The 142988-nt window shown below is 47.3% G+C and overlaps 3 protein-coding genes across 16 annotated transcripts; all 3 read right to left on the bottom strand.

The window, feature by feature from the left end:
* Positions 1–43733: 43733 nt before the first annotated feature.
* TVP23C (trans-golgi network vesicle protein 23 homolog C) lies at positions 43734–69476 on the bottom strand. The gene is made up of 7 exons (XM_045986067.1): positions 69394–69476; positions 62682–62764; positions 61248–61392; positions 56215–56304; positions 54755–54886; positions 47614–47742; positions 43734–44927 (listed from the first exon to the last, which is right to left on the bottom strand). Exons 1-7 carry the CDS (start codon positions 69403–69405, stop codon positions 44901–44903), a joined length of 618 nt encoding a protein of 205 aa, XP_045842023.1. The 5' UTR covers positions 69406–69476; the 3' UTR covers positions 43734–44900.
* A 3266-nt stretch (positions 69477–72742) lies between these two features.
* Positions 72743–108845, bottom strand: FBXW10B (F-box and WD repeat domain containing 10B). Of its 14 annotated transcripts, none has more exons than XM_045986096.1 (16): positions 108795–108845; positions 106492–106713; positions 103884–103962; positions 102628–102759; positions 101428–101628; positions 101197–101324; positions 100296–100418; positions 97002–97111; positions 95176–95376; positions 91291–91412; positions 86393–86541; positions 85298–85440; positions 79627–79785; positions 77060–77328; positions 76019–76174; positions 72743–73592 (listed from the first exon to the last, which is right to left on the bottom strand). In XM_045986096.1, exons 3-16 carry the CDS (start codon positions 103960–103962, stop codon positions 72793–72795), a joined length of 2772 nt encoding a protein of 923 aa, XP_045842052.1. In that variant the 5' UTR covers positions 106492–106713; positions 108795–108845; the 3' UTR covers positions 72743–72792. The 14 variants fall into 14 exon arrangements, with proteins under 14 accessions (XP_045842052.1, XP_045842047.1, XP_045842049.1 ...); XM_045986091.1 differs by having other exon boundaries at positions 106512–106713; XM_045986093.1 differs by having other exon boundaries at positions 106512–106713; positions 108825–108841.
* Positions 108846–111233: 2388 nt separating this feature from the next.
* On the bottom strand, positions 111234–131212 carry LOC123930154 (tripartite motif-containing protein 16-like protein). The gene is made up of 6 exons (XM_045986408.1): positions 130661–131212; positions 124592–124687; positions 120583–120816; positions 118455–118620; positions 117895–117990; positions 111234–114088 (listed from the first exon to the last, which is right to left on the bottom strand). Exons 1-6 carry the CDS (start codon positions 131159–131161, stop codon positions 113505–113507), a joined length of 1677 nt encoding a protein of 558 aa, XP_045842364.1. The 5' UTR covers positions 131162–131212; the 3' UTR covers positions 111234–113504.
* Positions 131213–142988: the final 11776 nt, after the last annotated feature.

Genomic DNA, 142988 nt, shown 5'->3' with positions numbered 1-142988 from the left:
GTCATGAGGCTAAGCAAGATCGCCTAGCAAGTGTGGATGGAGAAGAGAACCCCGATGTAGCCCAGGGGTTCTCCAGCCACCACCCTTTACTACCACCATGGCTATACCCGGGTCCAAAACCATCATCGGCATTTCAACTGTCCCCAGCCAGCCTCCCAGGTCCCAGTCCTGCCCACCTTCAGCTGGTTCTCCACATGGTGGTGAAGGTGGTCCCAGCGAAGTCAGGTCCTTGCTCCTCTGCTCAAAAACACTGCCATGGAGAACACCCAAGATGTCCATCACTGGACAAATGGGTAAACAAAATGTGGCGTATCGACGCGATGGAAGTTTTTCAGAAATAAAAAAGACCCAAGTGTGGATACGTGCTATCACACGGATGAACCTTGAAAGCACAGCACAAGTGAAAGAAAGCCCATCACCACAGATCCCATATTCTATGTTCCTTGGGTATAATGTGGCCAGAATAGACAAATCCACAAGGACAGAAAGTGGACTGCTGGTTGCCGAGGTTTGGAGGGAGGGAGGAATGGGCAGTGATTGCTAACAGGGAAGGGGTTTCAGAAATCACATAGGGGTGATGGTTGCATAACTCTGAATGCACTAAAAACCATTGAATGGTAAATTTTAAATGGGTGATTGTACGGTACATAAATTATAGCTTCCATGACCATTTAGAAACCCTCCCACGGCTGCCTCTCATGCAGACAGAAGCCTCATTGTTCAAGGCCCCCCGATCCAACTCAATGGTCCACTTTCTGATCTCTACACCTCTCACCCTGCCCTTGAACCTCCTGCCACAGCCTTCCTTCTGTCCCTCATATATACACATGCCAGTTCTTTGCACCTGCTATCCCTTCTTCCTCCGCTCATCTGTATATTTTACCGCCCCACCCCACACAAGTCCCCATTCAGACATCACCTTGTCAGCTTGCCACCAGAGCCCTCCTTGGCACCTGACACCTTCCTGTGGTGGCAGGGAACTCCGCTCCCTTTACTCCCTTTACCATTGGTCTTGCTTCCTTTCTGTTCACTGTCCTTCGCATCATCAAGCCCCCTATGTCCTCACCCATTTTTCTATTGCCTGTGTCCCAGCTGAAAAGTGAGTTTCCATGAGGGTGAGGATTAGCATTGGTTTTGTTCACTGCTGAACGCACGTTACTTAGAACAGAGCCTGGTGTCCAGAAGGCAGTCAATAAGCCAATATATCGGGCAGTGAAGAAATGATGATCTCTGTGTGCTGCTTTCAGATTTCTTTTCTGGAGTGTTTTTCTCCCGCAAGTTTTCTACAACGGATAAGCATTACTTACATAGTCAGGGCAGGGGGGTGGGGTGGGGCGGGGGGCAGAATAAGGAAATAAAAAGCCTTTTTTTTTTCCCTTAATAATGAAAAAAAAATCCAGCCACTGCTTTCTACTGCTCACGAGATGAAATCCTAAAGTCCTTAGCAGATCCTGGCTTTTCTAAATGCCAAACTCCCCATCCCCTCTTTGCCCTAAGCCAGGATGAGTCCTTTGTGGCTCTGGTTCCCCAAAATGAAAACAAATGTTTTCGGAAAAAAAGAGAAGGTTTCCTTTGCTTAAAAACGGTTAAGCAGGTTGTGGATTGTTTGATTTTGTGTTGTTTAGCTAAGGGCCTTCAATGTCCTTCTGAACACAGCACTCTAAAGAGGCTATAGAGTAGCAAGACTCCGTGACACAGATGACCTACCAGCCCCTTTTCCGGTGGCTCATCTCTAAGGACTCAGTTCTCTGGAACAAGTCTTAGGAACACCGCCCTAGTCAAACAGGACTCATGGCAACCCTGAAAGCATCTCATGCTCTCTCCAGATGACGCTGTTGGAATCCTCAACCCATCTCTAGCAGCGGAGACCCTATTGCTGCTTCAGAACCCAGTGGCACAACGCCCTACCTATGAAGTCTTCCCGCATCTCCTGCTCTAAGTTAAAGTCTCACTGCCCTGTGTTTCTATAGAATTTTGTTTAGGCGATGAAAGCTCGTGTCATAGTCCTTGACGAGCTCCAAGCAACTGTTCAAGTGTCCGTCTCCAACACCAAGACCGTGAGCCCCTGGAGGGCACGGTGACACCTCCCCTGCCTGGGATTCCCAAGGGCCCAGGATGACACTTCGCTCTGGAGTGTCTGCACTCCCGGAACTGGGTTTCTAGAGGCCGATAGACCTCCTGTGGCGTGAGCAGAACTGCAGGAAGCAAGCTGGAGAAGAACTCTGCATGTCCGTCCTTTCAACCCTCCCTCCTGGGTGGGTGTCTCTGACAATGCAGAGCTGAATGTCCCAGAGATCTTTTTTTTAGTTGTTGTCATTCTTTGTCTTTGGAATTTCTTAAAAAGTCTGGGGTTTGGGCCTAGTTTTATTGAGATATAATTGATGCATAACATTGTATTCATTTTAGGTGTACAACATAAACATAATGATTGTTGATTCAATCATTATGTTGTGGAATGATCACAACAAGCCTTGGTAACACCCATCCCCTCACATACTTACAAATGTTTTTCTTTTGATGAGGACTTTTAAGATCGACTCTCTTAGCAACTTTTGAATATACAATACACTATTAGTAACTATAGTCACCACACTGTCCTGACAGCCCCAGGACTTAATTATTGTATAACTGGAACTTTGTACCCTTGACCTTGACCCCCTTCTCCCTACTCCCCACCCCCCAGCCTCTGGCAACTGCCAGTCTGTTCTCTGTATTCATGAGTTCATTTTTTTTTTCGGATTCCACATAGGAGATCATACAGTGTTTATCTATGTCTGCCTTATTTCACTTAGTGTCGTATCCTAAATGTCGATTCGTTTTTCACAAATGTCATGATTCCCTTCTTTTTCCTGGCTGAATAATAGTCCCTTCCTTTTCTTGGCTGAATAATATTCCATATAACAGACATATGTGTGTGTGCGTATGGAGATATATATGTATGTATGTGTATGTGTATATATATGTATCTCACAACTTCTTTATCCATTCACCCATTGATGGACACTTAGGTTGTTTCCGTATCTTGGTTATTATAAACAATGCTGCAGTGAACGTGGGCGTGTAGATCTCTTTCTGAGTGAGTGTTTATTTCCTTCAGATATATACCCTGTGGGATATACCTGTGGGATTGCTGAATCATATGATAGTTTCATTTTTTACTTTTTGAGGAACCTCCACACTAGTTTCCATAGTGGCTACACCAGTTTACATTCCAACATACAGTGCACAAGGAATCCCTTTTCCCCACATCCTCGCCAACACTCATCTCTTGTTCTTTTTGGTAATAGCCGTCCTTACAGGTATGAGGTGATCTCTCATTGCGGTTTTGATTTGCATTTCCCTGATGATGAAGGATGCCCTTTTTCCTGTGCCTGTTGTCCATTCGTATAAAAGGGTTATTTTTAAATCAGAGGATCTGGATTCTGGAACTAACCTGGTCTGGCTAGGATCATGTCATATCAAGCCTGACATCTTCTACCAAAGTATTAGTGAACAAAGGAGCTGTTTAGAAATTTTAAAGCTACCTGCTCTGTGGGAGGAGGCTTAATCTGCTGGGAAAAGCACTGAACTGGGAGTCGGGAAGCTTCTGTTTATGTCTGAACATCTCTCATATTGGAAGGGTTTGTGCCAATCTTTTAACTCTTCTGAGACTCTATTTCTTCAGTTCCAAAATGAAAGAGTCTCTGAGATCCTTACCAGCTCTAAGACTAAAGATCAAATTAAAAGGAATGGCCATCAGGGTATGTATTTGCTGAGAACTTTAAAACTCTCTAATGACCATACGGTAGTGCCTCATGTAGTAAAGCTCAATGGTCTCCACCACCATCAGCAAGAAGAGGGACAAGATTGTCATCCCCCTTTCTAGCCCCTTCAAGACGGTCTTTGAGGACATGTGCATCTTCTAGCTGGGAATCACATTGGCGATCAGGTTGGAGAGAGCTTGACTGTGACTCATACCCACCCTACCTGGCATCCCTGTGCTCAAACCCTACCCAGAGACCCACTCATGAGGCCAATCTAAAACCTGTGGTCCACATGTGCCACCAACCAGGACACTCTCTCCATCCAGGCATCTTGTCCCAATTTAGTTTGGAAAAAATGGTTGCTAGAATGATGTCTCTGCTTCTCCTGTAGGCAAGAAGCTCATGGGAACAATGAATTGATTCTCCCTGGACTTTCAGGAGCCTCTGGGCAGTAGGAGGAGGACAGGGAATGGCAAAAAAAAACAAAAAAACAAAAACAGAAATCCTAGAGAGACGATCACAGAGCATTTGTCATGGGGCCTTTCATAAGACCCTCCCTGGAGAGCAGTGCAGGGGCCATTGGTCTGGTTGGGGGGAGGGAGGGGCTCCGAATGGGTGACATCTCCAGCAAGGGAAAGCACAGATTCTGTGCTGGCTGAGATAAGAGGCTTCTCAGGAAGTCTGAGTCACCTTGGGCTGACTCTCAAAGCCTGGAGGCCTCACAGCCGCGCAGCCTGGAGGCAGACCCAACGCTTCCCCCCAGCCCGGGGGCCCTGGGAGTCAGCATTTCCTGTCGGTGTCCTTTGACCTGGGCGGCCACCACCCCTGGGACGTTTCCGGCCACCCTCACACATGCCCTGTGTGAGCCTGGTGTTAACAGGTCTTTGTCTCTCTGCTCACCTTGAGTTTGTTTCCTCTGGAATGTTCCGAGCCCCTCGTATCACCCTGTGCCCGGAATCTGAACATTCCAGGCTGGGTGAGGCTTCGAGTTACTCATTCCTCCATGTGATTTCCCAGCGGAGGCTCCAGAGTCCTGAATTCTGGTCCAGGCCTACAAACTACCGACCGTCAGGGTCAAGGCCACCCTCTGAACCTTGATTTCCTCATATGCCTAATTGGGGGTGAGGAGTAAGATGGAACAGTTTGGGGGAAACAGACTTTTAGGACTGGAATGATATTAGGACCTTTATACTTCCTGCGAGGATTTGCTGGCTGATGTCTGCCATTCCGTCATCATTTGGAAAAGAAATACTTTAAGCTGTTATCATTCCCATACCCTTTAGTGTGAGCGAAGGATCCAAGGACATTTCTGATGAAAGCAAACCCAACAGTAAAGTTACACAAAGACACTGGTTCCCTCCAGGGGACGGAGGAAGCCCCAGGAAGACTAGGGAAGGGAAGAGGCACGGGGAGAAAATCTCAGTTCACATGTTCCTTAGGATGTGGCCTCACGGAAGGGACTTTTGGAGATTCTGACATCCAGAAACATGTGTTAGAGCAGAACAGTCATTGGAAGCCAGTGAAGGCACCCTTGGTTTTCCACCCTTGATCTGGCAAGACCATGACTTCAGAGTCTTACCAAAACTTCAAAAGCCAGGAGTGTTGTCTGGCGTCTCCAATTAACAGCTCAAGACATTGGGCAAGCCAACCCCCTGAGTCTCAGTCTCCTCAGCTGTCAAATGGGGATGACAGAAGGACGATGGGGGATAAAGGAGACCACACATGCCATGTTTGGCCGTTGTTTAATTGGGTTTTCGTAAGATTTTATTTATTTATTTAATATAGAGAGAACCTGGGGAAGGGGCAGAGGGAGAGGGGGAGAGAATCCCAAGCAGGCTCTGTACTAAGTGAGGAGCCCAAAGCAGGGCTCAGTCTCACAACCCTGAGATCATGACCTGAGCCGAAATCACATGTCAGACCCTTAACCAACAGAGCCATCCAGGTGCCCCACCGTGCCTGACAACTGCAAGCCTGCAATAAATGGTAGCATCAAAATAACAACAATAACAGTAATAATAATGCCACCCAGATGTCCCAACAGCTCCTCCTCCCAGAAACACTACTAAACCATCCTCCTAACCAACGCTCTATATACCCTTCTGGAAGATGTTTCAAAAGCCGAAGAATACAAAACCATTCTTAAATGAACCTAACCTCAACTTTTCTTTTTTTTATTTGACAGGCAGAGATCACAAGTAGGCAGAGAGAGAGACAGGTGGAAGCAGACTCCCTGCTGAGCAGAGAGCCCGATGTGGGGCTCGATCCCAGGACCCTGGGATCATGACCTGAGCCAAAGGCAGAGGCTTTAACCCATTGAGCCACCCAGGTGCCCCTAACCTCAACTTTTTACACACCTGTTTCCTCAGATTCACCTGTGGTAAAGATGGGAAACCATCAGGCATGATCCTGCCCCCTCTGTGGGGGTCATCATGGTGGTCATTCAGAGGAACAGGAATGTTGGAGCCCCCGACAAATGGACTCTCAACTTCCAAAAGAGAAATGGGCTTGGCAGTGTGATCAGACAGCAAAGGGGATGAAGGAAATGGACACAAGGGTTCTTGAAGACCTCTCCAGGAGGGAACAGACCACCCCCACCCAAGCCTTGTTCTGGCTTAGAAGCTAATCAGCTGGAAGGAGGACAGCAGCTGACTGGGGTGGACAGCTATGCCCTCCCAGGCACCAGAGAGCAGGGCATGGGGTCCAGGGACTGCCGCTGGGTGCTGCCACAGACAATGCTGGGGGCCAGCTTCCACTGCTGAGCTGTCCGCCTGAGAGCACCAGTCTTTGTCAAAAGAATGGATTTGTCCAGCTCAGACCCCACAGGGTTTGGGCATTGTGGACCTGTCTGTCTGCATTTCAACGCCGGGCTTCACCCTCTGCTGAAAGGGATCCTCTGGTCACACAGGCATCCAGAGCGGAAGCTGCAGCAATATGCAACCTCGCCCCTTCATGCCAAGAGTTTTGCACGGGTCAGGCCAGAGCCCTGCACTAGGAGACAGGGGAGAGATCCATAGGAGTCAGAAGACCAGCCCCTGCCCGCGGACAGCTTGCTGTCTAGCCTGGAGAAGGAACTCACAGCATCTAAAGTAACAAGGATAATAAGGCACTGTCTCTCCTGAGCTCTACCATTCTCGTAGCTTGTAACATTACACTTGCTCAGCATTTCCTACAATGGGCATTGAAAACCAGCGAGCCCTCTGGAGGCCAGCCTCTAGGAACCGGAAGATGGTCAAGCTATTGGTGCTCTCCGGGGAAAATGTAACGGAACTGATCATCCACTACCTCCCACATACTTAAAAGGTAAAATGAAGGGTATGTTCCTAGTCATTGTTACAACCGAAATGGCGATACCCAAAGTCTGTGTATAAGTTACACAGACTGCCTTCGGTTCTTCATCTTGGCTAATTTTCATTTGATAAGGTGTGGTTCAGCTCGGCTAACGCTTTCTCATTATTTGCAGGTTTTTTCTTTTTCTTTTTTAAAAGACTTTTAAAGACTTTAAAAACTAAATAAATTATTTATTTGACACAGAGAGAGATCACAAGTAGGCAGAGAGGGGGGAAGCAGGTCCCCGCCAAGCAGAGAGCCTGATGCGGGGCTTGATCCCAGGACCCTGAGATTATGCTGAACGGAAGGGAGAGGCTTAACCCACCTAGCCACTCAGGCACCCCTATTTGCAAGTTACTTCTTATAAGGTGTGTGTCTCTTTGTTCATTGTTGTTGTTGTCGCTACTGTCTCACAGCATAGCCCCAAGGCACAAAAACGGATCAAGTGTTTAAAAGAAATTCACTGTGGAATAAAAACGATGATGGAAGGAGTGACATAGAGCATCCTCAGAGTAGCGTGATGGAAACACAGACGACATCACGAAAGAACATCATAATCACTAACAGCAAGCACGGCCTCCATGGGAATACGGACTGAGAATGGAGACAGACTGTGACTAGGAAATCTGCAAATTCATTCATCTTCTATATGTTGCCAGAAAAAGAAACCCATGAGCAGGAATTATGGCAATTTGTGTCTTAAAATCGAATTTCACTGGAACACTGACGGCTCCACCCAAATCTCTAGGGGAAGTATCAGTTAAGAAACTATTAAATCACTCGCAGATCAATCAACTGAATTTTGTAAAGCAAGCGCAAAATCATATTTTCCAAAGGGAAAAAAAAAAAGATTTTGTCACTAAAGATGAAGAAGAAACCAAGAAGTCGAGGCATTGTTCTAAATTCTACTTGAGCAGCAAAAATAGTTCACATTATTTCCAGGATCCTGGTGGGGGTGGGGAAGGACTTATGGATAATGCCAGATGTTGGGCTTAGAATGAAACTGCACACTCTTATTTTAATGTGTTAGTAAATTCCTTTATCGGAGGATACTGCTGGACACCGTAGTATCAGTGCATAGGAGCAACTGACGTTTTCCCTTGTAATTTGTCTAAACCGGTGGTTCCCAACTGGGGCCAGCTTTGCTCCCCTCCCTCCCACACACACACACATCAAGGGAACATTTGGAAATATCTACAAATATTTTTGGTTGTTATGGCTGGAAAGGGAGGGGGAGTGAGGGGGGCTACGAGTGTCTGTATGTAGATGCCAGGATGCTGTCCGACACCTCACAAAGCAAAGACGGTCCCCGTCTTTGCAACAAAGAATGATCTGGCCCAGAATGTCAGTAGGGCTGAAGTTGAGAAACTCTGGTGTAAACCACTAATGTGCAGAATATGAGTCAGCTATATGGATAGAAAGAGAGAAAAAGGGAGGGGAGGGGAGGGCCATAAAGACCGTAAAGACTTTTTGTTCTGTCTTTTCTTGAAAATCCATGCTTTGGAAGGAGATATGTGGTTAAGGATTGTTTTTGATTCATAGTGTTCTCGAAGCGTTTCGGCGTCCATATGACGAAGAAGGGGACATCCGCACACCATCCTACTTGACTGGCAAACTAGGCCAACAGGTCTCCTCCCATCGTGACTCCGTGTTGAAATAAATCACAAAAACCATGAATATGGTCAATTTGTGGTCACTGAAAGTTCATCTTTTAAGCTTTTCTCGTGAGGAGATGAGCCCAAGTTCGAGATTCTCCTTGTCCTCCCGGCAAATCGCAGGCGCTTTCCAATCTTGAGATTGGAAAGGAGTGTTTAAGTTAAAACATGACCGAGGATGGATTTTCAGGGCAAAAGCTACATCCCCCTCGGAGCACACAGGGTTTAGAAGTGGGCTTTCTGCCTGCCATGGTCCCGGATGGCCAGCACAGGAAGGGGCTCTCTCCTGTGGGATTTCCAAACCCATCTGGGGGCTCTCTTACTCCCCACCACCCCATGCTTTGGAGTTAATCTTGTGGAAGAGGGCAGGGGGCCATCTTCTCTCTCATCTCTCTCCTCCATACCAAAGAGAGTTTCTAGTCTCCCCTTCGGTGAGAGTTCTTCCATTCCCCAGTGGGAGAGTGGTCACCAGGAGGGTTGAGTTATCACTCCTGCATGGGGTGCCCAGGCAGCTGAGCTCCTCATAGAGTCCTGCAAACCCCGGAGTCAGGGAAGCAGCCATATGCCTCCACAGGAGCAGGCAGGGGACTGAGGACCAGCAGCCGGAGGTGTGAGGGCCAAGACACCAAGCACAGGTCAAGGGACTGCATGACTTGCAACTGGATAAGGATAAAGATAGGACGTCAGTGGGTACTGCTGCAGACTTCAACATCCCTAGGACTGACGCCTTTCCCCACCGCCCCGTGCCCATGTTAGATAATGGATGGCGGCACTCAGACTCCTTTCCGGAAAGACAAAGGAGGTGGGAAAACCCTAGATCTGAACTTCAGGAAGAAAGAAAGAAAGAAAGAAAGAAAGAAAGAAAGAAAGAAAGAAAGAAAGAAAGAAAGAAAGAAAGAAAGAAAGAAAGGGAGAGAAAGAGAGAAAGAAAGAGAAAGAGAGAAAGAAAGAAAGAAAGAGAAAGAAAGAAAGAAAGAAAGAAAGAAAGAAAGAAAGAAAGAAACCCAGAAAATTCCTGACTCAGAAAGTTTGTGTTTTCTATGTTCAGGTACAATGGAACCTCAATTTCCAGAACTTAACGATGCTAGAACACTAGTATAATGGTTACAACACACGGAGCTCTCTTGCTTGCAAAGCCAAGGACAAAGATTGAAAATGGGAGTTCCCCTAAGCCCCCAAGCTTGGTGGAAATGTAGAAGGAAGGAGTGGATTTCTTTCCTGTGGGGTATGGAGAAGAAGGTTCAAGAGGGAATATTTGCCCTTGAGGCACTGGCCATGTCCAATAGTTAAAAACCTAAACCTGGGGACAGCTGTTCTTGCCTTGGCTCTCCTCTCAACCACCGCATGACCACATGACCACGCCCTGGGCTAGGAGTGCTCTGGCCCCAGAGACAATTGGAAAGCACTGAGAAAAAACATCTGTAATTTAGAACATTTCCTTGGAACAAATTATTCGGGCGTTGGGGTCTTCAGAAACACTAGGATTTCCTTTACAGGAACCAGGAACTGGAAAAGAGTCATTCCAAGGAGCCTGTGGGTTCCTCTCAACAGTCAAAAACAAGCAGTCTCCAAATCCCATTCTGGAAGTGCCATCCACACGGAAATCCCCAGAAAGCAGCACAGCTCCTTCCCTTTGGGTGAGCAGGAAGGGACAGGCGTAAAGATACAATCACAATATTTCCAAAGCCATCCTTTAAAGCTTACTCCAAAATGAAGCACACACCCACATAAAACAACAGAGTACAATGCTCATCAAATGTGAGAGCCGAGAAGTGCTTCCAAAATTATCCAGTCTGGCGACCTCATTCTGCAAATAAGAGCTCAGAGACCCAGAGACGACATGCCCTAATCTTTGTGACCAAGTGAGGTATCGGGAATAACACTGGGAATAAAATGCTCATCCTCTAATTCCTAGTGCAGAACTGCTTCTTCTTTGCTACCTCTTTTTCAAAACAAAGCCAATGTTCAATTTGTTTTTTGTTGTTTTGGTTTTTTGCAGGGTTTTTGTTTTTGTTTTTGTTTTCAGTACTGATCTCCTCCAGGATGACAGACAGCAGGACAAGGAAAGAAAACACAACAGTGTGATCTGGAAGGTGGGGGAAAGGGCGAGGGGATCCAGTCTGGTGGGCACTGGCCCCAAATAAGAGAGATACCTAGTCCCGATAGGCTAAAGAACTGGTTTTTAAATGTTTTCGATCAGCTATCATTAAAAAGTTTGAGCACCAGGGTGCCTAGATGGCTCAGTGGGTTAAGCCTCTGCCTTCAGCTCAGGTCATGGTCTCAGGATCCTGGGATCAAGCCCCACATTGGGCTCTCTGCTCAGTGGGGAGCCTGTTTCCCCCTCTCTCTCTGTCTGCCTCTCTGCCTACTTGTGATTTCTCTGTGTGTGTGTCAAATAAATAAATAAATCTTCTAAAAAAAAAGAAAAAGGTTGAGCATCAAATTATGGAGAGATACTACTGTACCGATATATTATATATATTGAAGCAAGTGTGCCAAAAGATAGAAAATTTTTTAAATTGATATTTCTAAACAATAAATCTGAATGTAGGTTGACTTAGTAAAGTCTGACATTATAACAAATATCCCACAAATTTCACTGGCTTGGCACAAAGTTTGGTCCTCGCTCATGTCATGGTCCCCCGTTGCGTGGTCAAGGGAGCTCTGCTCCTTGGGTTCACCCGAGAATTCAGGATCCTTCCATCTCGTGCCTCTTCTTGTCACCAAAACCCAAGTTCATCTGCCCCGTGGCTCAAAGGGCCAATACTCTAGAGACAAGTTTCAATTGGAAAGGAAATTGGGGGAGAAGGCAGACTCTTGTCCAAAGGCCAATTCCAAGGCTTGAAGACTACTCAGTGGGGTGGAGGCTGGGGGTAAGAACAAGATCTGGAAGGAGCAGCATTATGGTGGCAAGACTGCCCTGATTCCATGGGTCCAAATGCAGTCACATGGTCCCAGCTAACCGCAAGGGGAGCTGGGAAATGTAGTCTAGCTCATGCCAGGGAGGAGAAGGCAATGGGGTTTGGTGAACACATAGCAAACTCTGACACGGAAGTTCAAGTCTCCCCACCCCCTCATTATGCCCAAAGAGTGGTTGGTCACCCTGAGAGGTACATGCGTCCCCACTTCCTCATCAGTCTAGAGGTGTGGGTGAAGACTGACCCGGTCACCTCCCCTCCCTCTCCCACAGAGCAGGAGTCCCAGAGGAGAGCCAGATTAGGGTAACATCCATAGACGTGAATAATAGCTAGCATTCCTGAGCACCAACCGATGACCCAAAGAGGTTGGTGCTATTATTACCCCCATTTTTCCTATTAAAAAAAAAAAAACTCGGAGAGATTAAATAACCTGCCCCCAAATCACACAGCGGCAGGGATGGGACTTGATCTCACACACTGGTTCCAGAGCGGGAGGGAAAACGGGACATTAATTCCCAAGGCTCTGCAAGCCCTCCAGGTGGGGAGAGGGCGGGGACGTGCAGGCTGGGTCTGGCATGAGGTGGGTGGTGCAGGGAGAGGAGGCAGCCAGGATGGGACTAAAGCCAGATGGTGGGCACCAGCGAGATAGGGAATGAAGAAAGCAGGGATGAGCCTGCAAAGTCAGGCTGTTGCAGCTCACGGAGGAAGCAAGCTCTCTAAGTCCAGGATTCTGGCCGTCCGGGTAAAGCCCATTGTCTGCCGGAGCCCCTTTCACATTGGTGCCTCTCCTTGATTAAGCTCAGGATGACCACGGGGAGTAAGGTGGCCACCCAGGCATGGTCATGGGCTGCCCAGACTGCCCAGCTGCTCCCAGAGTCTACACTTACTGCATCCCCAGGGCAAACTCAGTCTTTCGCCTGTCTTGAAGCCCAGGGTGTGAGGCAGGACCCTTCAGTCTCAGCCAGCAGGAAGTGGTCTCTGGCTCTCCCAACGGTGTGGTACTTCAGCTGCCTTCCAAAGAGCCCACCCCGCCCTGGGACCTGCTCTCCCCATGTAGAGAGGCCCTGGGTTGGTGGCTACAGGGCATTGCCACCACACCCTCCTTGTTTTGGACTCCAAACCAGTGAGTTTTTGAGTGTTGCTTCTGCCATAACTGACCGTCTGACCTCAGACAAATCACTTTGAGATTCTGTGCCTCAGTTTCCCTTGGCAAAATGAGCTTAGACATGTGATGACTCCTACCCCGAGGAGATTCCTGAATAGCTCTGTATCTCTTCACCTCAAAACCACGGAGTCCTTTCAAAGTGGATGGATGGATCTCCCTCTGAGGATATGTCGGGTCATAATTTCCACTGAGACACAGACATGCGCAGGGCCTGCCTCCAGTGAAGACAGGTCCATCTCTGCCTACGCCAGTGTGCCTGAAGACATCGCAGAAGCCACACTAACGCCGTCACAGAGCTTCCTTGCTCTGACGGCTGTTAACTCTCCCCCTGAGGAAAACCTCTGCTGGTTGGAGCCGCCATCTTGTTCAGGGATCCCACCTGGACTATGGCCTCAGATTTAAGAAAGAAGCCTTTCTGGCCTCTATTTTGAGTTTTTTAATTGTCTCACCTACCAACCCAGCAGGTACCATTTGCTTTAGCCAGTTTGTGTTGGCTACGACCCAAGTGGGTAGACAGCGTTAAGTCCTACAGTGCGTTGGAATGCCATCAGCCCACCCTACTACACTTTACCAGACTCTGTCACCCACGTAATCCCACTTAACGCCCCAGCAGTCCTGGGGGAGCTCTGTCCCCATCTCCACTGCATGGATCACAAAACTACAGCACAAAGAATGAGAGTGACGTGGTCAAGATCACAGAGGGAGTAGCATCCGGCTGAGCCAGGGTTCAAACCTTATCATCACTTGACTCCACGTTATACCTCATTTGGCCTCATCAGCAGGAAAGAAAGGTCCCATAAGCCAAGGAGAGGTGTACTAAGTAAAAAGAAAAGGTAAAGGGTAAGTGAGGGGCACACAGCCATGGAAGGTCTGATGGTCCATGCCCGATAATGTGTGACTGCTATTAAGGTAGACCCTTCCTTATTTGACCTCTTCGAACTTGCAGAATTGTGTTTCATTCTACAATTCATTCATTGCATCAGTGAGAAGCTGTTGGAAATTATCGTGTGTGAAAATATCTTGCAAGCTCTCGAGATTACGTGCAATTATTCATTGTTAAGCCTCGTGAGAGAAGATGTAAAAGACCCAACTTGTGCCCTTTTGGAGCTTTTGACTTGTTTAACCTATAGTATGTAATTCCTCTAAATTTCTTGACCAAGACTTTCTTCCTATAATTGAAACAGTAGGAAAGTGCAGGATAGAGCTGACAAATTTCTTTCAGGGTTTTCCCAGAGTCTGTCCCTACTCAACCGTCACTGCCCCACCCCATTGACCCATTTCAACTTGGGATTCACTATGATCACTAGATCCTCTTCTTCTGTCCTTTATTCCTCTTGGAGTTCATTCCGACCACTTGGAGATTATTTAATTCCACATCCACGATGCCTATCTCCCAGTCTTGAGCTGACCTGGCAAACTATTGACAATTTCTATGTCTTCCGATGTGTCCCTGGGGAGAAGGTTCGGGAACATCAGACATGTGGAACCGGCTGCAGCATGCCCCCTACTGGAAGCCTCATGACCTGCTATAATAACCCTTGCTCAGGGAGTCTCCTGGGGAAAGTAGGGCAGAAAAGAGGGCCTTACAAAAAGTCAGCTTCGCCTGGCCTGGTGGTTCGAACCAGCCCTGCACCCTTCCTTCCCACACAATCCTACCAAACAGCCTCCAGGAATAGTAAGAGAAAGATGAAGTTATCCACAGTGAGGCGGCCAGTTGTAGCAAGCTTGAGGTGAAAACAATGGGATTTCGGTGGAGAGGTGGGAAAATGATGGGATTTGGGGGGCCGCCCACCTGAGAACAGGTGTAACCCCTGGCTGGGCAGAGCTGCACACAGACTGGCCCCCCTCCTCTCCATCTTATAGCTATGAAGGTATTTCCTGCTGCAGGAGGAGGAAGGAGAACCAGACCTCCCTCCCCAAACCCAGGAGCCCTCACCGCTTGAGGCATGGGCCGCCAGAAGGTGTGCAGGTGGCCCGTCCCCAACCCCCATCTCCCTCCGACCTCCTTCCCCACCCAGAGGGTGTCAGACCTCATTTGCTGGTTGCAGCCTACAACTTGATGATGATGATGATGTACTGAGCAGTCAAATCCATCATCATGAAGGCCCAGGAAAAAATAAATAAATAAAGGATGAAATCCAGGGCAGGAATCATAAGACACAGGTCTTTTCTGGAATTGGACCCGGTTACCCTTACCCATGAGTCACCCGCTGAAGCAAGGGTATGTCATTCCGTGAGCGGACAAAATCGCATGCAGAGGAGGAAGGTGGCAGGCCTCCACCCCGTCCCTCTTTGTCCCCTCCTGGAAGGGACAGGGATGCCAGGAAAAGGACGGCAGGCAGAGTTCTGGGGACCCTGTCATGTCACCCTTGGTTTGCAGCTCTCTGGTTCACCACTTCCTTCCTCCAGGCCTGGGGGGGACCCGGTCCCCTCCCCCACCACCGCAGACATGCTGGGGGCTGCTGGGGGCTGCACTGGCCGAGCGAGGGGCAGAGGCACACCGTTCCCAGGAGTGATGCCTGAGCTGGGGGACATCTTTTCTGCCCTCCTCCCCTCCCTAGTATTTCGGGCTCCCTCCTCTCTGCCTCTCCCTCTCTCCTTCACTCTCTTCCGAGGAGATGAGATTCAGATTTGTGGGCTGTTGTTAATGCATTCCAGATGCCAGAAGCAATCTTGGCCTCGGCTCAGCAGTTCTGCCACTGGGCCTCTCCTCCCCCACCCCCACCCCGACCCCACCCCCACCGCACTCCGGCGCCCCGAGGGGCACGGAGGGGAGCACGGGCAGCTGGCGCCACCTGCTGGCAGCAGCCCGAAGCGCAGCGAGGAGGACGAGGGTTTTAGGGTGGGGCTGGAGGTTTCCGGTAACCCGCTCAATTCACAAGTTCTGGGTGGAAGAATCCGGTTTATCTGATGAAAAGTCCTTGAGGGAAAAGATTATATAAATTAGGACACTTCGGTCCTGAGAAATGAACAATGAACGGAACTGAAGCTTTGTGGAGCGCTTGGACAACCTCTTTGTCTCATTTTGCCACTTTGTTATGTTTTCTTTCTTTCTTTCCTTTTTTTTTTTTTTTTTTTTTTTTTTTTTTTTTCCCATCCTGGAATCCCAGCTGGGTTGCCTTTAAGGTCAGATCCTTCGAAGGGTGGAGATTTTTGCATCCAATCTTGTGTTCAACAAAATAAGCCACAGGAAGACTCTGTGCAGATGAACCAGAAAGTCTGTGGCCCGGTGAAATCCAGTAGGGAGAGGAGGAGGGGGATTTAACATACATGAAGCAAGTGGAAATAAACGGCCCCGGGATTGATGGGAGAAAGCACCCGTGAGGATTTCCCAGGCCAGCTAGCTTCTAGGCCACTGCTGTGCCAGTCGAACGGGAGGAGACGTTTCCAAGATGGTGAATTACGGCCGTTTCCTACCAAGAGTGGAAATGACTGGGGGTTAGGATTCCCAAAAGCACGAGAATAAAGCACCCACAGCCAGGAGTCAGGTTCCTCCGGCAGCTGGGTGGAGTAGGGCAGAAGCCTAGACCATAATTTCTCAGAGAAAAGGATGAAGAGTTCAGTCTTCTGAGACTGCAGCCTTGGCCATGCGTGAATTTCTCCTGAGCATGGTCCTTCCTGTCCCCATCCGATCAGGCTGGACCCAGGACCCTGAAACCACCAGACCAGCCCGGGAAGCGGGAGGCCCAGCCTTCCAAACAGTGAAGCCTCCCTTTTATTCATGCATCTTTATTCATGCATCAGGGACAAAATTTCCACCGGGGACGGTTGTCTGCACTCCTTCTGCCTTGTCTTCCTGTTGAGAGACTTTTGTCTTTGCCGGCTTGTCCCTGTGCATTCCTAACAGAGAACGCGGACAGGACGGGCAAGGAGAGAAGCAGAACTGGAGCGGCGGTCACGGGCTTTCTGTTTTTGGCCAAACCACAGTGTACTTGGGTGATGATATGAAGTGTTGGGGTTGCTTGGAGACAAGTGGCGGACAGGCGGAGCCTTTAAACAGGGTCTGCGGGAACAGTCGAGAATGGGAAGGCTGGAGGTCTGCAGCAGGTCTGGAGACCAGTAATGTGGGAAATACTGAGAACGTTTCAATGAGAGAAGAGATTTTTTTTTTTAAGATTTTATTTCTTCATTTGACAGACAGAGATCACAATCAGGCAGAGAGGCAGGCAGAGAGAGAGAGGAGGAGGAAGCAGGCTCCCCGCTGAACAGAGAGCCTGATGTGGGGCTCGATCCCAGGACCTGAGGTCATGACCTGAGCCGAAGGCAGAGGCTTCAACCCACTGAGCCACCCAGGCGCCCCTAGATTTATTTTTTTTAAGTGATTTGTTGTGCATTTAGGAGTTCCCTCCCCCACTCCCACCTTAGGTGGTTTCTTAAAGGACTAAACATCAGAATAACTTGTGAGCTGCCTTTATTCAGGGGAGTGTTCCCTGTTTCTTTGAATCAGCATCATGGAAGATGGGACCCCAGAGGCTCCCACCTGCATATCCAATGTATATATGTTCTCAGCCCTGGAAAAGAGTGGTAATAATAGAGCTGTAATCTCAGACCTTTTTTTTCTCTCATAGTTAAAGCGAACATGTCCGAAGGAAGGAAAAAGCACAGCCGTGTCAGTTTCTCGATCTAAGATGTCTTCCCCAGATGCCTGGAGGGAGACTTTCGGTCCGAGTTGGATGAGTGTTGATGAGACTCTGTGCGGGGTGGAGTTTATTAATGGGGTTTGAGGCTGTGGGATGTGTGGCAATGCTCTACCAATCTGGGCCAGTTGAACGCTGTGGCTGGGAGCACAGGGCTATCAGTCCTCGCCCGGTTCAAAGCCCAGCAAGGCAACTTCTTCCCCGTGTGACCCAAGCTAGTCATGTCTCTTCTTGGTGCCTTGACTTCTTTGTTGGTAAGGTGGGGATAAACACAGAACCAGTCCCTTGAAGTCGAGAGTCAGCTTAAGGAGTAAATGAGTGACGTGGTGAAGTGCTTAGCACAGCGGCCGCCATCTTACAAGTTTCATTCGATGTCAGCAGCTCCTGGGCACACGAGCGGAAGTGGGCACACTCCAGCCCTCCGTGAATGTCTGTGAACTCACTTAGATCAACCCAGAGGCCATCTGTGCTTGTCTCGCTGGCTGACTACGTCCCTCCACAGGGAAGCTCTTCTGTTGGGCCCAAGGAATGTCTGAGTTGGACGGTGATGAGGGGTCTGGCTCTGTGTCCTCGTCCTGAACCCGGTAACTCTGACTCTTTTCCACCTCCTGTAGCAGGCGTCCACTTCCCCTCATGTGAACGTGGGGAAGAGACAATGTTGGCAGACTATTCTGGGCAACTGTGGTCTTTGTCCCCTTCCCAAAGCTTTTGGAAGGAACAGGGAGACATCACAGGCCACTGATGTCTACTCAGAGCCCATGTAGATGCCCCAGCAGGCCAGATCCTGTTCAGGCTGTAGAGTTGCCCACATGCTCTGCTCCAGCCCTACCAAGTTCTCCTCTCATTTCTCAGGAGGTTGGGCTCCCACCTCCTGTCTGCTCTTCCATGAGGCTCCCCAAACCCAGGTCCTCTCCCTCTGGCTTCCCTGCTGCTTCTCACCGCATCCAAAACTCCACCACCTTAGGGAGCAGAGTACCTATACGGGACCAGGAAAAAGACCCCATAGGAGCTTACAAATGGATACGGGACACGGCATTGTCGCAACCTTTCAAAATACTTTCAGTGTTTCCCAACCTACTTCTTGGTCATGCCTTTTATGGCCATTTGCCCTCTTGAGTTCCTCCTGCCTCCTTATAATAAAAGGGTACATTCGCCATCCAGTCCCCGCTCCTGCACTGTCTAGAGAGCGAGCGCCCTGACAAGTGGGGTGCGCTCACCCAAGGAAGGCTCGGAGATGAGGCACTGTCATGTGGTCAGAAGATGTTCTAGCTTTGCTTTCTAATTGTTTTTATCTTATTTTTTATTTTCTACTTTTGCATCTGTTTTAGATTTTACACGGGAGAGCGGTGATGACGGTTTGCATGTGTCAAACGTGGAGATGCACAGTGTCAACGGTATGGTGACCTCTGTCCTGCCCCATATCTCCTGTCCGTCATTCTCGGATCTGGCTCTAGATGGTTTTTTCCTGCTTCATCGGCCCCCAGAGCGGTTCCCCTCCTGGTTAGGGTGGTATTTGCAGTCCCTAAAGTCAAGCAGGACCAGGCACCAACCAGCCTTTGAAAGGACACCAGGGGCTCAGGGCTGAGCCTGCATTAACCCTTCAGTAGCTGGGCTGGAGTGATGGTCGGATTCCTGGTGGATGCAGGGGCAACCCAAGATCAGGCATGCCCTGGGTGACTTGGAAGTATTTCAGAATGTTAACAGCAGCCCTGCACACCCTCCATCCCCCCACCCCTCACCCCTGCTCAATGGCCTGTCCCACCGCAGCCACACCCTTCCCTCCAGGGAGCCCTGCAAACTCTGCAAATCTTGCCTGCCTTTGCACTGTTCCCTAAGAGTCAAGCGCCTTTCCACTTTCTCTCTGCCTGTTAAAGTGCCACTTACCCTTCAAGATCTAGCTCGGATTCTCCCGTCTCAGAGAAAACCCTGCGGGGCTCCCAGTTAGGACCAAGCCCTCCTTCCCCGGCTCACAGCACACCCTCGCATTTAGCACTTAACGCTTACGGTGATGTGTGCGATTGGTTGGCACGGGCTCTTGCGCACGCGCTCTCTCTCCCCCCAGCCCTCTCTCCCCAGCTCGTACCCAGAGGAAACCCTATAAGCTCCTGGAGAGGAACAACTACCCTGTCTCCATGCCTCTGATGCTGAAGATGCATCATTATCTTATACCCCTCTGAGAAAGAAAAGAACCTGCCAGTAGACGACATACCCTGATTTCCAAGATGCTGATGTTGTTTTTAAGAGGGACTTAGAATGAACGAGTGAAATGTGAGGGGCTCCTGGGTGGCTCAGTTGGTTGAATGTCTGCCTTCAGTTCAGGGCATGATCCTGGGGTCCTGGGAGTCCCGGATCAGGCTTCCTGCTCAGTGGGGAGCCTGCTTCTCCTTCTCCCTCTGCTGCTGCTCCCCACCATCCCTAGTGCTCTCTTGCACTCTCTCTATGTGCGTCAAATATATAAATAAAATCCTTTAAAAAAATTTTTAAACAAATGGGAGGAGTGCCTGGGTGGCTTAGTTGGTTAAGCATCTGACTCTTGGTCTTAGTTCAAGTCTTCATCTCAGAGTTGTGAGTTCAAGCCCCACACTGGGCTCCACTGGGCGCAGAGTCTACTTAAAAAGAAAAGAAAAGGAAAAACAGGGGACACCTGGGTGGCTCAGTGATTTCAGCTCGGGTCATGATCTCAGGGTCCCGGGATCCAGCCCCGCATCGCATCGGGCTCTCTGCTCAGCAGGGAGCCTGCTTCCCCCTCTCTCTGCCTGACTCTCTGCCTACTTGTGGTCTCCGTCTGTCAAATGAATAAATAAAATCTTAAAACAAAAAAAAAGAAAGAAAGAAATTCATGGAGCGCTCCTCACACGTCAGGTGTGGTTTGGGGAAGCAGTTCAGGGCGAAGGGACCCGAGATCCCAGGCAGAGTTCCAGCTCTGTGGTAGCCTGGATGTCCCCAGAGAGCCACTTAATCCCTTTGACACTCCCTGGACTGAAGGATGACAAGCTGGTGACATTTCACATGTACCGACTGCTCATGACCACACCAGCAGTTTTGTATTTCTCTGTTTTATAAAAAATACAAATGTACTTCTTAAAATGGAAAACCAGCGTCACTAACCCTTTTGATTCTAAGGATAGTGGGAGGGGCAGCTCCCAACCCACCTCCCACCTCCATCCCACCCGCCAAGTCCCCACCCCACCCCACCCCTGCGTGGGTCACTTGACCTTAGATGGGACACTTTCTGCCTTTCACAGCTAAGGAAACGGGATCACAAAATTGATCACAGGTACTCCGTCTACTAGAGGTATTTTATACCTCTAGGAGTTTACAAACTGCAGGACTGGATGTCAAAGAGCTTTGGAAACCACAGAGCCAGACAAATGTGAGAGATTGTTAGGGGCAAACAATGACATTACAGATTTGAAAGTGCTCACTGCCCTCAAGAACAAGGACCCTATTCCACTCCAACGTATCCCCGTAATAGACACAGAGTCCCTGCTCTCGGCATACATCTGCCGCACATGAAGCCTTCAGAAAATGTCAAAGCCATAAAGTGTTCATAGCAAGGCGTCGTGAAGGTTTCCCCAGCTTTCAGGAACCCAGTGGAGCTGGTTTTCAATCTTAAAGAGTTGGAATCATTAAGACACATAAAATCCCAATCGAGTTTGCGATGATCCAACAGTTCTGGCTCTCAGCACAGTTAATAAACTGGAAGACAGAGGTTTTTACCTAATGGGTCCCATTTTCCCATTTCTCTTGGTTCTGGTCAGAAAACTGGTGCAGTCCCTAAGCTTCTCCAAATCAGAGTAACCCTTGACTCCACTGGATGACTCGAGAACACCGTTATACTCTTCATTTTCCCATTCAAGAGTATTTTGTGACTCTGGAAAATGTAACTGACTTGCTATGTCTAGCATGTAAAAGGTGGGCAATCCGCTACCTTTAAAGCATAAGATCAGACTTAAATTACAGAAGTGAAAGGAAGACTCCAGGAATCCGGGATTATGGTTTCATCCGTGGTAATTCAGAGCACTGGGTCTCAACGTACTGGACCACTTGTTAAAACACGGACTGCCGGGCCCCCATCCCTGAGCTGTTCATTCGCTCGGACGCGGGCAGGATACCAGAATCTGCCTTTCTGGCAATTTCCCGGTGATGCTGGTGCTTTTGGAACCCCTCTTTGAGGACAATGGACTTTGTAGCTCCTGGAAGAGCCAGGACAGACAGACCACTGAACTGAAGCCTTCTCCTCTGTTTTTCTCCAGATGTGGGCTGTTACGATGTGAAGGGTCAGGGTTAGAGAATGGGAAAGACAAGGTGATGGGTCTCCTTTGTAAAATCTTTGCCAACGTTTCTCTAAATCAGGCTGTTTACTTGCCCTGGCATTCTCCCTTGAGAATCATGGTCTTCTTTTAAGACCAGACTCTGGGGGCACCTGGGTGGCTCAGTGGGTTAAGCATCCATCTCTGCCTTTGGGCTCAGGTCATGATCTCAGGGTCCTGGCATTGAGCCCCACAGAGGGCTCTGCACTCAACAGGAAGTCTGTTTGAGGATTCTCTCTCTCCCTCTCCCCCTGCCCCTCCCCTGCTCACACTATCTTGCTGTCTGTCTCTCTCTCTCTCTCTCTCTGTCTCTCAAATAAATAAATCTTAAATAATAATAATAATAATAAGCCCAGGATCTGTTTCCCTGGGATTCCAAAGGGACTTTCCCTCTCAGGACCCAAAGGGACCTAGGCTTCCTGGGGAGGATCTGCTGATACCAATAACTACGACAGCCCACACACCCCTGCAGTGCTTAGGGGTTCATAAGAGAGGAGATGATGTCCTTGCATCTGGGGGTTCCCAGCCGGAGCGGGAAGTGATCTGCATTCCTCTAACCTGGAACTACGGGGAGCATTCCTTCTGCTCTGCCTATTGATTTTTTTTTTCTTAAAGATTTTATTTATTTGACAGAGATCACAAGTAGGCAGAGAGGCAGGCAGAGGGAGAAAGGGAAGCAGGCTCGCCACCGAGCAGAGAGCCCGACTCTCCAGGACCCTGAGATCATGACCTGAGCCCAAGGCAGAGGCTTAACCCACTGAGCCACCCAGGCGCCCCTGCATACCGATTACTGCATAAACATTCTATACCCCTAAAAATACAGCTGACCCTTGAACAACGCAGGGGCCAGAGGCACGGACCCCCACGTAGCTGACAATCCATGCATAACTTCTGGCTTCCCCAAAACTTAACTACTCATAACGTACTGTTGACCAGAAGCCTTAGCAGGAATGGAAATGGTCAACTAACACGTATTTGGAATGTTCTGTGTACTGTATACTGTATTCTTACAACAAAGGAAGCTTAAGAAAAGAAACATTACTAAGAAAATCATAAAATATTGAAAATCATAACATATTGAAAAATAAAAATATATTTACAGTGCTGTATTGGATTTTTAAAAATCTGCCTAGAAGTGGACCCATGCAGTTCAAACCCACATCGGTCAAGGGTCAGCTGTGTATATGTGTGTGTGTGTGTGCGTGTGTGTACATGTGTGTAGGTGTGTGCGTGTGTGTACATGTGTGCCTGCGTGTGCGTGTGTGTCGGTGTGAGTGCTGTGTGCGTTCGTGTGTGCATGTGCACGGTCACGCGTGTGTGCACGTGTGTTGTGTGTTCGTGTGTGCGTACATGTGCGTGTCTGTGTGTGTGTATAATGTACGTAAAATGCATATATTTATTAGATGGCCCGTCGAAGATCACAGAGACGTTTTCATTAAAGAAGCTTAGGAACTCCTGCGCAACACTCCTACTTACCAACTCCAAAACACCTGCTGAGTATCAACACACCAACCCTACTACCACGGCCACAGTAAACTGGCCCACAGGAAGGTGCCCAGGTTAGAGGCCACCCTGAATCGAGGAGAGCTGAGCCGACTGCCCTGCTTGGGGTTGCGGAAGGAGGGTGGGGTGAGACCCTGGGCCCGTGCCCTCCCCTCCTGGGCTCTCATTTCTCTTTTTGCAAAACGAGGATGATGCAAACCCCCACTGGAGAAGGAGTGTTTTCGGGCTCACTGCCATGAACACAGTGACCTTCTGTTCTTCACACGCCACTCCTGGTCCCCTTTCCTCTGCTATGTGAGGAACTTGCCCAGTCATCAGATTTGGGGGAGGGGGGTTGTTGGGTTCTCAGAAAGCCTGAGAACAGCCCCCCTAGGAAACCAAGGCAGACTCAGACTGTAGGGTCAGACTCAAATGGCAAGGAGCTCAGACAATGTCACATTGTAGAGTTTTAAAACACGCATTTTTAAGAGCCTGGGCTTACTGAGTCAGCGATCTGGAACATTCTCAAGAGACTAAAAATATCCCCAAGAGTGGACTGGATTCTAAACTACGCTTTAAAAAACTTTCTATGTGAAAACAATTGGGCATTTCTTCTTTAAAACGGCTCTGTGTTTTTCTTTATTGAGATTTTCACGACTGCAAATGAGAAGGATTTTGCGGGGGTTGGGGGGCTGCGGTTCAAGCCTCAGGTGGGGTGTGGAATGTCAGGGCTCGGAGGGTCATCTGGTCCCAAGATTGTACCCCGGGGACCTTCGATCTCTCAAACAATTTACATTTTCAGAGCAAGACATTTTGAGGGTTCTCTTTCAAGCATCAGCTTGGAGGACAAAGGGTTATCTTCAAGCAGCTGTTAGCAGCTGCCCCTGGCTTGGATCCGGGTATCACGTGCCTTCCCCGAGCAAGATACGCATGAGAGATTTGTACACAGTCCAAAGCAGGGGAAACGAGTACCTGCATATCATCACCCTTGCCGCCTTCCCCCCACCCGCGTCCCCTTTCCCCAAATCACACTAAAATACCCTTGGTCTCATGAAAGGCAAAAGTTCATGGTCCTGAAAATCTGAACCAGGTAAACCACTGCCTGAAATCTTGGCATGAAGCAGAAGGACCTGGAAGGAAAAAGGACCTTCCCTGATTTTCCCAAGTGTGCTCTGAATGCAGGGACGGACGGCGAGCGAGGCGCAGAGACCCCGGGTCTGTCATTAATGGGAAAACCGCAGCGCTGAGAAGGGGCCTCCGCACGCAGCCAAGAGAACTTTCCTTCTGCCTTTCACGGGGTGCAGTGCCTTATCATGGACTGATGAACTTGAGTATGAATTTGGTGAAGACGTAATTCAGTCCAGAGCCTGTGCATTCAACATCCACTTACTGAGCACCTACTAGGTGCCGACCATGTGTTGGGTGCCAGGGATATGGAATAATAAGACACGGATACTGACCTTAAGGAGTGCCCACTCAGTAGCGGCACAAGGGTAGACACAGTGCCGCAATTCACGGCAGAAGTTATAATCACAAAGGCACACAGGAGTGCTATGGGAGCAAAGAAAGAGCCCGAGAGCATCAGAGTGGGCTTCCTGGAGGAGGTGGCATCCAAGTGCAGTCCTTCTTATTCTTTATTTTATTGGGCTTTTTATTATAAAAGTTACAACTGGGGGTGCCTGGGTGGCTCCGTCTGCTCAGCATCCGATTCTTGATTTCGGCTTGGGTCACGATCTCGGGGTCGTGAGATCCAGTCCCGTGTTGGGCTCCACGCTCAGCCCAGAGTCTGCTTGAGAATCTCTCTCTGCCTCTCTCTCTCTGCCCCTCCCCCCACTCATGCATACGTTCTCTCTCTAAAATAAATAAATAAATAATATCTTTTTTTAAAACAGTTATAACTGGGGCACCTGGATCACTCAGTCGTTAAGCATTTGCCTTCCACTCAGGTCATGATTCCAGGGTCCTGGGATCGAGCCCCGCATCGAGCTCCCTGCTCAGTGGGGAGCCTGCTTCTCCCTCTCCCACTCCCCCTGCTTGTGTTCCCTCTCTCACTGTCTATCAAATACATAAAGAAAATCTTTTTTTAAAAAAAGTTATAACTGGACTCAAGATATAACAAATAGAATAATACACAGATTTATGGAGAAAAAACCTATTAATCTTCCTCACGCTGCCTACATTCCCCCCTTCTAATCTAATTAAGGTTAACAATTTGGTGATCTGGTACAGGCCTTTGCTCACCTTTCGCTGCACTCCCACAAATCCGCACGCACATAAAGTAAGAGTCTTACGCGTTCTTTAAATTCTGCAATAAAAATGCAGTTTGGTGCTGTGCCCGTCACTCGGCTCCTTGGTCTTCCCAGGTAGCCCTACCTCAGCGGCTCCTCGGGAGGGAAGCACGTGGGCCCAAGTTCATCCTCTTTCACCCGCTGCCCCCGGAGCCGCTGCAAGCCTTTCTAGCCGGTCTTCGCAGTCAGTGTTCAGGCCTCCGTGCATTTTCTTTACTTGTATTTTTCACTCACGTGTATTTCAGTTAGAAAGCTCACTCCTCTCAGGTGAGTGTGGGGGTCAGAAGCTGGACAGGGCAGCCTACGGCCGCCCTCAACCCAGCAGATCCAGGGACACGAGAGCAGACGGCCGGACAGGCTCAGAAGCGCACACAGTTTTTAATTTGCGCCTTTCACTGTCAACCCTGCAAATTAATGAGATGGTTTTACGCAGCCCAGCTGGAATCTCGGGAAACGCATCGAGCTGGTATGGATAGGACGAGGTGGCAGACTGCCACCCAGAGGCCACAAGCCAGCCCAGCCCGTCCCTTCCCCATGCGGGTGGCCGAAGGAGGCGCTGGGCAGGTGCACCTGTCCAGTCTGTGTGTGACCGAGCGCCTTGGGTCTGGTATGGCTGACCTGGAGCGGAAGGCGTGGGGCAGCTGGGGTGTGAGCTCTGCCCAGAGCAGCCTGTGTGATAAGACAGTCCGCATGTGGAGGCTGCCATTGTCCGTGACGCTCTGTCCCGAGCCGTCAGTCCGTCCGAGCCAGCTGCGGGTACACCTGACCTTGTATTTCTCCTGGAGGTCATTACGTGCCTGGATAAAGTCTTCTGCTTTGGCTGGGGTAGGGATACCGGGTTCCCCTCACTGTTGCTGGGTCTTGGACCCCCACATTCCCCCGGCAGTGTTCCCCTAGCTTGGCAAGAGGCCACATAGCAAGAAGGTGGCAGACTTGAACCCAGGCTGCCCCATTCTTGGCCGGCTCGCTAGCCCACCTCATACCAGTCCTCACTATGCCAGTATGACGGGCACTGCCCTGCGGAGCGTGCCCTCCCTCCTCTCAGCAAGCTCATGGGACTCCCTGAGAGGCAGAGACATGAGCAAGGACGCCTGTGCTACATCGGACGTGAATTTTATGCTAAAACGCTGCCAAAGTCATTTAGATGCACAGAAGGGTGGGAACGGAGTATTGTTTGGTTTTTTTGTGGAGAACCAGAATCTAGAAAAGCCAGATGATAGAGGGCAAGTCTCCGAACACCCAGCCAAAGCGTTGAGACGGTAATTATCCTAAAATCCAGCTTTTGTCACCCGCCTCCCTTGCTCTAGGTTGTATCTGTCTGTGTGTCCAGGGTGACTCCAGACGTGAGCAAAGGGGGTTACAGACAACGTGAGGTTCGGGGCCACCTCCAACAGGGGCCCCAGCAAGGATACAATGGCAAGAGTGGAGAAGAAAGCTCGGTGATTGTCGCGAAGGAAATCCAAAGGGTCTGGTAACTGGTGTGAGAGGTGAGATGAAGACGGTCAGCTTAGGAGTGTGCTCAGGCCCCAGTAACAAAGCAGCCCAGACCGGGGGCTCTAAAAACAGAAAATTATTGTCTCAGTTCTGGGGACTAGAAGTCCAAGATCAAGGTGTCGGATAAGCAGCCCTCCCGTCTCTGAAGGCCTCTCTCCTTGGCTTGTAGACGGCCGCCTTCCCCCTGTGTGAGTCTGTGCCCTAATGTCCTTATGAGGACACCAGGCCTACTGGATGAGGCCCCTCATCACTCTAACTTAATCACCTCCATAAAGGGCCCTTCTCCCTCACTTTCTGAGGGGCTGGGGGTTAGGACTTCAGCATATGAATTTGGCAGGGATGCGACTTGGTCCAGAAAAGCTAGCACTAGGACAATGGGTTCGGCTCCGGGAAGACCAGGTTTGAGGCCTCCCCGGCATCCAGCAGGCTGTACACAGATCCGTGCATAAAGTGTCGGTTGCATATACACCCAGAAGAAGTTGCCTGCCCGCCCCGCTCAGCACACAGGCACAGCTTCGCACCCAGAGTGCGAGTCCAGAAATGCCACGTCTCTGTTCCACCGAGCTCTGACCAAACCCAAGTGAGTCAGTTCCAGCTCAGCAAACTAGAAAGAGACCGCTTCATAAGTGAGAGGGCCTGTTTAATAATTAACCCACAGAAATCCCTGGAAGGCCTAATGAATGCCAGTCACCTCCCTGGGACGCTCCTTCCTGCTGACCCCGTGGATTTCTCGCCCCTTCCCCCATCACCCTATCACCCTGCACCGATGAGAAGCTTTCTGTGGCCCCAGGACTGGGCCCCACTCATTTTCACATCCCCTTCCCTTCATCCCTAAATGTACCTTTTTTTTTTTTTTAAGGTTTTTATTTGTCAGAGAAGGGGAGAGAGAGAGCACAAGCGGGGTTGGGGGAAGGTGCAGAGGGAGAGAGAAGCAGGATCCCCGCTGAGCAGGGAGCCCGATGCGGGACTCGATCCAAGGACCCCAAGATCATGACCTGAGCTGAAGGTAGACACCCAACCGACTGAGCCACCCAGGTGCCCCCGTAAATGTATCTTATTAATATTTATATCCTTCCCAGCACCTAACACAGTTTCTTTCAGGCAGCAGTGGGCCAGTAAACACATGTTGATGGTCATACAGGCGGGATAGGTCTGGTCGCTCAGAGGGGCACCGCTGAGCCCGTAGGACCTCAGCCTGTGGGTCAGATTTCCTAAGTCTGAGTTCTGTTTCTGCCGAGTGCGAGCTGTGCCAGCCTGAGGAGAGCGAGCTGCTCCGTGCCTCGGTTCCCTCAGTGATAGTCACCACAGCTGCCTCAAACAGCGGTCACGAACATCAGTGAGGTGATGCGTGTGGGTCCCGACTCCCATTCTCTATGGCTGCAACCTTATACACTGTATCAACATCACATCCACATCCAGAAGGCATCCCTAGTATTCAGTCCCCCCAAACGTCCCCCTTGGCACCCAGCCAAACCTCCAGCATGCTCACCGTGGCCCCGTAGCTCTGACGTCGGGAAAATAGATGACAGCTGGGCTCCCCGGCAGCTGGCGGAAAGCACAGATCGTGACCGGAACAGGTTGTTACTGTGCCTCAGAGAATCGTGAGCACTCCTTCAGCCCCAGGACGGCAAATAGCGAGACACTATCAGTACTAATTCTGAATAATGAGAACTCATCGTCGAGAATTGGCGTTTCGGGAGAATTTCCATGGCCAAGGCTGAGCTTGGTGGACAAGAGCTCCGTGATTGACTAGTGATGTCTGCCGGGGGCACGGCAGGGGACACAACACACCAGGTACACGTTTGCCAACCCCTCTTCAGCCGAAGTGCTCCACATCCATGTAAGTATGAAGGAGGCACCCTGGACCAATAAAAGTATACATACAATTGATATGTGGGGGAAATTCTTGGTTTCTTTTTTTAAGATTTTACTCATTTATTTGACAGAGAGAGAGAGAGATCACAAGCAGGCAGAGAGGCAGGCAGAGAGAGAGGAGGAAGCAGGCTCCCCGCTGAGCAGAGAGCCCGATGCAGGGCTCGATCCCAGGACCCTGAGATCATGACCTGAGCCAAAGGCAGAGGCTTAACCCACTGAGCCACCCAGGTGCCAAAATTCCTGTTTTAAAACCCTGGTCAGTCTTGGGGTTCCTGGGTGGCTCTGTCTTAAGCGTCTGCCTTCAGCTTAGGTTGTGATCCCAGGGTCCTGGGATCGAGGCTCGCCTCAGGCTCGCAGCTCAGTGGCAAGCCTGCTTCTCCCTCTCCCACTCCCCCTACCTGTGTTCCCTCTCTCACTGTGTCTCTCTCTATCAAATAAATAAATAAAATCTTTTTAAAAAATTAAAAATAAAAAAAATTTAATAATAATTTTTTTTTTAAAAACCCTTGATAGTCTTTTTTGAGTTTGTGTGTTGTTTTTTCTACGGGGTGGGGTCTTCAGGGATTCTTAACTTTTCTCAACATTCTTCAAAACAATCAGCTGGTGTCATCTGCCTCTTAAAGGGTCCAAACTAAAAAAAAAAAAAAACAAGCCATAAAAAGTCTTGAGAATGGGCCCCAGACGTCATTTAGCTCAGTCCCCTGGCCACAGCAAGAGCACTTCCGGCAACAGCCCAGCACACCTGTTCAGTCCCTTCATCGGCCCAACAGGATAAGGCAGCCGGTGGAACCTGATCGACACGATTGCCATTGAAGTGCTTCCTTGGACTCAGCCGAAGTCCTCTCCCTCGAATCTCCCACTGACCACCCTAATTCTGTCTCCTAGAGCCGTCCAGAACACGAACACCTTACCTTGCTCAACATGACAGTCCTTCCCATCTCTGAACCCGCTGGTATCCCCCACCCCAGCCCCGAGTCTTTCCTACTCCCAGTTAAACAGCCCCGGGACTACACTGTTTCCCAGGTCGCCAGATGTCAGATCATCTGCTCGCCCTGAGCTCCCTTCTTTTTTTTTTTTAATATTATCTATTCATTTATTAGACAGAGAGAGAGCGCGCACACACAAGCAGGAGGAGCAGCAGGCAGAGGGAGAGGGAGAGACAGGCTCCCCACTGACCAGGAGCCCAATGCGGGGCTCGATCCCAGAACCCCGGGATCATGACCTGACCAAAGGCAGACGCTTAACCAACTGAGCCACCCAGGTGCCCTCTGGGTTCCCTTCTTTAGACCATCTTTGATCCTGGCTTTGTTCAGTTTCCTGCTCCCTGATCTCATTGTCAGAAACTGCCTCCAGGAAGAAAGCCAGGGCGATTGTAAGGCTCACTTCATTTACTTCCCCGTTCTCAGGCACGGCAATTACACACTTCCTGATGGCCAATGCCTGGGAGGGGAAAATGATTCCATCTATCCTATCCAGTCTTCTGATTGTTTTCTACGGAAGGCTGAGTCTAGTCCTTGTTACCGTATCATGCTAGAAGTGGAAGTCCCCAGAAAACATTTTTTTCCCTACTCATTTATAATATAAAAGTCTTCCTGAGGCTTTTTATTTTTTTTTTAAGATTTTATTTATTTATTTGACAGATAGAGATCACAAGTAGGGAGAGAGGCAGGCAGAGAGAGAGAGGAGGAAGCAGGCTCCCCACTGAGCAGAAAGCCCGATGCGGGGCTCCATCCCAGGACCCTGGGATCATGACCTGAGCGAAAGGCAGAGGCTTAACCCACTGAGCCACCCAGGCGCCCCTTCCTGAGGCTTTTTAGAGACTGGCCGATGTCACGTCCCACAGGCAATTCGCAGGAACACCTGGTCCAGCAGTATTCTGACGGTTCTCGTCTGTCTGAATCCGTAGCTGTGTGCTCCCCGGGGCTTGAAACAGGCGGTCGTTTACTCCTATAATCCCTGCCAAGCAGGCAGAACCATCACCGTTTTGCAAACAAGAGAACCAGGCTTGAAAAGACTAATGAGGTTAAAAGTGCTCAAGGCAGCCTTGTCCTTCCGGGTGACACCAAGCAAGATGCCGATGCCTTTCCGGTAAGTCCCAGCCTCCAAACACATGGAATGTTCAAGTTTAAACGGAAAAATACATGTGCTTTCTGAAGTCACTGTGACCTTAACCGACCACAGATCTTTTTCTAAAGCTTCAGTGTGATCCTTTTTCAAAACCGGGCAAAATGGGGCGCCTGGGTGGTACAGTCGGTTAAACGGCCGACTCTTGATTTTGGCTCAGGTCGTGATCTCAGGGTCGTGAGATCGAGCCCCGGGGCAGGCTCCATGGTCGGCTTGAAGGTTCTTTCTCCCTCTGCCTCTACCCTTCCCCACACCTCCACTGTGCACTCACTCTCTCCCTCTGAAAATAAATAAAACAAGCTTTAAAAGGGGGGGGGGCAAAATGGGAGAATTCTTTTAAAAATATAAAGAACCAAGCAAACTCAAGAAGAAGAGACAAGACCTGTTTAAATTCTCAACTAAGAGGGGACGCCCTTCTCTTTGATGGGGAGGTATGAGACAGATCGCCAAGAAAGCTCCCCCAACGGAGCACATTTTTAGCCTAATTTTTGGTAGATGTTTCCACCATCTAGGTGTCATCCGCTATCTCATCTCTGCATTTTGTCTTGTTTCATTTCTCTTCCAGAAGGATGCATGCGGGGCTGGTCTTTCAGTGGCCATATAGGCACCAAGAGATCCACTCTTCCCTAACCCCGGCAGGTTTCGCTGCTTGGAAACCATTGTGCCTTCGTTCCAAAACATGAAGTTGCAAACAAGCATCAATGGCTGAAAAGACATGCCAACAGAAGCCAAAAATCAGACGGTAAGTACACGGTGTCCTACAAGGACACCCACGGGTGGCGGCGCCAGCTGGCCATGACCATCAGTGGCTTGATCCTTATTTCCCGCTGCTCCATCCAGGGGGCCCCAAAGAAAGCCCCCTGTGATTTGAGAACACTAGAAATCTGCAGCCTAGCCCCAGTCCAGGCCTGAACACAGGACACGTATGTTCACCTTCGCCTGCGCTGCTAGACGGTGGGTACCCAGTAAATGCTTCTTGCCTGCCCTCAGGTGTCCGGCCCGGGGCTATGCACTGGGAATTTGAACGCGAACAAGGAAGCTAGGATCCCTCCTGCCACCGAGTTTACAGACAACTGTTGGAGTGTGACGGTTAGTTTCATGTGTCTACTTGGCTGGGCTACAGCGACCTGTTATTTAAGCACACATGATTCTCGGTGTCGCTGTTGAATGTATTTTGTACCTGCGATTAACATCTACAATCTGTTGGCTTTACGTAAAAGAGATTCCCCTCGGTAACGGGGGTGGGTTTCATCCAATTAGTTAAAATGCCTTCAGAGCAAAACTTGAGCGTTTCCTGAAGAAAGCTGGCCTGGAGCTTGCAACACGAGCTCCTGACTAAGGGTGCTGGCCGCCAGCTGCCCTATGGATTTGGGACTTGGCCGGCTGTTGCCAAGTGCATAAGCAGCCAGTTCCTTGACATGCATCTGTGTGTGTGTGTGTGTGTGTGTGTGTGTGCGCGCACGTGCGTGTGAACTAGATACACAAACATCTATAGAGACTTAGTTCATGGAATGTGTCCTACTATGTAGACATGGAGATATGAAGATATGGACAGAGTTAGACAGAGAGAGATAACACTGATCTTTCCTATGCTTCTGTTTCTCTGCAGAACCCTGACTGATCCAGGGAGACTCCCACGTACACAAGGGATCACTAGGCAGTGTCCTAAGTGCTATGACCGGGAAGCAACATCTGTGGTCCGCAGCCGTGGAAGCCTAAATCAGCCGCTCCAGATGGGAACCTCGGATTCATCGTGTACCAGATGCGCCATGACCCTGGGTCAATTCCTACATTCTCTAAGCCTCAGTTTGCTCGTGTGCAAACGAAGATAGTACCCGCCTCGTGGGGTCGTCGCAAGATCAACAAGCGTAGCACTCTTCCTTGTGAACACTCAAGCGGGAGTAGGCCAGGATTTAAACTCAGGCCGGCCAGGCGCTGACGTGTGTACCCTTAACCTTTGCTCTGTCAATGCACTTGGGGGTTGTCCTGCAACAGACGCTTTGCCACAGACAACCCACATGTCGCCGTAGCTTCAACTCTGCTCTGCAGAGATGCCTCTTAAATTTATTGTACTTTTGGCCCAATCCTAAGGTGGGATTCCAGGCGCCATTGCAAGCCGGTACTTGGATGTGACCACTGGCTTCAAACCCAACGTATCCTATCCATCCATCCATCTATTTATTTTAGAGAGAGACAGCAGGAGCAGGAGGGGCAGAGGGAGAGACTCTCAAGCAGACCGTACTGAGTGCGGAGCCTGACGTGGGGCTCCGTCATACAACCCTGAGTCACACCCTGAGCTGAAACCAAGAGTCGGACGCTTGGCCAACGGTACCCCCCAAGTGCCCCAAACCCAACATATCTTAAATTCAAACTCATCACCTTTCCCCACCACGGACCAATCCTGGCTTCGTCTCTGTCTGTTTGTATGACTCTGGGAAAACCACTGACCTTCTAATCCTCGGAGTTCGATGTAGGGGGAGGGGAAAGTTGGCAAAACGAGGAAAGCAGACACATCACAGATAGTTCTTAATGTTTCTTTGTGTCCACAGGACCTTCTCTCTGCGTCTCATACATTCTAGGTCCATTATTCTATTTACTCTCCCAGCATCTATTCATCAGCACTGATTTTAATTAATCGCACCACAGGAAACATGGATTTAGTCTCAACTCACTACTTGCAGGCTAGTTTTCCAGGAAAATCATCATTTTCCATTAAACGAAAATAAGTAAGACGGCACTGCATTGGGACCGTTTCAGTGACATTTTATGTTGATGCACTGCCATCTAGTGGACAGTGTGCACATTACAAGCAAAAAGAGGGTGGGGCGCCTGGATGGCTGAGTCAGTCTGACTCCTGATTTCCGCTCAGGTCATGATGTCAGGGGTGTGAGATAGAGCCCTGCGTGTAAGTTTCTCTCTCTCTCTCTGTCTCTATCCCCCTATCCCCTTCCCCCCAACTCTTAAGAAAAAAAAAAAAAGGAAAAGAGCGTGCAGAGAAAAGCAACATCCTAGAAGAAATGCTTACGATTATGAAGACTAATCCATGCACATTGTTGGATTTCAACAACCATCTGAAAAACGTAAACAACGGGATGCTTTTTACATATAAAATAAATTATAAACGAACACTATAGCAAGTTGCCGGCTCAGATAAATCTTATGATCCCTCTCTTGTTCTAAGCAAAATGGGAAATAAGAGATTCAGCATTCTTTCCTGCAACTGACTGTTTTGCTACATTTGAATTCTCTGTGCTGTATGTTGGATGGGAATCTAAATTAAAGAAAAGCCACTCAGCTAGGGATTAGAGTTCCTGACCGTTCCTTTCACTAGCTAGGAACTCTGTTTTCGTTTCTGAATAAATTACCATTATCACATGCTTACCGCGAGCTGGGGGACATACTGAATATTTTATGTGGATTATCTCATTTAATCCTTGTGACTCCCTCCCCCTGCTAACTGGAACGGTAAGGTGATCTCACTCGTGAGACTCAGCTTACTGGCTCATCTGTAAAAACGGGGTAAGTGACTTACTCAAAGTCAAAACCAGGACACAGACCTGGATCCATGCCGCAGTGTGTCTAAACCAAACGCAGGTTCTTCGTGGTTACAGCCTCCCAGGTACGACACTCCTGCACAACTCCAAGAGTGTTGTGAGGATGAAACAAGTCACGGAAAGCACTTTTTGGAGAAAGCACAACGTCTGAAAGCTTATACATGAAACACCCATACCACCACCATAGAGTGGAACATGCTCTATGTTCTATTAGGATAACCATTACTTTACAAAAGGATTTTTCGGTTATGGATTGCTTTTTCTCAGTAGTGATGGCCCCTCCTTCATTCCTGGCTTTAGTAACTTTAACTTTTTTTTTCCTAGTCAGCTGAGCTGGAAGTTCATCAATTTCGTCAGTCCTTCCAAAGAACCTGTGTTTGGTTCTGTTGATTTTCTCTATCATTCTCCTATTCTCTGTTTATTTTCTCTCTAGTATTTCTTTCCTTGCTTTCTTTGGGTTTACTTTGTTATTCTTTTTCTAGTTTCCTAAGGTGAAAAATTGGACTATTGATTTGAGATCTGTTTTCTTAAGACTTTTGGTTTTAGATTCACAGCAAAATTGAGAAGATACAAATACATTTTTCATAGACTCCCTGCCCTACAAATGCATAACCTTCCCCATGATCAACATCCCCACGAGTGGGATCTTTGTTACAGCTGATGAACCCATACTGACACATCACCACCCCAATCCACAGTTTTCCTTAGGGCTCCCTCTTGGTGGTGTACACTCCACAACTGGACAGATGTGCAACACCGTGCATCCATCATTAAAGCACCAACACAGTACTCTGCCTTTTCCAGAATGTCATGGAGTTAGAATCAGAACGTGTCATCTTTTCAGATTGGCTTCTTTCATTTAGTAATATACATTTGTTTCCTACATGTCTTTTTGTGGCTTGTTTCTTTTTAGTGATGAATAATATTCCATTGTCTGGGTGACTCAGTCAAGTGTGTGACCCTTGATTTCGCCTCGGGTTATGATCACAGGATCGTGAGATCGAGCCCTGTGTCGGGCTCCACACGGAGCGTGGGGTCTGCTTGAGATTCTCTCTCCCTCTCCGTTTGCCCCTCCCCAACACCCTCACACATGCATGTGATGACGCGCAAGGACGCATTCTCTCTCAAAACAAACAAACAAACAAAAAAGCTGGTTTATTCCGTTGTCTGGAGGTACCACAGTTGAACCATTCATGTACCAAGGGACATCCTGGTTGCTTCCAATTTGGGTCAATTATCAGAAAAACTGCCATAAGCACCCATATCCAGCTTTTTGTATAGACATGTCATTTCATTTAGATAAACATCAAGGAGCACATTTGCTGGACCATATGGGAAGAGTATGTTCAGTTTGTAAGAAAAATGTTCACCTGCCTTCCAAAGTGGCTGCACCATTTTGCATTCCCACAAGCAATTAATGAGAGTTTATAATTGGTAGTTATAAATACAGGGATTTATAGTTATAAATTTCCCTCTAACTACCATCATGGATGCATCCCATACATCTTGGTATGCTGTGTTTTCATTTTCATTAATCCCAAAGTATTTTCTAATCTTCCTTGTGAGTTCTTCTGTGACCCACTGGTAATTTTGGTGTGTTAATTTCCACATATTTGTGAATTTCCCAAATTTTCTTCCGCTGATTTCTAATATAACTCCACTGGGTAAGAGAACATACTTTGTATGGTTTTAATACCTTTGGATTTACTGAGGATTGATTTATGGCCTAACACATGGTCTATCCTTGAAAATGTCCCATATGCACTTGAGTAAAATGCGTATGATAACTGTTCTTGGATGGAATAGATGTCTGTTAGATCTACTTGGTCTACAGTGCTCTTGGATTCTCTATTTGCTTACTGTTCTGCCTCATTCATGTCCCCGTTATTAAAAGTGAGATATTGGGGCGCCTGGGTGGCACAGTTAAGCAGCCAACTCCTGATTTCAGCTCAGATTGTGATCTCAGGGTTGTGGGATGGAGCCATGTCAGCCTCTGCCTTCAGAAGATTCTCTTTCTCCTTCTCCCTTTCCCCAACTCTCTCTCTCTCTAAATCTTTTTTTTTTTTTTTTTAAGTAAGATACTGAAGTCTCCAACTGCCATTGTTAGACTTCCTGACCATACCACCTTTCACTAGCAAAGCAACTCAAGTTTTTCTTCTAAACAATAGTTATCATTACAGAGCGTATGCCAAGCACCTGGGACTCTGCTGCATATTTCATATGAATTATCTCTTAATCACTAAAAATCACTAATAGTGAATATTTAATAATAATAATAATTGAATTGTCTGTTTTTCCCTTCAATTCTCTCAGCATTTCCTTCATGCATTTTGGAGCTCTTGCCAAGTGCATATATAATTGTTATGTCTTCCTTATGGACTGGCCCTTTTATCAATATGTACTGTCCTTTGTCTCTTTTTTTTTTTTTTTTTTGGTCTTATAGTCTATTTTGAATATATCATCTTACAGCTTTCTGACCTCATCATCTCTGATGAGAAGCAAGCTTTTAATCTTTTTGAGCACCCTTTATATGTGATGGGTTGTATCCTCTTGCTGCTTTCAACTGTGTCATTGGCTTTTGACAGCTTGACTATGGTATGTTTAGATGTGGTTCTCTTTAAGTTTATCATACTTAAGATTTGTTGAGCTTCTTGGATATGCAGATTAATAACTGGTTTTTCCCCCCCAAATCTTTCACAAATTTAGGAAGTTTTCAGGCAATAATTCTTCAAATATTCTTTCTGCCCCCTTCTTCTCCTCCTAGGACTCCCATAATGTGTATATTAGTATGCTTGATGGTATCCCACAGGACCCTTGGGTTGTCTTCACTCTCTATTCTTTTTTCTTTCTGCTCCTCAAACTGGATAATTACAATAGTACTATTTTCAAGCTTTCTGTTTATTTCACCTGTCAAATCTGATGAATTTTTCTTTTGGTTCTTTGAAGATATTTAAAACAGTTGACTTAAAGTCTGGGCTTCAAGGATGGTTTCTGTTGATTTTTTTTCCCCGTGCATGAGAAATAGTTCTGTTTTTTGCCTATCTCATGATTTGTTGAAAACTGGACAATTAAAATAAGATGGCAATTCTGGAAAATCAGATTTGTTGCCCCCCTTCTCTTCAGGTTTTTTGTTCTTGCAGTGTTTTTTTGTTTGTTTTTTAATGACTTTCCTGAACTATTCTGTAAAGTCTACATTATCTGTCATGCGTAAACACTGAAATCTCTACTGTTAGCTTAGTCTTCAGCTAATAACTAGATAGGACCTCCTCAAGCACCTGAAACAGTATCTCCCACCTTTTGCTGAGGTGCTCCTGTGTACTAGGGCACTTTCTCAAGACTCCAACAGTTGACAGCTCTGCCTAAGCCTCTATTTTCTGTGTGTGCCGAGACTCAAGATCATCCAGAGCTGAGAGACTGGGCCCTCGTCAGGTCTTTCCTGGGCATGCAAATCCTGCACCTGAATATGCCTTTCCACATCCCTAGAAGCAGCTTAAGGCTTTTCAAAGCCTCCTATGGGCATCTCATTCTTAAAACTTTTGAGTTTTCTTAACCAGTCTCATTTGCCCCAACTGGCATCACCCACCTGACAGCTGTGCGTTTAGGCAATTACCACTGATTATTTCCAACAAACAACCCGCAGACAGGGTTTTTCTCAATGGGTCATGTTAAATAAAGAAAAGCCCCATGACTGGTATTTTTCTAGGGAGCTGTCAGATCAAATAGTGACAATTCTTTTGAGTAACTCCAAGCCTATTTAAGGGAATTCCAAACTATGCCAGCTCCCCTTCACAGTTACCATGGCTCAAGGCTGCTGGTTTTCAAGGCTACCACAGAGCAGGTGAGGGGGGATGGGAGGGGTGCCTGGGTGGCTCAGTGGGTTAAAGCCTCTGTCTTCGGCTCAGGTCATGATCCCAGGGTCCTGGGATCGAGCCCCACATCAGGCTCTCTGCTCAGCAGGGAGCCTGCTTCCCCTCCTCTCTCTGCCTACTTGTGATCTCTGTCAAATAAATAAAATCTAAAAAAAAAAAAAAAAAAGAAGAAGAAGAGGGGGACAGGAGATCAGGACAAGTTAAAATACTGCAAAGCTTATTGTTCTTACAGAGTTTCAACCATTTCTCTTGAATACATGTTCCTCAAACTGTCACAGTTCTTTGATTAATTTCCGGAGTTTGAAAAAGTTGATTTTGACAATTTCTGCCAGTGTTCTCATTGTTTTTCTGGAGGATCAAATTTCAGTGATCCTTACTTCACCATTCTTGAAATGCTCCTCCAGGATTTCTTTCGACAGAAAATGGAATACGTAAGATTTCTGTTGAATTAATGCCATTGGCATATACTGAACTCACTGAGAACAGCAGACATTCCACGTATGATATACCATCCAAGTGAGGAAATTGGCCTCTGCAATTTCACAGAATATCAGTGCTGGTTTCCGGACTACGGCATCCACCTTCCGATTAGAACACCAGAGTTCAAGGTCAAATCCATCTGCTCTTCAGCTGCACCTGAGCAAAGAGGATCTGAGGAGCCCACCGTCTGCTAATACTGCAAACCAGTGTCTCCCACCCCTTCAGAACCACGGCCACTTGTTATGACAAATATTTTTAAATGCCCTTCTCTTTATTCAAAAAAGTGTACAGACAGACATAACTTACCTTAGGCGTTTTTTGAATCACTATGTCTAACTATAACTTGGGAGAAATGGAAGGAAGCAACTCATGGTGACATGTGAAAAATATGAATTCAATATTCAATACGAAATTAAATTCAATATGAAAATAAATGGTCACGACTGCTGAAGACACAGTAAGAAAGTAGTCAGAGGCTTGCCTGTAGGTACATGTAATTACCATGAACGGGGCCACTACGGATTCTGACCAACGCAGCTACACTGACGTCTGAGTTGCAACTCAAACACTATGAGCAACGTCGCCACTGTGACAGGGGTTTCCAAAACGGTGAAAAACTCTTGCTAAAGTACGAAGCAAAGAGTACAACCTTCTCTCACTTGACAGTTGCATTTCTGGATGAGTATCGCAAAACTGCAACAACAAAAAATGTAAATGGTAGTCTACGTATGTACAATGGACTGAGCGTCTAGGCTCCAATAATTGTTGTCAGCATTCACCAGCTAGACACCATGGGGGACAGAGCTGTGGTCACACCAAGGCAGGTTTATTAGCACTCTTTGCACGAGGAAGATCCTTGGGATCACCATGGGATGCCGCAGTATTGGGTGTTAGGAAGGATTTATTCTAGGATTTGGGCTTGTGTCATTTCATTTCAAGAAGGGTTCCAGGAACCGTGGGTTCACTCTGGAGTGGGTGCTTGTAGAAAATGAAGCATGCTAATGTGGGAGGTGGCAGAGACAGGGCTAAAGCTAGTTGGCAAAGCAGCAACAGTCACTCGTGGAAGCCGGGAGCGGAGGGTGTTTGGTCCTTTTTTGTGGTTTGCGCAGTATTCTCGCTTCTATGCTCCAACGTGAGTACAGTGTCCTTATTTCTGCCGTGCTCCGTCATGGTCACGAATGGCTCTGTCAGATGTTAGTGTCGAATAAAACTATTTATGTTCAACCGGACGCCATAGGCTTAGCAGTTCGGGTCGGGGCAGCTTCCAGCCAACAGCTGTCAGGGGGTGCTTTTTCTAATTATAAACCAAATTCTCATGTAATTGTTCAGGGGGAGATACAGACGTTATTCAAGATGCAGGACAACTGCTGGCTGTAGAGAACTGTCCTATGATCTACAAGCGCCTGGCGTCCCTGGGCTCCACACATTCAAGTATCACCCAGCACCGTGACCAATCACTGTGTTAACCAACCCCTCCCTCCCCACTATCCCCCCGAGAACTACAGCTCTGAATATCCGAAGTCTAACCCCCGCATCACACTGAAGTCAGGACACATGTTAAGAGTACATCAGACTACACCCCTCCCAGAACTATCTTACCAAGCTGTAGTGAATGGCTTTGCATCAAAAACTGCCTACAGGGGCGCCTGGCTGGCTCAGTGGTTTAAGCTGCTGCCTTCGGCTCAGGTCATGGTCTCAGGGTCCTGGGATCGGGTCCCGCATCGGGCTCTCTGCTTGGCAGGGAGCCTGCTTCCTCCTCTCTCTCTCTCTGCCTGCCTCTCTCCCTACTTGTGATCTCTATCTGTCAAATAAATAAATAAAATCTTTAAAAAAAAAAAAAAAAAAAACTGCCTACAGGGGCACCTGGGTGGCTCAGTGGGTTAAAGCCTCTGCTTTCAGCTCAGGTCATGATCCCAGGGTCCTAGGATCGAGCCCCACATCAGGCTCTCTGCCTGATGGGGAGCCTGCTTCCTCCACTCTCTGCCTGCCTCTCTGCCTACTTGTGATCTCTGTCTGTCACATAAATAAATAAAATCTTAAAAAAAAAAAAAAAGGTTGGCTACAAAAGCTGTCCCGATTAAAGGATATTTATCATAGAAACAGCACTAAAAGCATTAGCCGCCAGCACCCAGGGTCCTCCACGAAAAGTTTCCCATGAAAAATAACGTAGTCAGCACTGCTAGCCACTTACCTAACGTCCCTTTCACGTTCCCCTACTAACAAAATCTCACTTTTAGGCAAGACAGCAACGTGCCTACCGAAGTACCTGCTCTTCCAGACTTCTTGACACCTGAGTGATGCCATTTTGGCTAACGTGATATAAACAGCAGCAGGTCTCCTGTTTCTTTTTTTTTTTTTTAAGATTTTTATTTATTTGACAGACAGAGATCACAAGTAGGCAGAGAGGCAGGCAGAGAGAGAGGAAGGGAAGCAGGCTCCTGGCTGAGCAGAGAGCCTGATGCAGGGCTCGATCCCAGGACACTGAGATCATGACCTGAGCCAAAGGCAGAGGCTTTAACCCACTGAGCCACCCAGGCGCCCCTCCTGTAACTTCTGAGAAAGCTTTTGCTTTTCCGATAGAAGCAGACAGATGCAACTGGAGCCTGTAATCTTCCTCCTCAAAAAGAGATGAGTCATCTTCAGCTGTGACAGTCATCTTGTGACCCTGAGGCGCACGGGGACAAAAACCAGCTCTCTAAAGAACTGTTCAGTCGCCACAGCAACACTAGCCGACCGGCCACTGCCAGACTTCCTTTGTGGAAAAACACACAGACCCTTTTCTTGTCTAAGCCACTATTATCTGTCGGACTTTCCATGACTTGTGGCTGAACAAATCATTAAGAGAGGAAATCAACAGTTAAAAAGATATCTCATGGAATTAAAAAAAAGAGAGGTTTATGTTAAGCCTTTAATATAATAACCAACTGGACAACAAACGATGCGAGGGAAAGGTGTGTGCGTTAAATCTTCATCTTTCCATAGCAGGAAGTCAAGGGCTGATGTATCAAGGTGAAAAGCCAAGAAACACTGTAAGCACCATAAGAGTATTATTTAGAGATATGGAGGTAAGTACCCCAAAATATAGAAACAGAGGCAGCTGAAGACATTTGCTTCTGGCAGCAGAACTGAGAGTGAGAAAAGCTGCTTTTCTTGGTCACCTCTGTAATACTTGATTTTCTGACTCAAGAGCTTTTTTTTTTTTTTTTTTAATTAATTGTAGTGAAATGCTCTATGAGATTATTTTTTTCTTGGCAATAAATTGCAACTTCTTCAGGAAATCATATGCTTCCTCCTTTCTTATGTAGAATAATATAAAGGTTTTAAGGAGTACCTCCTGCTTCTCATAAGAATTAGATAATACTTTGGTTTTATTTGTAATTGAAAAGTAAACTTAACATCCAATTTTACAATGTGCTGTTCAAAACCAGCAACAGACTAAGTTTGAAAATCACTGCACTGTGGTAAAAATTGGCACAGCTGAATTTCACCTACAAATACATTGTTTGGCTTCATGTGTTTTGTTCCTTCTTTTTTTTTTTTTTGAGAGAGAGAGAGAGCACACGCAAGCAGGTAGGGGAAGAGCAGAGGGAGATGGGGAGAGAGAATCTTAAGCAGAGTTCGACTCAGGGCTGCATCTCAGAACTCTGAGATCATGACCTGAGCCAAAATCAAGAGCTGGACACAACCAAGCCACCCCGGTGCCCCTTTCTTGTTTTAAATTTAAATATGGGGAGGGGGGCGCTTGTAAATTTAAATATGTGGCTAAGTCGGTTAAGCATCCAACTCTCGATCTGGGCTCAGATCATGATCTTGGGGCCCTGGGATCAAGGGCCACACCTGACTCTGTCCTCAGTGGGGAGTCTGCTGGAGGATTCTCTCCTTCTCCCTCTGCCCCTCCCCCTGCTCTCTAGCTCCCTCTCTAAAATAAATATTTTTTTAAAAAAAAATATTTTATTTATTTATTTGACAAAGAGAGATCACAAGTAAGCAGAGAGGCAGGCAGAGAGAGATGAGGAAGCAGGCTCTGCATGGAGCAGGGAGCCTGATGCGGGCTCATCCCAGAACCCTCGGATCATGACCCCTCTTTATTATGTTTTTTTAAAGATTATTTATTTATTTGAGAAAGAGAGAGTGGGAAGGGGCAGAGGAGAGAGAGAAACTCAAGCAGACGCCCCGCTGAGCGCAGAGCCCCAGGCCGGGCTCTATCTCAGGACCCTGAGATGGTGATGTGAGCCGACCAGGAGCCGGCCGCTTTTTAACTCCCAATGCCAGTGCATCCACTCATCCACTGGCCAGCAGCAGCCACAGGGCCACACCAAGATGCAGGAAAATCTGAGGAAAGCTGTGTGTTGCCATGTCCCTGCTACGAAGCAGGAAACGGCAGAAGGGAAAAATGGACTTCGGGAAGTAAGTGGTAGATTCTGCACATGCATATTCCAAAATTCAATTCCTATTTGGCTTAGGATTACAGGTTCAAATCATGACGCAGCTCTCAGGAACCATACCGATGTGGCCCCTGTCAGACGTCAGACTCTCAGCTCTAGAGCTTTCCAATTCAACACACGTCTTTACGCGGTATCCACTTTCCTCACCAGACGACTATAAGCAAAATGGCAAATAAACAGTTTAATTTAATTAATGATTTCTAAGAAAGCAAAAGACATTCAGAGATAAATACTTCCTCTAAAAACCATAAATATCCTGGTGGGTGGCACTCGATAAACCTGAAATCCCGTTTAATCAGCTGTAAACAGGTATCACGCATTACTGGTTTGCCGTCGGGATGAACAGAGATTACACGTGTTGAAGTGCTTCGTAAACAGGAGAGTTTTATGCAAATATGAAGTTATGCACCTTCGACGCTATCACTCCAATAAAGACACTTATTCAATTAAACATCTTTGTAAAATTTTTAACAATGTATAAATACATCCCACAAAATAATCTGTTGGTTAAAAGACACCAACAAAGTTTACAGAACCTACAACGGAATTTAGAGACTCCTACAACTGCTTGTAGATTGTTACATATATTGCTTTAAGAAATACCAATAATACAAAGGCATGATTTACAATATCCCCATTATAGCAAGAAAAAAAAATAGATTCATACAATAAAATGTCTTTTAGGCATTTATTATGCCAAGTATTTAAATGATTATTCTCACTAGGACATAAGAATAATACTCTTTTAGTGATAAAAGACAGATTTCATTAGGCCAAGGCCCACTGACGAGTTTCCAAGAAGTTCTAAAGTAAAATCTGGCTATCCCTTCCAAAAAATAAATAGAACAGCAGCAATCTCTAAGAATCCCCTAAACAGAAACTGTGAAAATTCCATTTACATTAATTGGGCCTTAAGTACATGAGTTATTATAAATAAAAATAGAATTTACAAACTAGTTAACCACTAGCCCAAATTTGATTTCTACCTGCCTGTGAGTGCCTAAGATAAGAAGTTTCATCATGAAGTATATATTAACTTGTAAGATTAACAATTATCTCTAACTTACATGTAAGCCGAAGTGCTTACTTTTACCACAGAAGCAAAACCTTCTTCTGACAATAATTTACAGAAATAATATGGACACACCTAGAGTTCTGCGACAGACCGAGAACATCCCCTATATTCTACGCATCCGAATACAAAGGTCTCCACTACATACGTACATGAACGCACTCTCAGTAACTGGGGATCTGCGGACATGACAGGACTACGTGCACACATACATAACCACGAACCACTTTTGACAATGTTCCTGGCCACGCCATACTTCCACGCCCCAAAATGCTAGAAAGAGAATAAAAACTCTGTATGAAAACTACCTTCCCATTTGTTTAAAGTAGATTTTAGAATGGAAAAACAAACCCAACACTCCTCTTTGCAACGTGTACTGAGTTCCAAGAGCCCCAGAGTCAAGAATCTCTTCAGCTGTTCCCCGGTGTAACGGGACACACGAGCTTGCTCTCACTCTCTTCAGGAAGTCTGCTCATCTCCGGTGTTCTGAAAAAGAGAACTCCTTCAGACTGAGAGCTCTTCTACTTGACGTGCCAGCCTCCAAAGCACTAGGAAAACATCCCATGTCTGTAAGCAGGGCCAGCTACTACGCTACCTTACAGAGCATGGCCCAATCATTTTAAAAATGATGGACACGCGGGGCGCCTGGGTGGCTCAGTTGGTTGGGCGACTGCCTTCGGCTCAGGTCATGATCCTAGAGTCCGGGGATTGAGCCCCGCATCGGGCTCCCTGCTTGGCAGGGGAGTCTGCTTCTCCCGCTGACCTCTCTCCTCTCATGCTCTCTCTCTCTCTCAAATAAATAAATAAGATCTTTTTAAAAAAATAAATTTAAAAAATTTAAAAATTAATTAAAAAAAAAAATGATGGACGTGCGGAGAAGTACACCAAAGGATCCCCTGAGATGTCCCGCAAGTCCGTCTCCTGTTAAGCAGAATACCAGCAGGTGCCAGGCAAGCTACCTGTGCTATGTCAGGGTCAAGGCTCTATTTCCCTGTAGTCCATGTCCCTCCCTGCTTCAGAAACACTAAAAATCCGAAGGGAAAAAACTATTCAACGCACACTCGACAATTACCATACAGTGGACCCCTGCAACATTGTATCTGGGACTGTGCAAAAATCCCTCAGGAGGAGAATCGTGTCCCTGCAAGATTATTCATTTTCTGGACTTTTCATCATTTATACAAGAGAAACTGTAGAATGGAAAGAACAATGAATTTCAAAAGAGCTGGGGTGGGTGAGGCCTTAACTAAGTGCCATGTATTAGCTGTATATCCTTAAGAAGTCACTCTGTCAGGGCCCCAGCCATCTGAATGTAGTCCCAGGACCGCGAGCGTCACTGTCCCTGGAGCACACCCATCTGGGAACTTGCAAGACATGCAAATTGTAAGACCCTGCGGGGTTAACTCTGGGGGTAGGACTCCGCAATCTTTGTTTCAGCCCTGCAGGGGGTTCTTAGGCAGGTTCAAGGTTGAAAAACCACTGTCCTGTGTAACATTACCTGCCCGACCTCCTGCCCTTAACCAATGTGAGGTATCCCAGAAAGTACCCCGTCAAGTCTCCCGAGGGATTTAACCATAACTATTCACCTATGAATAGTACTTATTCCACTGAAACCCCTGATTTAAATCTTCACACGGGGAACTAGAGCAAAACCTTTACGTTCTAAAAAACAAACAAACAAATCTGAGTACTCTACAACAATCTTTAATGATAGATTCTTATGTCTCTACTTGTTCTGACCATAAATCCGAAAATCTTAACATACGTTCTCCAAAACTTCATTTAGAGCCACCAGAATTAATGGAAAACTACTGAACTTAAGGTAGTTCTTTAAAAATAAGTTGTTATCAATGACAGTTTGTCCCTGGTTTTAAAATAATTTCAGGGCAGGGAGCCTGGGTGGCTCCGTCGGACTCTTGATTTCAGCTCCAGTCATGATTTCGAAGTCATGAGATCGAGCCCCGCATCAGGCTCCGTGCTGAGCATGGACCCTGCTTAAGATTCTCTCTCTCCGGAGTGCCTGGGTGGCTCAGTGGGTTAAGCCCTCTGCCTTCGGCTCAGGTCATGATCCCAGGGTCCTGGAATCGAGCCCCACATCGGGCTCTGCTCAGCAGGGAACCTGCTTCCCCCTCTCTCTGCCTACTTGTGATCTCTCTCTGTCAAATAAATAAAAATCTTTTAAAAAAAAAGATTCTCTCTCTCCAAGGGGAACCCTCCTACACTGCTGGTGGGAATGCAAGCTAGTGCAGTCACTCTGGAAAACAGCATGGAAGTTCCTCAAAAAGTTGAAAATAGAGCTACCCTACGACCCAGCAATTGCACTACTGGGTATTTACCCTAAAGATACAAATGTAGTGATCCGAGGGGGCACATGCATCCGAATGTTTATAGCAGCAATGTCCACAATAGCCAAACTATAGAAAGAACCTAGATGTCCATCAACAGATGAATGGATAAAGAAGATGTGGTATATATACACAATGGAATACTATGCAGCCATCAAAAGAAATGAAATCTTGCCATTTGCGACGACGTGGATGGAACTAGAGGGAATTATGCTGAGTGAAATTAGTCAATCGGAGAAAGACAACTATCATATGATCTCCCTGATATGAGGAAGTGGAGATGCAACGTGGGAGGTTTGAGGGGTAGGAAAATAATAAATAAACAAGATGGGATCGGGAGGGAGACAAACCATAAGAGACTCTTAATCTCACAAAATAAACTGAGGGTTGCCGGGAGAAGGGGGGTAGGGAGAGGGTGGGGGTTTATGGACATTGGGGAGTGTATGTGCCATGGTGAGTGCTGTGAAGTGTGTAAACCTGGCGATTCACAGACCTGTACCCCTGGGGCTAATAATACATTATATGTTAATTTAAAAATTTTAGAAAATTATTTTTAAAAAAAGATTCTCTCTCTGCCCCTCTCCCCTGACCCCTCCCATTTTCTTCTTTAAAAAAAATACAAATAATAAATAATTTTCCCAAAGAAATAATAAATAAAATAATAAGTAAGATTTCAGGGCACTGACAATACATTTCTAGAATGTCCTAAAAGTCAAGAGTAATTAACATAAATTTATCATCATCTCACACTTAAAGTTTTTGAAGTATTTCCTAAAAATCTAACTGTAAGAATCAGTCACTGACCCTCACATCCAGAAAACACTTACTTGTCTTAAAAACTGCTTTCCAAGATAAGATGTAGCCATGTTGGTTAAATTCTTCCTGCTGCCCACTTTGCACCTGATGTAACCATACAGGTTGGCACCTTGTAGCACCACACCCATGATAACCACCGCCTGGGAAAGAAAAAATAATCAGTGGTTACTGGCCTAAGACAGCCTGACCTTCCTCTGTGTCAAAAAACAACAACAAAAAAAAAACACAACAAAACAAAGCAGACCATCATGGAAAAGAGAAGGAAAAGGAAATTCATGGGTGGGGCTTGTGTCAATGAGACTCCTTAACCTGACAGAACAGACCCATCCAGTACCTGCTGAGCACAAGGCACTCACATCCACCCAACATATATTAATTACACACATATGCTATACACCAGGCCCCTTGCTGCCCCCTGGGGATGCAACGAAGGGACCATTCTCTCTCTAGGATTTTCCATGGGTCTGCAAATAAAGATACAAAAGTAAGTAAATGAGTTTCAGAAGAGGCTCAAACGTTATTATTCCTTTAAGAATTGTGAAGAATGGGGCGCCTGGGTGGCTCAGTGGGTTAAGCCGCTGCCTTCGGCTCAGGTCATGATCTCGGGGTCCTGGGATCGAGTCCCGCATCAGGCTCTCTGCTCAGCAGCAAGCCTGCTTTCCTCTCTCTCTCTGCCTGCCTCTCTGTCTACTTGTCCTCTCTCTCTGTCAAATAAATAAATAAAATCTTTAAAAAAAAAAAAAAGAATTGTGAAGAATGGTCAGGAGATCAAGCTTTCTCAGTTTATTAACTGAGAGCATGCAGAGGGGAATCTCCACTCTAGGCGAGCGTGTATCAATGGGTGTTGGCCTCCTGTGAGGAGTGGGGTGCGGGGGGGCACTAGGAGGAAACACACTTTGGCACAGTGGCTCCTTCCTTGGGGCCACATTTGGGAACCTGCGCATGACCCTACTAAGATCATTAAAGACAGTGAGTAAGAAACTCAAGCCTCCTCTTTAAAGATTACAGAAGAGGGGCGCCTGGGTGGCTCAGTTGGTTAAGCGACTGCCTTCAGCTCAGGTCACGATCCTGGGGTCCTGGGATCGAGTCTCGCACAGGGCTCCCTGCCCAGCAAGGAGTCTGCTTCTCCCTTTCCTTTTGCCCCTTTCCCTGTTTGTTCTCTCTCTCTCTCAAATAAATAAATAAAATAAAATAAAATAAAATAAAGATTATGGAAGAAAAGTTAATTAGGACAATGTGAGGAGGTCCCACAGTTACTCTACAACAGGGGTGGGCAAAGTTTGTCTGTTAGACGCTTTGTGGGCCATGTGATCTCTGTTGCAAACACTCCGCTCTGCCATCCCAGTCCAAGAGCAGCCACAGACAACACGTAAACAAACAGGCAAGGCTGGGTTCCACTAAAAAGTTACAAAAGCAGGTGCTGGGCTAGATTTGGCGCACAGGCCATAGTCTGCCAAGGTCTGCCCTAGAATAAACTCATCAACCCGTCTGCTGTTAAAAGGGTCACCCGGGAAGTGTTTCTATGTGAAAAAGCAACACACCAATCCACACTTACTCTCCTTAACCTTTAATAAGCTGTGCAGTTGATTTTAAGGACATTAAAGGCTTTAAGTGTTTAATTAAGGAACAGATACAAATTCCTAGGAAAAGTGGAATTGCACGTGTTGTTTAAAACTTGTGTTTCGGGGTGCCTGGGTGGCTCAGTCGTTAGGCATGGGATCGAACCCCACATGGGGCTTCCTGTTCCGAGGGAAGCCTGCTTCTCCCTCTCCTGCTTCCCCTGCTTGTGTTCTCTCTTTCTCTCTGTCAAATAAATAAATAAAATAAAATTTTAAAAAAAAAACTTGTGTTTCACAGAAATAAATACGTTAGAATTATACAAGGTTGTCAGTTACTAAATAAACATGGAACTGTATTTTTATTTAAATAAAACTTCTCATGCTTCTCAAAGCGGGACACTCCTAACATGCTAGGGACCAGCAATCACAGACAGAGCATGGGTCCTACAACAAATTTCAAAATCTATTTATAAGTTAAAACAAGCAGACATCTGGTTTAAGATGGTATAGTGAAGCCAGACATCAAGAGCTCTCTATCCCTAATACAGAAGAGATTTTAAAAACACACAGGTTAGGGGCGCCTGGGTGGCTCAGTGGGTTAAAGCCTCTGCCTTCGGCTCAGGTCATGATCCCAGGGTCCTGGGATCGAGCCCCGCATCGGGCTCTCTGCTCGGCGGGGAGCCTGCTTCCCCCTCTCTCTCTCTCTACCTGCGTCTCTGCCTACTTGTGATCTGTCAAATAAATGAATAAAATCTTTAAAAAAAAAAAAAAAACACACAGGTTAAAAAGAGATTTTCAAAAATAGATTTGGGCGCCTGGGTGGCTCAGTTGGTTAAGCAACTGCTTTCGGCTCAGGTCATGGTCCCGGAGTCCCGGGATCGAGTCCCGCATCGGGCTCCCAGCTCCATGGGAGTCTGCTTCTCCCTCTGACCTTCTCCCCTCTCATGCTTTCTCTCCCTCCCTCTCTCTCTCAAATGGATAAATAAAATCTTTAAAAAAAAAAAAAAAACAGGTTTAAAATAAAAGGCAAATAAGCCAGTATTAATAAACATTTAAGGGGCACCTGGGTGGCTCAGTGGGTTAAAGCCTCTGCCTTCGGCTCAGGTCATGATCCCAGGGTCCTGGGATCGAGCCCCGCATCCGGCTCTCTGCTCAGCAGGGAGCCTGCTTCTCCCTCTCTCTCTGTCTGCCTCTCTGCCTACTTGTGATCTCTGTCTCTCAAATAAATAAATAAAAATCTTTTAAAAAATTAAAAAATAAACATTTAAAAAGGGGGAAGGGGCTGGTGGTCGGAGAAAGAACCAGCTTGGTATTGCTCTACACAACTCCTCTCTCTCCAAAGACCCTCTAACGGAAATTTCAATGATGATCACTGCCCCCCAATATGTTGGCCAAAGTCCAAAGGATCCAGACAGCCCTGAGAAAAAATTCAGAGACCTGCCTCCCAACCACCCACCACGCAACACAGGCACCTGCTCCCAGCAGCCTGCCACAAGATGCCCCCTGGCGAGGAGAAGGAGAAGCAACACAGAAGGACCAGCCATCATCAAGCCCATGTTCTCAGTGGGACAGGGGAGGCAGACGTTCCCAGAGAACCTGATAATGGGATCCCAAACCACCTTCCTTGTAACCTTTCCCAGCTGTTTTAGGGAAGTGGAACCAGGGCTAGGGAAGGACTGGGCTGACTCCCCCAGGCGGATGCTAGGGCTCCGAAGCCTCACGAACTATCTAAAGTAGGAAGGTAGCACCAGCACGGAGCACACAGCCACCAGGAGAAAGAACCACACAACCTTAGAGAGGGCAAAACCCAAACAAGCTAGTGAGGAAGCCAGAGGCCAGGCTGTGTCCTCCACCTCACACCTACGCCTCAGACCACCAAAGCCAGAGTTCTGGCTCCACCTCAGAGCAAAGCCCAGACGTCTCAGATGCCACCCGGAGGCGGTCAAGGAGAAATCACCCACACGAAGCCAGCACGGAGAGGAGGTTGAGACAGAGCAGCTACCGTGAGCATGAGCAACGTGGAGAGGGGAAGAGGGAAAGGCATCCATGCAAAATTACAGAGGAGGAGGAAGACGATGACGACGACAATGATGAAGAAGGAGGAGGAAGAGGAGGAGGAGAAAGTGAAAATGATGAGGAGGAAGATGATGGTGGAGGAGGAGGAGAAAATAGTAAGAAAGGAATATAACACGTAAAAGGTGAAGAATCTATTCCGAAAGAAATACCGCCCACCAAAATAAGACCATTTCTGGGAACACTGCACCTACGAAGAACCCAAAGATCAGAATTCAAAGGAGTGCGAAGGTTAACGCAGGACAAGAGGAGATGAAAACGGGGCTGGCAGCGCTAAGGAGCTGCAGATCGAAGCGGCTGCCACCCGCCCGCTGGGAGTGACCCAGTGTCCTCGCCCCTGTGTTCTCCAGCATGTTCCACCAGCACAGAAGCTCCACCAGAGCCTGGCGGGCCACCAACCGCACCTCGGGGCCTGGAACAGCTCTGGCATCTGGAAAAGTCCTAAGAAGACTTGCAGACTGAATATGCAGAAAGGAAAAAAATGAAAGAGGAACAGATAAAAACGACCCAACAGAGAGATAACTTGTCCCTCAGAATCCGAGAAGCCCAAAAATCGAACATAAATGAATGTAAACACTTGACAAAAGACAACTATCCTGACTCAAAGCAAAACCAGCATTGACATATTCAAGGAGTACAGTTTCCAGAAAAATCAACATAGAAAGATAAACATAAGGATACTCTGGAATTTTTTTAGCACTCAAGAATTAAAAAAACAGGGCGCCTGGGTGGCTCAGTGGTTTAAGCTGCTGCCTTCAGCTCAGGTCATGATCTCGGGGTTCTGGGATCGAGTCCCACATCGGGCTCTCTGCTCAGCGGGGAGCCTGCTTCCCTCTCACTCTCTGTCTGCCTCTCTGCCTACTTATGATCTCTGTCAAATAAATAAATAAAATCTTTAAAAAAAAAAAAAGAATTAAAAAAACAGTTCTTCATTTGGGGAGAGAAATGATGCACTCACTTACGTGCAGGCTAAGTGAACCTGGCCTCAGATTTCTCTGCAATATTCAATAGAAGAAAATGATGATGTAATGTCTTCTAAAGGCTGCAAGAAAGAACCTTTGACTCACCCTGTCACATCATCAATCAAGAATGAAGTCAACAGGGAGCGTCTGGCTGGCTTAGTTGGTAGAAAGTGCGACTCCTGATCTCACTGTGGTCAAGTTAGAGCCCGGCTTTGGGTGTAGACATTACTTAAAAATAAAAATTAGTAATAAAAAAATAAAAATAAAAATAAAAGAATGACACCAACAGATTTACATTTTTTTCCAAGTAGGCTCCAAGCCCAGCATGGAGCCCAACACAGGACTTGAACTCACAACCCAGAGATCAAGACCTGAACTGAGGTTCAAGAGTCAGATGTTCAACCAAATGAGCCACCCAGGTACCCCAACAGGCTCATATCCTTAAATATGACAGAGTCAAAGGAAAATAGCACCTACAAATTCTCTGGAAAAAAAAAAAAAAAAATCACCCAGCAAGGAAATTTAGCCAACCAGGAGGTCAAAGGAAAAGCTGCAGGTAACCCAACTGAATCAGTGTATTTAAATAGATCAAAGAATGAACACCCAGTAAGACACATCATTTCAAAAGGTCTAACTGTTACACCTTGACAACAAAACTCATACTGGAGCAAATACAACTTGGGCAAGAGCAAGGGAAGAAACAAGAGAAGGGACAGAGAGTGTTTATCTATTTCCTTTCTGACCGCTAGAGGTCAAGAAACAGGTTTAAGCACCAAACTTAAAACAACTAAAATTAGCCTATAATCATCAGAAATCCAAAGGCGGAGGCAGGACGAGAAGTGGGAGAAAGCATGGCTGTTAAGTGTGCCATCCTTCCCAGCAGGAAACCAAGACATACTACGTTTCCCAATCCACAAAAGAGGGTGTGATGCAAATATAAAGTAAGAGAGACCTACTAGAAAAACTAAAAATACGCAATAAACCTCCCAAATTCCAAAAGGGGAAGTATGTATATTAATACACAAAGAAAAAAAGGCCTATATAGCAAAACAAAGATAAGAAAATATTTAAAATATGGGAAAAAAACATAAGCCAAAACATGCCTGGTATCAATAAATGTTAAGTGAGATAAACTCAACTATGAAATGAACAAGAATCACGGTTTGGGTCAAGTGAGAGATTATATTTTCCAAAGATGGTAGCAATAACATCGGTTCCACGTGCTTTTCTAGAACGTTCACATTCCCCCCATCAAGCTACACAGCTTAATTCCCATTCCCTTGAATGTGGATGGGTGGCAAAAGTGATGATTTCTGAGCCTAGATTGTTGCCACGGCCCGAGTTGCAACTTCCGAAAATTCTAGTGTTGAAATACTAACCCCAGCACATCAGAATGTCACTGTATCTGGAGAAAGCATTTTTAAAGAAGTAATTAAGGTAAAACGGGGTCACCAGGGTAGACCCTAACCCAGTACCCAGTTCAATAAGCTCCAATCAAACATGTTTACAAGGACTGGTGTCCTTGTAAAAAGAGATTAGGACACAGACACGTGTCCTAATCTCTTTTGGAGGAAAGACCAATGAAGACATGAGGGAAAGACGGCCACCCGCAAGCCAAGGAAAGAGGCCTCAGAAAGACGAAATCAAACTGGCCAACATCTTAATCTGGGGCTTCTCGCCTCCAAAACTGTGAGAAAATGAAGTTCTGGTGTTTAAGGCCCCCAGAAGGCAGTACTTTGTTACGGCAGCTGGAGAAAACTCACACAGTGTAAAGGGCAATTCAACTGCTGAACTGAGACACTCCCAGTGGGAGCTGTGACCCTCCACGGAAGCATTCTAACTGCCATGAGGCCGCCCTGCTGTGAGGACGTGCTACGTGGCCATATAGGAACAATGCCAAGAGGCCGTGGGACTTCACAAACAGGCAATGGCTCCAGCCGCTCCAGCCACTGGCTGACTGCAACCACGTGGACCCCAACCCACAACCTCCCAGACAAGCCCCCCTCAGCCCCGGTTCCTGAACCAGAGAAACTGTGAGAGATAATAAAAAAAAAATTTATTTTATTATTTTATAAGTTACTTTATTATTTTATTTGTTATTTATACTTTATTTGTAGCTTGATGGGGGAAATAAAAATTTATTTTTAAGCCACTACGTTCTGGGAAGATTTACGATATCCGCAACAGCCAGCCAGAACAAGTTACCAACTAATATTTTCAGAGAAGACCCCTCTGTTAGTTCCAAACTAAGCTAAACATGTTTGATTGGAGTGAACATCCACCAAGATAATACTGTGATAAATATACGGTAACCTCTGTACAAGGTGGGTTAAGTCAAAATTCTGGAAGGCCCTAGGAGAATCGGTGAAAAATCGGTGTTTAAGAGGATTCTGCTCTCCAGCTCTGAGAAAAGCAGAGTTGGGGAACAGAACTTGGGAAATGCATAAGGGACCCATTCAAGACGGGTCCCTAAGGTTAACAGAGATGGTTGCTTCTGGTGATTACCCATCAGACATGCTAGGAAATCAATCAGGACATCCTCACAGATGGATACTCACCAACCACTTCACTCTGAAGGAGAAGAGCGCGCTAAAGGCAAATATGACCCACAGCACTGGGCAGGCAATGAGTCCTAACCAAAAGATTCTTGATTCGGCCTCGGAAACAGTTTTACTCTCTTGAGCGGACACCTAAGAAAGAGCATGAACTTAATAACCAGTACTGTAGTATTTATCAGTAGAAAGTTTCACATTTTTCATGAAAATACTTAAGTCTAAAATCTGAATAAATTAATAAAGATGACCCAAGTCCCAAGTTAGGAATCCCCTCCCCCTCCCCCCAAAGAACAGCTGTTATATCTACCATTATTTAATTTTAGGAACTGGCTTAATATGCTTTAACCCAAGAATTTTTTTTTTTATTTTCAGGGCAGAACGGACCGTCTGTCATGATACAAGACATGGGTAAAGGTAAAGGTTGTTTCTGACGGGCTTCTGTTCAATTCTCCCTGTTCCTGCCTGTTTATTAATAAGGAAGCTTTGAATCACACTCTATGAGCTAAGCATCAAGACAATCAAGGCTACAGCCATCCTGGAGACTAAAAGGTCATGTCAGGGCTCAGAGAAAGAAATGGAACCAGGGGATTTTGGACGATGCCAAAATGTCTTAGCAATACCCAGAAATTTTAAAGGGTGCTGAATTGCTTCCATATAGATCTTATAATATAAAGGAACATGGGCTTATCACTCAACACAAGACTGCCTTCTCAGAGGTGGAACCTGTCAAGGCCCTTCTAAGCAGAAGGCAAACAACTTAATTAGTAGTGTTCACCAAGAATTCTGTCCTCTGCCTCCCATGCAGATTCCACAGGGAAACTGAATGTTCGCTACAGATAGGCAGGCTAACCCAAAACAGGTCGGCTTCCCCGAGGGCTCCCAAAGGCAGAAGCTTAAAGAACACTGTTCTCGTTGATTCAGATTTTCTCGGTCTACTTGTAATCCCTCTTTTTCTTTTTCTTTTCCCTGCCCACACAAGCAAGTGGGCCGTGCATTGCAGCAAGGACAGAGGCGCTAATGGAAGCATTATCTGCTGACAGGGACAGATCCCTGGAGAGACCAGCACAGCAACACGAAGCCGAGGGTCCCAGGACCCCGAGACCATGACCCGAGCCGAAGGCAGCGGCTTAATCCACTGAGCCACCCAGGCGCCCCTCAGAGGTCCTTTTCGTGGGTCCTCAGAGGTCCTGTTATCAGCAGCCCCTGATAAGCAGCTTAGCACACAGAACAAACTCGGACCCAAAATCCTTCCTCGGGGGCTTCTTTCCTGCACGGGCTTTACCTCCAGTCTCAACTAGACAGAAAAGCGCAGTTTGAGAAGGCCGTCTGGTTTAGTGCCCACGGGCCAAGGGATCTGGGGTAGTACTTTTAATCCTGAATACTTCACCCATAAGTACGCAAATGTAATCTGCACATAACTTACTGAATGAGATTTTGGGAGGAAAAAAAAAAGTGTAGTTTACCTTCCTGGACTCAAACACCCAATGGCTTTTTCCATCTTCGTCTATATGATTCCACCAACGCAGCCCAACCATGAGTCTACCTGTGACATTCTGGTAAAGATTAATATAAACACACGCATTTTAAAAGCATTGTTTAAAGAACTACCACGAGGTCATATTTTAATGTAACGTACCACAAACCAAAAAAATCTTCAGCTTTATCTCCCATAACACCCAGTTAACAAAGACCACCACACACCAGGCCTGGACAAAATAAATAAATAAATAAATAAAGATAATGCAACAGCAGGACCAGCAGGGGTTGGGGCGACAGGGTAAGCTTGTCACTAAATATCACCCTTCTTCTTCTCATGAATTCTTGCCCTTTCTTCCAATTTCCTAATGTGTTCCTTTTTTTTTTTTTTTTTAAGATTTTATTTGGAGAGAAAGAGAGCATGAGTTGGGGGTTGGGAGGGGTGGGCAGAGGCAGAGGGAGAAGCAGACTCCCCATTGAGCAGGGAGCCCAATACGGGACTCCATCCCAGGACCCTGGGACCATGACCTGAGCTGAAGGCAGAGGCTTCTCCGACTGAGAGACCTGGGCGACCTTAATGTGTTCCTAAGCCCCGTGCTCTCTAGCTGCTGACACCTACTTGTTCCTATGTATCCTAACTGCAGCTACATATATTTTATAACTGTGTATCTCTAAAAATGGTTGCTCTGGGTACCTGGGTGGCTCAGTGGGTTAAGCATCTGCCTTTGGCTCAGGTCACGACCCCAGCATCCTGGGATCGAGCCCGTATCGGGCTCCCTGCTCCGTGGGGTGCGGCTTCTCCCTCTGCCTCTGCTGCTCCCTGCTTGTGCACTCTCTGTCAAATAAATAAATAAAATCTTTTAAAAAATTAAAAATGGTTACTCTGGACTGAATGGCTCTATCCCCCCAAAATTCATACACTGAAACGTTAACCACCTCCCCTCCCCCACACTGCCAACACCACATGGTGGCATTAGGTCAGGCCTTTGTGCAGCGATCGGGATCAGATTGGGTCCATAGCACGGAGCCTTCTTGAATGGGGCTGGTACCCTTCTAAGAGTCAGGAGAGCTCACTTCCTCTCCCTGCTCTGCCATGGGAGGATAAAAAGAAAACTGGCAGTCTGGAACCCAGAGGAAGGCCCTCACCAGAAGCTGACCATCCCGGCACTCTGACCTGGCACTCCTGGCCTCTAGAACTTCCAAAATAAGTTCTTGGGGCGCCTGGGTGGTTCAGTCGGTTACGCATCTGCCTTCAGCTCAGGTCATGGTCTTCCTGTTCAGTGGGGAGTCTGCTTCTCCCTTGCCCTCTAAGCTCTCTCTCTCTCTCTCACACACACACACAAATAAATCAATCTTGAAAGAAAGAAAGAGAGGGAGGGAAGGAGGGAAGCGAAGTTCCTATCATTTATAAGCCACCAGGCTATGGGACTGTTGGAACAAAGCAGCCCAAACTAAACAATGGTCATACACTAGCCCTCATTTAGTACCTCAAAGGTACCAAACCCCTTCCTCTTACTAAAGTAACAAATTACTCTGAGAGCTCTCTCAAGGTCTATCTACTCAACTAGTATTTATTGAGCACTTACTCTGTGCTGCTAATAAAATGGTGACTAACAGAAACCATCCCTGCCCTCACGGAGCTTCAAGCGTTACGTGGAAGAGAGGCAGTTGAGCAACACAAAAACAAAACGCACTGCCACCAGCTGAGTAAGTGTGGTGAGGGAGAAGCGAGGGACACCTCAAGAGGCTAGCGGGGAAATCTGATGAACACTGCAAGTCAGAAAATGTGTCCCTGAGGAGTCAACTTTGGGAACAAAATTTAAAGGATAAGCAGGAATCACTCACTAATACAGATTTTTGGTGAGAGGTGTTCACTACCAGATTCAAGGGTTCTGTGAACTTGGGTGAGGAAAAAAATGCTCTTTATTTTCACTGACTTTGGGCTGAAATTTAGTTTGTCTTTAAATTATGAATGGAAACAATAAACCACAGTAGAATTAACAGCACCAGTGACTCGGACCTCTAAAAACCACGGATATTTTTCACATTGTATTACACTTGGTGCAGTTACCACAAAACAGTGCTTATGCTCACCACGGCGTTGGAAGCAATCAGATCTGCCTCTAGATCTTGTTATTTAATGCATTCATAAAGACGTACATGTACAAAACCAGAAATTTCTCTTTTTAATGTTTTCATTGTATCTCAATATAAGTGACTTTCTTTGTAATCTTGTGTATTTTCTTTCAAGTGCAGTCATGGGACACCTGGGCGGCTCAGTCATTAAGCGTCTGGCTTTGGCTCAGGTCCTGATCCCAGGGTCCTGGGATCGAGCCCCACGTCAGGCTCCTAGCTCAGCTGGAAGCCTGCTTCTCCTCCCACTCCCCCTTCTTGTGTTCCCTCTCTCGCTGTGTCTCTGTGTCAAATAAATTAAAAAGGAGAAGGAGAAGGAGGAGGAGGAGGAGGAAGGGGGGAGGAGGACGAAGGGGGGGAGAAGGGAATGTTTATAAATAAATAACTAGAAGCACTTGTAGCTTCATGAGATCGTGAAACCGGCGGCACAAAAAAGGTTAGGAATCCTGGGGTTAAGGTGATCTGGGAGTGAGAACATTCCAGGACAAACGGTGGGCACAGAGCCCTAGGGAAGAAGAAACATCTATGGATTTATGGGACTTAGTGACGGACCGGATAAGGAATAGGAAGAAGGGACTCCTCCATCTCTCGTTTGCTCAGGTTAAAAACCAGTCATTCGAGGCCGCAGGAAAGGGAGCTCAGGTGGAAGTGCGACATCTTGGGGCCAGAAGAATAGTGCGATGTCCCACAGGCTGAATGTGAGGTCCTTCAAGACAACTCGCTAAGTGAAAACCGAGCAGACAGCTCTGCCCAGGTGAGGACAAGCCTGGACTGGAGATCCAGGTCTGAGGGCCACACGGCTCACGGACAAGCAACCAGAATCAGAAGCACAGATGGTACTGATCAGGAAAGGAATACAGAAAAAAGGAAAAAGAGGCTTCAGACCAAAATTCTTATTATAGAAATGCTAATACTGAAAAGCTAAGGAAGAGGAGAGAGCCAGCGGTGAAGCCAGAGGACAGCCAGGGGTCTATTTTACTGGCATTTTCGAACAACACCTCTTAGAATACTTTCAAACTCCTTTCCCATTTTCCCATTCTTTACTTTTCTGCTTTGAGCATTAGATTATTTTCCAAATTTCTCTCTGGCTTATTGTTTTTGTTTTTGAACCTTCTGGACCTCTAATAAAATTTTTTTAAAAAAGCCTTTAACCTACTGTTTTTCCTCCAAGTTCAGCCTTAGACACATTCTGAAAGTTTCAATATAGGTAATCATCATCATGAATGTATAAATAATCTGTATTTATAGTCTATTTCCTGTTTAAGCCAAGAGCTTTCAGCAGGTTGGCTTTTATTTGTAATTTGTATTTTGAAAAACATTTTTTTTCCTTAGTTTTTAGTTTTACTGCACTAGACTAGAAAACAGAGCCTTTCTGAGGAACTCATCTGGGTCTCCTTCACAGTGAAATTTGATTTTACCAAATCCATTTAACAATCTTCCTATTCTTGACCTCTTCATTTTGCATCATATCCCAACAGCTTGGGTATCTCTAGGTAATTCTGCCACAGATAAAAGAGTGACACTTTATACGCCCTTTTTTAGGAAGGAAGGAAGGATAAGTTTATTAGAAAATATATTTGGGGCCACATGTTTTAAAACCCTAAGCCCAGAAAGATTTAATTATTTTATTATATAAGAACTGGGAAATGACCAGGAAGAACCGACCAAAGGCCATGTTCTATTTAGCTAAACAGAAATTGCATGAACAACAAAAAGACACATTCCTCAAAACAAAACTGTGACCAGGATACAGTAAACAGTACAGAGCATAAAGCAACAAAAGAAATTCAAAGAAATACAAGCTAAAGACAGTACAAAAGAAAAGCCGAAATAAAGGAAATCTTTATAATCTTCATTCTCCGTGTTTTGCGGCCTATGGAAGCTGGCCACCACCAAGCCAGCCACTCCTGGTGTCTGAAAGAATCAGGAGGTCTAAAATGGCAGGGCTGGTGGCTGTGAATGGATCTGTAACATCTTCCTGGTCTCTGAATCAATACACGTCTCTAAAATTCCAAAATTAGCTTTGGCCTTTGTTGCTGTTGTTATCTTTGACTTTTTTCCCCCACCATTTTACTATGAAAATTTCCAAAAACACAGAAAAGTCAAATTTTACAGTGACCACCCACATACCTGCCACTAGAGACTACATTTAGTATTTTACTAGTTACTTTAACACATGTCCACCTATCGAGGTACCTGTCTATCCATCCATCTTCCTACCTGTCACTGCGTTTGAGTTTAAAGCCATTTCTTACTACCTCCCATCCCTTCCAACAGGGTTTCTCAACCTCAGCGCTATGGATATTTGGGGCCAGATAATTCTTTGTTGAAGGGACTGTACTGTGCATTTTAACATGTTCAGCAGCATCCCTGGCCTCTACCCACCAGATGTCAACAAAGCACCTCCTCCAACCCCAGCTGTGATGATCAAAAATGTCTTCAGACATGGACAAACGTCCTCTGTGGGACAAAATTGGTCCTGGTTGAAAAACCTCCCTAAAACACACAGGAACCTTTGCAAAGGGTGCACATTCCTTAAGAACTTGTGCGTGACCTATCCTGGGCCCTTATCCAGAAATCACACACAGCACGCCTACAGGTGTGGTCTGAATGAGAAGCAGTATACAGGCTCCACGGCTACTAGTCACATTTTGTCTGTTTAATTTTAAAGCCAACGTAGTCTGACATAAGGCACAGAAAAGTCAGCAGTATAATAACCCACGTGTGATCTGATGACAATAACACAAAATGAGGGCCGAGGTAGACAATGAAAAGATACACTAACACAAATCCAAATTGCTAAGGGTCATTTTTTTTTTCACAGTTCATGCATCATTCAATCTTATCACATTAAACACAATGTTAAAATAAAAACGATCAAACCTACCTTGACTGCCCAAAAGTCACATGACAACAACAAGATAATTGTCACCATACAGGCAATAAAGCTGCTGCTGAACAATTCACAGAGAAGATAGACTACAATCGCACTGACGCGAAAGAATAAATGGAAAAACGATGCCACTGGGTGTCTGAAAACCAAAACATAACAAAAGAAACGCAATTACATTTCACCACGGGTACTGCACACGGAGATGAACAACGTTTCAGCTGTGACGTAACCATGCAGAGTTTTGTCAAAACAGAAGAGAGGACTGGAGGAAGAAGCAGATCGCCTGCTTTTCTGTGTTTTAAGTCCCCTTTTTGACTAGGCCCTGCTGTCACAGAAAATACACTAAGGAACCAGGACTTTAACACCTCACTGAATATGAACTTTCACAAAACATATAATGAGAAACTTTGCCAAGCTTGGAAAATTAAGGAAACTATACTCTTGGGATTCAATCCGATTTTCACATAAAAAACTAATTCAGGGGTGCCTGGCTGGCTCAGTCAGAAGAGCATGTGACTCTTGATCTTGGGGTCATGAGTTCAAGCCCCTTGTTAGGCGCAGAGATTACTTAAAAAATAAAAATAAAAGAATTCCTGGGCCCTCACAAATCACTTCAGGCTTAAAGGCAAAGTAACTATCAGGTAGACTTGTTTTTGCTTTTTAACAGCTTTATTGAGGTATAATCCACATACCATAGATTGTGTATTTAAAGTATATACACCAGTGGGTTCTTTGGTATATTCACAGAACAGTGCAATCATCACCACAATCACATTTAGGACTTCTTCATTACCCCCAAAGGCAACTGTATACGCACTGGCAGTCCCTCCTCATCACCCGGAACCCCCCCTCTCCAGCCATCAGCCACCACTCATGTCCCGCTGTCTCTACAGATTTGCCTATTGTGGACGTTTCACATTGATGAAATCATACAATATGCGGTCTTTTGTGCCTGGCATCCCTCACTCAGCATGCTTTCAAAGGTCAGGGGCAATTTGATGGCAGTAAGTGAATTTCTTTAGAGGGAACTAAATTTGGAATAGAAGTATGTCTGGCTTGACACGTTCATGTTATTTTATAGATAAAAGATGTGATTCTGAAATTCGCACAATAAATCAAAACAGAACAGGTCTCCAGAAACTAAAGAAATGGTGCATTTCTATTTCTATGGTGCAGCTTGAAGTACAAACACCAGTGTTCACAAAAATGGATTCACAGATATGAAAGCTCGGCACTGAGTACAATTCCATAGGCCAGTTATTCTCAAAGAAAATCTGAAATGTCCTCTTTGTCTCAGACCAAAGCTGAAACTAGCCATGTCCACGACTCACAAGTACGTAACCACCACTCTGCCCTGAATCCCATCAGCTGGCTCCCGCCTACACACAGAACAGCACCGGGTACCCACACACTCTTACGTCTTCCTACCTGATCCTGGATTTTTTTGGTCTGTTAGCTGTCTCCTCTTCTGCATCAAACAGGGAAACATCCTCGGTGTCATCATTACTGTCCTAGCAGGAAAATTGAATATCCATGAAGCAAGATGAAATTCAGTACTCGCTTGCCTCCTACACAAAAGGCAGCGCGCTATTCCAAATGGTGGAGAAAAGTAAGGCACGGTCACGGACACTGGAGAATTGACAAGCCAGGGAAAGGGCATCCCGGGATCATCTGGCAAGTAGCCACCGCTCCCCCGCTGCTGAGCCCCATGAGAAGCCCCTGGGGTTCAATGATGCTCCTGCAAACTTCCCCCGTGCACTCTCGGCTGCTCTCTCACCAGTCGCAGAGAAAGCAGAGACCATCGGAGGACAAATCTGATGCTTTTGGCTCCTTCACGAAATCACCTGCCTGCACCCTTGTTTCCCTGAACTCTTCTCACCATTTGTACCTCACTTTGTATCCACGGTGAAAGCAGCTGTTGGGCTTGGAATCTCTTCTTTTCCTGCCTCCTCGGGGGCTTCCTCCATCAATTTCCCCTTCCCTTACACTTTCTTGTATCTGTGGGTCTTTCTGCATCTTACCAATCAGCAAATGAACTTTTTCAGAGGTCATTTATTGCCTGAAAAAGATGTTCTGAAAACCCTGATCCTGATGTCCACAACAGCCATAATATGGAAAGAGCCCAGATGTCCATCAACTGATGAATGGCTAAAGATGTGGGGTGTGTACGTACACACACACACACAATTACTCAGCCATCAAAAAGAATGAAATCTTGCCATCTGCAACAGTGTGGACTGAGCTAAAAGGTACTGTGCTAAGCGAAGTAAGTCAAAGGAAGACAATTATCATATGATCTCACTCATATGTGGAATTTAAGAAATAAAACAAATAAACACAGGAACAGAAGAAAAAACAAGTCGAAAACAGAGAGGAAGAGTGTCTGGGTGGCTCAGTCAGTTAAGCATCTGCCTTTGGCTCAGGTCATGATCCCAAGGTCCTGGGACTGAGTCCCACATAGCTCCCCATGCCTAGGAGGGAGTCTGCGTCTCCCTCTGCCTCTGCCCCTCCACGCTGCACACGCGCGTGCACTCTTTCTCTCTGTCAAATAAATAAATAAATAGAATGCTGAAAGAAGAGAGAGAGGCAAACCCTAAAAGACTCTTTAACTACAGGAAACAAACTGAGGGCTGCTGGAGGGGAGGGGGATGGAGGGATGGGGTAACTGGGTGACGGGCATTAAGGAGGGCACGTGATGTGACCAGCACTGGTGTTACATGCAACTGACGAACCACTGAATTCTACCCCTGCAACAAGTAATACTGTATACGTTAATTAAACTGAGTTCAAATTTTAAAAACAAAAAACCCTGATCCTGAACCTCCGCTTCTACCTTTCGCTCTCCTCCCAGGGCATTCCTCCCTTTCACGGCCTCAGACTCGAAGGGTGGCTCACCCCTCAACTCACTGTTTCAGCCTCAACCACGACGAACCCTCCCTGACACCTGGCCTAGGGCCAGCCACCCACCACTCACCTGCCCTTAGCTCATCCCTGCCAACTCCAGCCCCTCATGCACCCACAGAGCCATTCTAACAGGAAGGTCACACCATGTCATTCCCCTCTGCAAATGTTTTCAACGGCTCTCCTACATGTCTCGGATAAAACTTAACTCCTCCACGTACAGTACGAGACACGTCATGATCTTCTGACTCTCCCTCCCACCGGGCAGTACCACAACGCCGCTACGACATGTTCTCTGAACACACCATGGCTCCCATCTGTCTGCCTTTCACGTGTGTTCCCTGCCCAGAAGGCTCTTCCCTTCTCCATCCCCTACATAGCTCAGCAGGCAACACCAGATCCAGCTTTCAAAGTTCAGCTAAAATACTGAAAGAGCTGAGACACTCTCCCTGCAATCCCCAGGCCTCCCGTTTCCCATGTTCCCACAGCACCAGGACGAATGTCCACTTGCACAACCATGTCAGGGTATCTTCAGGTCTCCAAGGACCACCTCCATCTAGACTCCAAGCCACGGGAGAGCAGGGAGTGTCACTGTAAGTCCTAGTGTCCAGCAGAGCACGCGGCCAGGCAGTACAATTTTTATCGAAGGCATGAGCAAATGCGCAAAGGAGGCAACTGCAGGCTGTGATCGGAGTCGGGAGAAATACAAGTGCAAATGGGAGCACAGGGAAGGAAGAGAATCATTTCTACTCCAGGGTTCTGGAGGAGAGCATTTGTGTTGGGTGTGGACAGAGCAAGGAGGTCTCCTGCTCAGTCCAGTCCCTTGACTAGGTAGATTTTCAAAGGCAGAGAGTGGAAACACACAGGTATGTGCAGGGAATGGCCAAGGAGCCCAGAGATGCAGCGTGTGAGCTAACGATGTGTGATGTGTGCGCTAAAGCTTTAAAAGGAAAATGGAGGCGCCTGGGTGACTCAGTGGGTTAAAGCCTCTGCCTTCAGCTCAGGTCATGACCCCAGGGTCCTGGGATCGAGCCCCGCATCAGGCTCTCTGCTCAGCAGGGAGCCTGCTTCCCCCCCAACCTCTGCCTGCCTCTCTGCCAACTTGTGATCTCTGTCAAATAAATAGATAAAATCTTTTTAAAAAGTAAAAATAAAAGGAAAATGAGGGCACCTGGGTGGCTCAGTGGGTTAAAGCCTCTGCCTTCTGCTCAGGTCATGATCCCAGGGTGCTGGGATCGAGCCCCGCATTGGGCTCTCTGCTCAGCGGGGAACCTGCTTCCTCCTCTCTCTCTGCCTGCCTCTCTGCCTACTTGTGATCTCTGTCTGTCAATTAAATTTTTAAAAAAATAATAAATCTTTTAAAAAATAAAATGAAAATGGACTCAGAGATATGAGACCAGTGGTTCTCAACTTTAGTTTACAGGCTGGAATTGCTTGGGGTGCTTTCAAAAAGAAAAAGAAAAAGCCTGATGCCTGGTCCCCTTGAATTACAAGATTCAGATGTAACTGGTCTGGAGTGTGGTCTATGTATCTGGATTTTTTTTAAGCCCCCAGATGATAACAATCTGCAGACAAGATTGAGATCCACCGTATGAGCCTATGGACTAAAAAACTGAGACTTCACCCTTGATCGCAACAGTCCAATCTATACCCAGCAGCCAGGGTGACCGTTCACACTTCGATCATATCATCCTCCTACTGAAAACCCAGAGGACTTTGACTGAAAAACTGACTACCTATCAGGACCCATCATGATCTGGCCCTGCCCACGAGGACCTTAACTCGGGCTACTTACTCTGCCTTCTGGACCTGTGACAGACTGAATAATGCTTCCTCTCCCTCCTGCCAAAGACATCCTGGTTCTAATGACTGGAACTTGTAAATGTGTAAATTTACTTAGCAAAAAGATTTTTTGGATATGCGATCGAATTAAGGATCTTGAGAGGGGAAGAACATTCTATTCTGGTGGGCCCAATGACGTCATTACATTGGTCTTCATAGAGGAACACAAGAGGGTCAGAGAGGGCACCGAGATCATGAAAAGCAGAATTCAGAGATAAAGAGAGAAAGATCTGAAAATGCTGTGCTGCTGATTTTGAAGCTTGAGAAGACCATCAGCCAAGGAATGCAGGTGGCTTCTAGAAGCTGGAGAAGGCAAAGACGAATCTAAGATTCTCCCCTAAAGCCTCCAGAAGAAACACAGCCCAGTCAATACCTTGATGCTAGTTAGCCCTTATGACTCATTTTGGACTTGTGACCCAAACTGTGACATGATAAATTTGTATGAAGCCACTACATTTATGGTAATCTACAGCAACAGGAAATCTATACAGTAACTAAGCCCCTGCCAGACTAGTCTCCTTTTTAGTTCCTTAAACATGCCAAACTTGCACCCCACTGGGTCATTTTACATTTGTTCTATCTAGAATACTCTTTCCTCTCATCCTGTTCTTTGAAAGACTGGCTTATTCTCATTAAATACTGAGTGCCAGGCACGGTTTTAAGTGGTACAGCCTGAATAAAAAAGACAAATAGTTCTGCACTTTTGGAGATGCATTTACTAAGATGGGGAAGGCTGTGGGCACAACATCAGGGTGAAATCGGGAGTTTGATTTTGGACATTTAAGCTGAAGATGCTGGTTTAAGGATTTTTTTTTTAATTGAGAAGGGGAACCATTAGTGTGTTCTGCACATAAGACTATCATATTCCAATTCAGGTGTTAAAAGGAAAATTCTGGCTACTGTATGGAAAATCTGGGAGGGAGACGGAAAGATAAAGGCACAAAGCTGTAAGGCTGGTTTGGGAGGCCAATCCAATAAGGGTGCCAAGAAGTAATGGTTTGGTCTAGGGTGGACACAGTGCAGGTGGTGAAACACATCCAAATTCAAGTAGAAATGAGGGGCACCTGGGTGGCTCACTCAGTTAAGCATCTGCCTTTGGCTCAGGTCACGATCCCAGCATCCGGGGACCGAGCTCTGCATTGGGCTCCCTGCTCAGTGGCGAGTCTGCCTCACCCCCTGCTCATGCTTGTGCGCGCTCGCTCTCTCTCTCAAATAAATAAATAAATAAAATTTTTAAAAAATAAAAGTGGAAATGACAGGATTTGCTGACGGGTTGAATGTGGGAGTAAGAGAAAAGAAGATTCCAAAGTTTTTGTCCTGAATGGCTAAAAATGAAGGCACCAAGACAGACTCTGAGCACACCAATATCTAGAGATCAAAAAGATGAGAAGGAATAAACAGGTTGAAGGTTGAATAAGAAGGTTGAAAAGGAAGTGCTCAGTAGTAGGAGCTGAACCAGGAGCTGCTGTCCTGGAAGCCAAGTGAAGAAAGTGTTTCCAAGAGGAGGAACAGAACAACGGTGTGAAATGCTGCTCACAAGCAGGATGAAAATCACACAGACCACTGTCTTTCTAGGGGATCAGCAGTGACGGCATTAAGAGCAGTTTCAAGATGGCAGAGGGAAGGGGGAGAAAACCAAAGTAGACTGAACACAAGAGAGAACACAAGTAAGAGACAAGTATACATAAATCTTAAGGAACAAAGAATGGGGGGAAGGCTGGAAGGGGACGTAGAATGAAGTTTTTCTTTTTTACAAGACATTAAAGCACAATTACATGGTAACTTAAACAAGCTTTTTTTTTTTAAGATTTTATTTATTTATTTGACAGAGAGAGATCACAAGTAGGCAGAGAGGCAGGCAGAGAGAGAGGGGGAAGCAGGCTCCCTGCTGAGCAGAGAGCCCGATGCGGGGCTCCATCCCAGGACCCTGAGATCATGACCTGAGCCAAAGGCAGAGGCTTAACTAACACTGAGCCACCCAGGCGCCTTTTTTTTTTTTTTAAGTAGGCTCCACCCAGCAGAGCCCAACTCAAGACCCTGAGATCAAGACCGGAGCTGAGATCAAGGGGCAGACGCTTAAGCAACTGAGCCACCCAGGTACCCCTTAAGCTTTTAAAAATGAAAACACAAAACAAAACAAAAACAAAAAAACACCTGATGCAGAAGAGCCAAGGGAGAATTGCTGGAGCACTGCCTTCCAGCGGACCAGAGGGCACGAAAGCAGTGCACAAGTAGAGGGCACGACCTAAGGGTGGAGCACAGACCGGAAAAAGAAGGCAGAGTCTATGGGAGATCAAGAGCACCGACGCAGACGGCAGATGCTGTGAAATTCTCTTCCGATGGCTTCCACTTTCCCAGAGACAGGAGAGGCAGGGGACAAGGGGAAAATGTGGGAGGTCTGAAGAATGAGAAATCTCAGGAGCTTCCGGGGCCGCGGTGACGACTGCCGGGCAGCATTAAGAGCCCACGTGAGGTTCACGGTCCACACTTAGCGTGGGAACAGTCGGTAGGGTTGCGTGGTTTTCCCCAGGCTCCTTCAGCCTGGGTGCAGGTTCCGAAAGCCGAATCTAACCAACACTGGATCTTCTCCACTCGAGCGACCTCCTCAGTGGTCTTTCCTGATCATCAATGCTAAAGGCGTCCTACTTCTCAAATTCTTGCTGCGACATCACTGTCGTCGCTAACTTTACCTAACTCCGCTCCCCAACGCACCCCCAAGCCCCCAGCCCCCGGCACCAGGAACCTGTCTGCACCGTTCGCGACCCTACCCCACGGCCCAGAACAGGGAGTGCCTGGGCCACAGCAATCCCTAACAAAAAAACACCTATATCCTTGAGGGAAAGTGCACTAAAAACAGTAAAAAGGTTTTAACTTTAAATTTGCCGTACTCATCGCTGGTCGTAAACCTGTAAACTAATTAATTCTAAGGGGACAGACGTGATCGCCGAAGTGACAAGCAATCACCACCAGCGTCACTTCGGCGACGGACACTTGAAGGCTAGGCCCTGGCGGGGTCTCCTACTCCCACAGCACCGCGGTGCACCCCTGAGTCCCCGACCGGCGGGGGACTTCACAGAGACCGCCAGCAACTTCGCTTTCCGCAGCACAGCGCCCGAGCGACTCAGCGCCCTGCACAGCCCGCAGCTGTCCCTCCGACGCGCAGCCGGCCACCGTCCTCCTCCGCAAGAGGTCTCGGGGCCGCAGGCGGCGCTCCCCAGACAGCGCCCGCGGCCCTCCGCCCACGCGCGCCCCACCCCGTTGAACCCCGGCCCCCGGCTCGGGCGGCTAGTGGGGCCGCGGGTACAACGGCCCTGGGTCGTCAGACTCGCGCCCCTCGGACCCCGCGGACCCGGCGCCCAGCCACACCCACCCTCACAGAGCGCGCTCAGACCCTCACCTGCGGCAACATGACGGCCCTGCACCAGCCCCACTTCCGGGAGCCACGTCGGCGTCGCCACGGGAGGGGAGGAGCAAAGGACCAGCCCAGCCCACTCCCACTTCCGCTTCCAGGTGCTTCGCGGAGGGGGTAGGAGGAGTAACGGGGGGGGCGGCACGAGCGTGTGGGCGGGACGAGCTCGGGGCGGAGCGCGAGGAAGGCTGGCGTCCCGGGGGCGTGGCGAGCTCGGGGCGGAGAGGGAGGGCGGCCGGCGGCCCGCGGACCTAGCGAGCAAGTGGGCGGGGTTTCCGGGGCGGGACGAACTCAGGGAGCGGGGCGAACTCGGGGACAAGGCAAGCTCGAGGGTGGTGGGCGGCCCGGGGGCGGGGCTACGTGTGGGCGGGGCTACGTGTGGGCGGGGCGGGCGGCCCAGGGGCGGGGCTAGCGGGGGCCTGGGCTAGTGCGTTTAGTGGGTGGGGAAGCGCGGACTGTGCAGGGGCGGGGGCTGATCCGAGCTGGAACGAAAGACAGGCTCGGGGCGCCTGGGTGGCTCAGTGGTTTGGGCTGCTGCCTTTGGCTCGGGTCATGGTCTCGGGGTCCTGGGATCAGGTCCCGCGTCGGGCTCTCTGCTCGGCGGGGAGCCTGCTTCCCTCTCACTCTCTCTGTCTGCCTCTCTGCCTACTTGTGATCTCTATCAAATAAATAAAAATCTTTAAAAAAAAAAAAGAAAGACAGGCTTGCTTCTAACAGCATCAGCAACGCTCCCCTACGCTCTGAAAGCTTTGTGGTTAGGCACGTGGGGATGTTGTTGCCCGCATTGGTATCCCGAGAGCGAGGGGTGTGGGCGACGGGCCTTATTATAATACAGTTGCATTTTGTTTGAATGTTTTACAACATGGGTACAAGTATTATTTTCTGTGTACCTTAAATTATAGAAGCAACTGGAAAAGATAAAGGTGCTCTTGAGAAGAGGTGGAAGGGCATTAAGAAGAAACCAGGCGGAGGACTGTATACAATGGAGAGTTTTGGGGTTTTTTTAAGATTTTGTTTATTTGACCGACAGTGATCACAAGTAGGCAGAGAGGCAGGCAGAGAGAGATGGCGAGGGGTGCAGGCTCCCCGCTGAGCAGAGAGCCCATGTGGGGCTCAATCCCAGGACCCTGAGATCATGACCTGGGCAAAGGCAGAGGCTTAACCCACTGGGCCACCCAGACGCCCCCAAATGGAGAGTTTTATCGTGGGAGGAAAACAGGCCAGGAAACAGGAATAGAGGTTGAGAGCATGGGCTTGAGCCCCGCTTTCAGGTACCCAGCTACCTTCAATGTACGTCTTCCCTCGGTTGTAAAGTGGGGATGATAATGGTATCCGAACAGGTTCAGTGTGCTTAGTAAATTGTGAATGTAATTCTTACTGCTGTTTTAAGTTTAATCGCTGGAGATGTCATTCTGCTCCGTGAAGGACCTGACATTCAGGGACTTAAGATCCTCTTTGAAACTGTGAATATAACAATGCGACTGTAGCGATATCCTGTCTGCCTGGCCCACATCAGAGGGCTGTTGGGAGACTCATGGAATAATGTGTGTTAGCACATTTCCTTCATTGAGGGGATCCTTTCCATAGAAATCACAATTTTTACATGGCTGTTTACTAGGGCTGCGTTAACTTTTTTTTTTTTTTTAAGATTTATTTATTTGACAGATAGGGATTATAAGTAGGCAGAGAGAGAGAGAGGAGGAAGCAGGCTCCCAGCCAAGCAGAGAGCCCAATGCGGGGCTCGATCCCAGGATCCTGGGATCATGACCTGAGCTGAAGGCAGAGGCTTTAACCCGCTGAGCCACCCAGGCGCCCCGCGTTAACTTTTTTTAAGGATTTTATTTATTTATTTGAGAGAGTGTGAGTGAATGGGAGGGAGAGGGAGAGAGACTCTGAAGCCGACCCCACACTGAGCCCAGAGCGAACCGGGGCTCCATCTGATCATCCTGGGTTTAATTAATTTGCTAGAGGGGCTCACAGAACTGAGGGAAACTTACAGGTACCAGTTTATTAAAAGAGTCAGATGAACAACCAGATACAGACACACAGAGCCAGGTCTGGGAGGATCCATGGAGTTGGGGTACCTCACCCAATACACGGATGTGTTCACTAACCTGGAAGCTCTCTGAATCCCTGCTGTTAAGTTTTTATGGAAGCTTCATCACGTAGGCATGAGGGATCATTAACTCTATTTCCAGCCCCCCTCTCTCCTCTTTGGAGGGTTAGGGGGGAGGTGCTTAAATATCCAAACTTCTAATCCTGGCTTAGTCCTTCGGGTGACCATTGGCCCATGCAGGAGCCATCCAGGAGCCCACTCTGAATCCCCTCATTAAAACAAGAGATGTTCCTAGTGTTTCTATCAGTTAGAAATTTATAAGGGTTTCAGAAACTCTATGCCAGGAACTAGGAGCAGAGACCAATATATATTTTCTATTATCCGATGCTATCCGATGGTCATGCTGAGCCACCAAGGAGAAGCTACCCCTTTGGATAGGGCTTGAGCTCTCCAGTGGGCCATAGCTCCCATAGTGTGCAACACCCTTTTCAATTACCAGCCTGGTCCCTGACACCATCCTTGGAAGGTCTGGGTGGAAATATCAACACACTTGATATTAGTGTCCGTCTTTGAAGAAAAGATGAATATGGTCAATTCTGTTCCATAGAGGTTAGCCCTGAGAAGGAAAAGAACCCATAATGTTCTCGAATGCAATAGGTCAACCTCACTGAGGGCTTCTCCTTTTAGATTCTTAACTGAGGGGGTGCCTGGGTGACTCAGTTATTAAGCGACTGCCTTCAGCTCAGGTCACGATCCCAGGGTTCTGGGATGGTGCCCCACGTCAGGCTCCCTGCTCGGCAGGATGCCTCCTTCTCCCTCTCCCACTCCCCCTGCTTGTATTCCCTCTCTCGCTGTGTCTCTGTCAAATAAATAAATAACATCTTTTTAAAAAAAAATGGATTCTGAAGTCATTGAGCTTCATCCGGCTTCTGGGCAAAAATACCAGGGAATTCCAGTGCATTCTCATGTTACAATCCCATCAGTTCATTTGCTACCTGAACGATGGCACTAAATTGGTGGTGATGAGTGGTATCTAATTTCCAAAGGTCACTTTCCCATCACCCACCTGAAGCTGGACTTTCATAAGTTTCATTAAATGGTTTCCAGTGGGACTACAGATGCCAGTCTCTCCCAGCAACAGCCCCCTCCCTGCCTCTGTTTCCTTGATTTGATCTTATCAGTTCTTTGGCTTATAGGAAGATGATTGAGACCTCCCACACTGCCAAGGGACAATCCAAAACAAACAAACAAACAAGCAAAACAAAAGGCCAAACACCAACATCCACTTGGGTTCTCTGTTTATTGTAAGATGTTCATTTCCCAAGGCTGGTTCAGATAAATACATTTTGTCCAAGTTCAGGGGCTGCTGTCTTCCCTCGCTTCATGAAATGATCGATGGGCAGGGCTTTGATCTTCCTGATCCAGGCAGCTCTGCTGGCTTTTTCTGGACTGACCACATCACTGGGCTTCTTGGCCTGGAACTCTTTCATTTTGGCCTCCCTGTACTCCTTCTCCTCCTTTACGGTCAACAACGTGAACTCGGTGTTCATTCTAAAGGGATCAAGGGTTGTGCAGAAACAAGGTCGATCTTTCTTGATGGACTTGGTTCTCATGCCCACGGGGGGAGCCAGCATGCGGTTCGGCTTAATGACCTGCAGGCTAGTTAAAGGGCTACAGCTACGCACTGTCCCGCCGATGGGGCCAGTCGCTTGGTCTTCTCCCTTAAGGCCACCAGCGAATCTGGGGTAGACGACCACAGGCTGGGGCATGGTGGACTGGACTCGGGGACTGTGCAAAGACTTCTTCAGGTTGGGCTGCAGTTTCTGGATCTCCAGGGGTATACTGGTTTGCTTCACGTCGATGGGTGGGTTGCTACATCGCAACCTATTAACTGCCTGTTGGACTGATACTCCTTTGAAACTCAGGACCTTCCTTGGGTGTGAAATTGAAGGTCCCCAGGCATCAATGACTTGGGTTTGGGGCCTCCGGGGATAGGCAAACTCCCTGGACTTATGGGCCTGCTGCAGGGCATTCACTGTGAGAAGGAACTGGTCGGGCGACATGCGGATTTGCCAGCGTTTTTCCTTTGAGCGCCTGTTCAAGTCTCCAGGTGGAACTTTCTGCTCGTCCTCTGGTTTTTCAAAAACGAAAAGAAAACAAAACCAAGTCAGAGTGTGCCATGAAAACTGGTAAGTAGTTATGCATGAAAGTTAAACCCATTCTTTTTTTTTTTCAAGATTTTATTTATTTTTCTTAAAAAAGAAAGAAAGAAAGTCGAGTTTAAGGGAACACACCTCAACATAATAAAGGCCATATATGACAAACCCACAGCTAACATCATACTCAACGGTCACACACACACACACACACACACACACACACACACACACCGGAATATTATGCAGCCATAAAAAGGATGAGATCATGCCATTTGAAACAACACAGGTAGCCCTGGAGGGTATTATGCTAAGTGCAATAAGTCAGACCAAGGAAGGCAAATACATCATTTCACTCATAAGTGGAATCTTTTAAAAAAATGAATAAACGAAGAAAAAAATAGACCTATAAATACAGGGCACAAACGAATGGTTGCCAGAGGGGAGGGGGTGGAGGCTGAGCAAAACGGGTGAAAGGAAGTGGGAGATACAAGCTTCCAGTCAGGAAATGAATAAATCATGGGAATAAAAGGCATAGCATAAGGAATACAGTCAATGATACTGTAATAGGGATATATATGGGGACAGATGGCAGCTAGACTTGTAAACACAGTATAATGTATTAACTTGTCAAATCATTATGTTGTAAATCTGAAACTAATGTAACCTGTGTGTCAACAGTACCAAATTTCTTAAAAAAGGAATTGTGATGACTCATTGTTCATTAAGGTGTCTTTTCTCATGTAATAATATATTGTGAATCTTTCCAAGTCACCATATGCGGGTCCTCGTGATACAATTTTTAGCTATTAGATAATATTCCACAGTATGAATTTTTCCATATCGACTTAGTCATTGCCCACTGGTGGATGTTTCGTTTGTGATCAACTTTTAAAAAAATGTAAATACCATTTTTATTTATCGTATAAGCAAGCCCAAAATGATTGGATAACGCATATTTGGGCATGGTTAGAGTAGGAGCTCTCATGCATTGTTGGTGGGACCATAAATTGATGTATCATTTTTTAAGGATGACTATGATAATATCTTTCTAAACGTTTTTAATTTTTATTTGTTTTTTTTTTTAAGTAAACCCCCTCAAGGCAGGGCTTGAACTCATGACCCTGAGATCGAGACCTGAGCTGAGATCAATAGTCAGATGCTTAACCCACTGAGCCACCCAGGCGCCCAACTAATTTTTTTTTTTAATCCAAAGAAAATTTATCAGTTATGCTAGTGTCCTCCACTTTTTTATTAGTTTAAAAAATTGTAATTCTAGTATACTGAATAGACAGTTTATATTAGCTTCAGGTGTATAATAGAGTGATTCTGTACGTTCCCCAGTGCTCATCACGTACCCTTGACCTATTTTACCCACCCCCACCTGGTGTCCATCAGTTTGTTCTCTACAGTTAAGGGTCTGTCTCTTTTTTGGTCTTTTTTTCTTTGTTCCATTTGTTTCATTTCTTAAATTCCACATAGGAGTGAAATCATACAACATTTTTCTTTCTCTTTTTTCTCACTTAGCATTATATCCCTTAGATCTATCCGTGTTGTTACAAATGGAAAGTTTTCATTCCTTTTCATGACTGAGTAATATTCCTGTGTGTGTGTGTACCACCTTTTTTTCCAATTTTTTAAAAAATTTTATTTATTTATTTGAGAGAAAGCATGAGTGGGAAGGGCAGAGGAAGAGGGAGAGAGCATGGAGTCCCAACGCAGGGCTACATCTCATGACCCTGAGATCACAACATGAGCCAAAGCCAAGAGTCAGCCACTTAACCAACTGAGCCATCCAGGTGCCCCAATATCTTTTAGATTTCTAAAGGCACTTATCCTTTGGCTCAGCAATGCAACTCCTAAGACTTTACCCTACAGGCATACGGACATAGGTGCCTAAACATAGGTACATTCAAGGATTCCCACTGTTAGTACAGCCCTCCTAAAACTTAACTGTTTTAACCTCACCCTGAAGCTGGTCTCTCCAGGGAGTTTGATTCAAAGAACCACTATTATATTAAACAAAAGTATTGGAAAGGCATTTTAAATCCTGACCCAGATCTCTCTCAAAAACAACAAAGGGACACCCTATTCATGATGACCAGTCCAAGAAGTGGTAAGTCTCAGTGGCCTGACATGGGAGGCAGGCTGTGAGCCCAAAACCGGAAAGGCAGCTCTTACAAAGGTGTTCGTGCTGTGGCCTCAAGTTATTAAGGGGACAATTAAGGAAAAGCCATCCCCCTTAAGAAAAGTTAGACATTTTATCCTTTCTGAATTCTCAGTCATTGACTTGCTGGAAAACTAGATGGAACAGAGTGAGCAAGCAATAGAGAGAGGGGGGAGAGACAGAGAAAGAGAGAGAGAGAGGGAACCTTGCCCCTGATCTGCAGTAAAATATCACCGTTCGTTGTGTCTCCTGCGAGGGATTTTGCTTCCAAACTCTCTTGCCGACCATCTATGCAGCTTGCTTCCTTAGAAAGAGCACTCGCTCTCTTCTTGCCATCTCTCTGGGGTGATTTTGACTTTCTTTGACCTTGAGGTCCCTCTGATAAGACTTCTAAATGAAGATTGAGGAGGAAATCATTGTAATTACGTAATTCAACGAGGTCTAAATAATGGGGGCAAAGCTGGTAATTCGGCTGATTCTCACCCAAACTGTCACCTTGTTGATTGTTGTCGTATACACTAGGTAAGCCAGCTGGAGCCCAAGGCTACAGCCCCTCCTGCCTTCCCTCTCACCCGCTCTTTCAACTGACTGTCAAGCTTTACACATTATGTACACCTGCTGGCCTCTGTCCTCCAGAGAGACCTGATCATCTGTCCGTGTAACGTACCAGGATGTGACCTCTTGATGTTCTCTGTAGACCTGTGGATCCAGTTCCACATGCCAAATGCAGGACAGGTGAAAGGAAGGAGTCTGGATACTCTAGCCCACACCTAACTTATTCTTTGTGTCTTAAAATGGAATCTATATATCACACACACACACACACACACACACACACACACACATTTCTGCTTCATACTAATATTTTCTGGGAATGCATGTTATCAATCAGGACTCTAGAGAGAATACATTCTGCCTAGAACATTCTTCTGTGGTATAGTACTAGCTTGTCTCTGTTCTAAGGAAATCATTACGTAATGTATGTTTGGATCGGGGTGGAGAGTGTTGGTGGCTTCTGGTTTGAATGGCAAGCACAAAGGGTCAGTGTTATCTACCATACAAAGATTCTAGCATGTCTGGTAAACCCAGGCCTTGAAAATCAGGAGATCCTCTTGAGCTGGAGAACAGGATCCCAGCTTCCTTCGTAGTTAGGATTTACATCATCAAGAAATCATTGGCTAAAAGAGCCTACGGAGAAGCTAGTCCTGCCACGACCACGGCCACCACCTGCTCCATCAGGAACCACCGAGGTGGCCTGGGATTCGGCTCCCTTACCTGTAGGTGCCCTGGTGTCCTTCAGGAAAACTCGGGACCTGTATGGTTTACTTAACAGGGACTCCTGGCCCACAGTCTGTTTACTGGACATCGAGTCCCTCGGGCTGAAAACCTGAGTGCTAGACCTGGAGGCGACTTCTGTGAGGTCATTTTCTTCCCTGTCCTCGTTTTTATCTTTCTTCTTTTGTTTGGCCTGGTCCACGGAGTACTGCCACTTTATATTCTCAAACTGGAACATGAGAATATTGCTCTCAGTGTTGATCACCATCCTGGAACCGAAACAACAAGATGGCCCACAGAAGGCAAGAAGGCCACTACTGCCCAGCCTCCGAATATGCATTTCAAATACTGTCCCATCCAACCGTAAGCCCGAGGGAACAGTGCCTGAGATGTGACTGTACAAAGAGGGTGGTGGGGGCTGTTGGAGGGTCTGGAGTGGTGAATGGTCGCAGGAGGTGTGGGGGGGCGGGGAAAAGGGTCCTCTTGAAAATTAACTGTAAGCAGGGCACGTATGTTCTGATTCCTTCACTTTTCAAGTTAAAAAAATTTTTTTTAATATTTTATTTATTTATTTGACAGAGAGAGACATCACAAGTAGGCAGAGATGCAGGCAGAGAGTGGGGGGGGGGGGGGTAAGCAGGATCCCCGCTGAGCAGAGAGCCCAATGTGGGGCACTATCCCAGGACCTTGAGATCATGACCTGAGTCAAAGGCAGAGGCTTAACCCATTGAGCCACCCAGGTGTCCCTCAAGTTAAAATATTTTTAAATGAATTTCTGCTCATAGAGTGAGTACCGAGTCCCTAGCGTGCCCCAAGCAGAAAGGTTAGGGACTCTGTACATTGATGTCTTGAAATTCACTTTTTTTTTTTTTAAAGCACAGTATCTAAATGCCATATTTTATTGCTATGATGGAGATAAAGAGAACTCTAGTGGGAGGGACTCTGCTCCCTTGCTGACCCTCCCGCCCATCTCTGTCCCTCTGTCCTTCCACGGTCTCTATGTATGCTCTGCATTTAAACAAAACAGCTATGCTTTATAAAGCAGGATGATTTCCATCTTTTCTAATCCACATGTTTATGCCCTGGTAGGAAAAGAGTTCTAAACCTGGGCCCCCCAGCAGGGACTGCCAACCACCCACTGGCTTCTGTCATTCTCAAAGTTCACAGAGCTTGTTATCTACCCTACTCTCTGCCTAGATCTCCTAGAAGTATAAAGGAGCAAGGGAGATATCATGTGTGGGTTCCTTTCCATTCCAAAAGGCTGAATTTTAAGACCTTCACAGTTAGTGTAAACTCTCTTTAAGAGTGACTTGTTTGGGGCGCCTGGGTGGCTCAGTGGGTTAAAGCCTCTGCTTTCAGCTCAGGTCATGATCCCAGGGTCCTGGGACCAAGCCCCGCATTGGGCTCTCTGCTCAGCAGGAGGCCTGCTTCTCTTCCTCTCTCTCTGCCTGCCTTTCTGCCTACTTGTGATCTCTGTCAAATAAATAAATAAAATCTTTAAAAAAAAAAAAAGAGTGACTTGTTTGGGGATGCTTGGGTGGCTCAGTCCGTTAACCTGCTGCCTTTGGTGCAGGTCATGATCCCGGGGTCCTGGGATCAAGTCCCACATCGGGCTCCTTGCTCAGCAGGGAGCCTGCTTCTGTGTTGGCCTCTGTCTGCCACTCTGCCTGCTTTGTGCTCTTTCTCTCTCTGACAAATAAATAAATAAATAATAAATAAATAAATAAAATCTTTTAATTAACTAATTAAAAAGAAATTTTTGTTTTGGTTAGAAATGCTAGCATGGAATTTGGAGAATCATTCCAATGAGGATTCCCTTTCTGACTCATTTTTACTCAGGTCCAAAGGCAAATGTCTCTCTTCAGACGTCATAAAAAAGTAAAGGTCAGAGGTAAATTTTTTTTTAATGGCACTATTACTTTGAAACTGAAAAAGTGTCCCTTGATGAAGACTTCTTACCAGTCCTGCCCCTTTTAGATGGGAAATAGCCCTAGTATGGTTTCATTAAAAGGAAGGCAATGTGGTTAGGAAAGATGAACGGATATCTCAAGTGAATGCAAAAGTTAATTCTATTTGCGTATTTTCACAGTATCACACTGAACCTAGCCTATGACAAATACAATATGACATGCACAGGGTCACAGTTCTGGTTTCTATAAAACTCACCTGCTCAGCTCTGCCCCACTGGACACTGGACCCCCTGTTCCTACCATCCCACTCCCCGCTTTTACATCTCTGTGCATCAGAGGCGAGCATCAGAGATGGCTGGTCAGGGAGCAAACGGGGCTGCACATTTAGAGCAGAGTCATACCGTACTCACTGCCTGATTGGCCCAGACATCCAGAACAAATTCCGAGTGACATGAACCCTGCTTGCTAAGTTTTGTGCAACGTCCGATCCGCCCCCCCCCCCCGCATACGATTATTGACCCTTCTCCAGCCAAAATTGGAGGGTACCATGGCGCCCTCTCTCCTACTGCCAGCAAACGCAGGGCTGGCATCCCAGAGGAGAAGAAAATGATCCAAACGGAAGAGCTCACGGCCCTGACCTCCACACCTACCACCCACCTGTTGCCCTGAATAAAGAAGGACAGCACAGGGTCACCTCTGCCGTTGACTTTCATCACCTTCAGACAGTTCCCACTGAGGAAATTGTAAATGCGGATCTTGCCGTCGGCACAGGCACTGATGACCCGGAGGAAGAGAAGGGCCACGTGAAGCACCTCCCTGGAAGGAAACAGAGCAACAGGCAGTACTTGTCTTCTGGGAAACTGACTGCCTGGGTTTGTTTGCAGCTTGGGGGATTTTGTGCGCATGCCTGGGAACCATGGGTCACGACTGCTCTCTCTGTGACGTCTGCTGTCACTTCGTGATTCCGGATGTAAGCCATTAACCCTCAAGACACGCTTGTGCCCTCTCCTCCCGTTCTGCTGTTACATTTCCTGCAAACTGGTCACAGTGCCCCAGAATGGCAACAGGCAAAGGTTTATGTCGTGGCTTTTTGTTTTGTTTTGCGTTGGTCTGATAGGTAGACGATCATGATTTTTCTCTTACAGTATGGTTCCTACCTACTGACTTCTAAAAAGTCATGCAGAGAAGTACTTAATGTTGAGATTCCTTTTCAAATAGCATTATTGGGTAAAGAAAGAACAGAACAGGTGGGAAAATGATCATTTTTCTATGAAGCAAGAACCTGATATCTCAGCATTTTCTTTTGGGTCTTAAATTAGTGACTTTCAGGGGCACCTGGGTGGCTCAGTGGGTTAAGCCTCGGCCTTCGACTCAGGTCATGATCCTGGGGTCCTGGGATCGAGTCCCACATCCAGATCTCTGCTCCACAGGGAGCCCGCTTCCTCCTCTCTCTCTGCCTGCCTCTCTGCCTACTTGTGATCTCTGTCTGTCAAATAAATAAAATCTTTAAAAAAAAAAAAAAAAGACACTGCAGAGAGTGATGTCAGGGAGAATGGTGGAAGAAGGAACTCCAAAATCCCACCCTTCCCTAAAAACAATAAAAAAACTGGCAAAAACTGTCACAATCAACTTTTTCAGAACTCTGGAAAATAACCAAAGGCCTGCAGCAACCCAAGGAGCACTCAGACAAAGAAGAATGGTTTTGTGTCAATAAGAAGAATGAACTTTGTGGTATATTAAAACTTACCCAACTCCCATTCCCAACTCCCCAGCTCACTGGTAACCATGAAAATAACAGCCCACATTCCTGGTACTAGAGGAAACAGAACCAACCTCCTTCACAACGAATTATTTGACCTCTCTCGTGGCTTCCTGGAAGACCGGTTCAAAAAGCTTGTCTTTATTTTGCTTTAGTAGGAACTCACCCAATGCTAAAGCTGCTACCTGGGGAGTATTCTTTGAAGGCCTTGACAGTCAAATCTTGCAGTCACTGCTGCCTAAGGCAATAGACATCTGCTGGAGCAAGCAATACACTAACCAAAAAGATTTAACGTTAAAGCGGGGGAATGAAATATCCATAAGGGCTTTGAAAAGCTCAGACACATTCCTGGGACTCTAAGTGGCCAAACACAGAGCTGTGCACACACTGAGGAAAAGACCTGAAAAATCCATAAGCTCCCAGTCTTAGCTGACCTCGATGTTCTCCGCAAACAAAAGTGAGAGCTAAGGCAGAGTTGTAAACTGTCTAGCAGAGTGTTGAAAGTTTCCGTCAACAGGTACACAGAGCCCCTTGGCAAAAAAAAAAAAAAAAAAAAAAGGGAGATATTTTACTTCCAGGTGTTCAAATAAACCTATTCCACTCAGTCACCACCAAGGTAATAGAACAGAGACTTCAGCGCAGCCAAACAAGACAATATACAGACTCACTAAACAAACACACGCGAAAAGCCACAACAGGCAACAGTGAAAACAAACCCTGGGAATGGGGAAGAATTTGATTTCCAGAGATGTCCTATTAAAACATCCAAAATGCCAATTTTCAAACAAATATGTAAATATAAAAAGATACTGAAGAGGGGCGCCTGGGTGGTTCAGTAGGTTGAGGCCTCTGCCTTTGGCTCAGGTCATGGTCTCGGGGTCCTGGGATCGAGCCCCACATTGGGCTCTCTGCTCGGCGGGGAGCCTGCTTCCTCCTCTCTCTCTGCCTGCCTCTCTGCCTATTTGTGATCCCTGTCTATCAAATAAATAAATAAAATCTTTAAAAAAAAGATACTGAAGAGTATATATAGGGGAAAAAGTAATCAGTTGCAAAGTTCTGCAAGGAAACCCAACGGTTAGACTTTCTAGATGAAGACTTTATTCTAAACATGTTCAAATAGCAAATAAAAACAGGTCTGCAAAAGTAAAAGTATGAAAACAGTGTCTCACCAAATACAGATTACCAATAGAGAGTTCGGAATTATTAAAAAAAAAAAAAAGTTCAAATAGAAATTGGCACCTGGGTGGCTCCATCGGTTTAGCATTTGCCTTCGGCTCAGGTCATGGTCCCGGAGTCCTGGGATCGAGTCCTGCATCAGGCTCCCTGCTCAGCAAGGAGCCTGCTTCTCCCTCTCCTCCCCATTTGTGCTCTCTGTCGCTATCTCTGTCCCTCTCTCTCTCTCTCAAATAAATAAATAAAAAAGAAAGAAAGAAATTCTGAAGCTGACGGGCACCTGGGTGGCTCAGTCATTAAGTGTCTGACTTCGGCTCAGATCATGATCTCGGGGTCCTAGAATCCAGTCCTGCATCAGACTCCCTGCTCATCAGGGATCCTGCTTCTCCCTCTCCCTCCCCACTCCCCCTGTTTGTGTTCCCTCTCTTGCTGTCTCTCTCTCTGTGTCAAATAAATAATCTTTAAAAAAAAAAAAGGGAAGAAATTCTGGAGTTGAAAACTAAGTAATGGAAATGAAAATTCACTAGAGGAGCTCAACAATACATTCATGGTATGCAGAACAAGCAAAGGAAAGAGAGGTCAATTTAGATTTTTCCAGTCTGAAGAACAGAAAGAAAAAAGAATGAAGACAAATGAACAGAACCTCAGAAACCTGTGTGACATCATCAAACCACAACGCATGGATAGTAGGAATCCCAGAAAGAAAGGAGAGAAAGAGGCAGAAATATTTGAAGAAATCATGGCCAAAAGTTTTGCAAATACAATGGAAATCATTAATCTATACATCCAAGAAGCTCAACAAATTCAAATTGTGATAAACTAATGAGATCCACATGTAGACATATCGTAATCAAACTGGAAAAAGCCAAAGGCCAAGAGAGTATTGAAAGCATCAAAACAGAAGCAGTTCATCATGTAAAAAGGACCCTAAGTAGTATCAACAACTGATTTCTCACTGGAAACCATCAGAAAATATGGAGGCCAAAGGCAATGAAATGACATATTCAAAGTGCTGAAAGGAAAAAATAACTATAAACCAAGAACTCTATAGCCATCAAAACTATCCTCAAAAATGGAGGAATTAGGGGCGCCTGGGTGGCTCAGTGGGTTAAAGCCTCTGCCTTCAGCTCAGGTCATGGTCCCAGGGTCCTGGGATCGAGCCCCGCATGGGGCTCTCTGCTTGGCAGGGAGCCTGCTTCCTCCTCTCTCTCTGCCTGCCTCTCTGCCTAGTTGTGATTTCTCTCTGTCAAAGAAATAAAAATTAAAAAAAAAAAAATGGAGGAATTAAGAGGTACCTGGGTGGCTCAGGGGGTTAAGCCTCTGCCTTTGGCTCGGGTGGTGATCTCAGGGTCCTGGGATCAAGCCCCACACTGGGATCTCTGCCCAGTGGGGAGCTTGCCTCCCCCCCCCCACCGCCTGCCTCTCTGCCTACTTGTGATCCCCTCTCTCTCTCTCTGTCAAATAAATTAATAAATAATCTTTTTTTTAAATGGAGAAATTAAGATATTCCCAAATAAGCAAAAACTGGGAGTTCACACTAGCAAGAAATGCGATACAGACTCCTTCAAGCTGGAGTGAAAGGACACTACTAGTAACCGAAATCCGCATGAATAAAGAGCATCAGTAACTACCTAGATAAATATAAAAGACAGTATAAATGTGGTTTCTGTTTATAGGTCTTTTTTCTATCTCATTGAAAAGGCTACTACATAAGGCAATAATTATAGGTCTATGATGATGGATACACAGGATATAATCACCTATGTCATATTCAAAAGATGGGTGCCAGTCCCATCATCAGAACTCTCCAGAAAGGCAACCTGCAAGTCGGTCCTCATTACCGGTCAATGAGAAGTATTTATTGAGCCCTTCCATGTGCACACCACTACTACAGATGAGTAGTAGAGGAGGAACCTGACAAACAAGAACACTGGCCATGTCCTCTACATATCTGTGGACTTGCTGTAACTGTGAAGGGACAAGGGACCAATGTGAATGAGACGTTGGGGCTGTCATTCAATGTCAGTGAGAATGGTCTGAGAAGGTCTCATTATGGCAACCCAACTGCTAAGTTTGCTGGGAACAGATTATTTTCCAATACCTGAACTAAATCCTACAGAATCATGCTTGGAGGCTACAATTTTCAGGTGATATCATAAAGTTTGACTCTTGAAGTTGATAATCCAGATGATATGCTAAGAAGCTCACCGATAATCACAGAAGGTTGGATAATGCGCCAAAGAGAAGACTTGCCCAGCACCCACTCATCAATGGTGCAGTCATACACGCAATGAGTAAAAAAACACAAAAATGACCCAAATACCCTTCCACCTCCCACAAAGTCAGTGTGTGCTCAAGAGGTTCCTATGAAGGGGCGCCTGGGTGGCTCAGTGGATTAAGCTGCTGCCTTTGGCTCAGGTCATGATCTCAGGGTCCTGGGATCGAGCCCCGCATCGGGCTCTCTGCTCAGCGGGGAGCCTGCTTCCCTTCCTCTCTCTCTGCCTGCCTCTCTGCCTACTTGTGATCTCTGTCTGTCAAATAAATAAATAAATAAATCTTAAAAAAAAAAAAAAAGAGGTTCCTATGAAGATATGTGGAAATCTAGGGCCATATTTTACTAAATAACTATCCCGAATAGATCCCCTAGAAGATCCATTTACTCTTCTAATCAATTAGGATAGCATTTTGTTTCCTAGAGTTTTTTATAGTGCACTTAGGGAAAGAAGCATTATTTATGTAGTATAAGAGGGACCCAGAGCAGCCTATAAAACCCGTGCCCATGAAAGAACCATGAACTGACCACAATATCCCTTCCTTCTGAGGTCAGATGTGACCTCAGACTACTTCTCAATCGGCTCCAAGCACCACCACCACAAAATTGGGACTGGAATTATAAAATGAGATCCATTTGCTGTCCTGGAATGAAATGTAGCCAGCGGACTTGTAAGAAAGCTCCTTCTTGAAGCCTTTAAGTTACTTTTAAACCTTTGGCCCTTGGGTGATTTTAAGCTTTTGTGAACACAAGCTTCCTGGGGTAAAGACCAACAAACTCCAAGTATTTTAAGTTTCCTGGAACTGGCATTATTTGGGACAGTTCTGCCAATATTCCTAAGTTTGGTAGACAATGGATACAAACTTATCAGGTGTGTCATAAGCATAACATTTCAATTAACTTCTCAAGATCCACATTGAGTATTGTTATTTCTTAAGGGAAATAAGTGATGGTGGGAGAGGGAATGGCCAAATGAGAGGGTGGGGTGGTGGGGATGGGGAACACGTAGAGGGGACAAAAGGTCAGCAGAGATGGAAAGGACCGATCTGCCAAAAACCAAAGTCTAGCTACGAGGGAAAAGGACAGAGTACGACTTTCATCCATGAAGGCTTTCCTACACCTACTTCGGATGCTTGTAGGCCATGAGGCACCGCTCGTACTTCCCCACCATGCTCCAGGCCATGACCAGGCCATCAGTACTTCCCGAGAGAAGATGCCACGGGTCACAGCAGAGACACTTCACGGCTCCCTCGTGGCCACTGAGAGTCTGCAAGAAAAGAGGCCTCTTTTCAGCCCTCTTCAACTCAGATGGTGAGTCCTCCCAGGGCCCAAGCTGGAGGTGTCTTCCGACGGACTGCAAAGCCACACTCCACCCATCCATGACTGACGCCTGAGCCGACTTCACTTTGGTTCTAAGAAGGCCAGCGGCGTCCATGCCCCTCCCCCCAGAGCTCTCTCTCCCCCGTGAAAGAAGAATGTGGTCAGGGAGAGGCCTTGCTCCTAGTGGGTCTGTGGCTGGGGCAGGCCTCATCTTCCTGGAGTACCAGAGAAGGCCAAAATCCACCGTCCTCTGCTGCCACACGGCGTAGGGTCAGACGTTCCATCCCTAGCTCCTTGCCAAGACCAGAGGACACCTGGGACGCCCCCGCACCTGTAACTGCTCATTAGACCATGGGGACTAGACTGATGCGAAACAGTCCACCAGCCAGGCCGGCAGCTTCTCATTTTGCCCCTGTGTTCTCAGCACCAACGGATCTCACCACCACCCACTAGGGCCACGGGGGTTCAAATCCAGCAATATTTGTTTACATGTGAACATTCAATCGTTTTCAGGACAGCAGATGTTCTCTTTTTACCACAGAGTTAAGGAGGAGAACCACTGTGACTTTGTCCATTCCCTTACCCCATGCAAGAGTCAGGGTAAAATGTTCTGGAGAAGGAAAAGTCGCTTTACTTCTGCTGCCGTGAAAAGACCCTGCGTCTGTATACCATCTGGGTCAGAATGTGGCCTTCTACCACCACCTCTGTGACATGATCCCTGACCCTCCACTGAGTCAAAATGCCCCTTTTCTGGGGGGAGCTCTTCAGGACCCTCCTTTTGGTGACCATAAGTTGGTAGCTTTAGGGTGGTGTGGGGAGCCCTCTGGGGGAGACCCTAAGTTTCCTCCAATCCATCATCACCAGGGCCCCATTGCCCCGACAGCCCACCACCCTCTCACCTTTACCAACTGGGCTGAGACAACGTGCCACACTTTGACTAACCCTCGCTCACAGCTGCTCACGATGTAGGTGTCATTGATCTTGGTGGCCAAGATGGGGTCTTTGTGTTTAAATGTCTTCAGACACTTCCCTGTCTCTATATCCCACTCTGAAAGGGAGGCAGGAAGAGAAGAGGCATGAAAGCAGGTTACAGTGGAGTTCTGGACCCCCTCACCAAAGCCAAGCCCATCAAGTCAGACCCTAGAAGGCTGTCGTCTGGCCCACGACCCCTGTAGGCTCACCAACAGCTCCGTGTGTCTGCAACACAGAGCTCCCTGACCATGGGCCCCTGGGCAAGCCACCATCCATAGACCTTGGCTCCAACCCTAGAACCTAGTGTTGGGGTCCAAGTGCCAGACAGCTCCTCTCTAATAAAGCTCCTTCTTGAGCCTGCAAAATACTCGCTATTGAACGGATTTCAGGAAAATCATGGCATGTGTTCCATGGCACCATGCTTTCCAGACGCTGTTCTCCTGACTCACCCCTTCTAGCTCCAAAAGCAAAGAAAGCTGTCTATCCTTTTTACATTTTAAAGTATCTCTGAATCTGACTTTCGGATTTTACTAACTGACAGATTGCCAGAGCTGGGAGCAGCCTTAATGGTGCTTCTACATAGACAGTGATAGGGCAACTGCCTAGCACACTGTAAGGGTTGGGAAGATATGAACGTAGATGAGTAGATGGGCGAACAGAGCTTAAAGGAGAGAACTGAAAGGAGGCACCACAGATTCAGGGAGGAGACCACTGACGTCGGCCTCGTCAGCCCCAAAGTACCTGTCAGGCAACAGAATGTATAACCTAAGACAAATTCAATAACCACAACTGATCCTGACACGTAGCATACACAACGAGCCAGGCACCATTGGGAGCGTTTGACATGCATTAACTCATCTTCCCAAGACAGTTGCTATGATGATTCCCCAGGGCACAGGTGAGGAAACAGGCATAGAGAAGTTGCATAGCTCGCCAAGATGGCGCAGATGGTAAGCAGAATGAGCTGGGATTCGAACCCAGGGAGTGTGGACCCAGAAGCCATGCTCTTAACCCCATATACTAGATTCATCCTAACTAAATAAGTATGTTTTTCTTCGTGTGTTCTTTACATATACATTGGCCCTTTCATCGGATTAGAAAGGAGAATGCTGACGGGCATCTGGCTGGCTCACCAGACGGAGCATCTGCCTTCCGCTCAGGTCACGGTCTCAGGGTCTTGGGATCGAGCCCCATGTTGGGCTTGGTGCTCAGTGGGGAGCCTGCTTGTCCTGTTCTCTCTGCACTTTCCCCTGCTTGTGTTCTATCTCTGTCTCAAGTAAATGAAAAAAATCCTCAAAAAAAAAATTTTTTTTAACAAGTTGGGGGTTACATTTCAGGTCTCTAATGTCTCTTTTTCTTTCTATGGGTAACCGAGGGAGCTGGGAGGAGCCCAGGGGAAGTCACCAGGCTAGGGGATGGGGATAGGATTAGGGTAAGGACTTTTGAAATTTTTTTCATCATGTATTTTGTGAATTAATTTTGACGTTTTCAATATTGCTTTAAAATATGTATCTTGAGAAGCACCTGGGTGGCTCAGGCAGTTAAGCATCTGCCTTTGGCTCAGGTCATGCCCTGGGACTGAGCCCCACACTGGGTTCCCTGCTCAGCGGAGAGCCTGCTTCTCCATCTGCCCCTCCCCCCACTCATGCGCTCTCTCTCACTCTCTCTCTCTCTCAAATAAACAAATAAAAAAAATTTTTTAAATGTGTATCTTAAACAAGGTGGTATTGGGAGGGAGACAAACCATAAGAGACTCGTAGTCTTACAAAACAAACTGAGGGTTGCGGTGGGGGGGTAGGGAGAGGGTGTCTGGGTGATGGACATCGGGGAGGGTATGTGCTGTGGTGAGTGCTGTGAAGTGTGTAAACCTGGCGATTCACAGACCTGTACCCCTGGGGCTAATAACACATTATATGTTAATAAAAATTTTTTAAAAATAAAAATGTGTATCTTGATTGCTAGGGGTTTGGGAGGCCCTTCCCCTAGTTCTAGCTCTACCAGTGGCCCTGCAAGACTCTCTCAAGTTTGGAGGCCTTGTCTGGCCTTCCGACTCCAAACCCTCTTTCTTTCCTCCTTTCTGCTCCCCTCCTCAAAGCAGTTATGGCAAAGAGACTTTCAAGTCAAGGAGGGCAAAGAGGTAGGGAGTAAGGTTTCTTAAGAAGGCCTGAGGGTTTGCCGCTGGAAAAACACTCCATCCTTGCTTTCCAGCACCTTCTTCCTCCACCTACCCCTAGCATGATATGCTTTCCTGGGTCCCTTGCTTCTCTTCTCTTTTCACTCTTTCCTCTTGCTTTGCAGGGAACATCTCATCCACACCTGGAGCTTCCACCTTTCCTTATAACTGATAACCACCAGATCGAAGTGTCTGGAGCCCCAGACCTGTTATATGGTAACCTCCCATGTAAACTCACACTTCCGTCTGCCTCCTGCAGTCCTCCCCTGGCTGTCCTCAGGAGTCCCATGCCCGATGCATTAGCTTTCTACTGCCACCGTAACAAATAGTCACGATTGCTTGGTGGCTAAAAACAAGACAAATATATTCTCCTACAGCCATCTGGCGTGACCTCCCCCAAGGCTGACACCAAGGTGGCGGCAGAGCTGTGTTCCTTTAGGGAGATTCTGGGGCTGGAGGGACCCACTTCCTTGCCTGTTCCACCTTCTAAGGGCCACCCACGATCCTTGGCTCATGGTCCCCTCCTCCACCTTCAAAGCCAGCAACGTTGCATGTTCCTGACCATTCTTCCGAAGTCACATCTCCTTTTGATCACAGATGAGACCATTTCTGTTTTTAACGATCTGTATGATGACCCACTGGCCCACACTGATAACCCAGAATAACCTCTTCACTTTAAGGTTCTCAACTTAATCACATCTGTGAAGTCCCTTTTGCCATACGAGACAGCACGGTCACAGGCTGCAGGGATTAGGACAGGACATTTTCGGTTGACCATTATTCTGCCTACCACACTCAGCACGTCCAAAATTGAAGCCATCACCTCTTTCTCTGTTCCTCACCCGACCTTAGTCTTCCCCTTGGTCCTTATTTCCATCCACACATCCAGTGGCCTGAGTTTAAAGGTCTGGCCTCCTTGTCTACCCTTCCATCGTTCTCTTCCATATCCAGCTGGTAGCAAAGTCCCAACTGTCCCTATAGGAATCACCCTTTAGTCTGTGCTACTTCATGAAAACTCATATTCCCCTGGCTTTCTTCACGTTTGTCTGTTCTGAGATAGTCTGAAGATGCCACAGTAGCTCTCTGGACTGAGTCGTGTCTCCGCCTCTCACCTGTCTCTGCATAGTCTCCCAACTCCAAATCTTCCTTCCACACTATCACTGGTTATCTTTGTCAGACACACAGTTGACCATGTCAGCCCGCAGGTCAAAGTGCATTGATAGCCTCCTGCATTCTATAGGGTAAAGTTCAATTTCCTACCATGATGCAGAAGGCCCTTGATCATCTGGCCCCAAACAAACTAAACAGCCTTATGTCTAACACCACATATTGCAGTCCAGCCATACTGAGCTAGAGAAAATTCCCTAAATACACCATTTTCTTCAGCCTTCTGTGAATTTGCCTGTGCTGTGCCTTCTGCTTAGAATGTCCTACATTCTCCCTCTGCTTGTAGAACTACTCATCCTCAAGCACACACTCAACCCTGGGACACCTGGGTGGCTCAGTCCATTAAGTACCTGCCTTTGGCTCATTTGGGGCAAGTTGTTTTTCTCTCGAGTTTTGGATTCCTCATCTGCATCCACTGCAAAGGCTTCTTGTGAGGGTTAAATTAATAAATAATATGTGTAAAATACCCATGTCAGTTACAAAGTTAGTAATCAGTAAGTGGCAACCATTATTATTCATGTATTTATTATGCCCTCAATTATATATTTATATATCTATCTCCATTAAAAGATTATGATCCTCTTGAGGAGATAAAAAGCCATATTGAAAGGGCCATATCATATTTATTTTTTTCCTTAGCACCTAACACAGTGTCTCGCATACTGTAGGTATTCCACAGACAGTTGTTACATGAATGGATCCATAGATGTAAGGATGGTTGGATGGATGGATGGATAGATGGATGGATGGATAGGTGGGTGGATGGGTGGGTGGATGGATGGATAGGTGGATGGATGGATGGATGGATGGATGGATGGATGGATGGATAGGTGGGTGGATGGGTGGGTGGATGGATGGATAGGTGGATGGATGGATGGATGGATGGATGGATGGATGGATGGATGGATAGGTGGGTGGAAGGATGGATGGATGGATAGGTGGATGGATGGATGGATAGGTGGATGGATGGATGGATGGATGGATGGATGGATGGATGGATAGGTGGGTGGAAGGATGGATGGATGGATAGGTGGATGGATGGATGGATAGGTGGGTGGATGGATGGATGGATGGATGGATGGATAGGTGGGTGGGTGGATGGATGGATGGATAGATAGGTGGATGGATGGATGGATGGATGGAGGGAGGGAGGGATGGATGTGTGGATGGATGGAAGAATGTCTACCAGGCACCTGGGTGGCTCAGTTGGTTGGGCAACTGCCTTTGGCTTGGGTCATGATCCCTGGGGTCCTGGGATGGAGTCCCATATCAGGCTCCCCCTGCTCTTTGGGCAGCCTGCTTCTCCCTTTCCCTCTGCTTGCTACTCTTCCTGCTTGTGCTCCCTCTCTCTGTGTCAAATAAATAAATAAAATCTTAAAAAAAAAAAAAAAAGAACATCTTCCTACAGAAATGAGCAAAACAGCATTTTGACAATTCATGGGTTTGGGGGAACTTCTGAGAAAGGTTAAGGCATTTCTTTCTCACCTTTCACCTGGCAATCTCTTGCTCCAGATACGAGCCTGTTCTTATATAAATCCATGCAAGTGACTGTCCCCTGGTGGCCATTGAAGATTCGTATACAAGCCCCACTTTTCAGATCCCAGGATCTGCAGGAATCAGGCCAAAAAAAATGTTTTTGAGATTTTTTCTGAGGGCCCAAAGGGATCATACTGTATACGACTTCCCTTAGACCAACAGTCTGTTGGAAGGCGGCAAAGTTTCATGGTCAAGCTCAGAGTCGGAGGCCTGGATTTGAATCCCAGTTGCAGCAGCCATTGGGTGTAACTTTGGGAAAGTTACTTAACTTCTGTGTAGGCTTCATTTCCTCACTGGTAGATTAGAAATGATAACAATGATAGTTACACCTCATAGGGGTTTTTGCAAAGAATTAAATACACAAATGCAATGACTATCAACCAGGAGTGATTACCACCACTAGGGGACATTTGACAATGCCTGGAGACATTTTTGGTTGTCTCCAGTGGGGAGAGAGATGCTATGGGCATCTAGCATGTAGATTCCCAGGATACTGCTGAGCAACCCCCAATGCACAGGACAGCCTTCACATGAAGTACTTTACATCCCCAAACTGAGAAACCATGCATTAATTCATGTAACATTGGAACAATGATCAGCATGTTGAAAATGCTTAATACATGTTGGTTGGTATTAGGTGGAAGTTTCTAGCATTACCACCAGACTTAAAATCCATGGCACTGATTCAACAGTAGAGCTGATCTTCAAACAAGAACAACAGAATAATTGGGGGTGCCTGGGTGACTCAGAGGGTTAAACCTCTGCCTTCGGCTCAGGTCATGATCTCAGGATCCTGGGCTCCAGCCCCACATCGGGCTCTCTGCTCAGCGGGGAGCCTGCTTCCCTGTCTCTCTCTCTGCCTGCCTCTCTGCCTTCTTGTGATCTCTGCCTGTCAAATAAATAAATAAAATCTTTTAAAAAAATAATAATGGTAGTTACCTCATAGAGTTCTTATGGGACTTGGCACACAATAAACAATTAATAAATGTTTCTTTTGTTTTTCTTTGAATGTGCTACCCTTTCCCTTCTAACATTCCCAAAGGTCCTGTAGCCTTAGGTGTTTGTCTGCTATGCGCCCACGGTGCATTTAAAGATATCCCAGTGGTCTGAAGAAAAGCATGTTTTGAATTTCTGTTCTAGCAACATGGCCAACCTGTGTTCAGGTTGTTTTTCTTAAGGTAGGCAGAAAAGATATTTGACAAACACTTTTAGGAAAATAGGAATTGGAAGTTCTGGCTGGCTCAGTCAGAAGACTGTGACTCTTAATCTCAGGGTCATGAGGGTTGGGTGTAGAGATTACTTAAATAATAAATAAACTTTAAAAAATAATAATAAAATAAACTGTAAAAAAAATAAAAAGAAGGACACCTGAGTGGCTCAGTCGGTTAAGCATCTGCCTTTGGCTGAGGTCATGATCGCAAGCTCCTGGGATCAAGCCCTGCATCAGGATCCCTGCTCCTAGCGGGGAGTCTGCTTCTCCCTCTGCTGCTCCCCTTGCTTGTACTCTGTCTCTCTCCCTCTCTCAAATAAATAAAATCTTTAAAATAAAAAAAAAGAAAAGTAGGAATAGAAGGAACTTGTTGATTTCACAAACTTATAAAAAAAAGTTATAACAGCAAGAGTTATACTTTGTAAAAAAAACTATAGATGTACTCCCTTCACAAAGGATAACAAGATGTCTGCTCTTACTGCTTCCGCTTCACTGGAAGGCCAAGGTAAAGTTATAAAGAAAGAAAAAGAAAAATGTAGTATAAAAGTATCGGAAAAGAAGATAATTATTATCATTATTCCTGGCCAAAAGATCATCTACACAGAAAAACCAAATCAGCACATATCCTTTTTTTTTTTTTTTAATTTTATTTATTTATTTGACAGAGAGAGAGAAATCACAAGTAGGCAGAGAGGTAGGAAGGGGGGCGGGGATGCAGGCTCCCTGCCAAGCAGAGAACCCGATGTGGGGCTTGAGCCCAGGACTCTGAGATCATGACCTGAGCCGAAGGCAGAGGCTTAACCCACTGAGCCACCAGGCGCCCCGATGTTGTCAGTCTTAAACATGGAATAGTAAGTATTGGTAGGGGTCTACCGCTGATGATGAGAGTAGAACCTAATATAACTGTTTAAGAAAACAATTTAGTGCTCCTACCTAGAAATTTCATGACAAAGAACAATACTTAAGAAAAACTCATGCACTGTGGTTAACCAGACTTTATGATACCTTTGAAAGTTGCTGAGAGTAGATCTTGAAAGGTCTTATCACAAGAAAAAAATTTTGTAACTATGAGTCATGATGGATATAAGTAAACTTACTGTGGTAATCATTTTCTAATATACACAAATATCAAATCATTATGTCATATACCTAAAACTAATATGTTGTCAATTATATCTCAGTAAAAAAAAATTTTTTTTACTAATTTTTTACATAATCTCTACACCCAACATGGGACTCAAACTCACAACTCCAAGATCAAGAATCTCATGTTCTACCACTGAGTTACCAGGTGCCTCTGAAAAAATTTTTTTTAAAACTCATGCACATAGAGGCACCTGGGGGGGCTCAGTCATTATGCCTTCAGCTCAGGTCATGATCCGAGGGTCCTGAGATCCAGTCCTGTGTCAGGCTCCCCAAACGGCGGGAAGGCTGCTTCTCCCTCTCCCACTCCCCCTGCTTATGTTCCCTCTCTCGCTGTGTCTCTCTCTGTCAAATAAATAAATAAAATTAAAAAAAAAACTCATGCACACAGATGTCAGGGGACACATCCAAGAACACCTGTAGCAGCAGATGGTCATTCTTTGAAAGAATAAAAAAAGGAAGCAATGCAAATATCCATTGACAGAAGATGAAATGATTTATAATATATTCATCCAATAAAAGACAATGTCTCAATGAAAAGAAATTAATTACTGCTACCTACATCTTATGGATAAATCTCAAAATCATGGTTCAGTAAAAGAGTCAAGTATAAATGAATTTTTAATACAATTCCATTTATATTAAGTTTAAAAATCGGCAATAGTAGTCAATATTTTTGGAGATCTATAAATAGTTATCAAAACTATAAGAAATACAAGGGAATAATTAGTATAAAATTAAGGGTAACATTACCTCTGGTTGGGAGGGAGAAAGTAAGGAAAGACACACAGTGAGATTTGGGGAATGGTAATGACCTATTTCTTGGCCTGAGTATAGTACATAGATATTTATTATATTGTTTAAAAATATATGTATATATACATTTGAAACACCATTTTGCTTCTATATCATATATCATATCCACAGAAAAACACCTTTTCCTAAGACATCTGTAAAAGAACTATAACTTATGCCATCATCTAAGAGCACTAAAAAAGACACTTTGCAAGTGGTGCCCTGGGTGGCTCAGTGGGTTAAGCGTCTGCCTTCGGCTCAGGTCACAATCTCAGGGTCCTGGGATCAAGTACCACATCGGGCTCCTTACTCAATGGGGAGTCTGCTTCTCTCTCTCTCTCTGCTCCTCCCCCTGCTCATTCTCACTCTCGCTCTCTCTCAAATAAGTAAATAAAATCTTCAAAAATTAAAAATAACATACCTTCTGATTCAAAGCCTTCAACCAGAAAATAGATCTGATAATTGCTATAAATCAATCTCATTCAAAGCCTAAACAATATATAAATTATTGGTTTTTACCTTGCCAAATAAAGAAAAAAATGTTACGGGTTATCAATATCATTGAGGATGGTGTTACTTACGATAACTTTTCAATAAATACTAAGAGGAAAAAGCATGCAGGCTTCTTCCACAAGCTGACTTGAGGCCTTGGGTGGGATGGACCACAACTCCTTTGGACCACGCACCTGATACTCAGGTCATAACTCCCGCTCAGTAGAAAGTTCTCCTCCTCACACAAGAAGAGGGCGCGGACACTCCCAGCATGGCCTCGGAACTCAGTGGGTAACTCCTTTACTTGTAGGACATCTAGAAGCTGGATCTTCCGGTTGGATGATACTGCGACCAGATCTCCCCCAGAATAGTGAATGACTCTGTTTCGGTCCCACCTGGGTTGGCGCGGGGGGGGGGGTGGGGGTGGGGGGGACGATCCATGAAAGAAGAGTTAGTGTCCTTCCAGAACTCCCTAGTATGATGGCTGTCACGTGCAGGGGTGGTGTGATGGAAAGCAGTAGGCACAGTCCTGGTGGACCCTACCTCATACCATACCAAGTCACTTCAGGTTAAAACCTAAAGACAACAGGAAAACTATTTAAAAAAAACCTACGACTGTATGATAAATCCTCAAGAGAGGATATTCTGTTGAATATGTATCATTTCCCAAACTTGTCTGACCACAGAAATCTTTTTTATGGAAAACATCAGAGGAACACAGCTCGGAAGCCTTATGCCAACTGCATATCCCACTGTTTCCTTCTTTTTCTTCTCTCTTAACCAATATCCAATGAGTGTATATTAGGTTCAAAGTCCTGTGCTAACAGGTACCCTGGGAAATACAGACATGGATCTTACCTTCAAGGAGCCTGCAGTCTAGTAAAACAGGGTAAGTTAAGTTAATTTCCCAATGATAAGATTATTAGCAAATAGATAAAATATGAGCAAGATGACCAAATCATTTAATGTCCAAAATGAGACTTTTTCATTGTGAAAGGGGACACGATTATTAGTAACTCCAGGACCACAGAGTAAAGTGGGATTTTTTCAGCAAACATGGATGGAGTCATGTCTGAATATGAGAAGTAATTCTTGATATCTTCATCCTCATTCCCCCTGTTACATCTAGAGTTCAATGAGCCATCATCTCTTCCAAAGGGCACTTATCACCATGCCATCCATAAAAACTCAACTTTGCCTTTCTGCTATCTGCTGTGTCTTCCCCTTACTGACTGCTCAAGATGTAATTTGTAACATTCACAGTCAAAAATAAAATAGAGAGAGGCAGTCTCCACAAAACCTAATGAATAAAGAGTGAAATCCTAGGCCTAACTTACAGCAGAAAGTTGATTATTGGGGCACCTGGGAAGCTCAGTCAGTTAAGCAGCTGCCTTCGGCTCAGATAATGATCCCAGGGTCCTGGGATCGGCACCCACATCGGGTTCCCTCCTCAGCGGGAAGCCTGCTTCTCCCTCTCCCACTCCCCCTGCTTGGGTTCACTCTCTCACTGTGTCTCTCTCTGTCAAATAAATAAAATCATTTTAAAAAATTGTAGGTATAAAGAAAATTCTAGAATATACATAAATATACATGAATATTAATAAAATGAATATTAATTTGTGTACTAATATGCATGAAGATTATAGGAGGTCTTTGCCTTTCTCTATACATTTTATGGTGTTTGGTGGATTTCTTCTCTGCACTAAGCATATATCACTTCTAAAATTGAAATAAAACCATACAAATATTTCCAAAAAAGCAATGTTTTCATACATGTGACTTGTGTGAAAGACAGTTGGTCAGTATACCCGAAATTACAACAGGAAAGTGTCCTCTGGCCACGGGGAGAATGGTGCAAACATCCAGCCCTATTCTCCAAAGGGAATCTCATGTTCGTGGGGGACTGAAGCTTAAGGGAAGGATTGCCTTTCCAAGTGAACAGGGTCATGGAAATCCTAAAGACTCCAGTGTGGGTAATTCAAGGGTCCCCAAAGACCTGGGTTCTGGCCCTGGTACCTACGTGTCTGAGAGGATGCGGATATTATAAGTCCCACAGAAGACATTTCTCTCCTCCATTTGGACCTGCTGAGTTTCCTGGTTCTGGTATGCGGCCCACAGGTTGTAGTCATTCTAACAACAGAACACTTGAAGTCAAAGCACAGCGGCAACTTTACCCCAGGCCCCAAACATGCACCCCCGAGGACACCCCCAGCAGGGACATAAGAGCCCAAGGATTCTTTTGCTTCAGGCTGTGGCTGCCACTGCGTGTGGGGAGGGAGGGACTCCCGAGCAGGCCCCAAAGTAATCCGTGGAGAACCAAGGGTCCTGATTTGTCTTCCATCTCTTCGTATTTTCTGTGTGTTCTGATTCCATGAATCGCTGATCGCTCAACTTTTCCAAAAAAATGGACTCACAAAGGGCAATGCTCACAAAATAAAGTCACAGGTGCCCTCTGGCTGGCTCTTTTGCAGAAGTTGAGGTTTTATGGGCCTATTGCATCGAGACCTGAGGGTACAGAGCGTGCTGGTGGGAACTCAAACTGTATGTGAAATCACAGCTACACCCACTATGCATTTGGGCCTCAAAGTCTGCCCACAGGGCCAAGCTTGATTCCTCCTTACAGCTGCCTCATGAAGTACACCATGGGTTCCACAAAGTATTCTCATCGTTCTACAGGTGAGACATAGCGGAGCCTCAGGAAGAAACCAATTTTATCAAATCTCAACAGGAGTGTTTTCCTTCCTTTTCTAAGACTTCCTTCCTTCCTTCCTCCTTTCTTTCCTTCCTTCCATCTTTCCTTTTTTTCCTGCCTTCTTTCGTTCCTTCCTTCTTTCCATCTTTCTTACCTTCCTTCCTTCTTTCTTCCTCCCTCCCTTCCTTCCCCCCATCCCTCCCTCTCTCCATGGGACACTTTCTGAGCCACTGCGGCTTGCCAGGCATGCTAAATTCTGCCACAGATGGCTCAACCAGACTCTCGCTTATCACTCCTCTTTCCAGCCATACCCTTCCCCCTCAAATAGCAGGCAATAACAACCAGGCTAGCAGGAAACCAAAAAACAGAGAGAGTGCCTTTACCATGAAAGCAAAGAAGACCACAGCAGTACATTTGGACCTGGGAGCCTCCTGGGAACATCTCTTCAAAGTCTCCTTCCTACGTAGCCTTCTTCTCCATACCCGTAGACTCTTCCTTGGGATGCCCAAGGAAGGCTTTTCTGGACTCAACCTGGACGCTTTTATGGGCGCTTTTCTGGACTCAATCTCCTTCTTGATCTCTAACCCAGTAGTGATGTCCACCTTAGAAGCCTCACCCCTGAATCTGTCAACCCCGCCTCCCCTCCAATGTCCAAGTATCTATGATATCCTGCCTTGAATTCATCAAGTCTTCCTTGGCTTCTCACGGCCTGGGCTGGAATGACTTGGCTCTTGGTCATTGGCCAAGTTTTGAGGGCCCAGAAGCTCCATGGTGGAGTCATTGGGAGGAAAAAGACCTGGTTCAAATCCCAGCTCTGCCACTGAGCAGCTAGGAGACCTTTGGCGATTTTTGGAACCTCACAGCCTCCATTTCCACATCCAGAAACTGGGAGCAATGATATCCACCCAGTCTACAGTGACGGTCAAGTGAACGATGTGTACAAAGCCCTTGGCACTATGCTGGACACACTACTCAAACTTGGTCCCCATGTTTGGTCACCAGCCCTGGAAGGCACTCCCCTATACCTTTCCCTACCAGACCCCTTAAATTCCTCGTCTGGCTCTTCCACGTTTCTCATCTGTTGTTCACAGTGCTTTACCTGTTTCTCTCTCTTTCCTAAAATTACAACATTTCTAAAATATCAAACACTGCCTGGGTAGTCCTTTCTCCTCGGGCAGTTACTAGCCACGTTACCCAAAGCAGGGTGTTAGCTCTGTAATACTTAGAGCACCAAGCTCAGGAAGAACGGGTCCGCGTCCTACTTGCATCTCTGTCATTCTGTCATGGAGACCTGAAATTCTCTGCACCTCAGTCTTTTCATTGGTCACATGAGTGAATGGGCTGACTCAAAGATATAAAATGCAGGTCATGGGGCGCCTGGGTGGCTCAGTGGGTTAAAGCCTCTGCCTTTGGCTCAGGTCATGATCTCAGGGTCCTGGGATCGAGCCCCACATCCAGCTTTCTGCTCAGCAGGGAGCCTGCTTCCTCCCCCCCTCCTCTGCCTGCCTCTCTGCCTACTAGTGATCTCTGTCTGTCAAATAAATAAATAAATAATCTTTTAAAAAATAAATAAATACAATTCAGGTCAAATGAAGTCCACAGATGTGTTTTCTTTGGCCCCCATGGTTTTGGGGTTTTTTAATGCTTTTAATTGGCTGCCCGCCTTTAAGGAAAAGGAGAGATGTCACAAGATAATTCAGATTTCTGACTTCTCTTGAAAGCTCAGATGGATGCCGAGGCTGAGGTCCAGTCTCTGGCCATAACTTGCAGGAGCTGCGTAGCACCTGGCCCCTTTGGATGGGGAGGGAAGTCTCCAGCTCCTGGAGGTTCCGCCGCACCCACTCACACCCCCAACCGCCCTCATTCCTGTGACTTGTCTGGCTTCTATGGACAGAAGAACTGGGTGGTCGCTCTGGTCCTTTGTATCCCTCAAATTCTAACTCATATACACAGTTGCCTTACGAGAAGCTACAGTCTGGACACCCCTCATTGAGTATCCTTTTGGGCCCATGGGACAGATTTCAAAATAGAAGACCCTTGAGCAGAGAGGAGGGGGCAAGAATCTGATGGTTTCAGGAATGACCACCAGGCCTGGGTAAACCATAGAGAGGCTCAGAGCCTTTCTTCTGCCCTTCACTGTTGCCTGAGATGTGGTATGGGGGCGTCTATGGTTAAGTAACCGCCCCCCTTCGTTCCTAGAACCAGAATAAACCTGGAAGCGAGAGGGGAGAAAGCATAATCCATTCTGGACCCTGGACATTCTGGACATTCTGGACCCATCCTGGCTCTTCCATTCCCGAGCCATAGACCCCCCACAGCCTCTAGATGCATGGCCTGACCGGTGTTAAGGAAAATCCCAGCCATCCCTGACATCCACTTGTTTAACAGATGAGGAATTTCAGGCTGAAGAAGAGGAAGTCACTTGCTTAAGGACAAGAAGCACAGAACTCTGGTCTCCCTTAGGGAATGCCGCCTCCTAGGCCCTAAATCCGCGTCATATATCCTATATCCTATATCTTCCCGCTTCCTCTACCCTCATAAGACGACTGGGTCTGGACTCCGGCCCGGCTAAGGAGCACAGGACGCCATGGTGACTTGCCCCAGAGGCCACTGCCCACCCACCTTTGTTCTCAGTTTCAGTTTCTGATTTTTCACGCGTACGCACTTCCCGTTATCGGTTGTTTTAGGGACTGGGATAAAAAGCTTGTTGGCATAGTTAGGATCGATTCCCTCTGTGTAGGATCCCTGAGGGAAAAAACAAACAGAAAATGGTTATTACTCTTGGCCCTTACTCCCCAAGAGGAGGGGGGAGATTCGTCCTTGGCAAGCTCTGAAAGGCGGGTAAACTCCGGCAAAGGAAGGCCCGGTCTGGCCCGTGAGGCTGGTAGTGCACGCGGACTGGTACAAGGTGGGCAAAACACCTGGAGGGACCCAGCAGGACATGGCCAGAGTCCTCCGCTTCCCAGAGGACGGCCCGCCTCACAAGGTCGGCCTCTTCCTGTCTTCTCTTACCTATCTGTGCTGGGAAACACTCAAGCTACCGGGAACCCATGATGTAGAGTAAGGCTTCAGGCCGGAAACAGAAGTAATATTGTCAGAGGTGGACACTATTCCGGGAGAAGTGCATCTTGACCCAAGAATATACTTTGTGGGCTTTGAAACATCCTGGGTACCACGTGAGGCTGCTCCGGGAACACGCTCTCGGCCCTCTCATTGCCAAAGCCACAGTACAGCTCTCTGGCCGAAACAATCCCCCACTCTGTGAGGTTTCAGGAAGGCTCTGCCTCTGTCCTCCTGGGAGGTTTCCATATACGTCCTCCCTGCTGGATGCGCTGACCATGGGGTGATTAGCGGGGAGACCAGACACAGAGGAAGTCACTACTGAACCCTACAAAGCCACAAACACGGGGCAGGAGGCCAACTAAGGATCTAGGGAAGAGACGGGAAAGGCCCCCAGGCAGGCCAACCTCAATGCGGAAATGAGGCGCGTCTCCAGATCGACCCCCCCCCAAACAGGAAGTACCTGCAAGAAGGTAATATGGCTCTGAATGAAGGGATGCATTGACAGATCCATCTTGACCTGCTGGACCAGCATGGCCCAGTGCTGGCTCACGGAGGCACACCTGTTCAGGCTGTTTTTATCCAGCATACCTGGGAAAAAAAACAAACAAACAAACAAACATGGACCTGGGAACCTCCCAACCGGCCCGTGGTGAGCAGCGTCTGGAGAACTGCCCAGTACAGCCCAGCATACTTAGAATGTATTTGGAGAGGTGAACGGGTAGGGATCGGATGAAGTCCCGGTGTTTGCTGACCCCAGAAGACAGGTCTTTCACGACATCCAAGTCAACCAACAGATTGGAGGGCGTGTATTCGGCCTTCAACAGGCCTGCTTTTCTGGAAAACAGGCTATTCATCTCGGAAATGCACTGGATGGAACTTTTCCATTGTCCGTCTAGAGGAAAGCCAGAGAAAGGTGCAGGATGAGGCTGATTCTGCGATAACTCCAGGCCAAGAGAAGCCCTCAAGAAACCCTCTCCCCAGAAATAGAGCTCATCAGAATCCACCCTTAGACCCCTGGATTTTTATCGTTTCTTCTGCCAGACTGGAAATAATGACCTCCCCAACGAAATGCAAGAGGACTTTTTCAGCCTTCCCAGCTCAGGGAGGATACCTATAGTAGCAAAGCCTGCCCCACTCAGGTGAAATGGCCTTGTGCCTGGAATTTCCTTAGAATACCCCAAGGGGAAAAAAATTCAAACAATTTTGTAAAGGGACCAATGAATGACATGAATGAGTCAAGTGTTGATAATTGTCGAAACTGAGTGATGGTTATATGCGTGGTGATTACGCTGTCTTATCTGTTTATGAAATCTGGAAGTTTCCAGATAAAAAATGCCTGAGAATCGATGCTTTGTGTTTCTTATAATGAGGTCACAGAGAGCTCTTGCCTCACACAAACCGGCTCAGGAAAGCTTTGAGGCTATGCCCTAGTTCCCCACTGTTTTTCTTTCCCCCTCAAGACTGAATCCAATGCAGCAAAAGATAGGCGCCGGTGGGCTGACCTCTAGAGGTGTCCCCCACGCCAAAAAGTGAGGGGCCAGACAAGGGATTGTGGCCCGGGGCAGAGGGAGAACCCAAAGGAGACCCTCTTATAGTTCCCTTTCTGAGCTCTATTTTCAGGCATCTCTCAGAGGCACCAAGATGGAGAAGTGAAAACTTGGGCTTTAATAAGGTTATAATGACCACCTTCAATTCTTACTTCTCCCCTACCAGATATGGGATTCGATGATGTAATAAGGATCCGTGAGCCCAACATACCATTGATGCCAAATGAATGTTCGTCTCCAAAACCTGCCACTCCCAGATGCTACTGCCCTGTGCCCACCACCCCAAACCCATCGGGACTTCCCGATCTCCTGTCAATTAGCTTTCTTGCTACAAGCTGACTTACCAGTATTAAATGCTTCACTCCCCCTGTTTTCAAGCGAATTTTCTTTTCCTGAAGCTCTGGACAAAGGGAACGATGCAGTCTTGGTGCTGGCTGCCCAGAAAACATCTGAGGTCTCATACGGCACGTTGTGGTCTTTCTCGGGAAAGAAAAAAACACATCACTAGTGTCTTGATTGGGGCCTGAAAAGCCAATAGCCAAGACAAGGTGGCTCTTTAAGTGGGGTTGTGGAGGAAAGGACATGAGACAAACAGTTTTTATTTGTTTGTTTTTTAAAGATTTTATTTATTTATTTGATAGAGAGAGCTCACAAGTAGGCAAAGAGGCAGGGAGAGAGAGTGAGAGGGAAGCAGGCTCCCTGCCAAGCAGAGAGCCCGACGCGGGACTCGATCCCAGGACCCTGGAATCATGACCTGAGCCGAAGGCAGCGGCTTAACCCGTTGAGCCACCCAGGCGCCCCGAGACAAACAGTTTTATTTCTACTTGCTTCTCTTCAGCACAAAACAGACTGGGCCAGTTATGTCTGGTTTTTCGGGAGGAGGGAGGCAGGAAGGGAGGCCTCCGAGTTTCCATACAAACATTGCAGAAAGGGGCGCCTGAGTGGCTCAGTCAGTTAAGCTTCTGCCTTTGGCTCAGGTCATGATCCCAGGATCCTGGTACCAAATCCTATAGCATGGCACGGGGCTCCCTGCTCAGCGGGGAGCCTACTTTTCCCTCTCCCACTCCCCCTGCTTGTGCTCCCTCTCTCTCTTTTTCTCTCTCTCTCTCTCATAAATAAATAAAATCTTAAAGAAAAGGTTTTAGGGGCACCTGGGTGGCTCAGCGGGTTAGGCCTCTGCCTTCAGCTCGAATCATGATCTCAGGGTCCTGGGATCGAGCCCCGCATCGGGCTCTCTGCTCAGCCGGGAGCCTGCTTCCTCCTCTCTCTCTGCCTGCCTCTCTGCCTACTTGTGATCTCTGTCAAATAAATAAAATATTTTTTTTAAAAAAAGAAAAAGCTTTAAAGTAAGACAAAAAATACAAAAATAAATGCCTGACCGTGACAAGTTCTGCACTTCCCTCTGTGTGTGCGTTCTATACTTTTCTAGAAGGAAGTCGCAGTCTGCAATTTCTCCTTCGGTAAACAGGGCTGCAGGTCAGGACAAGGACCTCTGTCCTGTATTCTGGAAGATCCCCGTCTCCCTAAGCTGGTCCACACCCCTGATTCCTTGACAGGTTCCCCAAGTCCGGCTTCCCAGTCCCCCTGGGGCCTCGTTTACCCGCGACGTTGTTCCACTGTCTCAGAGACAGGACCCTGATGATGCTGGCAGCCGTCAGCAGCAGCTTGGGGTCACACATCTGCAGGAGAAAGAGCGTGTAATGCGTCTTGGTCCGGTGGGTGCTTCTCCCAAACCAGGACAGGATCTCCCGCATCTCCTGCTCCACGGTTTTATCCAACATCGGGTTCAAGGAAGACCTGACGACCTTCCCCTCCTTCCTGCTGAGGTTGATCCGGGACTGGCTGTAGATGAAGTCCTTCCCCTGCGTGGTCTGAAGGATATTCTGAAAATAGTGCAGCAAGTAGAAGCTACCCAGCTGCTCCAGGAGGCTCACCAGGAACCTTCTCCGGGGCACCTCTCCTATCCTCTGGAACCACTGTTTGGTCGAGAAGATATTCCAAGCCAAGACACATGTTTCGCACTTTTGACACACGGGGACAGAACTGTCTCCCCTCTCACAACAGAAATACGGGGCATTCCTGAGCCTTGGGTCCAGGTTTTCCATGATTCTGAGATGACCAGCTCATTTTACCCTTGCCCGTTGTCAACCCCGCCAAACACCAGAGGTACAGGAGAGGCGGACAGATTTCCCAGTTGAGCCTTTTCTATTATAAACATTTCCCAGGGGAAAGGTAAAGCCCTGCGTTGGATGGAAAGCTGCTCTCTCCCAGAAACTGCCGGTAGAAGTCTGGCTTTTTGTACTGACTTCCTAGGAAACATGGCTTTTACCGTAAATCTCCTAAACCGGGCACTGCCTAGTAGGTGGAGGCAGTTGCTGTATATTCTGAAAGAGCTGGTCATCCCATTTCTAGAACCACAAGAATAGCCAGTCACATTGAAGTCATACGTGGAACCCTCTTAAAGGAAAAGATAGATATAGATATAGATATATAATCTCAATCATATATCGTGGAGTCCGGTGTTGAGCTTCAATTGTTACTAATGGCTTGTAAATAGTCATGATGTACTTCTTACGTTAATAGCTGTTTGGCTATAGGGGCGCCTGGGTGGCTCAGTGGGTTAAAGCCTCTGCCTTCAGCTCAGGTCATGATCCCAGGGTCCTGGGATTGAGCCCCACATCGGACTCTCTGCTCCATGGGAAGCCTGCTTTCTCCTCTCTCTCTGCCTGCTTGTGATCTCTGTCTGTCAAATAAATAAAATTTTTTTAAAAATAGCTGTTTGGCTATAAGGTGGCTAGCCCAATGATCCTGAATATGTCTCTACTCATTTTCTAAAGTCATCGTTGAACTGAAAACACAAATGTTTACTACCAACGTAAGTCTTTTTTTGAACTGAAAACACTACTACGAACGTAAGTAAGTCGTTTCACTGGTTCAGAATGCTAACGAGAAACCTCTGCAGGAAAGCCCTCCCCTCGGGGAAAAATTTCACTCAGCCTCAATGACACGCTCCTTTGGGGGGGCAGCACCTGACTGAATTCGGGGGAGGGGGGCGGTCACCCTTTGGGGTGCATTACATTGAATACAACCCAAGGAAGTGTTTGAAAGCAAAGAACTTTTGATTACTTGGTGCACATAAGGAGACACGGAGATCACTCTCAAAGCACCGTCTCTCTTGGGGTTAGAACAGGAAGCTTTTATCCAGTGTATTAGGGGGTGAGAGCAAGGAGCTTGCATGTACATTAAGGAATTTTACATGCTCTATTACGTGGGCATTTCGGTTCAATTGCTCAGGCCTAGATCGCCCACATGCTAGTGTATACATTATGTTCAAAAGGTGGCAGAAAATTCCGCCTCTAGGTGGAGATCTTAGTACTATAACCAGATAAAGGTAAGTTCAGGACCAGGTTGGAGGGTGGGGACAGGAATCTGTGCACAGCTCAAAGCCGGCTCAAACTGGCTCCAGGAGGAGCTAGCCGGTGAAATATCTAGCCAGGGGCTATCAGGTGAGACACCCAGCTGGGCAGCTCTCAAAACAACACCTTCCTTCCTGGCTCTCCTTCATTTCCCCTCTTCCTTCTGCTGCTAGCTTTCAGCCCCCTAATTCTGAGTACCTCCCCATTGCATCCCAGCCAACGGTACAGCCAAGTGGAGAAGAGTGAGGAGTCTGGGGCAGGACTCCTGGACCCCAGCCCAGCTGCTTACCAGCTCTGTGTGCACAAGTGCATTACTTAATGCCCAATGTGTCCGTTTGCTTACTTGGAAAACAAAGACAATAGTTTTGACTTGGGAGGGGGTGCGCGCTTTGAGGATTAAATGAGATACTATATGCAAAGCACTTAAAAGATCGCCTGTTACCTATTCAGCCTCTACAAGTGCTCACTATTCTCCTGTTGTCTTTGTCAACATGGGTGTCATTGGGATCATTGTTCTGGGCAGCCAAGTAATCAATGCCCGCTCCAATCTCTACACAATCCCCAATCTCCATGTGCATACATTGAGATGCATGTAAAAAATGACCCTAGGCATGCACAGGCTCAGTCAGTCCAGTGTCTAACTCTTGGTCTCAGCTCAGGTCTTGATCTCAGGGTTATGAGTTCAAGCCCCATGCTGGGCTTCACTCTGCGTGGAGCCAACTTAAAAAGAAGGAGAAGGAGAGGAGAAGGAGAAGAAGAAGGAGAAGAAGAATGACATGAAATGTGGTGTACCTATTTCGTGAGGTCTTTACCATTTGCCATGGTTCATGGTCCATTCAGGAGTGATGACTTGGGTCATTACAGCCGGCCCTCGGAGCGCACATGGTCCCGCAGGTTTCCAAACAGAAGGCTTCTGCTGTCCCTATGACCCAGGAAGGGATCAGGGGCTCCGTGGGCTTTTCAAACATTTTGAGCAACAAAATCCTATTTGCAAATCGTCTCCTTCTGTAAAAGCTCAATGTGGAACATAGACAAAATGACGTTATATTAGAATACATCCATGTTGTAAGTTCAAAGTTCACTTGCTAGCAAGGCAATTAGGGAGAACAATGTGGCTATTTTGATGAAGACAAAACTTGGGATCCTGAAGTTAAAGATGACAGACACATGGGACACCTGGGTGGCTCAGTCAGTTAAGTGTCCGACTCTTGGTTTGGGCTCCGATCATGGTCTCAGCGTCATGAGATCAAGCTCTGTGTGGGAGACTGCTTAAGATTCTCTCTCTCCCTGGGGCACCTGGGTGGCTCAGAGGGTTAAGCCTCTCTCTTCGGCTTAGGTCATGGCCCCTGGGATCGACCCCCCACATCGGGCTCTCTGCTGGGCAGGGAGCCTGCTTCCCCCTCTCTCTCTGCCTGCCTCTCTCCTACTTGTGAACTCTCTGTGTCAAATAAATAAAATCTTTAAAAAAAAATTACAGCTTCCCACTAGGATTAGATCAGACGTGTGGGGCCAGTTGTCACTGCTCTTGTCGATGTTGTAATGATTTCCCTAGATGACGCCAAAATGTTTGGGGTAACCCAGCATTTCTGGTGCCCACGTCTGGAGACTAGGCACAGTTAGAAAAAGGTACTGGATATCCTTGCCTGGCTCGGTGGCAAAGGCAGTCTCACACAAGGGTCGGGTTGGGGACCGGAATCAGGCTGGGAAGGAGATCAGTCCTAACAGGTTGGTCTCTTATGCCTGAATTAGTATCTGGAGAAAAGGTGAAGGTGGGTTAGCTTCTAACCTCTTGGGGAGGGTGGCCAGGAGGAAAGAGTTCCCACACGCATAGGGTTTGGGTCTCTGTGCAGGAGATACACTATCAATGCCCCAGAACTACTACAAACTGAAAGTAGCTCATGTTTTTTGTTTTGCCTTGTTTTATTTGTTTTTAGAGGGGGAGGCAGAGGGTGGGCTGGGAGGGTGGGAAGAGGCAGAGGGTGAGAGAGAAAATATTAAGCAGCTGCACACCCAGCAGGGAGCCCGATGTGGGGCTCGATCTCACAACCCTGAGATCATACACTGAACTGAAATCAAGAGCCAGACGCTTAACTGACTGAGCCACAGAGGCGCCCCTAAAGCGGCTTGTTTCTGAAGGTCCAAATTAATCAGAGAGGCTGGCCTACATCAAAGCGGTTTTGCCCACCCAGCTCAGTCTTGATCCCATGCTGAGGGCCAGCGGTGGCCCTGTTGGGGAGCACAAACCTGGGAGTCAGAGAGACTGGCTGGAACCCCACTGCTGCTCCTTACTAGCTGTGTGACCTTGAACGAGGTACTCGCGCTTCCCTGAGCTCCTGTTTTCTTATCTGTAGAAAACACATAATCCCCACCACGCAGGGTGCTGTGCTATGAGGACTAATTAATTTAAGTAGGTGAGCATGGAATTTCTTTCTGCTGCCTCTGCATTCCACTCACACACACACACACACACACACACACACACACACACACACACACACACGGCATCTTACCTGCAAGGTGACCAGAGGGATAAGCCAATGATGGGGCACGAGCGCCGCTGGTACCCAAAGAGGCAGGCAGGCAAATAGGTCTCATCAGCCTTGAGACCCAGGAGAGGAAAACATTTCCCAAAGGAAGGCTTTGGGGTCGAGAAGGCCACCTGGAGATTTCCCAGATACCCAGGCCGCCAGCAGCCTGTAGACTGCGTGCCAGTCCCCTGGCTGTCCTTTCTGCCCCCTGTTCTCCACGATTCCAATGAGACTCTTCCCACACGGCCCCAGTCTCTACTTCCCTTTCCCACCCTCTCGCAGCGTTTGGAGAGCCCCGGGGGTAGGGCTGCTTCACCCCACCCTGTTCCGCGGCCCCGTCTAGGACTGCACCCGCTGCCACCTGCCGGGCTCCCCAGCAGGAAGTCGGGACCGGGCCAGGGGCCGGAGTAGGGGGTGTGGGTGAGACCAGGCTGTGCTGTGGCCAGCGACGCGCCCCTCGGTAATTCCCTTGCTGCCCCCCTTCTGCAAAACGGAGCTCGTCCTTGGGCCCAGCTCACGGGTGAGAGTCAGGGTCAAGCGAAGGGATGTACTTGAGCGGGACCTTACAATGTGTGAAGAACGATCCCAGGTCGTTACCGGGAAAGCGGGGGAAGCTCACATTTTATCACCATCTCTCCGCCCTGCGGTGTTACAACGTCAACTGAGCAAAGTCTCTGCTCCTGAGCAGTTTCCAGGCTTTCAATTGCCCTTTGACTTTGACGGAAGCAGGTGGAACACAAGGACATTGGCTCCACGTGTTTTATGACCCACGATGGGGAGGACGGAGACCTCCCGGAAAAGCTGGGAACCAGCAGCTGGTGGTTGACACGCAGAGCCGGTTAGGGAGAGAGAGATGGAAACCAGGGGTTCCCACACTTCACGGGGGCTTCACTATGGCCCCGAGGCCTTAATAAACCAGACTGCACGCCCAGTCCCCAGAGATTCTGATTCCTAAATCCAGGCTGGGAGCCCCAGAATTTACATTTCTAAGAAATTTCTGGTTGGTGATGACGTGGTGGTGGGGAAACTGCACTTCGAGAAGCCCGGCTGTGAGCTATGCTTGCGTCCGAGTCTGTGAACCGACTTCGCTTTAAAAATGAACACGGGGGGCGCCTGGGTGGCTCAGGTCTTGATTTCAGGGTCCTAGTATCAAGCCCCCATCAGGCTCTCTGCTCAGCGGGGACCCTGCTTCCACCTCTCTCTGCCTGCCTCTCTGCCTACTTGTAATCTCTCTCTGTCAAATAAATAAATAAAATCTTAAAAAAGAAAAAAAATCAACACGGGGTGCCTGGCTGGCTTGGCCGGTGGAACGCGGGACTCGATCTCACGGTTGTACCATCCAGCCCTACCTTGGCTGTAGACACTCCTTTAAAAAAAAAAAAAAAAACTAATTTTTTTAAAAAGGTAAAAATAAACACAAATCCTTCATTCTTTCAGAAGTTATTACTGGGGGTGCCTGGTTACTCAGTCGCTTAAGTGGCTTTCTTCCATTTAGGTTATGATACCGGGGTCCTGGGATGGAGCACCGCATCAGGCTCTCTGCTCAGTGGGGAGCCTGCTTCCCCTCTCTCTTCGCCCTCTCTCTTTGCCTCCTTGTGATCTCTCTTTCTGTCAAATAAATAAAATCTTAAGAAAAAAAAGGGACTAAACATGTCCCAGCAAAGCCTGGATGACCAGTCACTCTACCTGAGCCGTACACAGTGTGTGCCCTGCGTGTGTGTCTCAGCTGAACACGATACAGTGACCCTCCCTGCAAGACCTCCTGCCTTCCCACCACCGTGTCTCACGGTGGGTGCAGAGGGAGGGGAGTTGAGCTCCGGGAGCGAGGAGAAGCAGGAAACGTGCACGCTACCATTTCTTCTGTATCTGTCTTTGCTAATGGGGCTGGAGTGGCGAGCCCCAAAATGGGGGTGGTTGGTTGTAGAGATGGGGAGCAATCAGATAGACGGTCAGTGAATGACACAACAGAAAATTCAAGATGGCCCGAGAAGACATGACATTAGAGGCAGTACCTCAGACACGGAATTGAGGGACGTAGTCCGTACTGCTTTGGCGGGTGCTGTTGTGAATAGTAGATTCCTTTGTTTGTGTGTTTGTTTTTTAAGATTTTATTTTTAAGTAATCTCTGCACCCACTGTGGGGCTTGAACTCACAACCCCCTAGATCAAGAGTCCATGTTCTACTAGCCAAATGCCCCTTGAATAGTGGATTCTTATTTAGCTCTTCAGATTCTATCACTTTTCACTTAAATTGAAATCAGTTTCTTGGGACTGTCAGTGAAGCGTCCAATTCTTGATTTCAGCACAGGTCATAATCTCAGGGTCATGAGATTGGGCCCCACAATGGGCTCTCTGCTGAGCCTGGGTGGCTCAGTGGGTTAAGCCTCTGCCTTTGGCTCAGGTCATGATCCCAGGGTCCTGGGATCAAGCCCCACATCGGGCTTTCTGCTCAATGGAGAAGCTGCTTCCTCCTCTCTCTCTCTCTCTGCCTGCCTCTCTGCCTACTTGTGATCTCCATCTATCAAATAAATAAATAAAATCTTTTTTAAAAATGCTCTCTCTCTCTTTCTTCCCCTCTGTCCCTCCCAATCCCCACTCTCTCTCAAAAAAAATTGTTTTAATTTAAAAATTAAAAAAAAAAATATATATATATATATGTCAACTTCTTGTGATCAAAAGATACATCTAGTTATGTTCTGGGTCCCTGTTGTCGTAGCATACTGGCTTCCATGCTAAAATGCCACATGTGTTGAATTAATTTGATTTGATTTCAGGACCATCAGTCCAAAAACATGCTGAACCCGGTTAGAGAAATAAGGGTTCCACAATTGGGCCAAAATTCATATCTCCTCATCCTATCATGAAGCTTGGGAGGACGTGGGAATTGACTCAGGTTCTCTAACATTCCTGGAAAAGAATGTCATAAGCATTTGAACTTCAACAAGTTGAGACAAGAATGAATTACGTAGTGGCTAAAATTATATTCTGACTCCACAATCGCAAGTGATCTAGTAATGGAACAAAACAATCACGCACCAGAAGGAGCCCCTGACGAGTTCAGACTTTTTTTCCAAATGCGTCTACACAGTGCAAGAGGAAGCAAGCGTAGGTAAATACAGAAGGGTGGTGTGCACGCACGCACACACACACACACACACACAGCTTGGGGGAAATGACAGAATATAAAATAGGCCTTTGTTCTCTTGCTTTATTTATTTTTTAAAATTTTTTCAATTTAAACAATTCCTGTTTGGGAACGAAGAATAAGCAAAAAGATAAGCCCATCAGTGGAAGCAGTGACAGACAGAAAGCAGGTGTTTCTAACTCTCAGTTTTGCTTTGATCTTCCGTATCAAAAAGGGAGCGTGGACACTGAAACTGAATGAACAAAGGAGCTGGCAGGGAAAGAAGTCGAGTCGGTCAAGGAGCCACCCAAACGGTCCCTCTATAAGAGTTCCGGCATTCTGAGCTCAACAAGCTACATCTCACGACATGGACACTGTTTGCCAATGTGACCAAAGCCAGGCAGTGATCTTTGAGAAACGAGGAAAAGTGATAGACGATGGGGACACACAAAACTGTCTCAGCTTTTACAAAGAAAAATAAGGTAGGTTCTGCAAGCAACAGAGTCATCAACTTGATGTTAACTCACAGCAGAGAAATCTGAAAACGGGTTAATCAAGCAGTGGGTGAGCATTTAGAAAAGAGAGCAGCTGCACCAATAAGCCACAGTGGTTCCATAAAAACAAGGCAGGCCGAGGTGTTCTCCTTTTCTCTCCTGGGAGCCTTGGGAGACGGGTGGAACGAGGAAAGACAGACGTGTCTTGATTTCTCCCTTTGGAAAAGTCCTTCCTGGTGTCTGGTGGACGAAGGGCTAAAGGTGGGCAACCTCCGTGCACATTTTTCCAAAGCGTAACTTACTGCAAACTCGAAAGGCATTGACTGGGGGCTGCCAGATTCCGTCTTTGACCCTCCCCTCATCAATATGTATCAATAAGATTAATTAGGGAAGTTGACCAGCTCTGTGGGGGACAGCAGGTTAGGAAGGAGCACTCATCTCTGGACTCCAGAATCAAGAATCAAAAACATCTCGGTGAGCAGCAATGATGCAATGAAATTTTAAATTCAAGTTGAAAAAAAAATGAGCTCCGTAAAATTCAAATTTCAAAAAATGCGATCAAAACGATTCAAATCCTACACTGTATAAATCCTTGGACACAATAGAGGGCAGGGTCTCTGGACACAAGGTAAGTGACTCAAAGCGAAGTACTCTGAGAAAGGACCATCAGACTGACAGAGGAGGAGACTTGCCTGACACGGTTCACAGGAAACGACCCAGAAGTTATGAAGGAAAGTGGGAAATGTAGTGTGAAAACAAGATGACTTTCCCGGAGGGTGTGCGTGAGAACTGCCTCCAAGTATCTGAAGGGCGGACCTCTGAATGAGAGATGGGACAAGTCCACATCTTGAGGTGACCCTCCCCAGAGGTCATGAGGACTAAGATTCTGACTCTGGGAAGACACTTCTTAGCATCGTCACTATCCAAAAGTCTGATGAGCTGCGGGGTGAGGTAGTGAGGTCTCAGCTGCTCGGCCCGCCCAGACGGAGTGGGCACGAAGGCACGGAGGGTTTAAGAGACGCGATGTCCACGCTGAGGAGCTCATCGTGTAGCTTATTCCCTTACACACAGCACCCGGGATGGAATGAGGAGGGCAGCATCGTGCAGTGGTGAAAATCTCTGCACCCACCTGCCCAGGTTCCAACCCCAGCCCTGCCGCACGCTCACCGTGTGAGTGCAATGACTTTGAGCAAGTTCACTGACCATCCCCACACCCCGGGACCACGGGTTCCTCATCTGCGAACTGAGGATGATGGGAGCCTGGAACCCCAGGGAGCTACCGTGAAGCTGGGAGTCGATGGCCATGCGGCATCCAGAACAGTGTCTGGGGCGAAGGCGACGCAGCATAGCGTCTGCAATGGATTCTGATCACTCCGCATCTCTGTGATCGCGCTGAAGAGGGCACCGAGCCCGGGCACAGTGCGACACTCACCTCAGCAGAGAGGAGAACATCACTAGAAGATGAGAAACGGGGTGTAGGTGCCTAGGGAGTGGAGACCACGGAGACCAGCCCAGCAGAAGTAACGGGAAAGCCAGAGACCTCTCTCCTCCTGCAGGAACCCACGTGATTCCTAAAGCCACTGGCAGACATTTCCATCCCCAAGGCCCCCTTAAGATGCAGGCTGCCGGCCGGTCTGTGTGGTCAGCAGGAGTCCGGGGTCTAGGGCGCAGCCTCGGTGGACACTGGCATGGGCTTCTCGGGCTGCACCCCCAGATCCATGATCCGGATGGCGTTTTCCTTCTTGGAAAGCCAGAAGGCAGGGTAGACCGGCTCTGAAAACTTGCACTCAAACTTGTGGATCAGAGTCACGGCATCGGGCTCTACCCCATAGAAGGAGAGGACCCCCCCCAGAAAGTCCACGTAGACCCCCAGCCTCCGGCAAGGGCCGGCTTTGAGCGGGGTTTCCGTGTCGCTGTGCCAGGCTGTGAACTCCTTCCCGTTCCAGTGGAGGCTCCAGGAGAAGTTGTTTCCAGAAATGCAACCGTTGCGCTCCTCCCCTTTCCGGTCGATGCCTTTGCAGGTCAGGCCAACGTAGGTGCCCGCTCCCGAGATCTCTAGCTCGAAATAGTACCTGTGCAGGTACAGGCTCTGTGCGGACAGCACCTGCCGCCAGTGCGCGAACCTGCTGGGGAGGTCCGGGTAGGGGTGCTCCCAGGGCGTGGTGTTGGTCACCTTGCGATTGTCCTCCTGCAGCCGGAGATACCTGTGCGCCGTGTCCGGGTCAAAAGAGATGTCACATGCATCTGAGGGGACATGGGAGAAGGGCGGGGAGGCAGGTCAGGAAGGGACAGCTGCCCCGGACAGGACACTCGGAACCCATCCCGCTCCCCAGGTAAGAGAAACCATCGCTCTCCTCGGCTCTGTTTCCCCCAGGCCACTGCTCCCCGCAGAAAAGCGGTGGGCGAAGACCAGGGAGCAGAGAACACAAGTCACGCCACTTCCTTCCCTTCTGAAGTTCAAATTGCTTGGCATTGACTGTGCGATGTGCGGAACTGAACCAAGAAATAAAACCCCCTGATTTAGTCACTCATTCATTCGAAAAATACATATTGAAAGCCGGGCACTCGACGTCTTCTCACTGTTGACCAGGGTTTGGGGAAATAGGCACTCACATTCCCACTCCTGATTCTTTTTTTTTAATTTGACCAATACTTAGCACGGTAAAGTCTCACCCATTCCCTCAAACACTCCTTTCCCAACCCCAGAGAATACAAAAATAATGGCACCTCCGTGTGCCCCGTTTCTGGAGTCACACTGAGGTTATTCTGGAAATTTCCTTGCCCCCACCCTCACCACTGCCCCCCCGCAACACACAGACAGCCCCACGCCTGGTTGGTTCCACTTCTGTGCAAATCACTGCTTCACCCCCAATCTAGTCCAGAGTCATACAACTGGCTCCTTGCTGGCCATGAGGCTCCGTCTTGACCCCCTCCCATCCCCTGCCCCCCCCAGAGCCATGGAGCAGGTTTCAGGGTACAGGCTAAGGTGAATCATGTCACCCCAGCTTTAAGACCTTGGATAATGCCTCTTGCCACAGAGGGAAGCAGTGACCCCTCACCCCGGCCTGCACAGCCAGGGATGACTGGCCCTTTCCCGTGTCTCCAGCTTTGTCTCCTGCCCTCTGGCCCTTGATGGTCATGGTCCAGCCCTCCCGACCTCAGGAACATGCCACGCTGAGCCCACTTCGGGGCTTTAGCACAGACCATTCTCTCCGTGACATCATCATCACCCTAACCTGAGCCTGGGGGATTCCTGCTGCTCTTTCAAATTGTAGCTGAGGGCTCATGTCCTCAAGGAGGCCCTCTGTGACTCGCCACCACTTTCTCTCAGAGCCCTCCGACTTCTCAAGCGTCATGGTACTCCACACAATGGGTATCATCTCTTTATTTACGGGTTTGTTTCGTGCCTGTCTTCCTTCTAATCTATAAACTCCACGTTTCTCATGGGACTGGATTCTGGACTTCTGGCTCAGAGATGTTCAGTATATATTTCCCAAGTGAATTAGCATATTCCAGTCTATTTAAAATCTATTAATATAAAAAATTATTTTATTTTATTTTTTTTTTTTTAAAGGATGTCACTCACTCCCCCTTCTGCGATAGGGGAGACATCTCCCAGGGGAATGGGCAGAGGATGCTTCAGGGGAGAAAGGGGGGAGAGTTATCTCTCCCTCCTTGCACCTGCAGTTGGGGGTGGTGTGTTTTCTGCTGCTGCTGATGATGCTGCTGCTACGTTTTAAATATTTTATTTTTTTTTTAAGATTTTATTTATTTATTTGACAGAGAGAGATCACAAGTAGGCAGAGAGGCAAGCAGAGAGAGTGAGAGGGAAGCAGGCTCCCTGCCGAGCAGAGAGCCCGATGCGGGACTCGATCCCAGGACCCCGAGATCATGACCTGAGCCGAAGGCAGTGGCCCAAACCACTGAGCCACCCAGGCGCCCCTAAAAAATTATTTTAGATTAACCCAGAGTTTTCCAAATTTCTTTGTGTCTAGGGAAGGGAAATTCCTTTTTGTTGTGGGGTTTTTTGTTTTGTTTTTGTAAGGGAAATTCTTAGCCGTCAATGAATCACTTTAGAAGGAAAAAAAGGACACATCAATCTACAAAGTTAACAGTAAAGATGAAGGGGCGCCTGGGTGGCTCAGTCGGTTGGCTGTCCGACTCTTGATTTCAGTGAGGTCAGGGTCTCAGGGTCGTGAGATTGCGCTCCATGTCAGGCTCTGCATGGAATCTGCTTTAGATTTTCTCTCTCTCCCTCTCCACCTGCCCCTCCCCCAGCTCTCTCTCTCAAAATAAATGAACAAAATCTTAAAAAAAAAACATGAATGTGAACCGAGGACCATAGGAAGGCATACAGGTGTTCACTTTGGCAGCGTCTATACAAAATGGGAATGATACAGAAATGAGCACGGTCCGAGGGCACAGGTCACATGCAAATTCGTGAAGCATTCCGTATTTTTGAAGGCAGCCAAAGGTATAAAGTTCCAGCTATAAGAGAAGCCCAGGGGATGTCGTGTACAGCACAGTGACTATCGTTAAGGAGACGGTGCTGCAGATCTGAAAGCTGCTAAGAGAGTAGATCTCAAAAGTTCTCATCATTAAAGAGAATTTTGTAACTATGTGAGGTGACGGATGCCAACCAAACTCTTCATTTCAGAACCCAGGTGTATGTCAATCATTACCTTGTACACGCAAAACCAGTATATGTTATATGTCAGTAATATCTCAAAAAATGTGGGAGAGAGAGAGAGAAAGAGAGAGCACAAGCAGGGGGAGGGCAGAGGGAGGAGAAGCAGACTCCCCGCTGAGCTGGAAGCCTGATGCGGGCTCCATCCCAGAACCTGGAGAGTCTGACCTGAGACCAAGGCTAATGCCTAACCATCTGAGCCACCAGGTGCCCCCAAAAATGTGTTTTAAAAAGGCATATTTTGGGCCACCTGGGTGGCTCAGTGGGTTAAAGCCTCTGCCTTCAGCTCAGGTCATGATCTCAGGGTCCTGGAATCAAGCCCCGAATCGGGCTCTCTGCTCAGCGGGGAGCCTGCTTCCCCCTCTGTCTCTGCCTGATGCTCTGCCTACTTGCGATCTCTCTCTGTCAAATAAATAAAGAAAATCTTTTTTAAAAATAAATCCTTTCTTTAAAGGAGAAAGAGTGGTCCCCACTGGTCAAGTTGGCAATTTGAGCCGCATGACTTTGACAGGTCCAACAAGTGGACTCTAGAAAAGCCTCAAAATTTGTAACAATCCCCAAAAAGGCAAAGTTAATATCGGGTATGGAAAAAGACCTCCGTCATGCCTAAGAACATAGGTTATAATATGATCTATTTCATCTTTATCCTAATGTCAGGAATAAAGCGTGTTTGGTTTCTTGTGTTCATTAGATCTGTGTCTAACAACACAGATGTGCTTCCTTCAGGAAGCAGGAAAGAACCTAACCTTCAGAGCCACCCAGGCGCCCTTGGAAACACAGTGTTCTAAAACACGCTAACAGACCAGGTCAGCACCACACAATGACAGGACACCAGGTTACCCAATTCTGGCCAAGCCAGACTTAAAAGGGAGTCATCTGGTAACTAGCCAGGAGCTTCCAAGTGCCAAGCTCATGAAAGACAGACTAAGGGACTGGACCCAGGCTGGGGGAGACTGAGGCAGGGAAACATCTGTGGTCCTGGATCAGACTAGGGGCCAGAAAAAGGACACTGGTTGGCACGCTGGGTGAAACACTCGGATAATTCTACAGATTGGTTAACAGTAGTGAACTGATGTTCGTTCCCTGGTTTTGGTCAATGTACCGTAGTTACAGAAAGTGTTAATGTTCGGAGAAGTCTGATGAAAGGTATACCAGAATTCTGTCCTTTTTTCTCCACTGCCTTTGTGAGTTTGAAATCGTCTTAAACATGAAAAGTAAAAAAAATAAATAAAATTTTAAAAAATTTAAGTATCCCATTTAGGAGTAGACTTGAGTTTGCAAGAGCCTGAAACTTGCAGGAAAAACGGTTTCTTGCTCCAACAAGCCATCAGTAAGTGGGTAAGGAAAGCTGTTTGCAACTTACATTGGAGGAACTCCTGCCTGGTGCTGGGCTCGGGTTTTGAGGTCCAATACTTGCGCTTGACAACAGCAGACACTTGAGTGCTGATATCATACTCCTCTGGAAAATCAGAGAGTTATGCATTCATACCTGTCTTGGGGGTCAGGGGAATCTAAGAAGCAGGACTTCCCAGCCTCTCTTTCCTGGGCTCCCTGGGGAAGAAAGGGCTGGACTCAAGTCACATCAGAGAGAATCACGCTCAATGGATGATTTCTCTGTGGGTGAAATAAAATCCACTGGAGAATGATCCCGAGCTGACTTGGATCTCACGTCAAAGTACAGGCATTAGCAACCTCGGAAACTAGTCAGGGAAATTCGAGCCAATAGCAGGATGTAACCAACTCAACTTCCCTGGTTTCCATCATAAAATCAAATCATCAAGGTAAGTGCCCATTAGCCACTGGTCTGGCCAAAGGACAGCTTTGAATATGAGCCATTCCCCCTGATTTCACCCTCTGTCCCCTGGCTCTCTCCCACTCTGAGAAACACATGCCATCGCCCGTGGTCCAGACAGCTTTCCTCACCTTCCTTGGAGAAATCCTGGAGCTTCTCCTTGTAGTTCTGCAGCAACTGAACTAAGTGCACCGTGGAGTCTGTGATGACCCGGCGGATGCCCGAGAGCTTGTCCTTGAGTCCGATGTAAACACTAGGGAAGGCACTGTCCTCGGTGTTCTTGAACTTGCAGTACTCCTGCAGAAAAGGAAACACGGCAGAACTTGCCTTCTGTTTCTGAAGTTCTGAAATTGGACTGCTCTGGTGACCTCACTTCCTGCACCTGTAAAACGGGTTGACAGCAATGCGGCTGTCACAAAGGCATAGGTAACGTGTCTAGCTCAGGACCTAATAACGTAGACAGCATTTTTCTTTAAATTGGGAAAGTGGGTTTTTGAAAATCGAGGCACACACAAAAAATAAACAAAAAAATAAAAATAGGGGTGTCTGGGTGGCTCAGGGGGTTAAAGCCTCTGCCTTCAGCTCGGTTCGCGATCCTAGGGTCCTGCGATCGAGCCCTGCATTGGGCTCTCTGCTCAGCAGGGAGCCTGCTTACCCCCACTCTCTCTGCCTGCCTCTCTGCCTGCTTGTGATCTCTGTCTGTCAAATAAATAAATAAAATCTTTAAAAAATAATAAAAATAAAAATCAAGAGACACACACACACAAAATTTAAAAATAAAAATAAAAACCAAGAAACACTAGATGCCTAGGAACAGCTCTAAGGCACCTCCTAGATTAGGGACCAAGGACAAGAACACCTCGTTTGCCCAAATAGCAACAGAAACATTCCTGCTACTTCCATTCCTTTGGGACTTTTTTTTTTTTTTTAAGAATTTTTTTTTTTTTAAGATTTTATTTATGTATTTGAGAGAGAGAGAAAGCATGAGCGGGGGTCGGGGGAGGAAGAGGCAGAGGGAGAGGGAGAAGCAGATTCTCCACTGCGCAGGGATTCCCAGGACCCTGGGATCATGGCCTGTGCGGAAGGCAGACGCTTAATCGCTTAATCGACTGAGCCGCCCAGGCGCCCCTCTTTTTTAGAATTTAAACAGAAATCACGGTATGGAAGGGAGGAATGGAGGAGGTACAGCCCTAGGAAGACCCACGAACTGGTCCTCGGTGGAATGCTGCCTTTGCCCTGCCCATTCAATCTGATTCACAGGCTCTCTCTCATTCTTACACTGTGCTTTAGAGTTTGGAAATGCTTTCCAGTAGATCATCATATGAAGTTGTTTACGCTTCAAAACAAGGCCGTGAAGGGGAAAGGTTGCTCTCAGACGCAACACAGTATCAACATCCAAACTCAGCTGGAACATCACAGGGCTGACTGGACACAGCAGAAAACTTAGCAATGGAAAGAAAGTTGTACCAGAATGGTTAGGCAGATTAACAGGAGAGAAGAACAAGTCCAACCCAGAGAGTTGACAGAAAGAGAAACATTTTAACACTGTACACAGATTTAGTGCCGTACATGAGAGAAGTGATATTTTAAATCAGTGGGAGGAAGGGGCACCTGGATGGTTCCATCAGTTAAGCGTCTGTCATGATCCCAGGCTCCTAGGATGGAGTCCTGTGGGGGGGGGGGGGGTCCCTGCTCAGCGGGGAGCCTGCTTCTCCCTGTCCCTCTGCCGGCCACTCCCTGTCACTGGGGCTCTGTATCTCTCTTTCCAATACATAACCTTAAGAAAAGAAAAGAAACCTGTTAACTCGGACTGTTTTGTCTGATAAATGAGAAATTTTACACCCAGAAAGTTTAAGTGACCTGGTTAATAACTACACAGCTCTTTAGTGACAGATCTGGGATGATGGGATTAAAGCACTTTATTCTCTCCAAATCAGCCGTGGTCTCTCAAACCTCTCTGCCCATCCGTAGACTCTATCTGGGTCTCTTTGGACACGACTTACTTCCCCTGACCCGGTTCCAGCCTCCCACCCTGGGAAGTCTCGTCTTCGGCTCCAGTACTCCCGTATTCTGCTAATACCCGCTTCCCCTGTGCCTGTGGCTTCCTGCGCAGCCCATTTAAAGGAGCAGTTCCACTCCCGCGTTCCCCACATCCGCCACAGGCCTCCCCGAGTGAGGGTGCTCCCTGGCACTAATGACCCTGATGCCTCTGCCTCTGTCCCCGCACCCCTCCCTCCATGCCCACCCTCCCACCCCCACCTCCAGGAACAGGACGGTGTTGCTGATGGCTGCAATCCTCTCCAGCTCCTGCCGGCTCTTCTCCATCTGCGCACTCCGGTGCTCCAGGTGCGTCTTGATGCCGTTGGCCTGGCTCAGAGCCGCTTGCTCCTTCTCCTCCAAGAAGAGCATCACGTCGGCCTGGGCCTTCCTCATGGCGGCAAGCAGCTCCCCAAACTGCTCCTCGGCCACGGCCTTCACCTCTGACACCGACAGCTGGCGAGGAAGGGGGCGGAGAAGAAAAGGTTAGCGAGGCATGCAAGGTTCTCGAAGCTCAGCCCACAGGACCGTAACCCTGAAAAGCCCGTAAGTTAGGGAGCAATTTTCTATTATAAAAGGAAGATTTGGGGGCGCCTAAGTGGTTCGGTTGGCTCAGCGTCTGCCTTAGGCTCAGGTCTTGATCTCAGGGTCCTGGGATCGAGTCCCATGCTGGGCTCCCTGTTCAGCTTCTCCTTCTCCAGCTGCCCCCATGACCTCCCCCCATAAATAAATAAATAAAATCTAAAAGGAAGATTTTCTTCTCCTATAAATCCTGGAGTCCTGAAAAAAAAAAAAAAAGGATTACTCTCCAGGGTGAACTTATCCACCACCATTCTCTCCATCTCTCGTACATCTGATGCTCTCTGAGACCCCCCGCAGCTCGGACAGTCTGGGGTTACAATTCAAACGTCTGAACTCAATTCTCCCACCAGAGAAATGCATGCACTCAGTACACTCGATGGTTCTCTTTCTCTTTCCTTCTGGACAGTAGTAATAATTTGGCTTCTTTGCCCAAATCAGTAACATGAGCTCACTTTCCCGGCATTTCATGACGTCAGATTAAACTGCCCACGGAGCCCATCAGAACTGAAAGGACGTCTAAGTGTATGGTTTCTCTATCAGGTATAAAATGTTTAGGGTCGGGGCACCTGGGTGGCTCAGTGAGTTAAAGCCTCTGCCTTCAGCTCAGGTTATCATCCCAGGGCCCTGGGATCGAGCCCCACATCAGGCTCTCCACTCAGCAGGGAGCCTGCTTCCTCCTCTCTCTCTGCCTGCCTCTCTGCCTACTTGTGATTTCTGTCAAATAAATAAATAAAATCTTAAAAAAATATATTTAGGATGTGGGTAGGTAGCCACAGTCCCTGAGCACGGCAGGACCCACACACCTGTGCAGAAGGAATGTATCGTCCAAATGAACTACAAAGCGAAGTCCGTGTCATAAACACTAAGGGTTTGCATGATGGCCCTTAGGCAGGTGCAGATGTACACTGCCCTTTGAGAGGATGAACACCCTTTATGCCTGCCTTCAGTCAATATCATGTTTATAACATCAAGCCAGGTGGAAGTGCTTTCCTCTGTCTTCGGCAGTTCTTCAGGGCCGATGCTGACAGTTCCGTCTGACACCCAGTTTAACCTTCATCGAACCATCTTGGACATGCTTGCCTTTGCTCACAGCCCCTTCACCTCATTCTACAGCCCAGAGTTTGTTGTCTGCCTGCCTCAGTGTCCCCACTGTCCCCACCCACACCGATCCCGTCTCAGAGCAATCCCGAGCAACTCCCCCGGGTGCTGTTCTCTGTCCCTCCTCTCGAGAGCAAGGGCCAGTCCTGGGCTCCAGGGGGTCCTGAACAACAGATACCTCAGAGGCTGTTAGTGCACCTCCGTCCCCTGGAAGGAAAGATGGGGAGGGGAGGAGGAGAATAAGGGGGGCCTGGAAAGGAAAGGAAAGGACTCAGAAAGGGTGGCACTCTGGGCCCAGGGCTTGTGAAAGCCTTAAGGTTTGCAGGGAGAATAGGAAGAAAGGATGAGGCCAGGTAGGTGGGGACCCTGGGTGGTCAGGGCTCAGGAATGCACGCCCACAAGAATGCCTAGTGGCTGCCCAGTCTTCTGTCTGCTGGCAAGGGAGGAAGGAGGAGGAGGAAGGAAGCGAGAGCATCTTTGCTGGGGGTGGGAAGACTGGTGGAGCCTCTCTCTACACTGTCATTTTCTTGCCAACCGCCCCATCCCCACCCGTTGGCTTGCTCGAGGCTGGGGCAGCTGAACAGAACTAGAAATAAATGAACTGGTAATGGGGACTAAGTAAGAAGGCTGATGGGAGATCTTCCCCAAATTCCTCAAGCGCAGACAGAGAAGAGCCCATGGAGAATAGGTAATGTCATGTAAGTGCCCAACATTAAATCTGTCGTCCCTGAAGCATCCATGTCAAAAGACACCATCTGGAATAAACAGATTGGCGACTATGTGACGGCTGGAGCACCACAACCGGGAAAGGCATTGGGCCACCCCACCACCAAGCTCCCTCTTTCAGATTTCCCTGGGGGATCTAGATATCTTCCCCCTTGAGTGACCCTGCGTCTTCCCAAGATTGAATTTCTGTTTTTTTTTTTTTTTAAGATTTTATTTATTTATTTGACAGACAGAGATCGCAAGTAGGCAGAGAGGCAGGCAGAGAGAGAGGAGGAAGCAGGCTCCCTGCTGAGCAGAGAACCTGACTCGGGGCTCAATCCCAGGACCCTGGGATCACAAACTAAGCCGAAGGCAGAGGCTTTAACCCACTGAACCAGCCAGGCGCCCCTGAATTCCTGTTCTAACGCTTGAAATAAGCCAACTAAGAGTGAACCCATGAAACCCTAGACACCCACCTTGAACCCCAATAAAGGCAGATCCAGGTCTATACTCTCTCCTTCTCTCTCTACCTGCAACCTTGCCGTGTGGCTTTTGGCAGCATTCTGTGTAATGCTCCAAGACCTTTGAGTAAGAAATCTTGTTCTTCAAAATGCCCTGTGAGTTCCTTGCTGACACGCATCCCACAATCGCAAGTTTCTCATAGAAGCGCAATACCACGGGGCTGAGAAGCAGGAGTCTGAAGAGAGACTTCAGGGTCCAAATCCCCTCTCTTCCACCAAAGCCTTCACAAGGAAGGCTGGATAGAAGGAGGCTTCAACTGATGTTGGCGAACTGACTCTTCTGCTGTCAAATGTGACCTCTATTTCCGACACTGTTACATGGAGAAGTACTTGTTCCCAGGGCACCTGGGTGGCCCGGTCGTTAAGCCTCTGCCTTTGGCTCAGGTCATGATCCTGGGGTCCTGGGATAGAGCTCCCTGCTCAGCAGGAAGCCTGTTTCTCCCTCTCCCTCTGCCTGAGCTCCCCTGCTTGTGCTCTCTCTGTCAAATGAATAAATAAAATCTCTCCAAATAAATAAATAAATACTTGCTCCTTGCATGGAAATGGAATATGCAAAGGATATTATTTACATAATATGTAATGACAAAGAAAGACTAAAGAGGGAGCAAAGTATGGAAGCTAATGGCTTGAAGAGATCGAGGATGGTGCTTGCGCCTGTGAACATCTTGAGTTTCTTAGGTTGAGGGAGCAGTAATCCCAGGTTCCTGTTTCATCAGTCTGGGCCCCCAGACAAGTCTCGTCATCACTCTGTGTTCATGTCCCTCGTACATGTTGGCTATTGTGATAACCACCTCCCCAAGTTACCACACAGGCATGAGAAAAGCTGCGTAGGGATCAAAGTTTCTGAAAAACAAAGGGCCAGAAAAAAGGCAGGATGCTCCACGTGGTTTTCTAAATCATCTTGAGCCTGGAAATCAACAATCTCCAAAAGTTTACAAGCCTTTAAAAGGAAAATTATTTCTCTTCTTTTCATAAGATGATGTGGGTGCGAAAGAGGTGTTGATCTTTCACAGCTACTTAGTTGTAAAGACCGAGAAGGAGGAAATTAAGTTGAAATGGATAACATGTATCAGATGTGGATGGATGGGCAGACGGAAGGATTGATGGATGGATGGAAAGATGGAAAGATGGATGGATGAATGGAAAGATGGAAAGATGGATGGATGAATGGATGGATGGATGGAAAGTTGTAGCCGCTCCTACCTCTACCTACAATTCTCGTTTGCCAAGAAACCCCAAGGAGCCCAAGGACATGGAGGCTGGGCCTGCGACCCCATGTCCCACAACCCCGGAAGGGCACAGCAGGTGACCGAGAGCAGCCTTACCAAAACGGACTTGTGATTGGCTTGGAGCCTGGCAATGGCATTTTCATTCAACTTCAGCTTCCGTTCCAGCTCTAACTGGGTGTCCCGAAGCTCAGCCTAAGAGGAAAGAACGGTGTTAACGAGTGTACACAGAATGTGTCCCCAGGAGCAAAGGCGCTACCCACCCTTCCTGCGTGGAAAGGAGAATCTGACCTTGGGAGCTGCCTCAGAAGCCACGTGGAGGGCCCTAAAAGGACATGAAGGGTCAGCTGTGTGCTAGCGCCTCCTGGTGCTGAACTCAGCTCAGATCAGCTAAAAATACCACCAGCACAAACATTATGGGACACTAGTCATTACTTCCAGCATTTAGATGGACAGCTTGTATCGCCCTGACCACACTCACGGTAGCTAAGTACCATTATCCCCATTTCTCAGATGATACAATCAAGCCACCCGGTCAAGGTCACACAGTTCAACGCTGGAGTCCAGCCCAGCCCATCTGCCCCCAGAATAACGTTAACAAGGAGTAGGAGCTAGAGCCAGGCATGGGAACCCCAGCTTTTCTACTTAGCAGCCGAGCCTTTGGAAAAATCGACTTAACCACTCTAGGCTTCCATTTCTTCACCTGTGAAATGGGGATAACGAAAGCATCCAACCCACGGGGTTTTGCGAGGACTGAGGGAAAGAGCATGTGTTAACGCATGCTCCAGCAGCTGGCACATGGTGTGTGCGCCACCAACATCACCATCATGGGGGCCCCGCTTCTTGGTTCCTGCGGCTGATGAGGGAGCAGAGCCTGGCTAACGACAGAGCAGAAGCAGACACCTGCAACCTCCCTCCCTCCACCTGCCACTTCTGGGTGGGACCTGGGTGACATTCTTCTCCCAACTATTTTTTTTTTTAAGATTTTATTTATTTATTTGAGAGAGGGAGAGAGAGAAAGAGAGAGAGCATGAAAGGGGAGACGGTCAGAGGGAGAAGCAGACTCCCCACGGAGCTGGGAGCCTGATGTGGGACTGGATCCCAGAACTCCAGGATTAAGACCTAAGCCAAAGGCAGTGGCTTAACCAACTGAGCCACCCAGGCATCCCTAAAGATCTCCCCACTATATTAAAGTCAATGCCTTGCTAGAGAGAAAAACAACCTTAACTTGACAATGGCAAGGCCTTGTGGGTCCTCTTTAGCATATGAAAGTTCTCTTGAAACCTCTTTTCTTTACTTCCTCCATCTCCCAAGTATATAATCAGCCCCCCACCCCCCCAGCGCTGGGGCAGCAGCTCTTTCCGCCCACGGGGCCCATCCCGTGCTTTAATAAACCACCATTTCGCATCAAAGATGTCTCAAGAATTCCTTCTTGGTCGCAGGCTCCGGACCTCACCCCATCGAACCTCACCTAGATTCCAAAACCACATCGCTACCATGGCCGCCCTCCATCACACACTCACCCCAGCGAGCCAGGCCAAGCTAGGCCTCCCGGCCTGGGCAAGTGCATGCCTGAGAACCTCAGGTCTGCCAGCTCTGACTTCACTGCCTGCTTCACCCTTCCGTCTGGAGACTCCCTAAACACTTTCTGCCAAGAAGTGGGCCAAGGCATGAAGCCTAAAATTTTGCGGCCTTCAAAGGCCCTCCAAGGGCATGAGTCAGCAAGAGAGAAAAGACAAGACTGGCTTTAAATGCTTCCAATAGGTTCTATGAGCATCAGAAGCTGCACGTTTGCGCCCTAAGGGAACTCAGTGGGCATCAATGGTCTCTGCTCCTCCCACCCCGCCCCCCCTCCCCGCAGGAAGCCTGGGGAAAATTCCAGGACCCCTAGTGAGGGGGGACCAGAGGCCTGGCTCACCCTGCAGAAGGCACAGAACTTCTTAGATTTGTTTTGTTTTGCTCAGGATCTGGGGTACTGACTTGGAGCTGAGGGAGCCCTGTGACCCCCATCCCTGAAACCTGTTTGGGGGTGGGGGGAGGGTCTGGCTTATTTGAGGGCAGTCGTGTAAAGGTTGAAGTGGGGGAAGAGGGGTGACATGCTTGTTCTAAGGTGGTGAAGACCACAACAGGGAACACATCCCAGCAAGCGGGCCTGGGTAGCCCCAGCAGGATCCAGAGCCATGGGGGAAACTCCCAGAAAGTAGCCAGGGAGGGGGTGCTCTCCCCTGCCTACAGATTGCCATAAAAGGAGAAAAGGACTACCTAATGGGGACCTCTCTGAGTCACCCCAAGGGAAGACACTCCGGATTACCACAAAAGGTAGGGCCGCTTTGGGAGACCTGCCTCTCCGGTTATGCCTGTTCCTAGAACATGACAGGGGGCCTCAGGCTCTGGCTTTAGGGTTTCGCAAGATGCCAGCCATTCACTCGTCTCAGGCCAGGGTGGATGGACTCGTCAGAAAAGCGGGACAGCAGTTCCAATGCGAGCAGGCAGCCCCGTGTTGAAGGGCACAGAGGGTCCTGCCTACTTCAGCAAGGTAATAAGTGTCGTGCAAAAGGCACAGTATTGGGGGCGGGAAGACCAGCCAATGTTGGCCATCTGATCTCTTGTTAAATCACTGAGCTTCTCCCCTGGGGCATGGGGCACAGGAACAGATTAACATAATTGCTCTTGCTTCTATCTACAGAGGAAGGTGGAACCCAGAGCTTAGGGGTCAGACTTGGGGTTCGAGATACAAATAGGAGCAGGAGAGGGAGGGAGAAGAGAGAAAATTCCAGGCGGTCCAGGTTCCTCTGTTTTTCCATCTGCACGATGGTGGCCTTTCTGAGTCTGCCTGGACTGACTTCATTCCTCAGCCAATTGGTCAGAACCTACCATACCACGTACCAGTCCATCAAACAGGACATCCTCCCTGCTCTTGGAAGACATACAGCCTGGTAGAATGTGTAAGAACAACAGCAATAAAATAAGTTATGTGATACTGAGTCCAAGGCATTCCTCAGAACTTCTAGAAGAAAGTCTTTTCCTGAGTGCCTTCAAATCATCCGTGTTGTGGCCACCAGCAAAGGGGCTATGGAAAATGCTGGTTCCTTGCTCCCCCGTGATGCATGAATACCTGTGGCTTGCAGAAACTTGGCTCCTGCTCTATAAGGAGACTGTGTCCCCAGGCTGCTTCCAGTCCCGAACCTTCTGGAACCGATGCTGAGGCTGAATGTATCGTGGGCCCATGAACCAAGACAGACCTTCCCACTCCCAAGAACCCTGCCATCACTCTTGCTGACAACTCCTTCCTGGACCAGGTAACAGGTCACGGTCATGCCCCGGTCCTGAGGTATTTCCAGGGAGCCATGGAACTTGCCTTGGCTTCCTCCTTCAAATCCGAGCCCCCTGAGGACACAATGTGGTCTCACACTAGCCCATAGGAAGCAATCGATGATGTGCGATAAGCTTGAGGAAGAACAGAAAGAACCATGTGCACTTCCGGGGTCAAAACAAACAAGGAAATGGCCAGTGGAGTCCAAGTTTCATCAGGCTTTGCATGCACGCAGGCGGGTACACAGCCAGGCCAGCTGACCTTAAAAGCAAAGGGGCCTTAGGAAGCTGGCCTGGGGCAGAGAGAAGTCCCCATCAGGAAGTGTCGGGATCTGGTAGACCAGCAGGATGGAACATGTATCAAAGAACTGCCATTTCCCAAAATCCGGAAGTTCTGTCCACTGGCATAGCTAGAGACAGGAGAAGCTTCAGGAGGGGTTCCCTTGCTTAACTGAGAAGTCAGTGGCTCTGGGGATCTGATGCAGATCTCAGTTGCTTTGTGTCCTCGTGACTGACCCCGCTATTTACACTTTCCTACAAGGACGTGCCCGCTTGAGTAATCAGCCCTTAACACAATCCAAAGTGACCTTCAGTGAGTCACTCCAGCAGGCGGGGGCTAGCTGAAGGGGATAAGGTTTCTGGGGCCTTCATTATGCCGGGTCAAACATTCAAAATAATTCTGGGGGCATTTGCAGTCTCATCAAGCCACTGCGTCTTCTGGGCTGATCTCTTGGGCTCCTGGCGAGAAATCTTTGGGCTCCTAAGATTTGCAGAGACACCTGGAGTGTGGCTGCCCTTACGAAGGAAACTTGCTCTCTGAGCTGAAAACAAGGCCACAGGAAAGAAATGGTGACAGCTCTCTCTGGGAGAGCAGAAGAGTGGAGGTTTTGAACTGGGGTCCTCACCAAAAATCTGGGGTGTGAACCTGCTGGATTGTACCTCTAACCATGACTGCTTTTCAAGACCAAAAGTTGCTCTGGAGCCCCTTACCCAGTTTTTATTTTACGCTACACAGTCTCCCTGCCTGAACTCAGGGCTCCGTGCATGCTCTCCTCAAGTCTTCCAGCTCAGAATTACAATTACCCTAACTCTCTGCCATACACCAGTCTACACGTGCTTAAAATCCATATTGTATCCATGCCAGTATAGACGCACTATTTCTGAAAGGAAGCAGAAGAAAGTAGTGTTTGTCTAAGGAAGGAGGCGGAGGGGATCCAGTCTGGAGGGAGAACTTTTCCTGATATGATCTATTGCAAATTCGGTGGAGGCTGATTTTCAACATGTATATGCATCCCTTTTTTCCAGTTAAATATAGTTACATTCAGATATTAGACCCCAAGAGAACAGCAGTACACTTTGTCTTAGTATCTCTACTATATGTGTGGCAGGATTTGGGTACCCCCCCCAAAAAGGTAAGGTTATAATAATGTCATCTCGGGGTCCTTCACTCACGTTCCCAATGTAGGGTGACGTTCCAAAAGCTTCCATTACTCACTCCATGGCTTAGTTGCCTATGTGAGTTTGGCAAAATGTGAAGATAAAGAGGATTGCTACCCCAGAGAGTTATCTGAATGAGAAAATGCACAGAAAGCATCTGGCCAAGGGCGATACTCAGCGAGGACCGTTTTTTGCTCAACCCAGTCGAGCTTTTCCCTTTGCCCCGTCTCTCGCTTGGTTGAGAGCCTCTGCGTGGTTATGGAAGCGCAGAATACTGATCCTCATCTGGTTATGTGTGGCAGCAAACGGCTTTCCTGATGGGACCTTTCCCTGACTCCGGAAACATTGGAAGCAGCCGGCAGGGACCTCCCTGAGCTGGGATTGGTGACTCACTAGCATCTGGAGTACAGAGCTTTCCAGAACAATGGCCACGAACACTGGATTCAATCTGTGCCTAAGGAAGGACACGGAGGAGGGGCTCTAGCAAGTAAGTCCTTCCCAGAAAGCCCTTCCCTTTGCTGCCCAGGAACACTGGGCCAAGGAATTACGAGGAATTACAGTGGGGCTCCCGCCCTGCGCAGCGCAAACAGGATGCTGCCCGCAGGATGAACGTAAGGAATGTGGGAGAAAAGTCAATTGTGCTGCCCTACCCAGGGGGAAAAAATTGCTCCTGAAAAGTCAAAGTGTGAGAAACCAGGAACACAAAGGAGCTAAGTCCATTCCCAAGAACTTCCCCATGCTCTGGGCTTTAGGGCAAAGAAAAGCTGGTTGTTCTAGAAACAGTTTCCCTATCTGATGGGAGTAAAATTACAGGCTGAGAGTATGGTGTTTCTTAGTCCCTCCCGGCACCTCTGTCTGCTGAGGAACTTCTATGTTCCCTAAGTTTCCAACTGTAGGCTATCTTCACGTGTTTTCAAGCTCTCGGATTTCACAGCGGGTATTTCTAGAGGAGCCCTTTCTACTGGTCTCCCGTTTGGGGTAAAGGGGAAAAAGAGAAATTAAGTGAAAGGTTTGGTTTTTTTCTCTTGAATTTCTGCCAAGGTTTACATTTCATTCATTGCCACACAGATCCAGCCAGAAGGTGACGTCACTGCCCTGAGCCCCAGAACCCCTACTCCTGTACCCCACGCCCAAACACACATCCGTCCCCAAAAGCAGAGTGACGGAGAGGAAACTAGCAAGCATGAGGTCAGACAGACACACACAGAGACAGTACAGGGACAGCCGGAAGGAGGTGGGAGCAGAACGACCCACTTCAGTTTCCAAAGCCAAGTGCAGGAGATATCGACCCTGGACGAACAGCCAGGGGCGAAGGCCGAAGTCCTTGGCAGGACTCGGAGCGCAGAAGCGAAGTCGGGAGCCCCGGGAGCTGAGGCAGTGGTCCCCACCTCCCTCTCCCGCTTGGACCCCAGCACTTGCCTCCTTGTCCCTCCGGGCAGCATCTAAGGAAACCGAGGAATGGCCCTTGTGCTCGTCCTGGCCACACTCCTGGCAGATGCACTGCCCGTCGGGGCGGCAGAAGGCGACCAGTGGGCTGTGGTGGGCAGGGCAGGTGCGCAGGTCCCGGTCCTTCGCGGGCTCGGTCAGCTGGTGGCTATGCAATCTGCTGTTCTCCTGGTGAGGCCGCAGGTGCTCCTCGCAATAATTCACCATGCAGGTCAGGCAGGACTTGACCGCCTTCACCCTGCCAGTCCCGAGGCAGAAGTCACATAGGATCTCCGCCTCCCCCTGACCGTCAGGATCCCCCTGCCCTGCAGAGCCGCTGCCCTGTCCCTCCGTCGGCGCCTGAAGGCTCTCCAGGGACCCCGTGTCCTCTTCGTCAGCCAGGCTGCCTGACCCAGAGTCTGGGCTGACAGTGGCCAGAGGGTGAGCCGGGATCGCAGGCAGTGGCCCTGGGTCCATCAGCTCCAACTCAGCCATCGGGAAGACTCTGGCGCCGGAGCTGTCCTTCCTCTGCCCCTCGTCCCAGGCAGGATCCTGTGCGGCCCAAGTCAGACCAGGAGGCCACGCCTCGGTGACTGCCGCTGTCACAGGAGTTTAACTGTTTCCGCCCTGCGGGAGGAAGCTCAGTCAGTCATGACTCCGATCCGGCTTGGACGGCGGCCAGCGGCGGTGACGACAGGGCAGCTGGGTTGTTCAGGCTGAGGACGGCCGCTCCCAACGTCTCCCCAGGGGCTCAGGCCCCTCCTTGGGTCCAGCCCCGAAACTTCTATGCTTGCATGAAATCATTTGCACCCTATAGGCTCAGCCGAAGATCATGTGTGCCCGTCCGTGGCTGCTCTGGAAGGAATTCGAGACTCCTGAGCTCTGCTGTAAAAAGCCTGCGGTGCTTTATGGGGCTTGACGAGCTACATTTTTTGTCTGCCTTTTTTCAAGGGATCTAAAATGTAAGGACTTCAACGACAGGTCAGACCTTCATCCCTTCCCATCTGGTAGAACTGGACATGAGGCATCTAAGAAAAGGAGGATACGGGCCCCTGACCCTGACCTTGTCCATGCCACCTTCTTGCAAATGGGTGTTCAAGGGGATCAGAGGGTCAGGGAAAGGGTCAGGAAGAACACGTCTCCTTCTACATAAAGCTCAAATCAGACAGCTCTCCCGGGCTACACGTCCCACCCCGTGGTTCCTAGAAGGAGGTGTATACCAAGAAACAGCCCCTTTGCCCACTTAATAAGGTGTTTCTGGACACAGCATGTGAGTTTTCTTACGCTGTCAGAATAACAAAGTACCATAGACTGGTGGATATAAACCACAGAAATTAGTTTTCTCATGGTTCTGGAGGCTAAAATCCAAGATCAAGGTGTCAGTGGGGCTGGTCTCTTCTGAGGTCTCGCTCCTTGGCCTATAGATGGCATCTTCTGTTTTTGCCTGGCCTCTGCGTGTCTGTGTCCCGATCTCCTCGTGTAAAGACACCAGTCATACTGGATTAGGGCCACCTTAGAGACCTCCTCTTTTTTTTTTTAACTTTTTTTAAATTTTTTTTAGTTTATTTGACAGAGATCCAAGTAGGCAGAGAGGCAGGCAGAGAGAGAGGAGGAAGCAGGCCCCCCTGCTGAGCAGAGAGCCTGATGCGGGGCTCGATCCCAGGACCTGAGCCGAAAGCAGAGGCTTTAACCCACTGAGCCACCCAGGCGCCCCTAGCGACCTCCTCTTAACTACCATTTTTAAGACCTTGTCTCCAAATACAATCACATTAAGAGGTCCTGGGTGTGAGGAGTTCAACAGACGAATCTGGGAGAGAAAGACACAATTTAGCCCAGAACACATGGGCAGAGGCCAGCGCAGGAAGCATCTAGCTCCTTAAAAGAAAGGAACTCCCAGGCATCACCGCCGTGTGGGGATCTACAGCTGTGCTTAGTATCTGCGGGATGGGCGCCAAGGGACTCAGAATGATTCCAGGGTGCCTGGACCCCAACATCTGTATCCTGGAGAGGTTCTACAGCTCCCCCCTCCCCCGGACTTTTTCGGACATACTCAAAGGGATTTGGAAAGCTTATGAAACGCAGAAAAAGTGAGGGAGGGAGCCCTGGTCCAGTTCGTCCCTGGGATCTGGGGCTGAGGCGACTCCAAGACATGGTACTACTCCCCTGTGGCTCTCCACCCTGCACCCCGCCCCCCCTCCCCCCTAGCTCTGCAGGATCTGGGTTAAACCAGATAAACCAAGGCACGTTTCTTGTCGCTAACCAAGATGTTCCAAAAACTCAAACACTCTAGCGGTTGCTCAGAGTTTGGAGGGCATTAAGATAGTAAAAATCTCTATCTCAGCCACAGCGCTGTTGATTTTCTTTTCTTTTTTTTTTAAGATTTTACTTATTTATTTGACAGAGAGAGAGAGATCACAAGTAGGCAGAGACACAGACGGTGGGCGGGGAGGAAGCAGGCTCCCCGCTGAGCAGAGAGCCCCATGCAGAACTCGATCCCAAGACCTGGGATCATGACCTGAGCCAAAGGCAGAGGCTTAAACCACTGAGCCACCCGGGCACCCAGCCCTGTTGTATTTTCAAAGTGCATAGAATATTTGCATCCTGACTGCCTAAAAGCAGCCCTTTTTAGTAATCTGAAGTTCCCTAAGGGTCCCTGTCCGGAATGTTGTGGTCCCCTGTTGAAGACACCCCCCCCCCCCCCCGCTCCGCAGAGGCTTCCCTGCATTTAAATTCATGGTTTTTAGATCTCCAGCCAGGAGGGAAAGGAGCTGGAGGCCCCAGAAACAATCCAAAGTCCTTCCGCCTCCCTGGGAACTCTTACCGAAACCCTTCTCCATTACTAAAACGGAAAGGAAAAGGCAGGGTGGGGGGTTGGGGAGGGAGAAGAGAACTTTTAAAAATATAAATGGCTAGAAAAGCACCCTTGTTCAAAAGCTAGCTCCCGGTTTCCATAAGATTATTTGACAACAAGAAACACAAATCTCAGCTCTAATTTTTTTTTTTTCTGTCTGTGGATATGCGGTATTTTCTACTTCCAGACGGCAGGGCTGAACTCAATTGTAAAAGAGCTCTTGCCGACGCGGTTTGAAGACAAATGCTTATAAAAATTGAGGATTCTAGGGCTCCTGGGTGGCTTGGTCATTAAGTGCCTGCCTTCGGCTCAGGTCATGATCCTAGGGTCCTGGGATCCAGCCCCGCATTGGGCTTCCTGCTCAGCAAGGAGTCCCTCTCACTGTGTCTTTCTCTGTCAAAAAAACAAAATCTTTTTTAAAAAATTGAGCATTCTAATACTCAGAAAGATAGAAACTCATCCAAATGTTTTTCAGGCTCACGTGATCTGGGATAATCTCTGGTAAATTAAAGTTTCTGTCTGTTAGCTTATTTAAAATCGTCATGTTTTTTGGAGTTCTCAACACATCAAACATAATACAGCTAATCAACCTTCATTCTCTCTGAATTTGTTAGGGGTTTTTTTTTGTTTGTTTTAAAAAGATTTTATTTATTTACTTGACAGAGAGAGCTCACAAGTAGGCAGAGAGGCAGGCAGGGGGCGAGGGGAAGCAGGCTCCCTGCTGAGCAGAGAGCCCGATGGGGGATCCCAGGACCCTGAGACCATGACCCGAGCTGAAGGCAGAGGCTCAACCCCCTGAGCCACCCAGGCGCCCCCGAATTTGTTAAATTCATGTTGTGTCTCCTCCAATTCATCACCAAAGATGACTTAAAATGATGGCTGGTTTTATCTGTCTCCTGAAGTTTCCATGGGTAATGATGTGAGAAACAAAGGAAAAAGAAAAATTAAGTGTCCTTACTACTTACAGACCATTGACAAGTCCTTGAAACAGGCGGAGTGACCTTCCTCTGGAAACTCAACTGCCTGGATATTAACACTTGCTAAGGGCAAAAGGCAAATCTTAGTAAAAAATTGTAGGTGGATTTTATAGGCAGATAGGGTTAGGGGGTCCCCAGAAAAAGAAAGACAAGACATAGCTTTCTTTCTTTCTTTTTTTTTTTTTAAGATTTTATTTATTTATTTGACAGACAGAGATCACAAGTAGACAGAGAGGCAGGCAGAGAGGTGGGGAGGCAGGCTCCTCACTGAACAGAGAGCCCAATGCAGGGCTCAATCCCAGGACCCTGGGATCATGACCCGAGCTGAAGGCAGAGGCTTTAACCCTCTGAGCCACCCAGGCGCCCCAAGACACACCTTTCTTAACCTAAGAGAAGAACATCACTTCCACTGACCTCTCGAGAATGCATTCCCCCTCCGACTCTGGACTCATGAAGCATGAGTTTGAAACCCTACCCGCCTGGTACCCATCCTGACATTCATACTGATCTGTTGGTTTTGTTCCCCTCATTTGATGGGGAGGGGGGCATTTGTACCTCCATCTTTGAAAGATGGTATGGCTTCATCTGGGCTGTATGGGAAGGAGTGTGTTCGTTCTGTCCCCAACGACCAGAAACACATGCTTCTGGGGTGGGCCCACAGGCTTGGGTAAGGTTACCCGGTTGCATTCCCCAGAAGGAACTTGAGTTTTGGCTTCAGTGACCAGTGTATAAAGAGGCATAGTCAGCTGGGTGTTGTAAGTCCGATGTGACTTGTTTGCCTCTGGCGAGGTGTTCTGTTTGCTCCCCTGAGATTCTGCCAAACAGTTCATTCAAAACCAGTTTTTCATTATGTCATGGCGTGAGGAAAGGATCACAGTATATTGCGTTTCTAGAGGAAGATTATAAAATGGACCATACACCATGAGCCTAATTATGTCTAAAAGAATAGCTTTGAGGTATGTGTGTGTGTATAAGCCGGAGTACAGCAGGAAGAGAGCTGCATGAAATTATTGTCGGCAGTGACCTTCTCATGCCTTCTCGTATTTTCCAACTTTCAGACTAACAACTCATCATTTACGTGGAGAATGGCACCTTTAAACAAACAAATCTGTCTGTCTGCATGTCTCCTGCGTGCCAAGTGATGGTGTTCATGAGCAGAGCGCCCTGCGGTTCGGGGGTCGGAAGACCTGGGTTTGCATTCCAGCGCAGACCTCCACACTGGCCACTCACCGGGTGTCATTTGCCTTATCAGCCCCAAGTCAATTCACCTATAAAATTAGTAGGACTTGCTTTATGTAACTCTTGGGGGTCACTGTAAGATTCTAGATTTTAGGACAAGATAACGCATCTGAAAACTAGATCACGAACGGATAATTTTCAAAGGACATCACGTTCTCTGGGTTGCCTTCTTCCCTGTGGACATGACTTTTCAGTCTGCTTAGCTTGCTCCTCTCCTCCTACCCGGCTGTTAACATGAGAAGTCCTTTGAGGTCTTTACCCAAGACATCCTCCTCTTCCCAACCTCTCCCCTCTCCCTAGATGATTCATTCCTAAGACTTCAATTCCACTGGCGAAAATGACTCACAAGTTGGTGTCTCAGCCCAGACTTGAAATAGGAGATCTCAGGGGAAATATGAGAACTTGCCTTTCTTATAGCCGCCTTGAACCTAACAAGTCCAAAATTAAACATGTGACCTGTCCAGATCCCACCACAACAAAGCTGGCCCTCTTCCTGGTTCTTTTCTCTGAAATTGTGACCTGCACCCAGCCATATATGCAAACAGAAACCTGGGGAACATCCCTATCTCTTCCCTTTCCCTGACCCCCCATGCCCATTCCATCACCATTCCACATCCCAAATATCTCCAGAGCCTTTACCCTGCGTATTTGCTCCGCCATCCTGGTAGTCCAAACCACCACCACAACCACCATTCTCCATACTGTATCCTGAGAAAGCCTTTTTAAAAAAATCAACAGCATGGGGGCGCCTGGGTGGCTCAGTCCGTTAATCATCTGACTTCTGCTCAGGTTGTGATCTCAGGGTACTGGGATCAAACCCTGTGTCAGGTTCCCTGCTCAGCAGGGAGTCTGCTTGTCCCTCTCCCTCTGGCCCTCCTCCCTCCCCCACTAGTGCTCTTGAGCTCTCAAATAAATAAATAAGATCTTTTTAAAAAAATCAACTGCATTGAGGTATAATGTACGTGCAAAAAAATTCACACACTGAAGTACAGAGGCCAATGAATATTGATAAATGTGTACTTTTGTGGAACAGCTACTCAGTCAAGATACAGACCATTTCCAGCATCAGGACACCTGGGTGGCTCGGTTGGTCAAGCATCTGAGTTCATCTCAGGTCATGATCTCAGGGTCCTGGGATAGAGCCCTGCCTTGCGTTCCCTGCTCCATGGAGAGTCTGCTTGTCCCACTGCCTCTCCCCACTCATGCTCTCTCTCTCAAAAAAAATTTTTTAAATCTTTTTAAAAAGGGAAAAAGACTATTTTCAGCACCTCAGCAAGTTCCCTTTACAGTCTGTATTTCTGCCATCCCTGGTCCCAGGAGACTGCAGAATCTGATTTTTTTTCTAAGATTTTATTTATTTATTTGAGAGTGTATAAGAGCACAAGCAGGGGGAGCGGCAGAGGGAGAGGGAGAGGGAGAAGCAGGCTCCCCACCGACCAGGGAGCCCGATGTGGGACTCGATCCCAGAACCCTGTGATCATGACCCGAGCCAAAGGCAGACGCTTAACCATCGGAGCCACCCAGACACCCCAGAATCTGATATTTTTAACACATTTTTTTATCACTATGAATTAGTTTTGCCTGTTCTAGAATCTCAAATAAATGGAAATATACAGGCGGTACTCCTTTGTGTCTGGCTTAACATCATTCAGCAAAGCGACGACGAGATTCATTCATGGTGTGGTGTGTCAGTAGCTTCCTCATTTCATTGCTGAGTAATATCCCCTTGGATGACTATATGCCTCAGCGCTATCTACCGTTCACCTGCTCATGAGCATGTAGGTTGTTTCCGGGTTGTGGCTGTTTGGTGTTCTCTCTTTTCCATCCTTTTAACAACCTACCTACTTTTTTTTTTTTAAGATTATTTATTTATTCATTTGACAGACAGAGATCACAAGTAGGCAGAGAGGCAGGCAAAGAGAGAGGAGGAAGCAGGCTCCCTGCTGAGCAGAGAGCCCGATGATGCAGGGCTCGATCCCAGGACCCTGGGATCATGACCTGAGCCGAAGGCAGAGGCTTTAACCCACTGAGCTAGGCAGGCGCCCCTACCTACGTTTGATATTGAAAATGCACCTCCGGGGTGCCTGGCTGTCTCAGTCCATGGAACATTCAACTCTTGGTCTCAGGGTTGTAAGGTCAAGCCCCACGCTGGGTGTAGAGATTACCTAAAAATAAAATCTTAAAAATAAAAAAATAAAATGTACCTCTTGGCAGGCATCATAGGAGTATTATTTTTCAATCCGGTTAAATGGTCTCTGCCTTTGGCAGTAAGGAGGAGGGAGTGACGTGACAAGCCGTGGAGAAGCTAATGGATTTCATTAATGGGATAAGTGTAACGAGCATAAAGTAATCGTACTCACTTGACTTCATCTTCCAAAACCTGGATGCCTGCCATGAGCCAGTGGTTTTAAAAGTGGAGTCTAGGGTCGCCTGGATGGCTCAGTGGGTTAAGCCTCTGCCTTCAGCTCAGATCATGATCTCAGGGTCCTGGGACTGAGCCCCGAGTCGGGCTTTCTGCTCAGCAGGGAGCCTGCTTCCTCCTCTCTCTCCGCCTGCCTCTCTGCCTGCTTGTGATCTCTGTCTGTCAGATAAATAAAGTCTTCAAAAAAAAAAAAAAAAGAGTGGTCTAGACTCCTGGGGCCCAGTGGGACCCTTTCAGGGAGTGTGTGAGGTCAAAATTATTTTCACGTTGAGGCACCTAGGTGGCTTAGTCGGTTAAACATCCACCATCCTCTTGATTTCAGCTCAGGTCATGATCTCAGGGTCTTGGGGTGAAGCCCGATGTCCTTGTGAGGAATCCAGGCTTAGCAGGAGTCTGACTCTTCCTCTCCTTCTCCCCCTCTCCCTGCTTGTGCTCTCTCTCAAATAAATAAATAAGTCTTTAAAAAATATTTTCATGGGGCGCCTAGGTGGCTCAGTGGTTTAAGCCGCTGCCTTCTGCTCAGGTCATGATCTCAGGGTCCTGGGATCGCGCCCCGCATCGGGCTCTCTGCTCGGCAGGGAGCCTGCTTCCTTCTCACTCTCTCTGCCTGCCTCCCTCTCACTCTCTCTGCCTGCCTCTCTGCCTGCTTGTGATCTCTCTCTGTCAAATAAATAAATAACATCTTAAAAAAAATATTTTCATGCTATTACTAGGATATTATTTGCATTTTTCACTGGGTTAACATCTGCACTGATGCAGAAACGGTGGTGGCCAAAGCGACAGGGGCTTCGTCTAAATCAAAGCAGTAGCACCGAGTTGTACAAGCAGTCACTGTACTCTTCCCAGTCACGCACACAGTGACTTAAGGGGGAAATAAGTCAATTTCACTTGAGTATACTTGATGAAACTGGGAAAATTAACTTTACTAAATCTCTACCCTTGGATATTGCACTTTGGGGAATTATGCATAAGGCACTTCTGACAGTTTTCTAGAAAAATGTAGTTTTGCAATTATATGAGATGCTAGCAGTAGATTTTTCTCAGGGCGCCTGGGTGGCTCCGTGGGTTAAGCATCTGCCTTTGTCTCAGGTCAAGATCCCATGGTCCTGGGATTGAGTCCCACATCGGGCTCTCTGCTCAGTAGGGAGTCTGCTGCACCTTCTCCCTCTGCCCTTCCCCTCTCTTGCGATCTCTTCTTTCGCTCAAAGGAATAAATAATGTCTTTTTTTTAAAAGTAGACTTTTGGGGCGCCTGGGTGGTTCAGTACGTTAAAGCCTCTGCCTTCGACTCAGGTCATGATCTCAGGGCCCTGGGATTGAGCCCTGCATCAGGCTCTCTGCTCAGCAGAGAGTCTGCTTCCTCCTCTCTCTCTCTCTCTGCCTGCCTCTCTGCCTACTTGTGATCTTTGTCTGTCAAATAAAATCTTTAAAAAAAAAGTAGACTTTTTCCTAGAAACGATAACATTTTTACTAACTTCCTAATACACTTTTACAATACTTTCCTCTTCCTATATTTTTTGCTACCTCCTCTTTGAACACTTATTCATAGAGAATTTTATGATTTCTACAGAAAGGATAAATTTCTCTACGATGGTGCCATGGTTCATCAAAAAAAAAATTTTTTTTTTACAGAGTTCACATATATACCCCATCCAACTCCTCCTAATGTTAACATCTTATGTTATTAGGATAACTTATCACAGTTAATGACACCATATTGATACATTATTAACTAAAATCACTACTTAGATTTTCTTAGTTTTTACAGACTGTCCTTTGTCTGTACGGCAATCCCAACATTACATTTTGTCATACCTCCTTTGGTGCCTTTGGATTGTACAGGTTCGACTTCCGTTGTTTTTGATGACCTTGACAGTTTTGAGGAGTACTTGTCAGCAGTTTTGAATAATATCTTTTTTTTTAAGGTTTTATTTATTTATTTGACAGAGAGAGACACAGCGAGAGAGGAAACAGAAGCAGGACGGGGGAGTGGGAGAAGCAGGATTCCCGCTGAGCAGGGAGCCTGATGCAGGGCTCAATCCGGGGACCCTGGGATCATGACCTGAGCTGAAGGTAAATGCTTAATGACTGAGCCACCCAGGCGCCCCTGTATAATATCTCTTAACTGAGATTTGTCTGATGCTTTTCTCATAATTAGACCAGGGTTATGGGTTTTTGGGGAGGAAGACCACAGAGGTAAATGACATTCTCAGCATCATATCGAGAGCATATACAGTCAACAGGACTTACCATTGTTGTCATCAGTCTTGATTGTGTGGCTGGGGTGGTGGTTGTGATGTTCCCCCACAAACACCATTTGTTGACCAGTCTCCTTTTTAATTGAAATGTTTAGTCCATTTATACTTAATTAATTATCGATATGGTTGAGTTTAACTCTACCTTCTGCCTATTTGTTTTTCCTTTGTCCCTTCTACTTTTTCTTGTTTCTACTTTTCTGCCTTTCTTTGAGTCAATTCGATATTTTTTAGTGTTCCATCTTATTTATTCTATTGCCTTCTTAGTTACATTTCTTGTTATTATATTTTTAGTGGTTGTTCTAGGGTCAGCAATATATCATAGATATATTGATAGATCATAGATCAGCTTCATAGATCAGTGTCTTTAGAACAGATGTCGTACCTCTTTCCTCTTCACTTGACACGTCATGTAAAACATCCCACGTTTCCTACTTCATTTCACACTCTACACACCGCACACCTGACTCTTTACATTTCATAAATGCATATTGCTGCCTGTCACCCATTGCCTAAAAATAGTTATTTCTTACATGTTGTCAAGTTCTATAGAAGCTGATGCTGGGCAGGCTTGTCTGGTAACAGCCCATCATGGCTGGAAACAGAAGTCCAAAAAATGCTTTATAAAAGATAAATCTGGGGGCACCTGGGTGGTTCAGTGGGTTAAAGCCTCTGCCTTCGGCTCGGGTTATGATCCCAGCGTCTTGGGATCAAGCCCCGCATCGAGCTCTCTGCTCAGCAGGGAGTCTGCTTCCTCCTCTCTCTCTGCGGCCTCTCTGCCCACTTGTGATCTCTATGTGTCAAATAAATAAATAAAATCTTAAAAAATAAAATAAAATTAAATAAATAATAAATAAATAAAAATCTTTAAAAAAAAAAGATAAATCTGATTGTGTTGTTCCTGTGGTTAAAATCCTTCCATAGCTTGACCATTCTGAAGGTAAAGATCCAAATTTTCAAATGGCCTGCAGGATCTTGTATGATCTGAGCCCCACCTACACCCACGTACACTCCAATGTCATCCCTCCTCACTTGCCCACATTTCCTTGTTACTTCTGGCTTTTTTCCAGTCTCCGGCCATGTTTTCTCTTACCACTCAGCTTTCGTGTCTTACAGTATACCGCCTAACATTTCCCCACCCTCTTCACTAGCTATACATCTATGAAAATGAAACACTGTGAAACTGGCTCAAGATTCACTAGAACAGAGTCTAAAAACAGATCCAGGGCATCTGCATTTTAGTACAATGAAAAAGGGAAGGGGATTATGTACTAAAGACTATTAGTTTGATTGGCTATTTGAAAAAGTATAGTTTTATCCCTAACTCATCTCTCAATTAAAAACAAACTTCAGATAAAGTATTAATAAGTAAAATATATAAAAAGCTACTTCAGGGCACCTGGGTGGCTCAGTGGGTTAAGCCTCTGCCTTCCGCTCAGGTGGTGATCTCAGCGTCCTGAGATCAAGACCCGCATCGGGCTCTCTGCTCAAAGGAGAGTCTCCTTCCCCCTCTCTCTCTGCCTGCCTCTCTGCCTACTTGTTATTTCTCTCTCTCTGTGTCAAATAAATAAATAAAATTTTTTTAAAAAGCTACTTCAAACTCATAAAAAGAAAACAGCTCAATATAAAAATGAGAAAAGGAAATGAATGGGCAATTCATGGACCGATAAACATGAAAATACAGATCAGTATATGAAATGGTGAATCACTAAGAATGCAGTGTAATAAAATATAAATTAAGATAAAATATTGATCGTATCCAATGTAGGAAAGAGTATGGGGAAATAGGTATTCCCTTACACTATGAGAGTACAGATGAGTACTGCTAATTCGTCAAGATTCTAAATGTACCTACACTCTGACCCAGCTCTCACATTTCCAGGAACCTGTCCTACAGAAATAACAGCAAGACCACAAAACTGCTTGTATCAGCAAAAAATTGGAATGAACCCAAATGCCTATCAATAAGAATATATATAAATAAATTCTCGTCCTTGTACTATCAGAACACTATGTATCCACTTAAAAAAGTGCAGTACCTCAAAAAAAAAAAAAAAATGAGGTAGCCTAAATTACTTAGGTCCACAGTATAATGTTGAGAATTAAAATAAGTTGTGAAACAAAACCAACAGTAAAAGACTATAGTTACGTGTGTGTACATACACACGGACACAGGAATCTGGCCAGGTCCACATCAAACAGTTCTAAAGGGTAGGAATTGAAGGGGGAACAGAAGAACCCTTGTTTTTTTAATTTATATACTTATTTTATTTATTTATTTATTTATTTGACAGAGTGAGAAGGGGAGAGAACACAAGCAGGGGGAGAGGGAGAAGCAGACTCCTGGCTGAGCAGGGAGCCCCATGCAGGGTTGGATTCCAGGACCCTGAGATCCTGACCTGAGACGAAGGCAGACGCTTAACCGACTGAGCCACCCGGGGCCCCCAGTGTATATACCTGTATATTATTTGAACCTATTGTGAAACTCTTTCCACTTTCGTAATGTAAAAACAGTTTGTGCCTGTGTTGAAAGGAGAAAGACTGCTCCAACCACCTCTGCCCCTGGGGAACTCCTTTAC

Source organism: Meles meles, chromosome 18 (assembly GCF_922984935.1).
Source record: "Meles meles chromosome 18, mMelMel3.1 paternal haplotype, whole genome shotgun sequence".
Classification (NCBI taxonomy): Eukaryota; Metazoa; Chordata; class Mammalia; order Carnivora; family Mustelidae; genus Meles; species Meles meles.
The sequence above is the reverse complement of the archived record's forward strand: the minus strand, read 5'-3'. Positions and strand labels throughout refer to the sequence as shown.

What these genes read in the sequence shown, in the direction of transcription:
- TVP23C (XM_045986067.1), bottom strand. An exon ending in GTGACTTTTGGGCAGTCAAG is followed by an intron (nt 56,305 to 61,247) that starts GTAGGTTTGATC and finishes AATCTTTACCAG; the next exon opens with AATGTCACAGGTAGACTCAT. An exon ending in GAAAGCAGTTTTTAAGACAA is followed by an intron (nt 44,928 to 47,613) that starts GTAAGTGTTTTC and finishes TCTCTTTTTCAG; the next exon opens with AACACCGGAGATGAGCAGAC.
- FBXW10B (XM_045986087.1), bottom strand. Translation starts at nt 104,388, where the DNA reads ATGGAAAACCTGGACCCAAGGCTCAGGAATGCCCCGTATTTCTGTTGT. An exon ending in AGTTATGACCTGAGTATCAG is followed by an intron (nt 91,413 to 95,175) that starts GTGCGTGGTCCA and finishes TGATTCCTGCAG; the next exon opens with ATCCTGGGATCTGAAAAGTG. An exon ending in TCTCAGCCCAGTTGGTAAAG is followed by an intron (nt 85,441 to 86,392) that starts GTGAGAGGGTGG and finishes CTTTTCTTGCAG; the next exon opens with ACTCTCAGTGGCCACGAGGG.
- LOC123930154 (XM_045986408.1), bottom strand. Translation starts at nt 131,161, where the DNA reads ATGGCTGAGTTGGAGCTGATGGACCCAGGGCCACTGCCTGCGATCCCG. An exon ending in CCAATCACAAGTCCGTTTTG is followed by an intron (nt 120,817 to 124,591) that starts GTAAGGCTGCTC and finishes CTTCCTCGCCAG; the next exon opens with CTGTCGGTGTCAGAGGTGAA. An exon ending in ACACCGTCCTGTTCCTGGAG is followed by an intron (nt 118,621 to 120,582) that starts GTGGGGGTGGGA and finishes CCTTTTCTGCAG; the next exon opens with GAGTACTGCAAGTTCAAGAA.